Source organism: Bos javanicus, chromosome 5, assembly GCF_032452875.1.
Source record: "Bos javanicus breed banteng chromosome 5, ARS-OSU_banteng_1.0, whole genome shotgun sequence".
Lineage (NCBI taxonomy): Eukaryota > Metazoa > Chordata > Mammalia > Artiodactyla > Bovidae > Bos > Bos javanicus.
The window spans coordinates 34,354,121-34,498,299 of record NC_083872.1 but is presented as its reverse complement, the minus strand read 5'-3'; the positions used below and the strand labels follow the sequence as shown (position 1 = coordinate 34,498,299).

Below are 144,179 nucleotides of genomic sequence, written 5' to 3'. Positions count from 1 at the left end.
GCAAAGATGGGCTCAATAAAGGACAGAAATGATATGGACCTAACAGAAGCAGAAGATATTAAGAAGAGTTGGCAAGAATACACAGAAGAACTGTACCAAAAAGATCTTCATAGCCCAGATAATCACGATGGTGTGATCACTGACCTAGAGCCAGGCATTCTGGAATTTGAAGTCAAGTGGGCCTTAGGAAGCATCACTACAAACAAGGCTAGTGGGGGTAATGGAATTCCAGTTGAGCTATTTCAAATCCTAAAAGATGATGCTATCAAAGTGCTGCACTCAATATGCCATCAAATTTGGAAACCTCAGCAATGGCCACAGGACTGGAAAAAGTCAGTTTTCATTCCAATCCCAAAGAATGGCAATGCCAAAGAATGCTCAAACTACTGCACAACTGCACAATTGCATTCAACTCCCACATGAGCAAAGTAATGCTCAAAATTCTCCAAACCAGGCTTCAGCAATATGTGAACCGTGAACTTCCTGATGTTCAAGCTGGTTTTAGAAAAGGCAGAGGAACCAGAGATCAAATTGCCAACATCCGCTGGATCAGGGAAAAAGCAAGAGAGTTCCAGAAAAACATCTATTTCTGCCTTATTGACTATACCAAAGCCTTTGACTGTGTGGATCACAATAAACTGTGGAAAATTCTGAAAGAGATGGGAATACCAGACCACCTGAACTGCCTCTTGAGAAATCTGTATACAGGTCAGGAAGCAACAGTTTGGACTCTGTGGGAGAGGGAGAGGGTGGGATGATTTGGGAGGATGGCATTGAAATGTGTATAATATCATATATGAAACGAGTCGCCAGTCCAGGTTCAATGCACAATACTGGATGCTTGGGGCTGGTGAACTGGGACGACCCAGAGGGATGGTATGGGGAGGGAGGAGGGAGGAGGGTTCAGGATGGGGAACACATGTATACATTTTGATTCATTTTGATATATGGCAAAACTAATTTTGTAAAATTGTACAATTTTACAATATTGTAAAGTTTAATAAAATTAAATTAAAAAAAATTAAAAAGCAAGAGAGTTCCAGAAAAAAAAAAAAAAAAGAACTGGACATGAAACAACGAACTGTTTCCAAATTGGGAAAGGAGCATGTCAAGGCTGTATATTGTCACCCTGCTTATTTAACTTATATGCAGAGTACATCTCGAGAAACGCTGGGCCAGATAAAGTACAAGCTGGAATCAAGACTGCTGGGAAAAATATCAAAACCTCAGATATAAGGATGACACCACCCTTATGGCAGGAAGTGAAGAAGACCTAACCATCTCTTGATGAAAGGTTGAGGAGAGTGAAAAAGTTGGCTTAAAACTCAACATTCAGAAAACTAAGATCATGGCATCTGGTCCCATCAGTTCATGGCAAATAGATGGGGAAAGAGTGTAAACAGTGACAGACTTTATTTTGTGGGCTCCAAAATCACTGCAGATGGTGATTGCAGCCATGAAATTAAAAGACGCTTGCTCCTTGGAAGAAAAGTTATGACCAACCTAGATAGCATATTAAAAAGCACAGACATTACTTTGCCAACAGAGGTCTGTCTAGTCAAGGGTATGGTTTTCCCAGTAATCATGTATGGATGTGGGAGTTGGACTATAAAGAAAGCTGAGTGCTGAGGAATTGATGCTTTTGAACTGTGGTGTTGGAGAAGACTCTTGAGAGTCCCTTGGACTGCAAGGAGATCCAACCAGTCAATCCTAAAGGAAATCAGTCCTGAATATTTCATTGGAAGGACTGATGCTGAAGATGAAACTTCAATACTTTGGACACCTAATGGGAAAAACTGCCTCATTGGAAAAGACCCTGATGCTGGGAACAATTGAAGGCAGGAGGAGAAGGGAACAACAGAGGATGAGTTGGTTGGATGGCATCACTGACTCAATGGACATGAGTTTGAGTTAACTCTGGGAGTTGGTGACCAACAGGGAGGCCTAACGTGCTGCAGTACATGCGGTCAGAAAGAGTCAGACATGACTCAGTGACTGAACTGAACTGAACTGTTGGATTCAAACAGGTAAAGAAGGACAAGGGGACGTGAATGGCATGAGGGACAGTGAGAATACAAAAAGAATCGCCATCTGGTGACGGAGAAGATAGTTGTCATTCAGGTAGCACGAGGAGTGATGATAGGTTAAAGCAGGAGGTGATGGTCAAAAAGTGAGATGGATGGAATTGAGATTTTTAAAATTTATTTATTTATTTAGTTAGTTGTGGCACATGGGATCTTCCTTATGGTGCATGGATCTAACTGTGGTCTACCAGCTCAGTAGTTGTTGGCACCTGGGCTTAGCTGGTGGTGTGCAGGCTTAGTTGCTGTATGGTAAGTGGGATCTTAGTTCCTGACCAGGGATAGACCCTGCATCCCCTCCGTTGAACTGTGGATTCTTAGTCAGTGGGCCACCGGGGAAGTTCTTGGAATTGAGATTATGCAGGAGATGCAGTTACTGATGACAACAAATTCTTGATATTATGATGTGAGTGAGTGGCTGGGTTAGGGTGAAAAACTAAAGCATTGCCATTATTTCAGAGGTTGAACAAGATAGCAGAGGAGTCAATGGACGTGGAATACATCTCTCTCCTTGGATACGTCAGGAATACAACTTCAGACTCAGAAGTGAATACAGAACACCAGCTAAGAACAGACGGTAGTACCTGACCAGTGGAAAAGAATACCTATAACCACACAAAACTTGGTAGGATGAAGGAGCTAGTGGGAAAAACAGGAGTGTTAGTTAGACTGGATCTGCCCTTGGTGGGTGGGGGAACTGAAGCAGGGGTCGGATCCTCACATCGGGACAATTGTCTGAGTCAGAGGAGAAACATTTAAGAGTGAAACAGCTGGTCTGTGGCAGCCTAAATGGAATGAGAACCAGACAGTCCTTGCCACAGCCATACATACCCTGGACAGGGACACAGGTCGCCTAGAAGGCGCAGCAGCTGGGAGGTGGAGTTTAGGGATTGTGGAGCAATCTCAGGGTGAGGGCTGCTGTTGACTGCGGAGAGAGGGAGCGAGAGAATGTGAGGGAGGAGATTGTGGTGGGAAATGCCTGTGGAGAAAAGCCCCATAGCCATGGAAGCAAGGCGATATTGCTGAGTCACGTGTAGGGGGTGGAGCAATCATCATAGCCTCTCTCTTCCCACACACCAACATCAGCAGCTCAACAATAGAGAGGCTGACCCATCAAATGCTTGATGCACTGAACTACAGAGTAGGACCCCAACCAGGGGGGCCCTCTATGTGCCTGACGTGAGGAACAACAGAGAAGGAGCTCAGGCAAGGGAGCCATCTTAGTGCCTGAAATGTGGAGCTATGGAGAAAGACTGGCCAAATAGGCCTTCTGATGGCCAGCTATAAGAGGCTCGACAAAAGACTGATGATGCCTTAAGTCCTGTGGTGAAGGCACTCCGTGTCCCTGCACTCTTGGTGAGGGTCTCTGCAAGCCAAGCAGCTGCACCACCCTCACGCTCAATTCTCACTAGGGCAGAGCTGCCACAGGCAAAAAATGTCAAGCGTCTGTATGCACAGGGTCGCTTGGGTAGTGTCCAACTCTTTGCAGCCCTGTAGACTGTGGCCTGCCAGGCTTCTCTGTTGGGGTGGGGGTGGGGGTGGGGGGTTCTCCAGGCAAGAATACTGGAGCATATTGGCCAATACTGGTTGACATACTCTACTAGAGCACTATAGTTCCTGCTGCCCTAGCCGCCACTCCCCAGAGTACCTGGTGCTGCCAGAAGCCCTGCAACCCAAGCAACTGTACCACCTCCATAGCTGGCCCTCACAGGGGCAAACCCAAGTCCTCCAGGGCAGCCTCAGGAGCAAACCCCAATGGACGACCCACATGCAGAGGTAGAAATAAAACCACAGTTGAAACCGAGGGACAGTGTGGCTAAGGAAGAAGACCCAAAACCTTCCCACCAGCTGTACAAGCTACAGATTAAAATCACACAGTCCACACAATCAACTAGGCATATATGGAATATATAAAAGGTCATTGAGAACTCCCACAAAAGATGCAGTAGTTCTGATAGCTGTGGACATTGGAGGCAAGAACACACAGGAGTAGGACCAAATTAGAATCTGAGCTGCCCACACAGCAGGTCCAGGGATCAGCAAAGCTTTGGAGGGCATCCTAGGGAGGTGAGGTGGACTGTGACTCCCAGCGAGGGAAAGGACTCTGACAGCAGTGATTCAAGAAAAACATTTATTATTCTTATGTTTTGACTTGTTCTGTAGATTCTTTAGGATTTTTTTTCCCTTTTGTTTCCTTTTTTCCCCCCTCTGGTGTAGTTGTTGATTTTATTGGCACTATGAAGTCTAATTAAGCTTTTGAGCTTTGCTTTTATTTTTTCTCAGTCACATTTTTCATTGCTGTCATAGTTTTGTTTTCATTGCTTTATTCCCCACTTGGCATCTTGCTTTAGTTTTGTTTTCCAGTTTGTGCTTAAATTAGTTTTGTTCTTAACTGGTAAATAAAATTTTTTATTTCCTTTGTTCGCCAGGTCAATATCCTGTACTTTGTTTTTGTTGGATTGTTTTGACTTTGCTCATGGGTGTATATGTATACGTGTATATTCCATTATTTTAATTGTCATTTACCTGATTTTGTAACTGCCATTTTTCTGGGGTTCATCTTTGGTTTCTTGTTTTTGGACATTTGTTTTAATCTCACTTAATGCCATAACAAACCACTTGTGGAATGTTTGTTCCTGACCAGAGATCAAGCCCTGAGCCTTTGGAGTGGGAGCACTGACTCCAAGACCCTAGACTACCAGAGAACTAACCCTAGGGAGTATCAAATAGTGAGAACTCACACAAAGGAAACCACTTGAATGCAGGACTGGCATCACCAAACCACCAGTAGCACCCTGTGCAGGATGCCTCATCTAAACAACAAACAAAACAAAAAGACAAACACAGTCATCATCAGACAGGATGACCACCTCACTCAGCCTTGCCCATCAAAGGGAAAACAAACAAACAAGCAAAAACTCAGGACAAATCTCACCCTATCTGAAGTTTACACAAACCACTGGACCAACCTTAGGAGGGCAGAAACCAAAAGGAAGAAAGAATTCAACCTTGAAGCCTGGGAAAATACCTCAAACACAATAAGTTAAAAAAAAAATAATGAAAAAGCAGAGAAATACTACACAAATGAAGGAACAAACTAGAAACACAGAAGTCCAAATAAATGAAAAGGAAATAGGCAAACTGTCTGAAAAAGAATTCAGAATAATGATAGTAAAGATGATCAAAAACCTTGAAAACAAAATGGAGAAAATACAAAAATCAATTAACAAAGACCTAAAAGAATGAAAGAATAAACATACAGAGACAAACAAAACAATTACTGAAATTAAAAATACTCTAGAAGGTATCAATAGCAAAATATCTGAAGCAGAAGAATGAATCAGTGAGCTGGAAGATTAAATGGTGGAAATAACTTCTGAAGAGCAGAATAAAGTAAAAAGAATGAAAAGAACTGAGGATAGTCTCAGAGACCTCTGGGACAATATCAAATGTACCAACATTTGAATTATAAGGGTCCCAGAAGAAGAGAAAAAGAAAAGGCATGAGAAAATTTTTGAAGAGATTATAGTTGAAAATGTCCCCAACATGGAAAAGGAAATAGTCAATCAAATCCAAGAGGCACAAAGAGTCCCATACAAGATACACCCAAGGAGAAACATGCCAAGACACATACTAATCAAACTAACAAAGACTAAACACAAAGAAAGAATATTAAAAGCAGCAAGGGTGAAGCAACAAGTAACATACAAAGGAAACCCCATATGCTTAACAGTTGATCCTTCAGCAGAAACTCTGCAGGCCAAAAGGGAATGGCGGGATATATTTAAAATACTGAAAGGGAAAAAAATCTACAACCAAGACTACTGTACCAGGCAAGGTTCTCATTCAAAATTGATAGAGAAATAAAAAACTTTTCAGACAAGCAAAAGTTTAGAGAATTCAGTACCACCAAACCAGATTTACAACAAATGTTTAACAGACTTATATAGTCAAGAAACACAAGAGAAGAAAAATCATCTACAAAATCAACCCCAAACAATTAAGAAAATGGCAATAGGAACACATATATCAATAATTACTCTAAATGTAAACAGATTAAATACTCCAACCAAAAGACACAGACTGGCTACCGCTACCGCTAAGTCATTTCAGTCGTGTCCGACTCTGTGTGACCCCATAGACGGCAGCCCACCAGGCTCCACCGTCCCTGGGATTCTCCAGGCAAGAATGGTGGCTGGCTGAATGGATACAAAACAAGACACACATTTATGCTGTCTACAAGAAACCCACTTCAGATCTAAAGACACATATAGACGGAAAGTGAGAGGATGGAAAAATATATTCCATGCAAATGGGAAGCAAAATAAAGCTGAAGCAGCAGTGCTCATATCAGACAAAATAGACCTTAAAATAAAGAAAATTACAAGAGATAAGGAAGGACATTACATAATGAGCAAGGGGTCAATCCAAGAGGAAGACATAACAATTGTAAATATCTATGCACCCAACATAGGTGCACCTGAATACATAAGACAAACATTAACAGACATAAAAGGAGACATTGACAGTAACAATAATAGTAGGAGACTTTAACACCCCACTCACACCAATGAACAGATCATCAAAACAGAAAATTAATAAGGAAACACAAGTCTTAAATGATACATTAGATGAGATGGATCTCATTGATATCTTCAGAAAATTCCATCCAAATGCAGAAGAATACACCTTCTTCTCAAGTGCACATGGGACATTCCCCAGGATAGACCACATCTTGGGTCACAAGTCAAACCTCAGTAAATTTAAGAAAATTGAAATCGTATCAAGCATCTTCTCCAGCCACAATGCTATGAGATTAGATATCAGTTACAAGAAAAAAAAAAACTAAGAAACACAAACACATGGAGATTAAACAAGTTTCTAAATAACCAACAGGTTACTGAAGAAATCAAAAAGGAAATCAAAAAATTTCTGGAAACAAAGGACAATGAAAACACGACAACTCAAAACTTATGGGATGCAGCAAAAGCAGTTCTAAGAGGGAATTTATAGCAATACAATCCTACCTCAATAAACAAGAAAAACATCAAATAAACAACATACCTCTACATCTAAAACAACTGGAAAAAGAAGAACAATAAAAACCCCAAAATTAGTAGAATGAAAGAAATCATAAAGATCTGAGCAGAAATAAATAGAAAAGAAATGAAAGAAACAATAGTAAAGATTAATAAAACTAAAAGCTGGTTCTTTGAGAAGATAAAATTAACAAACCTTTAGCCAGACTCATCAAGAAAAAATGAGAGAAAAATCAAATCAACAAAATTAGAAATGAAAAAGAAGAGGCTACGACAGACAATGCAGAAACACAAAGGATTATAATACACTACTATGAACAATGATACGGCAATAAAATGGATAACCTGTAAGAAATGGACAGATTCTTAGAAAAGCTCAATCTTCCAAGACTGAACCAGGAAGAAATAGAAATTATGAACAACCCAATTACAAGCACTGAAATTGAAGCTGTGATCAAAACCCAAAAAACAAAAGCCCAGGACCAGATGGCTTCACAGGAGAATTCTATCAAATATTTAGAGAAGAGCTAATGCCTATCCTTCTAAAACTCTTTCAAAAAACTCTTTTCCTGTAGAGGAAGGAACACTTTCAAACTCATTCTATGAGGCCACGATCACCCTGATAACAAAACCAGACAAAGACAAAACACAAAAAGAAAGCTACAGGCCAATATCACTGATAAACATAGATGCAAAAATCCTCATCAAAAGTTTAGCAAACGTAATTCAGCAACTCATCTAAAAGCTCATACACCATAATCAAGTTGAGTTTATTCCAGGGATGCAAGGATTCTTGAATATACACAAATCAATCAATGTGATACACCATATTAATAAATTGAAAGATAAAAATCATATGATAATCTCAATAGATGCAGAAAAAGCCTGTGACAAAATTCAGCACCCATTTATGATTAAACCTCTTCAAAAAATGGGCATAGAAGGAACCTATCTCAACATAGTAAGGGCTGTATATGACAAGCCTATAGCAAATATTATTCTCAATGGTGAAAAACTGAAAGCATTCTCCCTAATATCAAGAACAAGACAAGGGTGTCCACTTTCACCACTGTTATTCAACATAATTTTGGAAGTCCTACCTACAGCAATCAGAGAAGAAAATGAAGTAAAAGGAATCCAGATCAGAAAATAAGAAGTACAGCTCTCACTGTTTGCAGATGACATGATACTGTACATAGAAAACCCTAAAGATAGTATCAGAAAATTACTAGAACTAATCAGTGAACTTAGCAAATTTGCAGGATACAAAATCAATACACAGAAATCACTTGCATTTCTATATATGAATAATGAAAAATCAGAAAGAGAAATTAAGCAATCAATCACATTCACCATTGCAACAAAAAGAATTATATATCTAGGAATAAACTTATCTAAAGAGACAAAAGAACTGAAAATTATAAGACACTAATGAAAGAAATCAAAGATGACATAAACAGATGGAGAGATATTCCATGTTACTGTTTAGGAAGAATCGATATTGTGAAAATGACTATACTATCAAATGCAATCTACAGATTCAATGTGATCCCTATCAAATAACCAATGGCATTTTTTCACAGAACTAGAACAAAAAATTTCACAATTCATATGGACACACAATAGCCAAAGCAGTCTTGAGAAAGAAGAATGGAGCTGGAGAAATCAACCTTCCTGACTTCAGGTTATACTACAAAACTACAGTCATCAAGATGGTACGGTACTGGCACAAAAACAGAAATAGAGACCACTGGAACAAGATAGAAAGCCCATAAATAAACCCATGCACCTATGGGTACCTTATTTTTGACAAAGGAGGCAAGAATATACAATGGGGCAAATACAGCTTCTTCAATAAATGGTGCTGGGAAACCTGGAAACCTAAATGTAAAAGAATGAAATTAGAACACTTCCTAACACTGTACACAAAGATAAACTCAAAATGGAATAAGGACCTAAATGTAAGACCAGAAAGTATAAAATTCTTAGAGGAAAACATAGGTAGAACACTTGATGACATAAATCAAAGCAAGATCCTCTATGACCCACCTCCTAGAGTAATGGAAATAAAAACAAAAGTAAACAAAGGGAACCTGATTCAACTTAAAAGCTTTTGCACAGCAAAAGAAACTATGATCCAGGTGAAAAGGCAACCCTCAGAATGGGAGAAAATAATAGCAAATGAAACAACTGACAAAGGATCAATTTCCAAAATATACAAGCAACTCATTGAACTCAATACTGGAAAAACAAGCAACCCAATCAAAAAGTGGGAAAAAGACTTAAACAGACATTTCTCCAAAGAAGACATACAGATGGCTAACAAACACATGAAAAATTCTCAACATCGCTCATTATTAGAGAAATGCAAACTACAATGAGATATCACCTCACATCGGTCAGAATGGCCATCATCAAAAAATCTACAAACAATAAATGCTGGAAAGGGTGTGGAGAAAAGGGAACACTCTTGCACTGTTGGAGGGAATGTAAATTGATACAGCTGCTATGGAGGATGGTATGGAGATTCCTTAAAAAACTAGGAATAAAACCACCATATGACCCAGCAATCCCACTTCTAGGCATATACCCTGTGGAAACCCAAATTGAAAGAGACACATGTATCCCATTGTTCACTGCAGCACTGTTTACAATAGCTAGAACATGGAAGCAACCTAGATGTCCATCGAGAGGTGAATATTTAATGAAGCTGTGATACATATACACAATGGAATATTACTCAGCTATAAAAAGGAGAGCATTTGAGTCAGTTCTGATGAGGTGGATGAACCTAGAACCTATTATATAGAGTGAAGTGAGTCAGAAAGAGAAAGATGTTTATAGTTGTATTCTAACACATATATACGGAATCTAGAAGAATGGTACTGAAGAACTTATTTACAGGGCAGCAATGGAGAAACAGACATAGAGAACAGACTTATGGACATGGGGAGAGGGGAGGAGAGGGTGAGATATATGGAAAGAGTAACATGGAAACTTATATTCAGTTTAGTTCAGTTGCTCAGTCGTGTCCGACTCTTTGCAACCCCATGAATCACAGCACACCAGGCCTCCCTGTCCATCACCAACTCCCGGAGTTCACTCAGACTCACGTCCATCGAGTCAGTGATGCCATCCAGCCATCTCATCCTCTGTCGTCCCCTTCTCCTCCTGCCCCCAATCCCTCCCAGCATCAGAGTCTTTTCCAGTGAGTCAACTCTTCGCATGAGGTGTCCAAAGTACTGGAGTTTCAGCGTTAGCATCATTCCTTCCAAAGAAATCCCAGGGCTGATCTCCTTCAGAATGGACTGGTTGAATCTCCTTGCAGTCCAAGGGACTCTCAAGAGTATTCTCCAACACCACAGTTCAAAAGCATCAATTCTTTGGCACTCAGCCTTCTTCACAGTTTAACTCTCACATCCATACATGACCACTGGAAAAACCATAGCCTTGACTAGACGGACCTTTGTTGGCAAAGTAATGTCTCTGCTTTTGAATATGCTATCTAGGTTGGTCATAACTTTTCTTCCAAGGAGTAAGCGTCTTTTAATTTCATGGCTGCAGTCACCAACTGCAGTGATTTTGGAGCCCAAAAAAATAAAGTCTGACACTGTTTCCACTGTTTCCCCATCTACTTCCCATGAAGTGATGGGACCAGATGCCATGATCTTCATTTTTGGAATGTTGAGTTTTAAGCCAACTTATATTACCATATGTAAAATAGATAGCCAATGGGAATTTGCTCTATGGCTCAGGAAACTCAAACAGGGGTTCTGATTCAACCCAGAGGGATAGGATGGGGAGAAAGATGGGAGGGAGGTTCAAAAGGGAAGGGACATACGTATAGCTATGGCTGATTCATGTTGAGGTTTGATAGAAAACAACAAAATTCTGTAAAGCAATTATCCTTCAATTAAAAACAAAAAACGAAAGCATTGAAGGTGGAGAGGTCAAGTGACTAAGAGGCCTGATCAGGATCTATTCCCAGATCATCACTTAGTGTTGTCACATGACATCTGGGCCCTCCTGTTGCTCTACAAATTTCTTAGGAATAACTTTAAAGGGGAGGTAATGGACGGAGGAGCCTGGTGGGCTGCAGTCCATGGGGTCACTAAGAGTTGGACACGACTGAGTGACTTCACTTTCACTTTTCACTTTCATGCACTGGAGAAGGAAATGGCAACCCACTCCAGTGTTCTTGCCTGGAGAATCCCAGGGACAGGGGAGCCTGGTGGGCTGCCATCTATGGGGTCGCACAGAGTCGGACCGACTGAAGTGACTTAACAGCAGCATCAGAGAACCTATATGAAGCAGACTGTAAAATCTTCCTGAAAGATATACAATAAGATCTACATAAATTGAGAGATATTTTTGTTTTGGATGGGAGGAAGTCTTGGGCTCCAAAATCACTGCAGATGGTGACTGCAGCCATGAAATTAAAAGATGTTCACTCCTTTTTAGAAAAACTGTGACAAACCTAGACAGCATGTTAAAAAGCAGAGACATTACTTTGCCTACAAAGGTCCATCTAGTCAAAGCTATAGTTTTCCAGTAGTCATGTATGGATGTGAGAGTTGGATGTAAAGAAAGCGGAGAGCCCAAGAATTGATGTTTTTGAACTGTGGTGTTGGAGAAGACTCTTGAGAGTTCCTTGGACTGCAAGCAGATCAAACTAGTAAATCCTACTCAGTCCTGAACATTCGTTGGAAGAACTGATGCTGAAGCTGAAGTTTCAATACTTTGGCCACCTGATTCGAAGAGCTAACTCATTGGAAAAGACCCTGATGCTGGGAAAGATTGAAAGCAGGAAGAGAAGGGGATGACAGAGGATGAGATGGTTGGATGGCATCACCAACTCAGTGGACGAGTTTGAGAAAGGAGTTGGTGATGGACAGAGAAGCCTGGTGTGCTGCAATCCATGAGATTACAAAGAATCAGACACGACTGAGTGACTGAACTAAAGACTCAACATTTTAAAGTCTATTCTTAATACTTTAATAAATAAGATTAGTGTACTGCCATTCCATCATGAATTCCAAAAGGCTTTAAAAAATCTAGGAAAATTTATTTTAGAATCAAGAGGCAAGATTAAATATCTAAAAGTAACCAATACTTTTTTAAAAGAAGGATTAAGAGGGGCTTGCCTTCCCAGTTATTGAAGCATGAAATGACTGTAACTATAGTTGATAGCACTGTGTTGTGTAATTGAAATTCACCAAGAGAGTAGAACTTATCCGTTTTCTCTCTCACACACACAAAAGGATAAATATTTGAGGTGATGAGGGTGTTAATTTACTAAATGAGAAGAATTTTTGCAATGTACATATATGTTTACTCATGATGTAACACTTCAGATATATTACATTTTATTTGTCAATTATACTTCAATAAAGCTAAAAAAGGAAAAATGTCATAAGTAAATTCAAAATGTTTTTAAAATAAAAAATAAAACAACTGGGACTTCCCTGGTGGTCTAGTGGCTAAGACTCAATCCTCCCCTTGAAGGGGGCCCAGCTTTGATCCCTGGGCTACATCCCATATGCTGCAACTAAGAGTCCTCATGCCTGCATGCCACAACTAAAGATCCCACGTCTGCAACTAAGACTAGATGCAGCAAAATAAATAAAAAATATTTTAAAAATTAAAAATGGTTAAGATGGTAAATTAGAGAAAACAACAACTGTAAATTAGATGGCTTTAGCATTGGACTAGCAGATAAGGCGATGGCACCCCACTCCAGTACTCTTGCCTGGAAAATCCCATGGACCGAGGAGGAGCCTGGTGGGCTGCAGTCCATGGGGTCGCAAAGAGTCGGACACAACTGAGCGACTTCACTTTCACTTTTCACTTTCATGCATTGGAGAAGGAAATGGCAACCCACTCCAGTGTTCTTGCCTGGAGAATCCCAGGGACAGGGGAGCCTGGTGGGCTGCCGTCTATGGGGTCGCACAGAGTCGGACCGACTGAAGCGACTTAACAGCAGCATCAGAGAACCTATATGAAGCAGACTGTAAAATCTTCCGAGTGAAGCAACTTAGCAGCGGCAGCATTGTACTAGAAGAATTGATGGGAAGAATAGAAAGCCCAGAAACAGATCAAAATATACTTGAAAACTTAACAAAAAGTGGACAGAGTGGTTTATATGATAAGTGGTACTGACTTATCAAACCATTAATCTATATGGAAAGTTATATCCCCACCTCTCACACACACAAATTTACTTCACATGTGTTGAAGACCTTAAATAGTCTAAACAAAATAATAACAAACACATTAGATGAAATTTTAAGAAGATATTTTTATTAGTTGGTACTAAGAAATAATTTCTTTATAAAGTCTAGAAATACAGAAAAACCTAAAGCCATCTAGTAAAAATAGCTATATTTGATTATATGAAAGCAGAAAACAAAAGGATTCAATATATCACAAAGTCCAAAAACAAACACAGCAGACTGGGAAAAAGTAAATATTTTACAATACGTGTAATAAAGTGTTCCTTTGTCCCTTTTTATAGGAATCAATTTTTAAAATCCTATTGGACAATTAATAAAGAATATGAATAGGCATTTCATTAAAAAGGAAATGAAAACTGCTAATATATGAAAAAATGATCAATTTGATTAACAGTTTAGAAATTTAAAATAAAAACAAGATCCTATTTATTGGTTACAACTTGGCAAAACTTCATAAGTGTCCCAGTGTCAGACTCCCCTGGGTCCAGTGGCTACACCTCTGAGTTCCCAATGCAGAGGACCCAGGTTTGATCCCCGGTCAGGGAACTAGATCCCTGGTTAGGGAACTACCTAAGAGCCAGCATGCTGCAGTGAAGACCCAGCCCAGTGAACTAAATATATATATTTTAAAAAGTGTCCCAGTATCCAGTTCTAGTGAAGATGCAGAAAAGGGGCAGATATATATTATTTGTGAGGAAGTGGATTATTATAACAATTTAGAGAGTAATTTTTCAATTTCTATTAAAAATAAACAAGCATAGACCTTTCAGCCCAGCAATCTCACCTTTGAAATTTTTATCCTAGAGAAATAATACATCAATTTTCAAGGACCTGCAGTCTTACATATTTATTGTAGTCCTGTATATACTGGTAAAAACTGTAAAAATCTGTATGTCCATCATTAGGGGAAAGACTGAAAAAAATTATTTCTCTGGCTTTTCCATACTGGGAAATGCTATGAAACTATTCACAGAATGAGTTAAATCTATAGGTACTTTGTTAAAGGGATATCCAAGCTCTACTGTTAAGTGGGGGGAAAAAATTAGATCATGTACTTTGTACTTACAGTACAATATATACTATTCTAAGTTTTGGTTGTTGTTTTAATTAAGTCATTGAATTCCCCAGCAAGCCTATGGAATGGTTCTGTTATTACTACCACAAAGGCAAAACCAAGCATCAAAATATTAAGTAACATGTCTGAGCTTTCAGAGCCAATACATATTTTTGGAATCTATGTGTGTAACCACCATACTTAAATTTTTATTTCTCATGTTTATTACTAGTCTAGTGGTCTAAAAACAAATTCAGCCCCACATCTATTTGAGATCTGTATGAGTGTAAGGAAAAAGGTATTCATTACTACTGCCTCAGAAAACAGATTATAAGAGATTATTAATTACTTCTTAATGCATCTGTACAAAGTTTGCCTTGTTGCAAGGAGGTGCTTATAATTTTTAAAATACCTATAAACATATTTTAAATTAAACTTAAAAATTTTGTAAAGGGGGAGAAAAACAAATCTGGAAGCATAATATTGAATGCTGAATCTGATTATCACACTTTAAGGAGGAAAATGACTTAATGTAAACACCTTAATTTACTCAACAAATATTTATTGAACACCTACCCTGTTGGACAGGGAGGCCTGGTATGCTGCGATTCATGGGGTCGCAAAGAGTCAGACACAACTGAACGACTGAACTGAACTGAATCCTGTTCCAGTTGCTGGGATTATAGCAATGAATGAAATAGACATAACCCTGCTTCTATGCCATGGAGGAGGAAATGACAACTGGCTCCAGCATTCTTGCATGGAAAATCCCATGGACAGAGGAGCCTGGTGGGCTATAGTCCATTGGGTCTTATAGAGTTGGACATGACTGAGCAACTGAGTGTACTCGCACTGCCCTCTATGAGTTACAGTTCAGATAAGGACAGACATATTTTAAATAAATGAACAAAATAAAGCATTTCAGGTGGAGATAAGAATTCTAGCAACAAAAAGAAAATAAGATAAGTGATGTAGGGCAATGCCAAAGAATGTTCAAACTACCATATAACTGTGCTCATTTTGCATGGTAGTAAGATCACGCTCAAAATCCTTCAGTAGTATATGAACTGAGAACTTCCAGATTACAAACCTGGGTTTTGAAAAGGCAGAGGAACCACAGATCAAATGGCCAACATTCTTTGGATCATAGAGAAAGCAAGGGAATTCCAGAAAAATATCTACTTCTGCTTCATTAACTACATGAAAGCCTTTGATTGTGCAGATCACAACGAACTGTGGAAAATTCTTAATGAGATGGGAATACCAGACCACCTTACCTGTCACCTGAGAAACATGTATGCAGGTCAAGAATCAAGTTAGAACTAGACATGGAACGATGAATTGCTTCAAAACTGGGAAAGGAGTATGAAAGGCTGTATATTGTTACAGACCTGTTTGTTAAACTTATATGCAGAGTACATCACATGAAATGCCTGGCTGAATGAATCACAGGCTGGAATCAAGATTTCAGGGAGAAATATCAACAACCTCAGATATGGAGATGATACCACTTTAAGGTATTTCTTCTGCAGAAAATGAAGAGGAATTAGCCTCTTGATGAGGGTGAAAGAGGAGAGTGAAAAAGCTGACTTAAAACTCAACATTCAAAAAACTAAGATCAGGGTGTCTGGTCCCATCACTTCATGGCAAATAGAAGGGGAAAAAATGGAAGCAGAGACAGATTTTCACTTCTTGGGCTTCAAAATCACTGTGGATGGTGACTAGCCATGAAATTGAAAGACGTTTGCTCCTTGGAAGAAAAGCTATGAAAAACATAGACAGCATATTAAAAAGCAGAGACATCACTTTGCTGACAGAGGTCTGTATAGTCAAAGCTATGGTTTTTCCAGTAGTCATGTACAGATGTGAGAGTTGGACCATAAAGAAGGCTGAGTGCTGAAGAATTGCTGCTTTTGAATTATGGTGCTGGAGAAGACTCTTGAGAGTCCCTTGGACTGCAAAGAGCTTAAACCAGTCAATCCTAAAGGAAATCAATCTTGAATAGTCACTGGAAGTCTATTGGTGAAGTCAAACCTCCAATACTTTGGCCACATAATGTGAAGAGCTAACTCATTGGAAAAGACCATGATGCTGGGAAAGACTGAAGGCAAAAGGTGAAGAGGGAGGCAGAAGATGAGATGGTTAGACAGCATCACTGACACAATGGACATGAATTTGAACAAACTCTGAGAGATAGTGAAAGACAGGGAAGCCTGGTGTACTGCAGTTCATGGGGTTGCAAAGAGTCAGATGCGACTTAGTGACTCAACAACAATATAGAGTGAGGTATGAGTCTTAGATGAGTTGCTATTTTTTAAATTGAATGGTCAGAGAGGGTCTTAGAGAAAGAAATCTGAAAGCAAAGAGGTTAACTGCCATGCAGATAACTATGAGAAAAGGATAACAAGAGAAAGAATCAGTTCAGTTCGGTTACGTTCAGTCACTCAGTCATGTCTGATTCTTTGTGACCCCATGGACTGCAGCACACCAGGCCTCCCTGTCCATCACCCACTCCCGGAGCTTGCTCAAACTCATGTCCATCCAGTCGGTGATGCCATCCAGCCATCTCATCCTCTGTTGTCCCCTTCTCCTCCTGCCTTCAATCATTTTCAGCATCAGGGTCTTTTCCAGTGAGTTAGTTCTTTGCATCAGGTTGACAACACATTGGAGTTTCAGCTTCAGCATCAGTCATTCCAATGAACACCCAGGACTGATCTCCTTTAGGATGCACTGCTTTGATCTCCTTGCGTCGAAGGGACTCTCAAGAGTCTTCTCCAACACCACAGTTCAAAAGCATTAATTCTTGGGTGCTCAGCTTTCTTTATGGTCCAATTCTCACATCCATACATGACTGCTGGGAAAACCATCTTTGACTAAACGGACCTTTGTTGGCAAAGTAATGTCTCTGCTTTTTAGTAGGTTGTCTAGGTTGGTCATAGCTTTTCTTCCAAGGAGCAAGAGTCTTTTAATTTCATGGCTGTAGTCACCATCTGCAGTGATTTTAGAGCCCAAGAAAATAAAGTCTCTCACTGTTTCCATTGTTTCCCCATCTATTTGTCATGAAGTGATGGGACTGGATGCCATGATCTTAGTTTTTTGTATGTTGTTTTAAGCCAGCTTTTTCACTCTCCTCTTTCACTTTCATCAAGAGAAAGGATAACAAGTGCAAAGGCCCTGAGGTTAGAGCATGCTTGATATGTTCAAGGAACAGGGAGGCCAGATTGGGGTGGATAGATAAAATTTTAAAATACCATGGAAACACCCCATGTAGAGAAGGACTTCAGCTTTTTCTGTGAGTAATACAGGAAGCCACTGGAGGATTTTAAACACTGATGTGACAGCTGCAACTTCAATACTTTGGCCACCTGATGCGAAGAACTGACTCACTGGAAAAGACCCTGATGCTGGGAAAGATTGAAGGCAGGAGGAGAGGATGACAGAGGATGAGATGGTTGGATGGCATCACCAACTCTATGGACATGAGTTTAAGCAAGCTCCAGGAGCTGGTGATGGACAGGGAAGCCTGGCATGCTGCAGTCCATGGGGTTGCAAAAAGTCGGACAAGACTGAGCTACTGAACTGAACTGTGATAGGTCATTCATTAACTTATGATCTGAAGGATATTTAGTTGGCCATTTCAGTTTGAAGGCAGTACAGTATTTGCCAATCACTCCACATAACACATGCAAACACTGCAGTGTCTCCCACAAGGGCCTTATGTGAAAAGAGGATGTGGCCTAGGAAGGTTTCCAGGGGATTCTGAGAGGGGCCTGAGTGGGCTTGCTGGGGGTACTTGGAAATCGTGTTGTCACCTGTGTGGGCCCTTTCTTAGAAAACGTGCTGTTCTCTGTTGTTTGTTTTGTGGTTATCTTGTTCAGAGAAAAGAAACTCTGGAAAATTGATAAGGATATTTCATTCCAGAAGGATTGTTGTTTTTTGACTTTGAATAAGGGGAAGAAGGTCCCAAGGACTGCACTACTCCCCCCCACTCAAAACCCAAAAAAAACACAAAATCCCCAGGATTTTGATTTGTTAGAAAGCTCAAAAAGCTCAGATCATTTATTTTATAAAGTGTGTGTGTGTGTTAAGTCACTTCAGTCACGTCCGACTCTGCGACCCAGTGGACAGTAGCCTGCAGGCTCCTCTGTCCATAGGATTCTCTAGGCAAGAATATTGGAATGGGTTGCCACGCCCTCCTCCGTGGGATCTTCCCAACCCAGGGATCAAACCCACATCTCTTATGGCTCCTGCATTGGCAGGAGAATTCTTTACCACTAGTGCCACCTTGGAAGCTGAGGCAAACTTAGTGTCTTAGGTCGGGTTCCCTAGAAGCAAATTCTAAGCAGAATTTGTGTAAGAATGCTTTATTAAGAAGTATTCCTAAGAAGAACCCTCAGGGGGGTCAGGGAGTAGGACTGGGAAGGGAAGGAGCCAGGCAAGGAATTGGGCAGAATTGATCATGGATTTCTGAAGGAAAACTGCCCTGGCCCCCAGAGGAGCTATGCAGACAGCAGGCATCCACATCAGGCATCTGATTCCACAAGGTTACCAAGCTGTGGTAAGTCACACCTGTCAGTCATTGCTCATATGCTGTGGGAAATGGGGAGATTCTGCCTCCTCAGGCATGTGGGCCACACAGAGGGCTCCACTGGCAAGTCTCTAAGAGAAAAGATACAGGAATAAAGACATTGTGTGCCAAAGGGATCTTTGGAAGCTTTGAATGAAAACTAGATTTCACACGTTCCTTTCCACTCTTCCAAACCTTCATGCTTTTCTACAGGAAAACACACGTATACCTCAGATGTAAACTTTCATGTGTGAAAAGTGAAAAGTAAGCTGCTTCCCTGAGCTGAAAAGACTGCTTCTCAACTACTGAGAAGAGCCATCTTCTCAACAGGCAGGGACAGTACATACTACTTCCTCTGACACCCAGTTTCCAAGTGCTGAGATAGTCATATAGACCTAGTTTGTTTCCAAAGCCTAAGAAGGAAATAGGCACCAGCTAGTGGTCAGAGACCTATCTCGCTCTCAGATGTGTTTTGTTTGATGTGTGTAATATGTTTAAAAATTGGACTTTCAATATTTGTCCATAAAAAAGTACCAAAAATTTTGCCCGCAAAAAAAGTATCAAAAATTATTTTGTGTCCAGAGTGTTCATATTATGAACAAGAGGTTGATAATCAAAGATAAAAAAATTATCCATGCTTGAGGGGACAGTGAATATGGTAACATAAAATATCATAACAGTGGTAGGAATTTCACAGAGTTTTCTTAATAGAAGTAATAAGCTCAAGGTAATACACAGCCAATCTGAAGTAAGACAGTAAAACCAGCTTGAAAGGCATTTTTAGGGACTGGTTGTTTATCAGCATTTTAAAAAGAATGAAAAGGTGGCAAGAATACACAGAAGAACTGTACAAAAAAGATCTTCATGACCCAGATAACCATGAAGGTGTGGTCACTCACCTAGAGCCAGACATCCTGGAGTGTGAAATCAAGTGGGCCTTAGGTAGCATACTATAAACAAAATTAATGGAGGTGATGGAATTCCAGTTGAGCTATTTCAAATCCTAAAAGATGATACTGTTAAAGTGCTTCACTCATTATGCCAGCAAATTTGAAAAACTCAGCAGTGGCTATAGGACTGGAAAAGGTCAGTTTTCATTCCAATCCCAAAGAAAGGCAATGCCAAAGAATGTTCAAATTACTGTACAATTGCACTCATTTCACATACCAGCAAGATTATGCTCAAAATCCTTCAAGCTAGGCTTCAGCAGTACATGAACTGAGAAATTCCAGATGTACAAGCTGGATTTAAAAAAGACAGAGGAACCAGAGGTCAAATTGCCAACATATGCTGGATCATAGAAAAATCAAGGGAATTAAAAAAAAAAATCTACTCTGCTTCATTGACCATGCTAAAGCTATTGACTGTGTGGATCACAATAAACTGTGGAAACTTCTTGAAGAGATGGGACTCTCACCTGCCTGCCTCTCACCTGCCTCCTGAGAAACCTGTATGCAGGACAAGAAGCAACAGTTAGAACTGGACATGGAATAACAGACTGGTTCAAAATTGGGAAAGGAGTACATCAAGGCTGTGTGTTGTCACTCTGCTTATTTAACTTATATGCAGAGTACATCATATGAAATGCCAGGCTGGATGAATTACAAGCTGGTATCAAGATTGCCAGAAGAAATACCAACAACCACATATATGCAGATGATATATATGCCACTTAAGTGGCAGAAAGGGAAGAGGAACTAAAGAGTCTCTTGATGAAGGTGAAAGAGGAGAGTGAAAAAGCTGAATTAAAACTCAACATTCAAAAACCTAAGATCATGGCATCTGGTCCTATCACTTTATGGCAAATAGATGGGGAAAATGTAGAAACAATTCAGATGGTGACTGCAGCCACAAAATTAAAAGACACTTGCTCCTTGGAAGAAAATCTATGACAAACCTAGATAGTGTATTAAAAATCAGAGATATCACTTTACTGACAACGTTTGATACAGTCAAAGCAATGGTTTTTCCCGTAGTCCTGTATGGATGTGAGAGTTGGACTATAAAGAAGGCAGATCGCTGAAGAATTGATGCTTTCAAGCTGTGATGCAGGAGAAGACTCTTCAGAGTCCCTTGGACAGCAAGGAGCTCCAACCAGTCAATCCTAAAGGAAATCAACCCCAATATTCATTGGAAGGACTGAGGCTGAAGCTGAAGCTCCAATACTTTGACCACTTGATGCAAAGAGCTGACTCATTGAAAGGGACCCTGATCTGAAGAAAGATTGAGGACAAGAGGAGAAGGGGGTGATGTAGGATGAAATGGGTGAATGGCATCACTGACTCAATGGATATGAATCTGAGCAAACTCAGGGAGATAGTGAAAGACAGAGAAGCCTGGCATGCTGCAGTTCATGGGGTCGCAAATAGTTGGACACAATTTGGGACTGAACAATAATAACAGAAAAGAATGATAGAATAAGATAGCTAAACTAAATACAAAGCTTTTGAAGTTTTATTTTGACTGGGTAGAAGTAATTTGCTTCTCAGAGAAAAATTTATAAATTAACACTTAACATGTGATATTTAAAATTACGATTTCCAGTATTTACACATTATATATAAAAATTATGCATTTCATATATAAATATGCAATTACACATTACAAATTACATATGTAAATATATAATTACACATTACATTTAAATATTACAAATGTAATTATGTATGTTGTAATATTATAAGCTATGGACTACCACAAAATCTGGGCCTATATAGTCAGTAGTGGATTTCCCTAGTGGCTCAGATGGTAAAGAAACTGCCTGTAATGCAGGAGACCCAGGTTTGATCCTTGGGTTGGGAAGATCTCCTGGAGAAGGGAATGGCTACATACTCCAGCAATCTGGCCTGGACAATTCTATGGACAGAGGAGCTTGACAGGCTACAGTTCATGGGGTCACAAAAACAGCTGGACACGACTGACCGACTAACACACATAGTCAGGAGTACACATTCCTATAGATGATTAAATAATCTGTGGGTGGCACTGATAAATAATGTCCCAGTTCGATATTATGTCTTTCTTTTCTTTGTCTTATTTTTAAGTTTTGGATAATTTTGAAAATATCTCTGGTTATACCACTATAGATTTTATGATTAAATTGGCCTGAAGACAGACTCTAGCAAATCCTCTAGAGAAGGAAATGGCAACCCACTGTTGCCTGGGAAATCCCATGGACAGAGAAGCCTGGCAGGCTACAGTCCATGGTGCTGCAAAAGACTCTGACAAGACTTAGCAACTAAACAACACCAACAACAAATTCACAAAATATATAAAAGCTACCCATCCTGTTTTGGAACTAGCTATGAAAAATCAAGCTGTGGTTGAACAAGAATCTTCCAATTAAAATTTTCTGATGCATAAGATGAGAAAATGTTTCTAATTTCTATCTGGGATGTGGAGCTAGGCTAACTGGGAGCCTGAATATGAAAAATAGGGAGGTGGGGCTGGGTTTACTTGTGGAGAAGTGGTAACATAAGGACTGTTCAAGAGTATAGTATAAAGAGACAAAGAAACAGCCTAAGGGAAGCAGAAGCAGTGAAAAAAGAGAGACAGGAATATGAATTGAGATGAATCGATGAGGATCTGATAGTATATAACACATTTATTTTTGTACCTTCTTGTGAGTTAGAAAAATTCACAGATGTGGAATTGATGGGCAAAAGTTAAGAGTATTAATAGATATTGCCAAATTTATCTCTAAAAAGTTTGCAACAGTTTATACTGTCATCAGTTGCATATCAGAATGGCTGTTTCTTACATCCTTACCAGAATTACATTAGCAACTGCTTTAATCTTTGCCAGGATGAAAGTAAAAATTTTAAAGTTATATAAATGTTCTAAACGACATTTATTGTGGCAGATTCATGATGATGTATGGCAAAACCAATACAATATTGTAAAGTAATTAGCCTCCAATTAAAACATTTTTACCTATGAGTTGGATTATTAGATTGGGTACCATTTCAAACGTTTATTTCTTTTTCTGGTAGCTCCTTTTTACATTTTTGTAGCCCATTTTTCACAGGGATTAAAATTTTTTTCTTACTGATTTTTAAAAGCTTTTGATTCATTAAGGAGATTAGCTCTCTGCTATGTAGCCAAGGACTGGGTAGGCAGAACTTTAAACTGTTTCTTTGTGAATACAGTTGAGCAACTTTCAAACAAGAAAAAGTCAATGGAATGGCCTCTCTAAAGTTCTAAATAGGAGCCGAACATACAGGCATCCCCTCAAGGGAGAACTGTAACCAGAAATATTTTTGTGGTGTAGTGTGACCGTTTGAAGCCAAACATCCCTTGAGGTATTGAAACAATGACAGTTGGAAAGTCAGGCAAATTTGCAGAGACATCACAAAGATAGGATTAGTTCTGCTACCAGTACCTTCTCTTGAATTTTACTACTTTTAGAACCTCTCTCATAGCTTCCCTCAGAGAAGGTGATGGCACCCCACTCCAGTACTCTTGCCTGGCAAATCCCATGGACGGAGGAACCTGGTAGGCTGCAGTCCATGGGGTCGCTAAGAGTCGGACATGACTGAGAGACTTCCTTTTCACTTTCATACATTGGAGAAGGAAATGGCAACCCACTCCAGTGTTCTTGCTTGGAGAATCCCAGGGACGGGGGAGCCCGGTGGGCTGCTGTCTATGGGCTCACACTGAGTCGGACACGACTGAAGCAACTTAGCAGTAGCATAGATTCCCTAAAGGGGAACTCACCAAGAGGGACACACAGAATGGAGATCTGGCATCAGTATCAGGTTTAAATACCCAGCGGGGTGGAGGGGGAAGGGAAAGAGTTGATACCATGTGTAGCTTTAATGGGAGTCCTGCCTAAGTCAGACAGCCTGGAAGGCATGAGTTGGGAACAAGCTTTGGCAAACTGCTCTTCTTTGCTTGGGCTCCCAAGGCGGCAGTCACCACAGCACTGCCTGCACTAGTCATCCTTTCTCTGTGGCTTCAACCCTGGATGAGTTGTGGACCAGCCAGTGCACCATGGTTAACAGCAGAGGCAAATTAACAAACTGCAGTGCCAGTGTTCAACAGTAACACTGTATGGCAGCAACAGAAACTGCACGGCAGTGGGATGAAAGCCTGCTGTGAACTGATTCAATTCACTTGGAAGTTCGCTTTTGCCTGGAGTTTGGAAGCAGGCACTTCTGGAGCTAAATGCCTCAAGGGTTCTTGGACAATTTGGAATGGGGACGATCAAGAAGGAAGCATGGAGCATCCTGGTAATATGATTAAGGGAATACTTTGAATAATTTCCACCTCAAATTTGAGAGTCAGGTCATAGTAGTCGCAAGTGGGGTGTAGCAAATGTTAGTTTCATCTATTTGAAATTTTTTTTTCTGCACTTTGTTACTTTGTAAGTCATAGAAAGTTTAAAAATATTTATAGCTCAATTACTTTCTTTGTGACCTCTGCATTTTGTATGCAGAAAGGCCTTCCCCTCTCCAAGATAATGTATATATAAGATACGGATATCTGTGTATTGTTTAGTCATGTCCAACTCTTTGTGACCCCATGGACTGTACCCACCAGGCTACTCTGTCCATGGAATTCTCCAGGCAAGAATACTGGAGTGGGTGGCCATTTCCTTCTCCAGGGGATGTTACTGACCCAGGGATTGAACCCGGGTCTCCTGCATTGCAGGCAGATTCTTTACTATCTGAACTATAGGGAAATCCCACAGATATATAGATAGTGATAGGAAAACTCTGAAAGGCTTTGGAATAGGCAAAAAAGATTACTGGGTATCCTTTCAGTGGAATACTACATGGCTCTTTAAGGTTTTCTGGAAGAATAATTAAGATAGAGTGGAAACCATTAGTTACCTAAGAAATTAACCACAGCTTTTCAGTCTCGTTATTCAACAGGTTCTATGATTCTTGAAAGTTGTCTGAGGTCCTGCTATAAGCTGCAGGTCAAAGTCTGGATCTTTAGCAGACATTGAAGAAAATAGTGAAAACCACTAGACCATTCATGTATGACCTAAATAAAATCCCGTATGATTATACAGTGGAAGTGACAGATAGATTAAAGGGATCAGACTCAGTAGACAGAGTGGCTGAAGAACCATGGATGGAGGCTCATAACACTGTACAGGAGGCAGTGACCAAAACCACACCCAAGAAAAAGAAATGCAAGAAGCAAAGTGGTTGTTCAAGGAGGCTTTATAAATATCTGAGGAAAGAAGAGAAGCAAAAGGCAAGGGAGAAAGGGAAAGACATACCAAACTGAATGCAGAGTTCCAGAGAATAGCAAGGAGAGATAGAAGGCCTTCTTAAATGAATAATGCAAAGAAATAGAGGAAAACCATAGACTGGGAAAAACTAGAGATATCTTCAAGAAAATTGGAGATATCAAGGGAACATTTCATGCAAGGATGGGCATGATAAAGGACAGAAACAGTAAGGACCTAACAGAAGCAGAAGAGATTAATAAGAAGTGGCAAGAAAACATGGAAGAACTATACAAAAAGGTCTTAATGACTAGAATATTCACTATAGTATACTCACTCACCTAGAGCCAGGCATCTCGGAGTGTGAGTTCAAGTAAGCCTTAGGAAGCATTTCTACAAAAAAAAAAAAAAAAAAGCTAGTGGAGGTGATGGGATTCCAGCTGAAGTTTTAAAATCCAAGTATGGTAGGCAATATGTCAGCAAAGTTGGAAAACTCAGCAACGGCCATAGGACTGGAAAATGTCAGCTTTCATGCCAATCCCAAAGAAGGGCAATACCAAAGAATGTTCAAGCTACCATACAATTGTTCTCACTTTTCATGCTAGCAAGGTTATGCTCAAAATCCTTCTTAGCTAGGTTTCAGCAGTACATGAACTCAGAGCTTCCAGATACACAAATGGGCTTAGAAAAAGCAGAGGAATCAGAGATCAAATTTCCAGCATTCACTGGATCATAGAGAAAGCAAGGAAATTCCAGAAAAACATCTACTTCTGCTTCATTGACTAGGCTTGACTATGCTAAAGCCTTTGACTGTGTTGATCACAAAACAAACTGGAAAATCCTTAAAGAGATGGGAATACCAGACCACCTTACCTGTCTCCTGAGAAACCTGTATGCAGGTCAAGAAGCAACAGTTAGAACTGAACATGAAACAACAGACTGTTTCAAAGTTGGGAAACGAGTTTGTCAAGGCTGTGTATTGTCACCCTGTAGAGAACATCATGCAAAATGCAGGGCTGGATGAATCACAAGTGGCAATCAAGATTGCTGGGAGAAATATCGACAACCTCAAATATGCAAATGATACCACTCTAATGGCAGAAAGTGAAGAGGAACTAAAGAGAATTTTTAACCTTTAAATTTATTTATTTATGTTTAAAATGTATTTATTTTTTCAATTGAAGGAAAATTGCTTTATAATGTTGTGCTGGTTCTGCCAAACATCAACATGAATCAGCTATTGGTAAAGAGCCTCTTGATGAGGGTGAAAGAGGAGAGTGAAAAAGCTGGCTTAAAGCTCAATGTTCAAAAAACAAAGATCATGGCATCTAGTCCAATCACTTCTTGGCAAATAGAAGGAGAAAAAGTGGAAATAGTGATAGGTTATATTTTATTGGGCTACAAAATCAGTGCAGATGGTGACTGCAGCCATGAAATTAAAAGACACTTGCTCCTTGAAAGGAAAGTTTTGACAAACCTAAACAGTATATTAAAAAGCAGAGACATCACTTTGCTGACAAAGGTCTGCATAGTCAAAGTGGTTTTTCCAGTAGTCATGTATGGATGTGAGAGTTGGACCATAAACAAATCTGAGCACTAAAGAATTGATGCTTTTGAACTGTGGTGCTAGACAAGACTCTTGAGAGTCCCTTGGACTGCAAGGAGATCACACCGGTCAATCCTAAAGGAAATCAACCTGAATATTCATCGAAAGGACTGATGCTGAAGCTCCAATACTTTGGCCACCCGATGCAAAGAGCCAACTCATTGGAACAGACTCCAATGCTGGGAAATATTGAAGGCAAAACGAGAAGGGGGCGGCAGAGGATAAGATGGTTAGATAGCATCACTGACTCAATGGACATGAGTTTGAGCAAACTCCAGGAGACAGTGAAGGACAGGGGAGCCTGGAGTGCTGCAGTTTATGGGGTTGCAGAGTCAGACACAACTTGGAGGCTGAACAGCAACAACAAAGACACAGAGGTCCATTGCGTCATTGGAAAAGGCCCATTGGAAAAGGACTTGCCAAGTATATTAAACTACTGATACTTCATAGAATAGACTTTTGGGTCATGTTTCTGGGCTGATGTTACTTAGAAAACTTTCAAGCTGTACCTGTGAAGTGAGTCTGACTTTCCATGACTCCTTTTAGTCCAGAAGCAGGTAAGTTTATGTCAGCAGAACCTTAAACCAAGATCCAGCAGAGCAGAATTACACAGGATGGAAGGCGTTAATGAGGGAAAGTTTTCTGTGGTTCTGTTGAGACTGTTTTAATACTCTTTTCCGGATAAACAAGGAAGCCATTTCTATTTCTTTTTAAGCTATCTTTAATCTACATTGATTCACTAGACTCTGCTTTTGTAAAATGAAGTTAAACTCATTGATTTTCTCACCATCAATAAATTAAGAAGCTCCAAGTTCTTTTCTCCTTCATAGCAATGTATAGTTATTTGCATAGCTTCCTTTCTACTAGTATATAATTGAAAAAAATTGTATATCAATTTCTGGGAATGTTGTATTTGTGAAGGATGTTCATTTAATTGAATATCTCTAGTGAACACAGGTTGATTTTACTTATGAAGCCAGTGCCAGCAAAGCCATCCCAGGAAAGCCAGTTCTTGCAGCATCCTTATAGATTGTGAGAAAGGGCACTTTCTAGAAGACCAGGCTCCTTAGCAAATTTGGGAACTCACATAGAGAGGAATTCATTCAGATTTATAGGCAACATGGGCAAAGTATGGTGGAATTTCTTGAGCTTGATTTCCTAGCCTTGAAAGTGAAAGTCACTCAGTTGTGTCCAACTCTTTGTGATCCCATGGATTGCAGCCCTCCAGGCTCCTCTGTCCATGGAGTTCTCCAGGCAAGTATACTGAAGGGGGTAGCCATTCCCTTTTCCAGGGGTCTTCCCAACCCAGGAATCGAAGCCAGGTCTCCCACATTGCAGGAGAGTTACCAGGGAAGCCCTTCCTAGACTTGAGCTGGCAAATAATAGAGACTTTTAAAAGTGCACTTGAGAGCTCCAGTGGTTGTACAACACAAACCCAAGAAAGACCTGTTGTTGTTTAGTAGCTGAGTCATGTGCCACTCTTTTGTGACCCCATGGACTGTAGCCCAACAGGCTCCTCTGTCCATAGGATTTCAGAGGCAAGAATACTGGAGTGGGTTGCCATTTTTATCCTCCAGGGGAGTCTTTCAGACCCAGGGATCGAACCCGAGTCTCCTGCATTGGCAGGCATGTTCTTTATCACTGAATCGCCAGGGAAGCCCCAAGAAAGCCTACTTGGTTAACTGACACTGTGCCTATGTGAATTATCAGGTCACACTGAATGAGGCCATCTTTTTTTAATGACCAAAAAAAATCTTAGAGACTTTTATGGTCAAAAAAGGGAAAGATATTAATAAAATTGGAAAGAATTTGAAGTTTTAAAAAGGAGTAGAAAAAATTAGTAGGTTTTCTGTGTAATACTAGATGTCCCTTCTGAGTTCTGATTCCAAATGAATTTTGCTCATTTTTTTGTCTTTGAGTTGTTTCATTACGCTGTAAATTGTAGAAAGCTGATAGAAACCAAAATGATTATTGCCCAAAGAAGCAAATGAATTCTGTCCGATGGAGATGTAATTGATTTCTCCCTGGGAAAGAGCCAGTTTTGCATCTTTTAGCAAATTCATTTCAGCATCTCTGGTTGCTCATATATGTGTCTTTTCTTTGAATTCTCCCTGGAACCATTTTAAAACATTTTATTTGTTCCTTTATTAATAATGAGCTAGATAAACATTTTGACACTTGACTAGTTTATATGAGAATCATAGCACTACATTTGTAAAAAAAAAAAAAAAAAGACATATTTACCTGTGTGTTTTAAAGTCTTTAGATGAGCATTTTTTTAAGATATAAGGGGCAATATAAGGATATAGCTTTATATATAAAACTAAGTCATTTTTCATAAAACTAAGTCATTTTTTTCACCATTTATTGAGTATCCCTTATTTTCCCCATTAATTTGGAAAGGCTACTTTTCTGATGTTATTTGTGTTCTCTATTATGATCTATTTATTTCCACATCATAAGTCCGTTTTAAATGCCATTGCTTTATAATGCATTTTGATAATTTGGCAGGTTATTTTAATGTTGCACTAACTACTGAAGAACAGATTGTCCTGCCAATTTGGATTAGTCTAAAATTAGAAATAATGAATGATAAAACACTGGTATACAAAAAATGGCTCAGTTATTTGGGTCTCATCAACTCCTTCTCAGACAATGCTAATGAGACAGAATGTAATTATAAATCTAGAAGGTAAGCAAGCAGGTCTTCTGAGTTGCAAGGTAATCAGTAAGTCCATAGTTTATTCCATTTTGGAAGTCCATAGTTTATTTCATTATGGGTTATTCTCCCCAAATCCAAACAATTATATGTAAAATAGGGCAGAATACACATTAGCATGGAATGGTAGTGGAAGCAGTCAGAGCCATTAAAAGTACAATAGGACCAGACCTTTTGATTCATAACAAAACCTGCTCAATTCTAACGCACTTCTACAACTGCTTGGGTTTGAAAGTGAAATGACTCACACCCTTTATCCCTGGGGTTTTGATTAAGAAACAGAAACAGGAGGCACATAAGGATAAAAGTATCAGCCTTATTGCTAATGAAGCTAGGTTGGAGTCCACAGCTTGGACTCCTGGCTCCAAATTTCCATCTTGAGATCCACATGGGCAAGAAGGTGGCCCTGCAGAATAAGCTATCTCTAGGGCAGCCCAGTGAGGGTCAAGAGCAGCCTCACACCCAGTCATACCTTGAGGTGCAGGTTGTTCCTGCACTAACCCTGTCCACAGATAAATGCAGACATCAGACTATGGCCATCTTGCCATCTTGGTTGGATAAACTTTCCTAAAATCATGGGGAGGAGCCAATGATGGACAAGGGAAAAATCAGGCTATAGGAGCTTTCCCTTCAACAGTTCCTGGAGAAATGGAAGTATTGATAGGATTTCCTATTTTATGAGTGGTTACAATGTGGGCAGAGAAAGACTAGAGTCCCTCATACAAGATGGCACAGAAACTGATACTCATAAAGATGATCTTGAGTTTAAGAAGAAAATATTATGTTGAACCTACTCTGATTATTAAGGATTGGAGAATTGTAATATGCTTCAGATCAGAGAGATTCCTATTGGAAGAATTTTTCTTTTTTTTAGAATTCTCATTTGTCTTTAATCACTGAGTTTTAGCTTTTACAAATAATCTTAGAACAATGCAGTGAACTGAGGTTTGGGGGAGCCAGTTCTTACTGGTACACAAAGAACTGTTCAGTTCAGTTCCGTCACTCAGTCATGTGACCCTATGGACTGCAGCACGCCAGGCCTCCCTGTCCATCACCAACTCCTGGAGTTTGCCCAAACTCATGTCCATCCAGTCGGTGATGCTATCTAAAATCTCATCCTCTGTTGTCCCCTTCTCCTCCTGCCTTCAATCTTTCCCAGCATCAGGGTCTTTTCCAATGAGCCACTTCTTCTCATCAGATGACCAAATATTGGAGTTTCAGCTTTAGCATCAAGTCCTTCCAATGAGTATTCAGCACTGATTTCCTTGAAGATTGACTGATTTGATCTCCTTGCAATCCAAGGGACTCTCAAGAGTCTTCTTCAACACCACAGTTCAAAAGCATAAATTCTTCGGTATTCAGCTTTCTTAATAGTCCAACTCTCACATCCATACATTACCACTGGAAAAACCATAGCCTTGATTAGACAGACCTTTGTTGGCAAAGTAATGTTTCTGCTTTTTAATATGCTGTCTAGATTGGTCATAGCTTTCTTCCAAGGAGCAAGCATCTTTTAATCTCATGGCTGCAGTCACCATCTGCAGTGATTTTGGAGCCCCCCAAAATAGTCAAACTACCACACAATTGCACTCATCTCACACGCTAGTAAAGTAATGCTCAAAATTCTCCAAGCCAGGCTTCAGCAATATGTGAACTGTGAACTTCTGGATGTTCAAGCTGGTTTTAGAAAAGTCAGAGGAACCAGAGATCAAATTGCCAACATCCTCTGGATCATCGAAAAAGCAAGAGAGTTCCAGAAAAACATCTATTTTTGCTTTATTGACTATGCCAAAGCCTTCGACTGTGTGGATCACAATAAACTGTGGAAAATTCTGAAAGAGATGGGAATACCAGACCACCTGATCTGCCTCTTGAGAAACCTGTGTGCAAGGTCAGGAAGCAACAGTTAGAACTGGACATGGAACAACAGACTGGTTCCAAATAGGAAAAGGAGTATGTCAAGGCTGTGTATTGTCACTCTGCTTATTTAACTTCTACGCAGAGTACATCATGAGAAACGCTGGGCTGGAAGAAACACAAGCTGGAATCAAGATTTCTGGGAGAAATATCAATAACCTCAGATATGCAGATGACACCACCCTTATGGCAGAAAGTGAAGAAGAACTAAAGAGCCTCTTGATGAAAGTGAAAGAGGAGAGTGAAAAAGTTGGCTTAAAACTCAACATTCAGAAAACTAAAATCATGGCATCTGGTCACATCACTTCATGGCAAATAGATGGGGAAACAGTGGAAACGGTGGCTGACTTTATTTTGGGGGGCTCCAAAATCACTGCAGATGGTGACTGCAGCCATGAAATTAAAAGATGTGTGCTCTTTGGAAGGAAAGCTATGACCAACCTAGACAGCAAATTAAAAAGCAGAGACATTACTTTGCCAACAAAGGTCTGTCTAGTCAAGGCTATGGTTTTTCCAGTGGTAATGTATGGATGTGAGAGTTGGACTGTGAAGAAAGCTGAGCACAGAAGAATTGATGCTTTTGAACTGTGGTACTGTAGAAGAATCTTGAGAGTCCCTTGGACAAAGGAGATCAGTCCTGGGTGTTTGTTGGAAGGACTGATGTTGAAGCTGGAACTCCAATACTTTGGCCACCTGATGCAAAGAGCTGACTCATTTGAAAAGACTCTGATGCTGGGAAAAATTGAGGGCAGGAGGAGAAGGGGACATCAGAGGATGAGATGGTTGGATAGTATCACTGACTCAATGGACATGGGTTTGGGTGGACTCTGGGAGTTGGTGATGGACAGGGAGGCCTGGCTGCTGTGGTTCATGGGGTCACAAAGAGTCGGACACAACTGAGCGACTCAACTGAACTGAAACTGAAAATAAAGTATCTCGCTGTTTCCATTGTTTCCCCATCTATTTGCCATGAAGTGATGGGACTGGATGCCAGGATCTTAGTTTTTTGACCAAACGTGGTCTACTGGAGAAGGGAATGGCAAACCACTTTAGTATTCTTGCCTGGAGAACCCCATGAACTGTATGAAAATGCAAAAATTATGACACTGAAAGTTGAACTCCCCAGGTTGGTAGGTGTCCAGTATGCTAGTGGAGAACTAAGTCCAGAAAGAATAAAGAGATGGAGCCAAAGCAAAAACAATGCCCAGTTGTGGATGTGACTGGTGATGGAAGCAAAGTGGATGCTGTAAAGAACAACACTGCATAGAAACCTGGAATGTTAGATCCATGAATCAAGATAAATTGGAAGTGGTCAAACAGGAGATAGCAAGAGTGAACATCAACATTTTAGGAATCAGTGAACTAAAATGGACTGGAATGGGTGAATTTAACTCATATGACCATTATATCTACTACTGTGGGCAAGAATCCCTTAGAAGAAATGGAGTAGCCCTCATAGTCAACAAAAGAGTCCGAAATGCAGTTGTTGGGTGCAATCTCAAAAACGACAGAACGATCTCTGTTCATTTCCAAGGCAAACCATTCAATATCACAGTAATCCAAGTCTATGTCCCGATCAGTAATGAAGAACTATTACATGCTCAATTTTCTGTAAATAACTCAGTTGGTTGGAATAACATTGTCACAGGAACAAGATTATTTTTAAAGCCATAAACAAACATGCATTTCTGCTTACTAGTAGAACTGGAAGCATTTTTTAAAGTTTGGACACTTGAATATAAGGTTTCATGAACTCTCAGTGTCCCGAAACACTGACAAGTGTGGCCAATCTGTCTCCAACAATCCCAACTAGTGAGTGTAGCAAGAACCCAATTACCCCCAGGCCCTTTTAGTTAGTGTGTGTGTGCGTGTTCAGTCACTCAGGTCCAACTCTTTGCAACCCCATGGCTCCCCATCAGGCTCCTCTGTCCATGGGATTATCCAGGCAAGAATACTGGAGGGGATTACCATTTCCTCCTCCAGGGGATCTTCCCAACCTAGGGATCGAACCCGTGTCTCCCGCATTGCAGGCAGATTCTTAGCCATTGAGCCACCTCAGTATTGTACCTTAGAAGAATGAACACAAAAATTCATAAATGCTTTATTCCACATTTTAATGTTTAAAAACTATGTTAACAGAGAAGTTATACAATAGAACTTCTTACATGTCTTTATTTACACCACATCCTGGGGGGAAAAAACAAAACTATGTGTTTAATCAACCATGAATTACAAAGTTTTGTGACATGTGACTCACTTAAATCATCCATCTGAAACTCATTGACAAGGTTTTACATTAGTACACCAGTGGTGTGCTACAGGTAGATGAAGTCTAGAATACACTGAACTCTAGAGAGTAGATTACATACCAGCGATCAAGACTCAAGTCTTTTGGGAAAAAAAAAATTACTTAAGACATCCTATGTTGGCGTGGACACTGAAAGGCAAACATGCAAGACTTTCAAAAGCTTGATAAATAATAGTTATTTTCTTCTTTCTTTCAAATTTGTGCTCACAGTTAATATTCAGGTCTAATATTCAGCTCTTTCCCTTTCAAAGGGACCAAAGTTTGGGAAACAGAAATTCAATTTTGGAAAAAAAAAAAAAATTCCTCCTCCCCAACATCTGTTTTCATAAATACTGTGTAGTAGTATCAGTGTTAACAGTGAAACAGTATTGCAAAGAAACAACTTGTTATTTTGGGTATTCTATTTCTATACGGCAACAATTTGGGTCTAAAATGTTCCTTTTTATTTGTAGCTCAGAGGACTAGCTTTGAAATAATTAATCTTAATACCAGTATAAGAAATCAACGTTAACTATTTCTCAGACATTTCTCTCTCTAAACAAGTAAGATTTGTAGGTTCCAAGTTTACATTAAGAGAACTATGTTACCTGGGAGAGAATGTCAATTTTTATAATTCCCAAACAAAACCACTAGTATCAATGAAGACATTTATTCTTGATATGCAGATACTAGCAACTTCTATTTCAATGTGGATCAACAACTTCAAAAATATACAGCCTCCTATTTATTTACAATGTATTTACATACAAATGAAGTATTTCCTACAATAAGCCTCAACTGCATAGATTCTTCCTTTAAAAAACACGAATTCAAGCCTGTATGCATATAGGCCCAGCTTTACAGTCCTTCCTTACAGAAAACTCTAAAGAAGGAGGTCTGAGCCCTGTGAATTTTACATGCTTTTCAATAACTTTTCCTTTAAGATTTAGTGGTATCTTTCAGTTGTTAGCCACCCCGTCCCCAAATTTGTATCTGAAAACCTTAGATCATTATAAATAATTCACTGTATTTTACAGGAATGGTGTTGCTAAAAGATTCTCAGATTTGCCATTTCTAAGGAAAACATTAACATCCTCAAATGATAAAATCTCAGTCTTTAATTTGAAAGTGGATAGAAGTTTACCATGAACTAGAATGCAGGAATTATATTCTTAAGGTTTACATCCTAAGCCTCAAGCCAACTTACATTGAAAAACAGAGGGAAACTGATGGCTTTTGCACTAAAGGCATAAAATCAAATACCTGATCATTTCACCGATCTCCTCCCCACCCCCAACCCAACAAGATGTGCCATCCAGCACTCTGATCCGCTGAAAGAGTGGAGCACTAACCTTTTCAAAGGCTTTTCTGTAGCCTCTCTCAGCAGAGAACTCCCTTTAAAGGGAGGATAGGATTGATCATCACATGACGAACCCAAACATTCTAGAGAAACTTCTGACCTAAATTCAGTATTTCCTCTAACAAAAGGTAGATCTTTTAATTGCTTTCAAAAAAGAAAAAAAAATCCGAAACACCTCATTTTCATTTCTTCACAGCTGCCAAAACTCTAACCTTACTGTGTCTCAGGCCACGTGCAGGCAGCCTTATTTGCAATGATGCACCTGTACCAGCATTTCCAGTAGGAAGGGGGCTGCATTTCTCCCCTCCCTAAGTCCTGGTTCCCACTCTTATCCCTCAAGTCCCAGGAACCACTGTCTGAGAATGACAGATAGGACTACTGGGGAGAAAAAGGTGAGATGAATTGGCTCAGTGTGGGTCTCTAACTTGACCTGTGCCAAGATCACTGGGAGTGATTATAAAATACAGTTTGCTGGACCTCCACCCCCAAAGTTTCTGATCTTATTTGGTCTGGGCTGAGGCCTGAGTACATGCACCCCATCGAGTTCCCAGGTGATGCTGATGCTGCTGATCTGGGGATCCCCACTTTGAGGAACACTGACTTGGAGGCTTGAATCCAACTCTAGAAAGAAGCTAATTCTGGGGTGACTGTCTGAGGTGTCCTCTGAAATACCATGACACCTTATCACAGCCATTAGTCCACCCCAAACTCCATGGCCATCACCCATGTATGTCTTTCTCAACAGAGTCTGCAAATATAAGAGGAAAAGTGGGTAGAGAGGTTTTTACCCCTCTTTGACTATTGGGCAGTTAAACTATGGTTTCCTAGCACTAAATCCATTAAAAGTGCTGTGTGCTGGCTTCAGCGACTGGCATGCAGGAGAAGCTGCACAGTGACATCATTTATGGTAGTGGGAGTGAAGGAGATAAACTCCAGGAGCAAAAGGTCCTACAAACAGAAGCAGGCAGGCCAGGCCTGAGCCTCCACAGAAAAGAAGGGGTAGCAGCGGAGAATGTCCCTGGTGATGTATGGCCCATCAGAGGACCCCTCATCCTTCTTAACCCTCTTCCTCCTATGAGGTCTCTGGTTGCCCTGGACCTGGTCCCCTTCCTTTGCTGGGGACCCAGCTGTAGGCCACTCTGGGCACTTCTAATTGGTGGCTACTCTGGTGCCACCACCCAGCAGGCAGTGTGAGATTGGAGTGGTTGATCCAGATTCCACTAACAACATGAGGGATGGATTCTCGGCAACTCTGAGCAAACATCTGCTAGAAACAAAATCATATTCATTGCTTAGATTCTTTAGCAATCTTGTTAATATAGTACCCTATTTCAGCTAAACTATGAGTTTAGATCATCTTTTCTAGTTGGTCTGGGGGCCTAACCATTATGTATAACTTGGTTTCTGAAGGAAAATACATTCCAGGTTGCAAACAACCAACTGACAGTTCTGCACTATGCTCTGCCTGTAAGTTGGGGTTCTGCACTAGCTTATAAATTGGGGACTGCCTATGATTAACAAGACTGAATTTCTTTCCTGTACATATGCTGCTGTCCTCACTTCCAGTAAGTAACATGAAGGAAATTAGGGATTTGCAGTGTGCTATGTTATTACAACTAGAGAACAGTTCATGCCCCAAAGCATGAACCTAGCACTGTTCACTGGTGCTGAGATCCCATCTACCCAAGGAAAGCGTGCTGCTCCCAAAGGCTTAAGGTATCAAATTCGTTAGTCTACTCACATAGCAGAAAAACCTGTACAGCACTTGACTGTGTGATTTAAATTCTACCTAACATCTGTGGTACATGTATTTTTGGCTACGGGTTCACTACTCTGAACAAGAAGAATAAGAACAGTACACTTTACAGCTGCTGCTGCTGCTGCTAAGTCGCTTCAGTCGTGTCCGACTCTGTGCGATCCCAGAGACGGCAGCCCACCAGGCTCCCCCGTCTCTGGGATTCTCCAGGCAAGAACACTGGAGTGGGTTGCCACTTCCTTCTCCAATGCAGGAAAGTGAAAAGTGAAAGTGAAGTCGCTCAGTCATATCCGACTCTTAGCGACCCCATGGACTGCAAATGATGAAATTAATCACTGACAAATTACAGTAGGGTCTATTATATTCAGTCAACAATAAACTTAAATAAACGTACAAAGGTTTTAAAACCCTGTAGTAGTGCAGACATCAACAAGTGCCTCCTCTAAATAAGCATATTTTAAGTAATAAAAAAAAAATCCCATTCTGACACATAAAATCCAGACATCCAAAAATATCATTACACATCCCAAGCCTCCTCTAAATAAGCATATTTTAAATAATTTAAAAAATCCCCTGTTCTGACACATAAATTGCAAAGATCCAAAAATATCACTATACATCCCAAGAGCTAATGATAATCTTCTAAACTGTATGGGCAGAAAGTGAATTTTTATAAGTTAATGAAGAAAATGGGAAGTAGCCTAATATAGCTTGCAAATGAAATTTGTATTTTTTTAATGGAGGGTCATCCACTATCTAGCTATTACATGATTGGGTGTCCCCGGACAAGCTCCAAGGGCCAGGCATCTTGTTTGGTTGAGTTTCTCTTCTGCTTATCTATGGAAGACTGCTGAGAAGGACAGAAATGGCTGTGGGTTTCACTGGGTTAGGAATTTATACATAGGTAGGTACTCATTTCTAAATACCTGAACTCTAATCTCTGTGGATGTAATTCTGGAGCATGACATTAGAACCTATGATGATACTACTAAGACAGGCAGAAAATAATCTTTCCTTTTTCCCCAAGAGGGTCAGGAATGATCCTGATGCTTGCTTTCTGTATGGGATATTAGTCTGTAAAGGGGAGGGGACAGTTCCGTGTTACTCCTGGTAAATATGGAGGCTCCAGGGATCTCAGTGCGGGAGGAACAGAGCCCAGAGTTAAGTGCCTCAAAACTCTGCCAAGAGCCTATGGTTAGAGGCTACTTATCTCTGGATAAGAAATCTGTTCAGTGAACTGACATGTTTGTTGAATTCAACCAGGATGTAGATATAACACAAGCCCTGTTTCAAGAGACTAGCTCACAGGGTCACATGCTTCTCATTGTGTGATACAGACAATCCACGCACAGGCGATGGCCCAGCACAGGGGGAATGTGGTACTGGGTTTCTATCCTGTCCCCAGTGCCTTTTCAAGCTACCGTGCCCCATACTTCTCTGCTTTTACCGTCTCTCGGGAATTTCCTTCACTGGCTTTTAGGAGAGGGGCTGGGGTAAGAGTGTCAGCAACTCTGTCCCCTATGTGGGTCACATCAGTGGGCAATGACAGCCCACCCTTGACCAGGGATGAGGAGAGGGATAGCACTGCCACCAAAGTCCCCATCTTGGGCGAGAAAGGTACACAGTGCTTTCATCACACGCTGTCCTCAAAATCATCTCTGAAGGCTCTTTTTTCAAGACTGGATGGATGGCTAGTAGAGAAGAAATAGGAATGAGGCTTATTTAAGGTACAAAAATCTTGTATTTGCAATAACCTAAATTTATAGATACAAAGTGTTAGTCACTCAGTTGTGTTCACCTCTTTGCAACCTCATGGACTATAGTCCACCAGACTCCTCTGTCCATGGACTTCTCCAGGCAAGAATACTGGAGTGGGTAGCCATTCCCTTCTCCAGGGGATCGTCCCAACCCAGAGATGGAACCAGGGTCTTCTGCACTGCAGGCAGATTGGGTTCCCTTGGTGGCTCAGACAGTAAGGAATCTGCCTGCAATGCAAGAGACACCAGTTCGATCCCTGGGTCGGGAAGATCCCCTAGAGAAGGGAATGGCTACCCACTCCAGTCTTCTTGCCTGGAGAAGTCCATGAACAGAGGAGCCTGGCAGGCTACAGTTCATGAGGTTGCAAAGAGGTGGACACAATTGAGCAACTAACACTTTCACTTTCATAGATATAAAACAAATTTTTTAAAGACCCCCCTAAAGTACCTAATATAAAACAGGACTTACTTTCCCTAGATCATCCTTGGTTAGATACACATGATTTTCTGTGCAAAAAGCTGATGGACATGAGTAGAAGCTGCTGGGTTTATAATTTAAGACAATGTTTTTCCCCCTTCAACAATACAGATGTTGGGCTGAAGGTTATCTGCATCTGAAAAATATTTCCTCATACATTTTGGACAATCTTTTTGTAGGACTTTTGTTTCTCAATTTGTTATAAAGGTGTCGTGGGTCTTCCCCAACAAAGGCTGACTCAGATTATATAGAGTAACTTTGACACAAAGAGGGAAACAAAACTTCATTTGCTAGATAACCCAGATGTGTAGTTCAGTATATTTACCAAGGTAAGAATCATTCCCACCCCTTTCTGAGCTGAGAACACTCACCAGAGAAGGTCTCTGCACAGAGTGGATGGAATGCCAGCAAGGCCATGAGCTGCTGAAGCTCGCCTGCCAGGTGATCAGAGCTGCCTCAAATATTGGGCATTCTCTGATCCAACAAGGGTATGTGCCCTGTGACTCTCATCTGATTATCCCTATGTGCTATTTTAACCAAAATAGGCAAATTATTTACGAAACCATTTTTTTCTGTAAAGCAAAATAAATATATACAATTCAAGATTCTTTTCTCTGCTAAAAAGGTACAGATATAAGCTGAACATCAGTAGGAAAATTATTTCAGAATCTGGATGTACAATAAATAAACACGATGGATGATCACATCTTCAGAGTTCTAAGATGATGAAATCACAAAAAAATAGAGTTAGTAGAGTGAAAAACAATCAACTGTGAAAAGTACTGGAAAATATGATTGCATGAAATTTGGAACCAAAAAAATCCACAATCTTAAAATTGATCCCCAATCCTGGAGAAGGATGAACCATGATAGAAACAGGTCTCTTGTTTTGCTACCAAAGTATTATTTCATTGTGTATCTTGTAAATTTCTGTTTGCTTCTGTAAACTTGCAGAGGAAGTGATGAAGGGTTGCTGATGCGTGATAACTTGACTGCTTTTCTCAGCTGGTCTCAGTGGCCTTCGTCACCACTTGATGAGTAGGCCCAGTCGTAGATGACCAAGGGAATGCTTACCAGGGAAAACAACACTCCCAGACCCAAGAAAAGGGCAGCCTGGAGTAACAGAAAGGCAAGGGTTATTTTCAGGGAAGCAAACATTTCCCACGTACACCTGGGAAAAACAAAAATGATTTCCCTCTCTTTTCATGTCCCCTCATATTTTATTTGGTTGGTTACATCTATTACTGAACTGTGAGATACTTTCTAAAGTTGTGTGTACCTGATTCTCCAAGGATGGGCAACTAAGAAAAACTAGCTGTGCACAACCATCCTCTGTATTCTGCTCTTTGACTTCATGGAACGAAGGAAAAAGATCATCCTTCGACAACATACAGGTCATGTCATCAGCCAGCCTAGTTTATCACTGGCAGGTAAACATTTCTGTTTGAAAAAGTGTTAAAAGGATATCTAAAAGCAGAGTAGATTTGATCGAGTGAGACAGGAAATGAGTATACAAAATTAAGTGCTTTCAAGGGTTGATGAAGGCCCAGGGGGCAGGCAGGTTACTAAATCTAAAATCTGGAGAACACAAGCTTTTAAATTGTTTGGTGTTCAGAGTTTCCAATGAGAGCTGAAATTCAAGGAGAAGGATGAAGCGTCAAGACAGCCAGGGCGGGCTAGACTGGAGTCTGGAGGAGGAGACAGAGTTATGGGAAGGGGAGGGGGCGGAGAGTGGGGTTGAGAGGGTTGCATTCAGGCTCACCATCAGCGGTCTGGTGTAACTCCCAGTGAGCCCCTACATAGACTGGATCTCTTGTTTAATGCTATTTGGTAGATCCTCCCAGTGGTTTTATAACAGGAGCAAGGTTGGAGAGGCCCAGAGATTGGTGATCAGTAGGTCTCCACCACTGTCAGATTGAATCTTAAGCTAACTGCCAAAATTTAGTCAAAAACCTCCCCAAAAAACAAAAGTTCGGGACCAGAAGACGGCTCCTTCCTCTCTATCCTCATGAAGCCCCCACTGGTCAGATTTAGAAGGATTTGAGATTTACGGCTTTAGGGATAGTCCTTTTGGGGAAGCAGATGCTCCAGTGGCATCAACGATGCTTCCTCTAAATACACAGGGATGTTCCCCCGTGCCTACGCCCCTCACTGGGGTCTGCTGACTCAGGTAACGTTTGTGACTGGAGTGCTCACACTATCTGGGAGGGCGGCTGAGAAGCCTTCTCCGAGGCCAAACATAATGGTGCTCCAGAAGGTACTCATGTAGCAGCCACTTCACCCCTGCTTCCCTCACTGTCTCCAAGTGCACCACCTTCAAGATGCCCTTGAACTTCACCAGACCTGGAAACAAGAATTCCAATATAGAAAGGTAGTTTCTGAATCCGGGTCTGTTGCTTCAAGGCATTTCTGTCAAATTATAAAAAGACTCAATGCTAACTCAGCTGTTTCAATTAAGGCACTGCAGGTTCCCTGGGCTGAAGGATGGAGTTACAGGACCAGGGACTATACAGAAACAGTGGACTGCAGAAAATTTTTGAGTCCCTTTCCACTTCAGATCTTGCTAATGACAAGGCATCACCCTGGAGAGACACAGGATGATCAATGTCTAATTTCTTGGCTGGCCACTCTGACACAAAAGGAGCAGAACCTGAAGATATTTTGAGGGAATGGAGAAGATCCTGATATGACATTTAAATCTCCCAAATGGGCAAACACTAGTATGGTTGCCTCCTTCTGAGGTCACTGTAAGTACTAGATGATGGAGATGGACTATTTACCTGGCATAGTTCAATGAAAAACAAACCAGAAAAATGAGAGTGGCTGGCATGAGACATACCCAAAGTTTTTGAGTTCCCTTGTCTCCATCTTGGCTTGTGATTTTTAAATAAAGAGATGAAGGAAGAATGAAAATAAGCATATTAGCAGATGTAACGCCTGGAAAATAAGAAAAATCGAGGTTATCATTGTGAAAGTTTAACTTTCTAAACAGCTATCATAGAATAAGCAGCAGGTCAGAAAGCCATACCAACGACTCCAAAAATATCCTTCATGGAGGGTATGAAGATCACCAACAAGTTGATAATAACCAGGAGTAGGATGGTCACCAAGACATGACGACATAAATTAAACTTTGTTTTCTTAGCCAGTTCAAATAAAGAAGATCGAACCTGCAGAAAAAGAAAGCAAAAGGTCCTGTCATGCCTCCAGCTTGATGCCTTTCGTGTTTCTCATCAGTTATGGATGGATTGGGGCGTAGGCATTTGGACATGGTCAGTCCATACCTCGTGAGTTTATAGATGGCTTAAACGTCTGGGAAACCAGGGGGCTGGACATAAGATGGAAAGTCCTTTTCTTTATGAGTAGGTAGTTTTCTTTTGCAGGGGGCGGGGGGTGGGGGACAGTTTCTATTTAATCTGTGACTGAGCACTCTCTTCTGGTCCTTCTATATTGCCCTGTCTTGGATGACTGGGAGTCAAATAGTCTACCTACATTTCTCTGTAAGGAAGAGGGATAGACTAATCAGAACTGACTCAACCGTCAGAAAGCTACCCTAACTCACTGATACCACTTTCTTTCCAAAGACCTTTGAGATCCTTCCCTGAGGCAGTTTCAATGATGCAGGAATTCCCCACAGCAGCCTTGATCTGCAAGTGGCTCCTGAAGGCAGCACGGAAGAGGAGCCCTCAGCTTTTCTCAGGTTGCACTGAGGCCTTTTACTCACCGTGAAAAATAACACGGGCACGGTGAGGATGACGGCCATGATGACTGCCAGCCGTACCGTCAGGATAAGGATGTCGTTCTTGCTCTGGTACTTGTGGAGGAGGTCGGACTGCACGCTTTCTAAAATGAGGCGGAATGTGAAAAGGCATTAAAACAAGACAAAAGAATTATCATGGAGTGATGGGTTTCCTGAACTACAAAGGATCTGTAAACTAAAGAAGGCAAGGAAAGCAATGCTCTGGGAACTGAAGTGTCTATTCAACAATTTATAAAGTTGGAGAGCAAAGTCCCCATGTGAGACATGCCCCACCTGTCCATACCTGCAGCAAAAAGGAGTGTAAGAGTAATCACCAGAAATTACACAGAGTGTAATTTACACTAAACTAAACCTAGGAGTGAGCTGAGGTTAGGCATACCATATGGCTGAAACACAAAGCCCTTCTTCATCTAGATTCTCTTCAACTTGGTGCCACTCATCCAACAATGCCCATCAGCCTCAGTCTCGCTGAGTGGGCTGCAGGCCACCTCCAGCCTCTTTCAAAGACTTCTGTTATCACTCAACGTCCAAGCAGAAGTGCCCATGGAACTTCACTGCTGCAAGGAACTCATTCTCCTCTTCCAGATATGTTTTCCTCATAAAACTTATATACCACTTTGAACTTTTTCTTAACACTGAACTTTAGAAAGTGTCACTTCAAAGACAAGCAAAGCTAGAAAAGCAGTCACTGAGCAAGAAAAAGCTCACTCCTGCCCTTTTTTAAAGAATAATTGCTGTTTTTTAAATATTTATTTTTATTTACTTATTTGACTATGTCAGGTCTTAGTTGCTGTGTGTAGAATCTTTAGTTGTGGCATGTGGGACTTAGTTCCCAGACCAGGGATCAAACCCAGGCCCCCTTCATTGGGAGCATGGAGTCTTAGCCACTGGACCACCGAGGAAGGCCCACTCCTGTTTTTTTTTAATCAATGACTATACAGCAGTTAGTTGTAATTTGGATGTGCTCTGGAGAGGAGCTAAGCTCAAGGTCCTTCTACTCTGCCATTTTGTCTCCAACTCAAAAATCCACTCCTTTGACAAGAGATAGTTCCTTTCCCATCTCAAGGTTCAGGGTGTGGAATTCCAGTTCCATTTAACAGTCTGGGCCAGAGATAGGTCTCAATTTTAGAAAAAGGATCCTAGATTATAATAAAAATCTCCTTAGTTCTAATTTCCTTGATTCAAAATTCATAACCATCTAAAAGTAGCTTAGCTTTTTTTCTCGCTGCCGTCTCTGGGGTCGCACAGAGTCGGACACGACTGAAGCGACTTAGCAGCAGCATCAGCAGCAGCAAGAGTATTGAAAGGTTTTGATATTCTATTCTATGTGGGAAAAAAATGGATTTGCCACAAAAAAATCATAGCTTAAACAAGGCAACAGTGAGACCAGTCAACTAATATTAGGCTCTCTCTCTCTTTCCCTCCCTTTACCCACCCCCAAGCCCTGCAACTCTTCAGGAAACTTGAGAACACTGTCTTTATGCAGAAATTAAATGTGGTATTTATGGATTCATTAGACAATGCTCTTCTCCATTGCTTGTGAAAATGGTAATTAGGGAATTCCCTGAAGGTCCAGTGGTTAGGAGTCAGTGCTTTCACTACCAAAGGCTGGGTTCAATCTCTGGTGGGGGAACTACGGTCTCACAAGCTGTGAGGCTTGTGGTAATGGTAATAATACAACTGTATAATCAGGGAAGCCTTTCCAGGCCGAATTAATCATCTCAAATGTGTTTAAATTTTGAGACATTTGTGTTTATGAAAAAAAGTGCCCCCAAGAAATGTTATTTCATAGAGAATGTAATGTGAAATTTACGTATTCAAATTTAAACCAGCTCCCAAACTGTAATGATAATGAAAGATGTTAAATAAAATTGCAGGATGATTGGAATAGAAGAGGATGAAGGAGCAGTAAGGTAGACTATTCATACGGGGTCAATAAAAGTTACAAATGAAACTTTGTTCTTTTTCAGATTTCATTTAACTCTGTCATTGCTTCATATTAAAGCAAAGCTCCACCTGCTGCTGAACAATCAGGTGTTTTATTATTAATTAATGCACAGTGTCATGAGTGTAGCACTCTACTCTTTCTCACTTTCCAAATCTATCTCTGTCTCTCTTTTCTATTAATGGAAAATGACCCAGTTCACAACAGCAATTAGGAAAGCCTTCACTGATACAGTTCTAAACCTTCCTTAGTAAAGGTGACATGCTTATAAAATGCATTTTTTTAAGGACAGTATTAGGAGAAAAAATTATGGTAATTATTCTATTGCATAGTCAGCATGAATATGTAAAGGAACCATAGCCATTTGCTTTAAGCAGAAGAAAAGATCAGTAAAATCAATGGATAGATTTGTTGCTTTTGGGGGTTATCACATTGAAGTATCAGTACATATTTTGATACTGATTTTTACTAATTTACTTACTAATACCTATATTTAGGTACTGACAGAAGGTACTTACCATAGAATGTCAAGTAGCCAAAAATGGCAGTCAAGAAATACATAACAAACATGGCGAAAAAGGAGATATTTGAAACCATCTGCATCTTTTTCTGTGATCGACTAAAAACAAAGAAAAAGAAATTTGAAAAATTAAAAACCATGTTATTGAATGTAAACACAAATATTAACCCTGAAGAATGGAACTTAACTTTCTTTCTAACAGGCTTGGGCTGACTTGAGCTGCTATAATTACCCCCAGTAATTACAGCAAATATGCCAGTTTCCAATAACTTTATTTACACTGACTGGGTATTGAGAGAGAAAGAGCCATGGAACAAACAATGCCTTGAATGTTCTTCCTCATTCTTTTGGAAGAATATTGAGTTCTCATCTGAAGGGCAGAGAGTGTTTTTTTAACATTTGTTTGATACTATCTCCACACTCAGGACGCACAGGAAAAAGGCAGAATAAGTTCCAATGCTGTTTCCTTGGCTCCAGAGGTCAGGCACTGAGCTAGAATTTGACTGGGAGTTCTGTCACTAAAGCTGCTATTTAAGGTCTGATTTTCCCATCGAATAGCCTCAGGGAGGGTTTCCCAGGTGGCTCAGTGGGTAAAGAATTCACCTGCAATGCAGGAGATACTGGTTCCATCCCTGGGTCGGGAAGATCCCCTGGAGGAGGGCATGGCCACCCGCTCCAGTATTCTTGTCTGGAAAATCCCATAGACAGAGAAGCCTGCAGACTGAAGTCCACGGGGATGCAAGGAGTCAGACTTGACTGAAGCGACTAAGCACGCATGCACTCACACAGCCTCAGGGAAGCCTGTATGTCTTCACAGCAATGAGTGCCCAGAAACTCACAGCTGGGATAATGAAATGCTCTCTCTTTCTCTCCTAGGTCAAGTTTATCTTGGGAGTTTGCATGAACCTCTAAGTTTCTTTAGCTGCCCAAACAATTAATCTCCAAGACTTGTACTCAAGAGTAGGCCACCAAGAAGCAGGACATTTGACTGTGTCATAACAGGAAGTATGGAACACAAGACAAATTGAGAAGTACCCACATAAGACAACTACAAACTAAAAGCAGAACTATTAAGTTTAAAAGATGCCAAAGATATCTTTTAATTATCTTATGTTTAAATATCTTAAATATAAGATCATAAAGTAGGACTAATGTATGCAAAGATAGGTAGATGTAAATACTTCAAAACTTAGTCATGAATCAATTTAAAATGAAAGAGGAACAATCATGAGTGAATTCAATCCTGAGTAACATCATCTTTCTTTCAAAATGGAAATAGATAACTATATTGTATATCTTTTCTGAGCTTAAGACTATGCCATGATGACTATTTCAAGAAACAAGAAAAATGTCAAACAATCTACCCTGACACCTAAAGAAACTAGAAAAAGAAGAACAAAGTCCAAAGTCAGTATAAGAAAGGAAATAAAAATGAGTGGAATAAATAAAATAGAAACTAAAAAGACAACAGAAAGGATCAATGAAACTAAGAACTGATTCTTTGAAAAGACAAACACAATTGACAAACCTTTAGCTAGGCTTACAAAGAAAAAAAGACAGAAGGCCCTGATAAATAAAATCAGACACAGAAAAGAGTAAGTACCAACAGACACCATCGAAATACAAGAGACTACAAGGGAGTATTATGAAAGTTATATGCCAACACACTGGACAACCTAGAAGAAACGGACAAACGCTTAGAATCATATAACCTTTCAAGACTGAATCATGAAGAAATGGAAAATATGAATAGACCCATCACTAGTACAGAGACTGAAGCGGTCATCAAAAACCTCTGGAAGAACAGAAGTCTAGGACCAGAGGACTTCACTGGTGAATTCTACCAAACATTCAAAGATTTAATACCTATCCTTTGCAAACTCTTCCAAAAATCTGAAGAGGAGGGAATGGTTCGTAACATGTTATGAGGCCAAAATCTTTGTGATACCAAAACCAGACAAAGAAAACACAAAAAAGGAAAATTGCTGGCTAATATCTCTGATGAATATAGATGTAAAAATCCTCAACAAAATATCAGCAATGACAAACTGACAGCAAACATCACTCTAAATGATGAAAAATGGAAGCTATCCCTCTAAAATGAGGAAGAGGACAAGGATGCCCACTCTTACCACTCTTATTCAGCCTAATAGCAGAAGTCCTAGCCAGAGCAATTAGGGAAGAAAAAAAATAAAAAGCATCCAAATTGGAAAGATGTCACTATTTGCAGGTGACATCATTTTATACACCGAAAACCCTGAAGACTCCACCAAAAAACTATTAGAGATAATAAACAAGTACAGTAAAGTTGCAAGGTACAAAAATCACACAAAAATCTGCCATGTTTCTATATGCTAACAATGAGAGAACAGAAAGAGAAATTAAGAAAACAATCCACTTATAAATGCAACAAAAAGAATAAAATATCTAGGAGTAAATTTACAAGGATGTAGCTACAGAGAATAGAGTCGTGGTTACCAGCAGGGAAAGGGAAGAGGGAGGACGAAATGGGTAAAGGAGATCCACTGTATGGTGACAGATGGAAACTATATTTTTGTGAGCAGGACGTAGTGTGTATGGAAGTAGAAATATCAGGTTGTACACATGAAACCTATATAAGTTGTAAACCAGTTATCTCAAAAAAGAGACTATGACATGATAAATATTTTTATGTAGAAAGTCTGATAATAAGAGAGGCTAAGAAGAGAACCCATTAGGGAATTCATAAGCAGTCCTTCCATTTTCTTTAGAAGAGCAATCAAAAACAAATCCATAATCACTGTAATAGTTGAAAATGAACAACAATATTCTTCTGTCCAGTTTGTGGTCTTAACATTCATTTCTTCATGCCTGTTTTACCAGCCTCCAACTAAACCAAAAGGCAAATCATATACAATGTATTCAGTGGTTCACAGATGAATCTGAAGATTACCATTATTCATTTGCAAACTAATCACAAGTGATATAAAGCAACACAAACATTTGAACTCTCTTGAGTAACACAGTATTTGAAAAACCAAATTAATAAGAAAAAGCCCACATAATAAATGCTTTTTATACATTTATGGACAAAATATACTGCAGGTTTGTGTCTTGCTCAAGAATGACAAAGTAAATGTTGAAGCTGGGCTATGGAAGTTCATGGTATGAGTCCATTTATTTTGATACAGCACTTGCCTATTAATGAGGGGCTGTAAAATGATTCAGTTTGAAAAAAAAAAATTAAACAAATCTCTTACTCTTTAAGTTCACTGTAAATTGGCAGGACCGACGGGTGGCAGACAAAAGCAAACGCAATTGTTGGTAAAGCGTACACGGTCTATTTGGGAGGAAAAAATAAACGTTACGGAAAGGCATTTTTACCATAAAAACTGTATTGCTTCAGTATTTCTGAGCTATCTTTTTATCTGACAGCCCTTCAGAATCCTTGGATTATTTGGTTATTAGGGGAGCTTTGGTATCTAAAATAGGAGCAGCTTTTCTAAGACAGCTTATCTAGCTTGAGACATTATGCACTTGGCAGAGAGGGGTTTTACAGCCAGGCTCACCTACGCTGTATTTTACGTTCCCCAGGCGTTGCATCACCTGTATTAATGTGGCACTAGCTGGTTACAAGCACTTTCCTCTGTTATTTCACTGAGTCCCCACAATCCTGAGACAAACCAGCACTGTTCTCCTGGCTCCCTCCAAGACAGGCAAGGCAACACAGCCAGAACATGCACCTTCGTTTCACTGCTCTCTGCTTTATAAGGGGTGCATCAGTCAGACTTAAATATGGATCTAAAAAGAAAATGACTTTCTTAAAAGAAAACTACTTCACTACTTTGGGGTACTTTTCAGAGTTTAAAGACAGCAGGTGAGAGATCAAACTAAATTAGTTTCTTAGAAAAAGATAATTCAATATAGTAACTTCTTATGCAAAAAGAAGCTGGCAGAGAAGAAGGGAAAAGTAACATTTCTCATGCTATAATTTTGCCCAAGCAAGGTATCAGGCACATTCTAAGAAACCCTGTAAGATACACAATAGAGTCATCATTTTACAAATGGGGTTGACAATTTGCCTGAGAATTCAAATCCAAGCCTGACTGTCTCCATAGTCTACCCTTCCCCAATATGTCGTATGAATGTTCCTGAAGTGCCAATTTGTGGTGGGGTCTATATTTCAACTGTGCAAGCTGGGGAAGTTTGAGGTGTTCCTTTCTGTCAGCACGAGGCAGAAGCAGTGAGCTGTGGGATGGGGATGGGTGGGAGGGGGGCTCAAAGGGAAGGGGTAGACACATATCAGGACTGATTCAAGTTGTACGGCAGAAATCCACACAACATTGTAAAGGAAGTATCCTCCTATTAAAAAATTAGTTTTAAGAAAAGAAGAAACAGTGGGCTAAGGATGTTATTAATTTGTTTTTAAAGAACTATAAGAAATAGCAGAGCTGAGATAATTGTGCAGAAAGAGCTTTTCACAGAGAATACTTTAGGTTGTCCTACACTAAACTGGGTAAAGGGGAGCATGAAGTACACCATCTGTATATTTCTTCAAGGTCATTAAATGGACTGTGGCATTTGAAACCTGTGGTACCCTGTTCCTTTGAGAATCAATGCATCAAAGACAGTTTAATTAAAACAAGTTTAAGAAACACAATGTCATTTGTAAAAACACCCCTATTTTTATATCTAAAGGACAAGAAACTTACCTTTGAATTAAAGGTAACATATTTTGGCGTACACATGTCCGGATTTGTTGAATTAGGAATTGTTGAATTTAGCTCTGGAACAGAGCAGGTAATTTTAAATTTCTTGTAGATAACCTGGCATTAAAAAAAAATAAAGGAGAAACAATCAAACTTTGTCAAATAAAGCCCAATAATGCATAATTATTACGTAGCATCGTACTATGGCAAAACCAGGCCAACCATTTCAACCAGCACTTACCACAATTAGGAAAAAAACCATACAGCTCAAGGAAAATCCACTAGTATAGCCAAGATAACCTAAAAAGAGTTTAAAGAATTATTATTTTATCCATCACCTCTTTCAATGCATTATTTCAAGCACAGTTTAGGGTTCCAATAATATCCATACATGCTAATATGAATATAAGATTTTCTATTTGATAGGGCTATCTTATTTGGCAAAAAATGGTGACTTTAAAACAATACAGTAGTATGTGCTTTGATTCCAGTTCTTCCTGACACACTAGAGAATGCAGATTTTCAGAGTCCAGGGGAAAAGAGCCTCCCAAATTTGGCTATAGGTCTCTGCTGCCGTATTCTAATGAATTCCTATAGCCAAATCCATTTACTCCTTGATCCACTCAATAGTTCTTGATTACGTACCTATTGTGTACATACTGAATATGCACAGAAGAGATGAAGTGATTTCTAGGGATAAACTGAGCACCCAAGGCACTCGACCTTGTTCCCCTTAGAATGCCTGGGAGATCTCTGAGCACCATAAGCTCCAGAAAGGCAGAGTTAAGTGGTCTCTGGGGGCTGCACGGTGCTCACCTCTGGGGGAGAAGAGTCCTTCTCCACTAGCATGAAAAAGAGCTATGTATGCACAGAAAAGCTTAAACAGAGACTCAGAAACCAGAAAATTAAGTAGCTTTAAAGAAAAAATCCACTTATAGGTCTAAAAGAACAGCTACAGAGGTGTGGTAAGAACTTGAGATGTCTGCCTCGAATGAGCCCAGAATTATAAGGAAATGCATTTCAGTGCCATTAGACTGGATAGAGGTCTGGCTGCATTATTTCACACATGAAATTTTCATAACATCAGGGATTCTTGTCTCCAAATATAAGCACACATGCAAAAATGTCAAAGCCAAGTGGATATGGCTTAGTGATCATCTACCACTTTTCACTTCTCTCTCTCCCTTCAGTGAGGCAAATCATTGAGACTGGTTAGACTCTGATCGTTTAAGACTGATTCATAATATCAATTTTTGCCTGTTCAGTACTCAGTCCTGACTGACTCTTTGCAACCCCATGGACTGCCAGGCTTCCCTGTCCTTCACCATCTCCTGGAGCTTGCTCAAACTCATGTCCGTTGAGTTGGGGATGCCATCCACCCATCTTGTCCTCTGTGGTCCCCTTCTCCTCTGGGTAAAAATATAAGCCACTTTCTGTCTTGGTATTAGCTATGAAATTCTGTCCATCTAAACAATCAGAATGTGTAAGACCTTCTATGAGGAGAATTCCATTTTTTGGACTTTGGGCTTTTAGACAGAGCATTTTCTGCTGCTGGCCCCAGGACCCCCTTTACCCTTCCATGGCTTAGAAGAGGGACTGCTTACAAAGTCACATATGAGCCAGTGTTTTTAATCCCCTATTAAAGTCATGCCTCATTAATACTTACAATTTATTATTCAATCTTTACCCTGCAAGTCAAAGTAGGGAGCAAAGTTGTTTGTTTTTATTAGGTTTCTGATTCATCTGAGTGCTATAGAGACTGTGATAAAAGCAAGATCTTACCTAAGTTCTTCAAGAGACACAGAGGGAGAATTATGCCAAAGGTAACGACCACCACCAGCAGGCGGCCATCCACGTACCAGGCTCTGGAAGGCATTGAAGCAGATAGCCATATTTTCTTAGAAAGCGACTTTTTTTTCTCACAAGGAAAATTTCACAATATTTTTAAAAATTAAAAAAAATTTTTTTAATGGTAATTATTATTCGATTTTATCCAAACACTTTAAGCCAACCACTAATCATTTACTATCATCTGTCTCTCCATGTGACCGAGGAAGAGATACTTCTTTCCCCCTGCTCTCCCCCACTGGCTATGTGTGCCATTCCTCTGAATTATTTATATGACTTCAAAGCTGAATGCACACATTACATTTTGTCAAATTACAACTTGTCTTATCAATTATTTAAAGAGAAAGTTCCTTTTTGCTTGGCTTGGTGAATATCATCAAAAAATAAGTCACCACAGGTAGGCATTGCTTACTCCCTAATCGCTTGTATTTGACCTTGAATCCTGATGCTAGAACACTAGGCACTCTGGTTTCTACAATTCTCCCTTGAAAGAAGACAGAGAAACTAAGACTAACAAGAACTGTTGAACAAGAGGTAGTCAAAACACAGCAGTGTGCCAAATGCAGAGGCAACATTTTCCAAGGTTGGCTACATCTTTAACGAGGTTGGCTCATGTCAATTCTACTCCCAAAATGTTCTGTCTCTTCTTTAAGGAAGAATTTTGGGTCTTAATTTTGCATGTTCTATTTCTGCATTAGAAATACTCCATATCTGTTCTATTTCAGAGAAACTAGATGTCGATTTCAAGCTCTTGGGAAGTTGCAGGACTTAGCGTCTATAGCACAGCTGATGAATCTATCTTTTAAATGCTCAGATTCAAACGGTTCTCCTTGCTTCCTTCATTTATAAACCCCTAGAAACAACAAACCAAGAAAAAACAGCCTAGGGAAAATTCTGTTCCTGCAGTCTTCATAAAACAAAAACTTAGGTTATTAGCCCTCATTTCAATTAAAAACATTTTAGTTATCTTTTAAACAACAGTCTAACTTACGAAAATTCCTCTTCTTTTCCCATTAGAAATTTTATGGCAGAAGGTAGCTCATTTTTTACTATGAAGAGGTAGCTCAGCATTGCTAGAAGAAAATGAGAACATTTTTAGAAAGGAGATACCGAGGCTCATGTTGCAAGCTATACAAAGGTGACCAGACTGTCTCTAGACTAACCTGCAGTAGGACATAAAGATGGCTGTAGACACTGTCCAAGTACCCTGGTTGTAAGCGTAACTGGTTGTAAGTGACTACTGTCTCTGCTTCACTTTCATTGCACAATTTTAGCAATGAGAATTGCTAAATTGTGTTAAAATTGAATTGTGTTAAAATTCATGTGGCCACCCAACCACTAAGATTAGAAAAAATAGTAATAACATTCACAACTTTAATGTATAGAAAAAACAATCTTTTTACCTCCAGTGTTCTGTAGGGAGGTGGCTCCAAAGATGACAAGTTTCCCTGTGGTACCAAAGACCTGTTCTCCCAGCTTTTCATAAACCATGCAGCCTGTTTAAAAAACCATAGTTGAGAAAAGAAAAAGTGATGAGTTCCCTACATTAAAAATAGCCAAGATTTCACCATTCTCTTGAATATTCCCCAAGTTACTGTGTCTTTATCAAAAATCATATACATAGTCTTCTTGGCTTTGTAAGGATTAAGGCATTCTCATTACAAAACAAAAACAACTTGTTGACTTTTAAAAATGTCAGACATGAGCACCATTTTTTTTTTTCAGGTTGGCTACAAAACATTACAAGTAAATGATTAGGTCATAAGCCTTATTTTTATTTTAATTATCTCAAAAATTTCCCTACTTTACTTGGGGGGAAAGTCCCACTCTAATTTTATTCTCAGGTCTGGTGTATATCATTAAAATAAAAATTTGTTTTAAAAATAAAAACCCTGATGGGGGGGAAGAAAGGTTTCTTTTGAATGAATTACCTGAACTGATGAGGCTAACAAGGAATAATAATATTCCAACAATGCCTTGTGGGTTCTAAATATAATAACATAAAAACATGTAATAACCACGACATTAGAATTTTGATCTTTATTTCAGAGATTTGACACTCACAAAAAAAAGCAGCAGATAATTCTTTCGAGAGAATAATTTGGCTATAGCAAAATTCTAAAGTCTTCAACTGGCTCATCTCAACAAATACTAAAATGTTAAACCATTCATTAAAAAAATGGGTTTATGCTTCTTTTGTAACAGTTCAGCTCACATTTTTCAAAAGGTTCACAGAAAGAAATTGGGCTAGACTATAATTAAACTTCTGTTTATTCTTTCATAAGACTGATGTTTAAACTAGACAATGGTTAGATCCACAGTTTATTACAAAATGTTCCAGTTAAATGGAGTCATCTATATACAGTAATGGTTGGCCAATGTGGTTTTAGCTAACGTAAAAGTCAAAGTATTACAAACATAATCCAGTGTCCCAGGAATAGAAAATAAACACGTCAGGTATTACACTGCCCAGAGAACTTAAGGTCTTTTCACAGCGCACTGACGCCCACATCGCTTGGGAGTCACATTTTCTCCTTGGAATATGCACAAAAGAGAATGAAAGCTCTGTTTACTTTTAAAACCTCGGAGCCTATAATATAAAAGCATGGGATCCTTGGTCTGAATTTATAAACACTTGAGGAAAAACCAAGGTCTTTAAAATGAAGTCATCTTAAACTAGAAAAGCAAGTATATTTGAGGGTTCTCTTTAAATTGCAATGTTATTTGCTTACTATTCATAACAAGCTCATTTATATGTTCCTGTATCTACTAAGTAAATACCACTATAGGTCTTCCAGCGACAACAGGTCAAAGTACTGCTTTTCTTTAATAAACAAGTTGTTGAACAGGGAGAGTATCATTTGTTCAAAATGTCACTGTGAGAATTTATCACTTTGGCTTTACAAACAGCTTACCTGTTTCCTTTGAACAGATCAACAGCAGGTTGATTGAATATATAGACAGCAGTGTTACTGAAGTCAAAAGTACCCTAAAGCAAAGAAAATAAGTCTTGTGATAACTATAAAGACTCTGACCTTAAAATGTAGAAAGGCCAAGGCTGATTAATAGGTTAACACTACTCAGTGATAGAATCCAAATACTGGAACCTACTAGTCACACCCTCCTTAACATCTTCAATAAAAATGTTCTACCGAGTAAAGAATTGCTCATTGGACTGTAACTCCAAGAATTCAAATCTTTTACGTAATTCTAAGCTTAAATATAAATGGCACTCTGGAATCATTTCAATTGAGGCGACTTTTAAAACAACACTGTGAAAGAAAGCTTTTGTGGTCTATGGTACACGTTCTGTGACATCTGAGTGAGGAGGTGTGAGAAGGGAGGGGTGGGGGCTGGGAGAGGAAGGCATGAAGCAACCTTTAGGTCAGTCACATGACTTTGGGCACCTTTCTTGAGGTCTCTCATTCCTAGACTCCTTGCCTATAATATAAAGGCAAATGGTGTCTAGGGTTCTTTCCATCTATTTATTCTATGGCTATTTTTGAATAAATAAATTAAACCACTGAGATAATTCACTTTTTTTTTTTTTTTGCTCCCAGTGTCTCTTAAAAGAACCTCCTTTAATGGATGGGAAAATTCTGACAATCATCTGTAATGAAAAGACTTTGTTGAATGATGAACTCATGTTTTTGTTTTAGTACATCTGGCCCATTGCCGAACCTTCCTCAAGAAAAAGCACAGTTAAAAACGATGGGGGAGATGACACAGTTCGGAATCATTTGGTTAAAACAGACATAAGAATTGAAAATAAAGCTTATTTATTAATAAGAACAAAATTCCAGTCTCCTAGATGAAACCATTCACTTCCTGATGTTGGGAAAAATGTCCCAGAAACAAGGCATTTGTGCAATTGATTCCATGTCTGAGTAGTTAAGGCAATTATTTTTCTGGCAAGGACTGTTGGGCAGTGCTTGGCACCTTGTGCAGTTCTCTCTGCAAGGGCCTCCTCCCAGACCTCCCCACATCCCACGCGCCTGCTGAACCCCTGCTCAACTGCCATCTCCTCAGGGGCCTTCCCTTGCCCCAGGCAGAAAGACAGCTTCTTAGCTTTCCCCTGTCTTGCAGCATTTTGTTTCGCCTATGTTTCAACCACGGGGAGATAAATGGGGGAGCAAAGACAGTCAAGGGCAGAGAAGATGAATGGCCAGAGACTGGCCAGGAAACATAAGAGAGTGACAGGGCTCAGCAGAGGTAAAACAAATACTGGGAGAAAGATCAGAAAACCTAACCCTTTGGGTGAAGTTACAACTGACCAGCTAATAAAGGGGAATGTATGTATGACTGTAAGGAAGGGCATCTGGATATGTATTGACTCAGATCTCGGAGGAAGAGGGTGAATAAGAGGGTAAGTCCCTTATTACTTATTCTGGTTGAGGGACATGAAAAGCTGAGAGCAAGCTTTTATTAAGCAATGGAGCAGTTCTGAGATAAGCAGTGGAACATGACTTGATATGCCACAGAGTAAGACAGGATACAACTGTGCAATGATTTCTCTTTCATCTTGTAAGATAATATTTATGTTGAGGAAGCAGGCTTTGAGTTTCACTCAGAGTTCACTCACGGTGACACTGAAGCCTAAACGGCAATTGCCACATGTGCCTGTGCCAGGCCACAGGGGATTTATTTCTGTGTGGCACGGACAGCTTGGGCTTCCCAACTGGGGGCTGAGTGGGCAGAACTTGAGGATTAGCCATGTGCTCTTCTGGAGCAACTTTGTTCTCTGCTCAATTGACTCTCTTGGGACTGAGCTGGGGAGAAGAGTGCATATTACCACTGGCCCCGAGCTATTGAGTAAAGAGTATGACCTTTCAAAATACATACCTTGTAGGAGGGATAATTACTAACGTCTACCTAATTGCCAACATCCACTGGATCATGGAAAAAGCAAGAGAGTTCCAGAAAAAAATCTATTTCTGCTTTATTGTCTATGCCAAAGCCTTTGACTGTGTGGATCACAATAAACTGTGCAAAATTCTGAAAGAGATGGGAATACCAGACCACCTGACCTGCCTTTTGAGAAATCTGTATGCAGGTCAGGAAGCAACAGTTAGAACTGGACATGGAACAACAGACTGGTTCCAAATAGGAAAAGGAGTACGTCAAGGCTGTATATTGTCACCCTGCTTATTTAACTGCTATGCAGAGTACATCATGAGAAATGTTGGACTGGAAGAAGCACAAGCTGGAATCAAGATTGCAGGGAGAAATATCAATAACCTCAGACATGCAGATGACACCACCCTTATGGCAGAAAGTGAAGAGGAAATAAAAAGCCTCTTGATGAAAGTGAAAGTGGAGAGTGAAAAAGTTGGCTTAAAGCTCAACATTCGGAAAACAAAGATCATGCCATCTGGTCCCATCACTTCAAGGGAAATAGATGGGGAAACAGTGGAAACAGTGTCAGACTTTATTTTTTTGGGCTCCAAAATCACTGCAGAGGGTGATTGCAGCCATGAAATTAAAAGACGCTTCCTCCTTGGAAGGAAAGTTATGACCAACCTAGATAGCATATTGAAAAGCAGAGACATTACTTTGCCAACAAAGGTCCATCTAGTCAAGGCTATGGTTTTTCCTGTGGTCATGTATGGATGTGAGAGTTGGACTGTGAAGAAGGCTGAGTGCCGAAGAATTGATGCTTTTGAACTGTGGTGTTGGAGAAGACTCTTGAGAGTCCCTTGGACTGCAAGGAGATCCAACCAGTCCATTCTGAAGGGGATCAGCCTTGGGATTTCTTTGGAAGGACTGATGCTAAAGCTGAAACTCCAGTACTTTGGCCACCTCGTGCGAAGAGTTGACTCATTGGAAAAGACTCTGATTCTGGGAGGGATTAGGGGCAGGAGGAGAAGCGGACGACAGACGATGAGATGGTTGGATGGCATCACTGACTCGATGGATGTGAGTCTGAGTGAACTCCTGGGGTTGGTGATGGACAGGGAGGCCTGGTGTGCTGCGATTCATGGGGTCGCAAAGAGTCGGACACGACTGAGCAACTGAACTGAACTGAACTGAACCTAATGGTTAACCAAAGGCCCTCAGCCCGGAAGAACTGGGTCTTCAGTAGCAAAAGAAAGATTCTAAGGAAACATCTTTCCCCCAGCTAGGACCACGTGGTGTTCTCGTACCAGAAGCCTCTTTGCCTTTCTTTTGGGCGGACTTTCTTTGGAGATGATGCACTTGTATCAGGGCTTCCCCTGGTGGCACCAGTGGTAAAGAACCCATCTGCCAGTGTAGGACATTCAAGAGTCTTGGGTTCGATCCCTGAGTCGGGAAGATCCCCTGGAGAAGGAAATGGCAACCCACTCTAGTATTCTTGCCTGGGAAATCCCATGGACAGAGGAGCCTAGAGGGCTACAGTCCACAGAGTCGTAAAGAGTAGATACCACTGAAGTGACTCAGCACGCACGCATGCATATCACTTCCTTTTCTTTTCCAAGTGGGAGGAAAGGGTTGATCACAGAAGATTTTAGCAGGAAACTCAGCTATCTTCTTCCCCACACTTAACAATGGCAAACTGAGGTCATCCCACAGTGATGACAAGCCCCTTGCTCCCATGTCTGAGAGCCATCAGGCCACACCCCCAACCAAATGACCCCATAGTAAGTCTGACAGCCAATCCCTGAAGACCCTTTTCTCCATCCCTTCCAATGCATACATCTTCCCTTCCAAGACTGAAAGCTAATATAAAGCAAAAAGCTGTTTCTAAGTTGTCACTAAGAGGTACCTTCTGTGTATATTAAAACTCTAAGACTGCTTTAGCCTGTAACAGAATCTAGCACTAACGGGACTAAGATTTAGAAAAATTCACCTCCCTATTTAGATTCTTAGAAGAAGTGATAAGGTATCTAATTAGTTATCACAGATCCCAGAATAGTTTAAGAGGCTCCAGTGGGAGTTGACGTCTAAAAGACAGACCAGGAAGAATGACTTGAGATACAAAAATGACTTATTTGAACATTTATTTTGAGCATAACTGTGCCCTTATTTGTCCAAGTAAACATCTGGACATATAGTTAGGTTTCCTGGAGGAGAAACATAAGCTGGTATTCCTGAACTAAGAGCAACAGAAATGACTCACGTCTTCAGTTTCATCTGGCTGTCATATAAGCTTTCGTGCTGCTGTGTGTGTGCATGCTCAGTCGCTCAAATAGTGTTCAACTATTTGAGACCCTGTGGACTACAGTCCACAAGGCTCCTCTGCCCATGGAATTTTCCAGGCAAGAATATTGGAGTGGGTTGCCATTTCCTACTCCAGGGAATCTTTTCGACCCAGGGATTGAACCTGCGTTTTTTTGCATCTCCTGCACTGGCAGGTGGATTCTTTACCATTGCTCTTCCTGGGAAACCTTTCACATTGCTAACCACTGACCAAAAGTTTTCATATGGCTGGGGCAAAAGCCAATCACTGAAAAAGGCCTGTTCAATGGGAAGCAAACCTCAGCACCAGGCAGTTGTCAAGGTATGAATAGTCCAAACTGATGTTCAGCCTTGAAGAGGAGAGGATCTAGAACATGACTGGACACAGGCCCTGGGGAAGCAGTGGAGCAAGGTCAGTCTTGTGAAGAATGTGGTCAGGAATTCTGAGAACCCTCATGCATCAGCCATACTTTGTAAACACGGTGCAGGGACATTCCACTAGATTTTGTGTCCCCTGAGAACCAAGAGGCTGGTTCAGATCAGATAAGTCACTCAGTCGTGTCCGACTCTTTGCGACCCCATGAACCGTGGCATGCCAGGTCTCCCTGTCCATCACCAACTCCCGGAGTTCACTCAGACTCACGTCCATCGAGTCAGTGATGCCATCCAACCATCTCATCCTCTGTCGTCCCCTTCTCCTCCTGCCCCCAATCCCTCCCAGCATCAGAGTCTTTTCCAATGAGTCAACTCTTCCAATGAGGTGGCCAAAGTACTGGAGTTTCAGCTTTAACATCAGTCCTTCCAAAGAAATCCCAGGGCTGATCCCCTTCAGAATGGACTGGTTGGATCTCCTTGCAGTCCAAGGGACTCTCAAGAGTCTTCTCCAACACCACAGTTTAAAAGCATCAATTTTTTGGCACTCAGCCTTCTTCACAGTCCAACTCTCACATCCATACATGACAACTGGAAAAACCATAGCCTTGACTAGACGGACCTTTGTTGGCAAAGTAATGTCTCTGCTTTTCAATATGCTATCTAGGTTGGTCATAACTTTTCTTTCAAGGAGTAAGCATCTTTTAATTTCATGGCTGCAATCACCATCTGCAGTGATTTTGGAGCCCAGAAAAATAAAGTCTGAGACTATTTCCACTGTTTCCCCATCTATTTCCCATGAAGTGATGGGACCAGATGCTATAATCTTCGTTTTCTGAATGTTGAGCTTTAAGCCAACATTTTCACTCTCTCTTTCATTAAGAGGCTTTTGAGTTCCTCTACACTTTCTGCCATAAGGGTGGTGTCATCTGCATATCTGAGGTTATTGATATTTCTCCCTGCAATCTTGATTCCAGCTTGTGCTTCTTCCAGCCCAGCGTTTCTCATGATGTACTCTGCATAGCAGTTAAATAAGCAGGGTGACAATATACAGCCTTGACGTACTCCTTTTCCTATTTGGAACCAGTCTGTTGTTCCATGTTCAGTTCTAACTGTTGCTTCCTGACCTGCGTACAGATTTCTCAAAAGGCAGGTCAGGTGGTCTGGTATTCCCATCTCTTTCAGAATTTTCCACAGTTTATTGTGATCCACACAGTCAAAGGCTTTGGCATAGTCAATAAAGCAGAAATAGATATTTTCCTGGAACTCTGGTTAGGAAACAGAATTCTAGACTCCTGGACTCGGGAGAGACCTTGAGAGACTACCCTGCCCAGCTTTTCAGGCAGGATGGGAAACCTCTCTGCTCTGTGCCAACACAAAGGCTTGTAGGTCTGCCAGGTCTCCTGTCAGGAGACACAAGTACAACCCATCCTGATTCTGGAAAGTGCTGTGCAGTGGAACTGAGGCTGAGCTGAAAGCAGTGCTGCTATTTTCATCCTGGGTCCTTATTTTACCCTCCGGACCGACTTGAATCTACTTGAAATCTATCCCCTCTTCCACCTCAAAGTCCATCTGACGGTGCTCATTTTACAATGCTCATTTTAAGACGGTGCTCATTGACTTGAACATCTCTAGTACTTTCAGCTGTTCATCCATCCCTTTTAATGGCTGTGTGCATGATGGTCTCACATTAGTTTTGGTTCAAAAAGTGCAAAGCACAATAAGATGATTAATTTGTGTTGTACACCCTGCTTCTTTTAAGGCGACCTATTTTGGTTTTCATTTTCATGGAGCGGGTCACACTTTTCATTCTTATTGAGTTTCTGGTAGGAACTGCTGTTAGGCCAATCTTCCTGGTTCCATCCTGTGCACTTTTTGAAAAGTCAAGTATAAGGGTCTGCACTTATTTTCATTACCTTTTATCTTTCCAGTCTCCCGATTTTTTAAATTGCTGATCCTTTTTACTTATGTATCAATTACTTCATCCAGCTTCCTATCTTGAGTCTGCCTTCATCCAAGTCTTCACCCAAGAAGACTCAAGCTTCATCCTGAGTGTGGGTCTAACGCTGAATGGAACAAGACGGTCTGGAAAGTGGCCCCTTGTCCAGACAACTGCTCCAAGTAGACATCACCTCTGACTTCTCGTTAACTCTCTCGTCCCTCATGTCTAATTTATTGGCAAGTGTCTGATCATTTATGCCTCCAAAATATAACCCCAATCCATACACTTCTTTTTTTTTTTTTTCCTATCTCCACATCCACTACTCAAATCCAAGCCACTATCTTCTTTAATTTCTGGGCAGCTGGGATAATCTCTATGTCTCTTTTTTCTTGATTTTCTTGGACCCAGCAGCCAGAGGAATCTGTTTTATTGCTTTACTATATGTCTCCACTCCTGGACTGCAGGACAGGCCTTGATGGTTTAATTCACAGCCATGGCCTGTCCTAGGGCTTCCCTGGTGGCTCAGATGGTAAAGAATTCACCTGCAATGCTGGAGACATGGGTTCAATCCCTGGGTTGGGAAGATCCTCTGGCGAAGGGAATGGCTATCCACTCCAGTATTCTTGCCTGGATAATTCCATGGACAGAGAAGCACGACAGACCACAATCCATGGGGTCACTAAGAGTCAGACACGAGTGAGTGACTAAGCATGCACTCATGGCCTGTCCTATTTCCTATACTTATAATATCAAACACAGGACATAGCAGACTCTTACCTAAGAAAAAGTGACTTTACAAAGGTTAGAATCTCATTTTTAAGTCACATGAGATTCTGCCAAATATCTTACAAAAATCAAAGTACACTCTGTTTAAGCCAGTCCTGTGACCTGCCAGTTCACTCTTCTGAAAATTTTTATTGGCGTATAGTTGATTTACAATGCTGTGTTAATTTCCACTGTACAGCAAAGTGAATCAGTTATACATATACATATATCCACTCTTTAAGATTCTTTTCCTTGTAAGTCATTACAGAGTACTGAGAAGTATTCCCTGTGTTACCAGTTCATTCTTCAAAAGATAAGTTAGTTAAGCATGACTATTTAGGACATACTTATTTGGCCCAAGGAGCAATATTTTCTGCAGTAATTGCACATAAATAAGCTATTTAGTAATCTGCTCTGGAATGATGTTTGCTGCTGCTGCTAAGTCGCTTCAGTCGTGTCCTACTCTGTGTGATCCCACAGACGGCAGCCCACCAGGCTCCCCCGTCCCTGGGATTCTCCAGGCAAGAAAACTGGAGTGGGCCGCCACCTCCTTCTCCAATGCAGGAAAGGGAAAAGTGAAACTGAAGTTGCTCAGTCGTGTCCGACCCTCAGCGACCCTATGGACTGCAGCCCACCAGGCTCCTCCGTCCATGGGATTTTCCAGGCAAGAGTACTGGAATGATGTTTGGGCTCTACTTTTTACCACTTTTGAAACCTGGGATGACATTTGTCCATTTTCAGTCCTCTGGCAATATATTCAGAGACGTTTTTCCTCTATTTGCTGCAAGAAAATTTTGTCTCATACATTAAACAATGAACACCTAAACGTCTATTTTAAAAACATTTATCTGTCATTGTTTGAAACATTTATAGGACTGTGATTCTTTATTCTTCTATAATATACACAAAGATTATATGGCTAATGTTTTAAAATTTTTCATTTTTAAAAGTATGTTATGCTAATGAAATAGAAAGCTGTGACAATAAATGGAACCAACACTTAAGATGATTGAAATGTTCTATACCATGGCTGTAGTGGTGATTTCACAACTGTATTTGAGTAAATTCATCCAATCCTACATCCTTTAACTTGAATTAGGAATTTTATAAGTTATACCTTCAAAAAAAAGAAAAAAGAATAAAACCCAACCTAACAACACTTTAAGGCAGATGAAACTATCTTTTTAACAGCCCAGCTATATAACAAGAAATCATATGACATCCTCCAACCGAGTATCAGAGCCCTTGAAAGAGGTGAAGATGAAGCAGCCGTCACCACTGTGGATCTAGAAATAGCTCAGATGGGGGTGTTCAAGGCTGCCACACAGGTGAGGGCTTTCAACTCATCCAGGCCCCACTTCTCTCAAAAAAGACAGAACCCTTACCAACCCTCCCAGCATGACTCTCCCTGTCCTCTCCCTTGCCTGAGTTTAAAGCAATTATTCTCAAGCTTTGAGTCTATCTGAATCTCCTTGCTGCTGCTGCTGCTGCTGCTAAGTCGCTTCAGTCATGTCCGACTCTGTGCGACCCCGTAGACGGCAGCCCACCAGACTCCCCCGTCCCTGGGATTCTCAAGGCAAGAATACTGGAGTGGGTTGCCATTTCCTTCTCCAATGCAGGAAAGCGAAAAGTGAAAGTGAAGTCGCTCAGTTGTGTCCAACTCTTTGCCACCCCATGGACTGCAGCCTACCAGGCTCCTCCATCCATGGGATTTTCCAGGCAAGAGTACTGGAGTGGGGTGCCATTGCCTTCTCCGCTGAATTTCCTTAGGTTCTTGTTAAAATGAAGATTCTCAGTCAGCAGGTCTGGGATGGGACGTCAGATTCTGTATGTTTCCCAAGCTCCCAGGTAAGCTGATGCCGCTGGTCCATGAACTGCACCTAGAGTAGCCAGGATGTAAAGCTACGAGCTCTGGTCCCCTGGCATGTCCGTCTCAGTGTTTATGTCTCACAACCTCTGGACCAGCGCCACCACATCACCTTCCACACTGTCTGCAGGTGTTCAGGGTGATTACCTGGGACACGGACCCCACCACTGTCCAGGTGAGACTGGGCTGAAGGGAAGCATTTACAGCTGAACCAATGTCATTCCTGTGGGACCCTGACCGACTCTCAGTGTGAAAGTGAGTCCTGTCTGTTTCCTTTGGTTGACTTCCTAAGGGTATTAGGGCATGACTTACTTCACTAGGATACATATATTTTAAATTATTTTTAACTTCACACCCCTCCCCAACTGCCATGTCCTTTCCTCCAAAGGGGCCCCGAGGTTGACCATACTATATAATCCCCCCTCTTCTATCTAAACCTGGATGAGAGTATAAAACCTTTTAAAAAAATAATGTCCAGAGATGCCTGTTTTATTTCTTACCAAGTGATGGCATTTCAGGCTGGTGACCTATTATATCAACTACTTTTGTACCTCTGAAGTACAAATCCACAAGCCAGCTCAACAAGGAGCAGTGGTGTCCACACCTAACTGTGGGGGGTGGGTGTGGGTGTGGGGATCAGGGATGGGGGTGCGAAGCTGGATTTTCCAAGTAAAGGTCTTGGCTGTCAGGGTGCTGTGACTGGAGACAAGGGCTAGGCCTGAGATTGTTTGAGAGACCCTGACACCTGGCTGAGACAGGCTGAAACCCTGTTATCAGCCTGTCAATTCCTAGGCCCAGTCCTCCAACCCAAACCTTAAGAGCACAGTTACTATCTTCCTTTTTGTAGTCACTTCAGCCCAAACAAGGAGCTGAGCTGGTCCTAGGAAAGTGGATCTGGGGCCTATTTTCAGCTGACCTGTCCTCCGCCTGCACTCCCAACCTTAGGGCATTGCCCTTTCTGCAGATTCTTAGGAAAAAGCTAGGTTTCTGGTAATCTCCTGTCTCTTTTCAGTTCTGCTTTGAGAAGAAAAGGGAACATAGGGGTAACCAAGGGTGGACACAGGCATCTCGGCAGAGCTCCGGCGGCCCAAGGCCCAGAGCCACGCAGAGTCGTGTCTGCACTGGCCCGAAGTGCTCCTCTGGGAACACAGGGCCAGGGCACCTTCCTGGAAGGGTGTCCAAGAGGAAGAATTCACTAACCACATTCTACACTAGTAGGGGCTGTTCATCTGAGAAGGCAGAGGCTGGGAGAACATCAAGGTCAAGGAAGAAGAGCTAGAAGGGAGGAATGAACAGCTCTTTCTTACCACAAGGGAGGCCGTGAAAGTAAGCAATTACTAGGTGAATCATTACTGTAGCCCCTCTTCTTTCCTCACCAGAAAAGAACACCAGCTTCCTGTGAGATCTGGAGAGCCCCTGCCTAAGAACCGAATGACAAGCTGGTGTTTTTCTCTCAGACCAAGTCACTCAGGAAAGAATGATCTTACTAGCATCCCTATGCTAAGGCCTCAGGCGGCTGCGGACGCCTCTCTGTTCTGCCTGCATGTGTCTCTGAGCCGTGGGGCTCTGTGCAAGCGTGCTGGCACCTGAGGTGCAGCGAGAGCACCAGTGCTCTGTGGCTTGGTGCTCACAAAAGCTTTCTTGAATTGAAAAATACTCTGACATGCTAACGTTATTTTATCATGCAGATATCTCTGTTTCTATATCCTTTGATATCCCCAGTGCCTGGGAGAGTGTCTGGCACATAAAATATACCAATAAATATTTGATGAATAAATGAATTATTTCCTTACAAATATAAAACTTTTGCCATCCTCATCATTAGAATAGTCCACATGAAAACTCCTTCGCTGGAGAGAAAGTGGTCTTTATTACTCATCCTGCTTTTATCTAACATCGTGTCCCCCCAAACTGCAGCCCCTCACTATCATAGACAGTCCACTGTCTATGTGGACTCATAGACAGAGATGCTGATTGAGGCAGAATATGTGCAAGAAAATGTAAAACCCGAGGACAAGGGAATTGAACAAAGTGTAGGAAAAGCTCTGTCTCCTGGCCAATCATCTTTCTCCAGTCCTTCCCTGTGATGCTGGCCTCTGCCAAGCTCTCTTCTACCTCCCACCTTTCTTCCACATTTCCAGGCTGTCTCCACCTTCCCCATTTTCTCATTCACCTCTCATCTCCACTGACTCTCCCCACTCTTTCACTCCACCCTCAACTCTTCATATAAGAAATCTCTCTATGACGTGAATTCAGTTCAGTCACTCAGTCCTGTCCGACTCTTTTCGACCCCATGAACAGCACCATGCCAGGCCTCCCTGTCCACCACCAACTCCCGGAGTCCACCCAAACTCATGTCCATTGTGTCGGTGATGCCATCCAACCATCTCATTCTCTGTCGTCCCCTTCTCCTCCTGCCCTCAATCTTTCCCAACAATCAGGGTCTTTTCAAATGAGTCAGCTCTCCAGATCAGGTGGCCAAAGTATTGGACTTTCAGCTTCAACATCAGTCCCTCCAATGAACACCCAGGACTGATCTCCTTTAGGATGGACTGGTTGGATCTCCTTGCAGTCCAAGGGACTCTCAAGAGTCTTCTCTAACACCACAGTTCAAAAGCATCAATTCTTCTGTGCTCAGCTTTCTTTATAGTCCAACTCTCACATCCATATTTTAAAATACTGCTGAAGAGAGCAGAGTGCCTGCTGGGGATGAAGGAAGGGCTGGAGAGCCCAATGAGGTGAATTTGAAATGTCATTCATCTGTGTGGTCAGGGAGCTCAGGTTCAGGGCTTTTCCAGGATACTGTGATACAGCACCAGTGGAGGAAGGTAATTTCAGGTGTGGGGAAGTGAGGAGTTTAAGTGAAGGGCTGTGACATCTAAGCTGGACAGGGAAGGAAGCACAGAGGTTTTAAAAGACATACAAGGCACAGTTGGGAGTATCCAAAGGGAAGCCCTTGGAGGGAAGTAGAGGAGGCTGTGGTCTGGAGCAGGGTGTCTAGCGGGTACGTGCAAAGTGGGTGGTGCAGTATAGTTTCTGGTCTGGGTAGTGATGCCAGTGGGAGAGGCTTAAGTGGAGAGGAAAGGGCACACAGAAGAAGTATTTTTTGATGAGAGCTTAAATGGAAGAACACACGCCTGAAAATTAGGAGAGAGGGACAAGCTATTCTAATTCATGAGGAAATTTTAAATATTTTGAAAAATTCAAAATTATTTTTTACATAACAAATGCACCTCCTAGAGCTTTCATTTACTTCAATGAGAATTCGGTATAATTAAGCACTTTGTTGATCACTGCTAACAATAAATTTATATTAACAATAAGACCCTGATGCTGGGAAAGATTAAAGGCAGGAGGAGAAGGGGATGACAGAGGATGAGATGGTTGGATGGCATCACCAATTCAATGGACATGAGTTTGAGCAAGCTCTGGCAGTTGGTGACGGACAGGGAGGCCTGGTGTGCTACAGTCCATGGGGTCACAGAGTCGGATACGACTGAGCAACTGAACTGAACAGAACAATAAATTTAAATATTCACTCTGTCAGGCCCACACTAAACACTTTTAACAGTATTTTACTTATGAATAGTACTATTACTACCTATTTTACAGATAAGGAAACTAAAGTTCAGAGAGGTTGAATATTTTATCCAAGGTCACAAAGCCAGCATCGTAGCCCTCAAACTCTGGCAGTTGAACTCCAGAGTCTTTATCCACCGTACTTTACTGTCTGCCAAAGTCAAATGTCCACAGAAGAATACCAGTGTGAAAAGCAAGAGCCTAGCAGAAGACAAAAAACTTAGATTAAAATATATCCAAGTATTAGTAATTGAGCTTGTTTTAACAGACTTTGAGTGATTTTTTAATATTTTATACATTTTCAAAATGGCCTTAATGATTATCTTACTTTTACAATAGTAGTATTAAAATAAAAAATATAAAGAATCTTTCAAATGCCAGCATCATTATTCCAAACCCTTTTTTGGGAGGTATGTATCTGTTTAAGCCCAAAGCTTATTAATATAATTCCCATTTAATTTAAGGAACTCATGAAATACTTATGGAAAAGAGCAGAAACATCTAGTTATTCAGTCCCAAAATGGACTTCTTAGTCACTACACCCTGATTAAATTTCAACATTCTGAGGGTCAGAAGACTAGCACACTAGGATCTAGTAGCATGTGATTATTTGTAATATTTACAAAGTGAACAAGAGAATTAAAGGGATGGTTTTTAAAGGCTGGACAGGGAACAGGTGAGGATCAATTATTTGTACAATTCCATTACTTTTCTTGTAGGCAAATCTAAATTCTGTGGTGCAAAGATTCTCTTAAACTAGCCTCACTGTTGATTCAGTTCAGTTCAGTCGCTCAGTCGTGTCCGACTCTTTGCGACCCCATGAACCACAGCACGCCAGGCCTCCCTGTCCATCACCAACTCCTGGAGTTCACTCAGACTCACATCCATCAAGTCAGTGATGCCATCCAGCCATCTCATCCTTTGTCGTCCCCTTCTCCTCCTGACCCTAATCCCTCCCAGCATCAGAGTTTTTTCCAATGAGTCAACTCTTCCAATGAGGTGGCCAAAGTACTGGAGTTTCAGCTTCAGCATCATTCCTTCCAAAGAAATCCTGGGCTGACCTCCTTCAGAATGGACTGGTTACAACTATAGGCGAAAAAAACACGAAGTGGCGACACAGGCTTTCTTTCTTGTGGATACAACTTCCTCATTTAAACTCAGACCTTCTCCTAACTTTCTTAGCTTCTCAAAAGCATCAACTAAACTGATAAACTCTATTTCTATCTGTGTATCTCTTTTAAAAACTTCTTTCTCTTTAGGATTATATTAGATATTGTTTGATTTGATCACCAGTGATATACACTCCTTGCCTTAGACAAAACAAAGTACTGGTCACTGTTGATTAGGTCATTTGTTTTGTCTAAGGCAAGGAATGTATTTCACTGGTGATCAAATCAAACAATATCTAATATAATCCTAAAGAGAGAGAAGTTTTTACGTAGATAGAAATAGAGTTTATCAGTTTAGTTGATGCTTTTGAGAAGCTAAGAAAGTTAGGAGGAGGTCTGAGTTTAAATGAGGAAGTTGTATCAGCAAGAAAGCCATGTGCCACCACTTCCTGTTTTTTGACTATAGTTATTGATAGAAGGTTGTGGGTTTTGTGAGTGCTCCATTTTTAACTTGAGAAATGGCTTCCTTCCATTCCACAAGGATCACTTCCTTGTGGCTTCCCTTCTCCTCAAAACTATATCCTTACCTTTCAAAATGATGCCTCCTTTATTACACTCTAAAGATGTGACCCCTGAGTGACAAAAGAATTCCATATAACCACTAGGTAAAGGAATCTGCTATACTTGATGGGCTGTGTGGACTTCCATTCCAGTAGGAATAGTGGAATACAGGCTGAATTCACACTTTTTTCTGTTTCCAAGGTAACAACCCATACACTTAAGGTGAGTTAAGAGGAATACATCATCATTGCCCTCCCGTCCCCTCTCCCACTCCCAACTGGTGTCATCCTGGGCAAGTTACTTAGCCTCTGTAACTCTTAGCTTCTTTATTTGTAAAATGGGATGCTAAATAGAATTGTTATAAAGACTCCATGAAACAATGCATACTTTATAGGTATCTTCATTTTTTAACCCTTAAAAAAAAATTTAAGCCATTCTCGTCTAGCAAGCCATACAAATAGAGGCTGCAGGTGGCTTTTGTCTGTGGACTATAGTTTGCTGACCCTGATACAGATGTAGATCACTGATACAGTGTGCCTGACCAAAGGTGAAGCCTGGGGCCATAGAACAAAGCCAGACTAACTGGCCCACGCCAGGGCAGTTTTCCAATCTACTAAACTGCCTGCTACTCTGTGAGTTCAAGCTACTCTGGAAAATCCAAATTTCTGGACTGCGTGGACCTACTGTGTGACACATCTGTCTTACTGTAACCCAGAAGAGTAAACGTTAAAGGCATTCTATGCATCATGGCCACGAATAGTACTGTTAAACAGTTTAGTTTAGTTTAGTTTAGTTTCAGACAGTTTAGTTAAGCTGCTTCATGCAGACTAAGAAAAACACAGGGCTCCAAAATGGGGCCACACTGCTGCCCTTGGGTAGCACCAGGGCCCTGGATGCAACTCAGCATAGGAAGACCTGAGTGAAGACTCAGTGTATGTACTGCGTGTTTATGCACACGTGCACACTCACACGCACACCACTCCTAGACCTCTGGGGCCAAGAGCATCGACTTCTTGGAAGCCCTTATCAGACACATCTCAGATGATTCATCAACGAAGCATAACTGCTCAATTTTTAAAAACAGTGGGTGGGACCGATCTCTTATACTTGCCAACTCCTTCTGTTTACAAAATAGGCACTCATTTTTAGCACAACACTAACCCCTTTCCTATTTCCCCATTTCTGAAAAGCTTCCTCATCCAGTGAATTTCAATAGAGTTCAAGGGCACTGCTGCTGTCCTTTCTACATGTATTCCAAATGCTGGCAAGCCTGAATGTACCACTGCTCCCCTTCCAGTATCATTATTCCCAAACAAGAGACTCTGAGGCCAATGATATTTGCTGCCAGCTGAAGGATAACAATTTTCTCTTCAAATCATTTCTAAGGAACAGAGACCATAACTCAAAGAATTTTGAAAACAAGTAAGTGACTGACAAGATGGAAGATGAGTGAGCCTCTACCCAGGGACCTCCTAGGATCATCAGAAGAGCAGCATTTCCTATTGACTTCCTCTTTATTGTGCCTGTTTTGATATCACAACATCCAATTTGGTCTTTCCTTAGGAGGCCAAGAACTGCCTGCTTCAGAGCCCCTAGAGAAGACAACTCAACATTTACCAGGAATGACTTGATAAATATCACACAGACCATCTTTGTTATGGCTAAGAGGAAAATTATCATCTTTGGTGGGTATGATTCAAACTTTTAGGAATGTATCTAAAGTAATAAAGCAATGAAAGTTCGAGACCATGCAGAATATTTGCAAAGGTACACTGCAACCTCACTCCAATTTGGTAAAATTTGCAGAAAAAGATTGAGAGACTCCAGAGAGCTATGCTGAGGCAGTTGTTTAAGACAGCAAATCTCCTGATAGAACAAGAAGCCCATATTTGTGACACGACAGTAATGATCAAATAACCGTAATATATGAACAGGATTTAGGGCAATGTGTTGATGAGTCTGTTGTTCTAATTCCGTTTCTGCCTACCCCTTATGCAGGCTGAATTGTAAAACACTAGAGAAGGCATCTGGTAGTCTGATCTTGGCTTATAGCATTCCTCATTTTTTAGATTTATCTTTACTGAATGGCTATTTACTGATTTGTTTGCAAACACTGTGATTATAGGCAATACTGTATTGCATCTTTTTGGTGGTAGGATAGTGATAACCATCTACAAAGGTAAATATTAAGAGAGGGACTTTACCTACAATTGGAACAAACAATCCACCACAAAGTGAAGGTAATTGCTGTAAACTAACAATGAAAATTACTGTCCTTTCTGCAAACAGCAATTTAGCAATAAATGCCCTTTTAGCAATGCAGTGCTAACCTCATAGTAATTCTTAACAGTCTCTATTTTGATTTTTCAAATGAAAGAGGCATTCCCAGGAAAGTAACCAAAGGGTGGTGAGTCCCTTGCTAACCTTCTCCAATTTTCATTACATCTCCACAGCCTACTTAAAATTGGAGGGTGAACTAAATCTCATAGTTGACTTTTTTCCTTCTGATAAGTTTGCAAAATTATAAGGGACATTGTTTGCCCTAAAGCCTTTGTAAGACTAAGCTAATTCTCACATAGTCATTCATTCATTTCAGGAAAACTTTATTGAGATCAGCTATAGGCAAGCACTGTTTTGGATTTTGTGGTGAGGGGGAGAATAAGGAAGAATTAGACATTAATCCTGCCCTTGTAGGGATCAGTGTTCAACAGGAAACAGAATATATATGCCTAAATAATGGAAGTATGTGTGCTGTGCTGAGTTGCTAAGTCATGTCCAACTCTTGGGAGAGCCCATGGATGGTAGCCCACCAGGCTCCTCTGTCCATTTTCTAGGCAATACTGGAGTGAGCTTCCATTTTCTACTCCAGGGGATCTTCTCAATCCAGGGATTGAACCCATATTTCTTGTGTCTCTGACACTGGCAGGCAGACTCTTTACCACTGCGTTACCTGAGAAGCCCTAAATAATGGAAGTGCTATTTGCTATAAAGGCTACACCAAAAAAAGAAGAAAGGGAGATCCTTCCCTCTATCTTGGAGGATCAGAGAAACCTTTTTGGACATGGCATCTGGCCTGGGTCTTAGAGGAATGTCAGGATTCAGAAGCACAGGGATGGTACGGGAGTGGGGTGGCCCCCACTGGGTAGTGGAAAGGCCGAGATGATACGCACAGTCCCGGTGGCCTCTGTGGCTGATGCAGAGGCAGTCTGCAGGGAGATGAAGGGAAAATGCAGATTGGAGCAGGTGGCACTGTACTGATGGCTCATTCTAGCTCTTGTGGTCTAAATAATCACACTGAATTTTTTTTTCCTCAAGTTTTCTGAAGGTAAGAGAAAAAGTCTCATTGCAGTAGTTTTAAGTTCTTTAAAAAACAATTTCTTAACTAATTTCTTCCCCTAAAGTATACGGTAAAAAAGATACGTTAAGGAGTGTAAACTTTCCACTCCCATTCCACCCCTAGGCCCTGTGTCACACTCCCAAAGTAGCCACTGTCAACAGTTTTCTTGTGAACCTTCCCCACAAAGCCTATGTAATATACGTACATATACTCAATCTATCCCCATGCTCACTTCCACCCAATATTCAGTTTGCTTCTACATAATAACATCCCTGGAAAATTTCTCCATAGCAGGACATATAAGTCTATTTCACTCTTATAAATAGTAGTCTAATGGGAAATAGATGGGCAAACAGTGGAAACAGTGTCAGACTTTATTTTTGGGGGCTCCAAAATCACTGCAGATAGTGACTGCAGCCATGAAATTAAAAGACACTTACTCCTTGGAAGGAAAGTTATGTCCAACCTAGAGAGCATATTCAAAAGCAGAGACATTACTTTGCCAACAAAGGTTCGTCTAGTCAAGGCTATGGTTTTTCCTGTGGTCATGTATAGATGTGAGAGTTGGACTGTGAAGAAGGCTGAGTGCCGAAGAATTGATGCTTTTGAACTGTGGTGTTGGAGAAGACTCTTGAGAGTCCCTTGGACTGCAAGGACATCCAACCAGTCCATTCTGAAGGAGATCAGCCCTGGGATTTCTTTGGAAGGAATGATGCTAAAGCTGAAACTCCAGTATTTTGGCCACCTCATGCGAAGAGTTGATTCATTGGAAAAGACTCTGATGCTGGGAGGGATTGGGGGCAGGAGGAGAAGGGGATGACAGAGGATGAGATGGCTGGATGGCATCACTGACTCAATGGACGTGAGTCTGGATGAACTCCAGGAGTTGGTGATGGACAGGGAGGCCTGGCGTGCTGCGATTCATGGGGTCGCAAAGAGTCGGACACGACTGAGTGACTGAACTGAACTGAACTGAATATTCCATTTCATGGAACTATTATGGTTATTTAACCAATTCCCTAATAATGAACTTGATGTTATTTGACTTTGCTATTTCTTGGTTTTCAATTCTTAATTACAAAAAATTTAGTTAAAGTCCTGGAAGGAATTAGGTTCAAGGGCAGTGAGCAATCTTAAATAGTACATGAGGCAAAGGCAAGTACACATAAAGACAAATATGAAGCAGTTCACAAAGCCTACTGGTTTTACAATATATTTGAGGCTTGTATAGGGTGTCCCAGGTGGCTCATGTGGTAAAGAATCCACCTGCCAGTAGAGAGCCACAGGAGACCCAGCTTAGGACTGGGAAAATCCCCGGGAGGAGGAAATGGTAACCCATTTCAGAATTCTTGCCTGGGAAATCCCATGGACAGAGGAGCCTAGCAGCCTACAGTCCACAGGGTCACAAAGAGTCAGATATGACTAGGTGACTGAACACATGAGGCATATATTATACTTGCTGAGACCAGGAACTTGACCACCCCTGATACACAATTTGGTATCCTTGGTATTCCTGAACTATTTCCATTACAAAAAAGGTGGGTGATGGTTCTTGGTGGAACAGCAGTAAAGTAGTTCAAGAATACTGACTGATTTTACAAGGTATTTTGTATTACTGATTTTTTGTATTACTGATTTTTTAAGAGATAAGGGATTAACTTGCAAGTACCCATTGATAAGAATAAGATTTGTCTCAAGAAGTACATTAATAATGTAAGTTTGGCTTCTGAAGGCATCACTAAAAGGCAGTACAGTGTTTTAGGTCACTCAGGTTCTAGAGTCAAGAGATTCTGAATGCAACTCTGGCTCCCCTACTTTCTAAGGTGTTATTAAACATCAGTTACTTCATCATTAAAATGGGGGTAATATTTACTTCATAGTGTTGCTGTGGGGATTAGATGAGATAATATGGTATATACAGTTACCGTTCAACAAATGTTACCTACTATTTAGTAGCTACCTAGTTAATACTTTAGCAAATGCTTAGTACATAGTGTTACTATGTACCAGCCACTCCTGGTTATCTCTCCATCTCCCTCTCTCTCTCTTTCCTGCTCGTCTATACGCACACTCATTAGTTTCTTAAAGGAGCCTGATGGGTCATTACTAATTAATACATGTTTTATTGCATGTCACTTTTCAAAGTGTGCTTTTAGACATTATCCTTTTTATTCTCATCACCACTACCTAAGTGAGACAGAAAATGGAAAACACCAAAAATAGGCAGGAGTAATAATCAACCAAAATAAAATTTAAATTATTACTCCGCACAGATTATAATGTTATTTCACAACGATCATTTTGAACAGATAGTTTACAAACTCAGTGTTTACAATAAACTGTGATATCTCTTTGAGCTCCTAGGAATATCATGAATTACATTCTTCTTTTTCATGGTTTTAAACTTAAAGGTTACATGATTAAAATAATAATACATGCTAAGAAGTTAAGGAAAAATATAAAGCATTTATTACTTTATCAGCTTCTATATAGTGTAATTAACTTCTCATTAACCTGGCACAGTGAGATGACATGTTCTTCAGAGATTAATTTTCTATAAAATGTAGGCCTTTAATAGAAATCTTCAGAAAATGCAACTTTCCTGTTTTGGGAAATGGTAATGAGAAACGCTGGGCTGGAAGAAGCACAAGCTGGAATCAAGATTGCTGGGAGAAATCTCAGTAACCTCAGATATGCAGATGACACCAGCCTTATGGCAGAAAGTGAAGAGGAACTAAAAAGCCTCTTGATGAAAGTGAAGGAGGAGAGTGAAAAAGTTGGCTTAAAGATCAACATTCAGAAACAAAGATCATGGCACCTGGTCCCATCATTTCATGGGAAATAGATGGGCAAACAGTGGAACAGTGTCAGACTTCATTTTTTGGGGCTCCAAAATCACTGCAGAGGGTGATTGCAGCCATGAAATTAAAAGGTGCTTACTCCTTGGAAGGAAAGTTATGACCAACCTAGATAGCACATTGAAAAGCAGAGACACTACTTTGCCAACAAAGATCCGTCTAGTCAAGGCTATGGTTTTTCCTGTGGTCATGTATGGATGTGAGAGTTGGACTGTGAAGAAAGCTGAGCACTGAAGAATTGATGCTTTTGAACTGTGGTGTTGGAGAAGACTCTTGAGAGTCCCTTGGACTGCAAGGAGATCCAACCAGTCCATTCTGAAGGAGATCAGCCCTTGGATTTCTTTGGAAGGAATGATGCTAAAGCTGAAACTCCAGTACTTTGGGCACCTCATTGGAAGAGTTGACTCATTGGAAAAGACTCTGATGGTGGGAGAGGTTGGGGGCAGGAGGAAATGACAGAGGATGAGATGGCTGGATGGCATCACCGACTAGATGGATGTGAGTTTGAGTAAACTCGAGGAGTTGGGGATGGGCAGGGAGGCCTGGTGTGTTGCAATTCATGGGGTCGCAAAGAGTTGGACACAACTGAGCGACTGAACTGAACTGAATGTGAAATAACAAACAAAACAAAAGCCATCATTCTTCCATGCTAATATTTACTTTTAATTCCTAGTTTTGCTATAATGAATTTATGGGGAAGCTGTGCAAAGAGATTAGCAAGAGAGGAGGAGGATACAGTGCAGAGAGATTTCTTCAGCATCCATTGCCTTTCCCTTGGACCCCACTCTTAGGAAAACTCGATTAGATGGGAGCATCTCACCCTTACTTTGATGGGCTTCCCTGGTGGCTCAGATGGTAAAGATTCTGCCTGCAATGTGGGAGTTCTGGGTTCAGTCCCTGAGTAGGGAAGATTCCCTGGAGAAGGGAATGGCCATGACTCCAGTATTCTTGCCAGGAGAATTCCACAGACAGAGGCTACAGTCCACGGAGTTGCAAAAAGTTGGATACGACTGAGCAACTAACACTTTGACGCTGTGCCTCAGCACATCCCCAAATTGCTGCTTCAAGGAACAGCCCCATTATTTATTTATTTTTTTTAACAAAGAACATATACATTCAAAACAACTGTAAGCTGAGAGTCCCCATGACCGTATTTCCTGTTTCTTAAGATGCCAATATAAGGCCTCAGAAAGGTTCCGGATAACACAAATCCTCACAGTATTCTTATAATAGGGCAGAATTCACTGAATCAGATGTGCTTTAAACATGAATGATAGCCATTATAGTCAGGTCCCCCAAATAAGCCCCAGTCTCATCCAAGAAAAAGCAATCACCCCAGCAAGTTTCCAGATGACCCCAGTGAAGAGTCCGGCACCCAGCCTCAGTGAGACACAGAGGAGCCTTCCCAGCTGCTTTTCTAAAGAAGCCTTGGCAGGCTTGGACTCCTTCTCGGTGTTGGCCAATAAGAGTCTGGAACAGGGCCCTGTACCACATGAATTATCTTCATCCTGCCAACTGCTTCTTGGCTTTGAGCAGCTGTGGGAGCAGCTGGTTTTACAACACAGAGTGAACCCTTGTTCTGAGGTAGGAGAGTTCTGCCTTCTGTGAAAAACTTGTAAGTTTGGGTCCCTATACAACTACCTTCAAGGGCTTTACCCTGAAGATTTGGTGTGTGGTGCTGGCTATTCATGGATCTTGCAAAGAACCAACCAACCTATGATGGTTTTATCCAGAGGAGATCTTCCTACAACTATAAAAGTCACCGTTATCTAAGTCTTCGCCTCAATAAGAAACTGAAGAGTCATAAGACAAGACTTCTCCCTGAACCAGTGTAACTAAAAATCAACCACGTTTCAGGAATGGTTGATGGAATGCTGGAATTTACTAAGGCTTCCCCTGCTTCAATAAACCTGTAAAGGGATTTTTTTTAAAGGCACAAAACTGCTAGGATAGTAAGAATAGGAGAGAAGAGACAATTACAAAGTTTCAGAAGCTGGAAAGCAGACAGATCTGAAAGTTAAATTTGCAGTGGAGAAAGCCAAGCCAGTTTACACCAGAGAATTCCCAAAAGGCCCTGGGGGCATTACTGGAAGTGGGCAACAATGAACACGATGAGCTTCAATAAAGAGGATCTGTCAAACTTCAAGAAATAGCCAAATTCCTCAGACCAGGTATCTACTCTGTAAATTGAGCTGACTGCTCCTCTCCCATATAGGCAAAAGATACATAAATATGTTCTCTGAAGAGTATAAACTGTAAGTCTCCAAGTGAGAGACCCAGCACAACTTGTGGGGGAGGGGTACTGCAATGAAAACTAGGATTGGGTGCACATGCACAGAGATATTCCCCCAAGCCATTTCCGTCTACTTGGTCCCAAGAAAGATGGCAGCAATGTCCAGGCCTTACAGGAAGATATCTGGGTGATGTGAACAGCCAAGGAGAAACTGACATGGCTGGTTCCCCAAGAAAAGGGCTACTGACAGCATCTTTAGTTAAGCTATTTCCAACAAGCCCCACTCATGTATACCAGATTTCAATTAGCCTCGTTCTCCCCCCACCCCCTGGCAATTCTTGAATACAGCAGACAGAGAGGGACAACCTGACATCTAAGGAAAGGTTCTAAAATGAAAGCGTCCAAAACAGAAAAGTCAACTTGCATCACAAGAGTACAATCACCAGCAGAACTCAGATTATAGAAACTCTATAGGACAAATGGCCTAGTTTCTTGAACAAATAAATTGCACAGAAGAGAACAGAAGAGAATAGGGGGCCTACAGACTCAGAGACTTAAACCACATACCAAACACTCATACTGTATGGACCTTATTTGAGTATTGATGTGAACAATCCAATTGTTTTTTTAAAATGAGATAATCAGAGCAATTTAAATATAGTTTCGATATTTGATGATATTAAGGAACTATGGTTAATTTTGGGGGTATGACATATTATGGTTATGTTTTACAGCCCTTATATATTAGTGAAATACACTGAAATATTTTTGAATGAAATGATGGCTTGGATTTGCTTCAAGACAACCTGGGAAAGGGGCTGACTAAACAAGCAAGGTCATGAGATAAAGGGAAGAAGGGAAGCTTTTAGATTCTCTAAACGAAGATCATGGCATCCGGTCCCATCACTTCATGGGAAATAGATGGGGAAACAGTGGAAACAGTGTCAGACTTTATTTTTTTGGGCTCCAAAATCACTGCTGATGGTGACTGCAGCCATGAAATTAAAAGACGCTTCCTCCTTGGAAGGAAAGTTATGACCAACCTAGATAGCATATTGAAAAGCAGAGACATTACTTTGCCAACAAAGATCCGTCTAGTCAAGGCTATGGTTTTTCCTATGGTCATGTATGGATGTGAGAGTTGGACTGTGAAGAAGGCTGAGTGCCGAAGAATTGATGCTTTTGAACTGTGGTGTTGGAGAAGACTCTTGAGAGTCCTTTGGACTGCAAGGAGATCCAACCAGTCCATTCTGAAGGAGATCAGCCCTGGGTGTTCTTTGGAAGGAATGATACTAAAGCTGAAACTCCACTACTTTGGCCACCTCATGCGAAGAGTTGACTCATTGGAAAAGTCTCTGATGCTGGGAGGGATTGGGGGCAGGAGGAGAAGGGGACAACAGAGGATGAGATGGCTGGATGGCATCACTGACTCGATGGACGTGAGTCTGAGTGTACTCCGGGAGTTGGTGATGGACAGGGAGGCCTGGTGTGCTGCAATTCATGGGGTCACAAAGAGTCGGACATGACTGAGCGACTGAACTGAACTGAACTTGGTGTTTGAAATTTTCCGTAACTGAGAAAAATGATCACTAGAATCCTCAGGGAAAACAATGAAATCATAAAACAGAAATAAAATAATATAAAAAAAGGAACATTCAAAGAATGTTTAAAACCTCCTGTAAATAAAAAATAAGAAAAAATAAAACATTCAGTAAAGAGTTGGAGAAAAACTTGATGGCATATCCCAGAAAGTACAGTGAAAAAGTATACAAATTAAATAAAGAAAAGAATAAAAAGTTAGAGGGCTAGTCCAGAAGGTCTAAAATCTTGGTAACAGTTTTAGAAAGAGAGAAAAAGAGAAAGAGCAGGAAGAAATTCATCAAGACAACAATGTAAGAAGATGTTCCAGAACTGAAGAGCATAAATTTCTAAAAGAAAAGCTGTACCAGTTGCCTGAGACAATGGATGAAAAGAGATACATAGCAAGATACATCATTGTGAAACTTCAGAACATTGGGAACAAAGAGATTTGGCAAGTTTCCAGGAAAGACAAAGTAAAAACAAAAACCCTGGCTATATATAAAAGATCCGGAATCAGAAGCATTTTGACTTCATAACAGAAAAAAAACTAGGAAGGAATGAAGCAATGCCTTCCAAGTTATGAAGGAAAATGACTGCCAATAGAGAGTTTATATCTAGCCAAACTACCAATCAACGATGAAGGCAGAATAAAAATATTTTTCAGATATGAAGGGCTCAGAAATTTTATTTTTATTTACCCTTTCTCAGCAGCAAAAAGGAAGTAAATCCAGAAACAGCAAGAAATGAAAATGCAGGGAACAAAGGATCTAGCAGAGAAGAAAGGAGGAGGGAATTACCAGGATGGTGGCAAAGAGAGATTCCAGAGTAAAGGTCTACTCTCCAAGCACCAGTTGCATTATCTCTGAAACTGGGAACGGACAGTAGTACCTGCCTCATAAACTCGTCAGGACTCAGCTTAAAACACTCTGAGTAGTTCCTGACATAGAGTATAAGCCACAAGAGTTTTCTCATTATCCTCCTTAAAGAATTGACACTTTGTATATTACAATAGCTAAAAAGAAAGAAATCAATGTGAAACACTTACATCTGAACCAAACTTACTTCCAGCTTTGGAATAACTGAAAATTGTCACAGAACTATAGGGTTCTGGAGGTAAATAGGGTTGTGAGATTTTTTTTCTAGTGCAATTTTCTTGCTTCAAAGCACAGGGAATTCCAGCTCACAGTAGCTAAGTTACTTGTTGGACTACATAACCATTTAGAAGGAGAGACTAGCAGTCAGGTGTTTCATGTCAACGCACTGAAAATCACAAGTAACAGCTACTCAAACTCCATCTATGGCATCCTCACAGGGTCAGAGTTTCACATATACAAAAAAAATATCACCATAGAAATATTTTGTTCAACTTCTGTCATTTTAAAACCTAGCACTTGGCTCAGGATATACATACACAGAAAGACCACCCAGAAAGATTCGATCTGGGCAATAAAGAGAAGAGGGTTTCCTGAATTAGGCTGACAAAAGGAAGGCAACATATTAGATTCACTGTCCTACACAGAGTTTCTCTGATTCTAGGAAGGACACCTCTAATGGGTTTACACACAAAAGTAAGAATATTAATCCCTACAGCACAGCCTGGATGGAAATTTCTGATGCCTGAGTAGTGTGGGATGGGTAGCAATGTACTTCTGTCAGTTTTCTAAGTCTTTCTAAAGAAATAAACACAATTTGCAGGGTTAGTAGTCTTTTCAGAACTGCTTCCAAAGAAATGATGGATACAACAATGAGGACTACTGGGCAAACCCAGTGAAGAGTGGGAGTGTCGTCAGGGGCAAAAAGGCAAGATCCCAGGAGAAGGGCATTTTGTACCAGCCTCATCAGGCAAAGCACCACTGATACTCCTTTGAGGTGTGAGAGGGGAATCAGACTGGGTAGGAATTTTCCTCGTATGAACGATGACTGCAATGATCTGCCATCTCATTCCAACTGAAATTAAGCCCTCTGTACATTTGCAGAAAGTCTTCTTCAACAGTTTGAGATGAACTTATTGTGAAAGAAAACTGCCCATTTTCTTTTCACTGAATCTCAGGGAGAAAGTACACCCTATTTTCTCATCTTTAAAACACTGAAAACTTCTTTGCTTCTTGAACGTTTCTTACAAACAAATTTGCAGTTACCTTTGGATATAGTTTATATCCCACAGCAATTCAAATACCAAAGTGGTGACTGGATGGATTAAACACCTCTTAATATTTTCACCATTTAGCTGAGATTTAAAGTGACAAGTCAAGAGTCCAAAAATACAAGTGCTATTTTCAAATCTTTTATCCTTTTCACAAGTACTTATTTTGGTATTTTTGATTAATAAAATGATTTTCTATTTTTTTAGCTGTACAAACATTAGGTGCTCCTTGGAAAAAAACCATTCAAACAAACAATACAAAAGTATGCACTTTAAAATAGTCACACTAGTAAAACATAAAAAGAAGTAAGAACCATTTAAAAGTATTTCCAGTGTCTTCTGGGTATGAACAGAAACATACAGAAAATACAGTTTTTAAATGGAAAGTATGGCTGTGTCAACACTCACAGAAAAAGTAGGATTCCAGTGTTTGCCAGGGCGAAGGCGAGTCCTAAAATCCCACTGCCCATAATGGCGTTGCTTAGGTTAAAAACAGACATCCCCAAGGAGGTTGTTCCTGGAATCTGAACAGAGACACAGTCACACTAAACAAAACAGTCCTCCATAAAGATCATCACTCCAAAGCCTTTAAAGCACTATCAGGAACCAACAGGGAAATGAAACTCAATGAATTCTTTCTTCGTGGTCTACTTATTTTTTCAAAGCGGTTTCAGGAGACAATACACAGGCTCCAAGGAAAGTCTTGGTGAGTAAACAGCTATGCTTTTGGTACCATGCTGGATGAATTAAAAACATCTGTTGCAATTATTGTAATTTAAAAAATAAGCAAACTTTATTAAAGTGACACTTACATAGTCATCACATTTCTTTTTTTCCAAGTGGCTGTTGGTGAGACTTCTTCTACTTTCACGATCAGAAATAAACTTGCTGTAAAGAGAGGCATAATGATTTAATCTCATTATAATGACTTGGAGCTTAACATCATGACTGAATGATTTATTATTTACCAAAACATCATGCATGAAAAGTTATCAATCAGTTATCTAAGAGTTTATAGTCCTATCCAGCTGCTCTCACTGACTTATTTTCATTTTTTTTCAGTCACGACTGTTCTTGTTGTTCAGTCACTAAGTTGTGTCCATTCTTTGTGACCCCATGGACTGCAGCACACTAGGCTTCCCTGTTCTTCACTATCTCCTGGAGTTTGCTCAAACTCATACCCATTGAGTTGTTGATGCCATCTAACCATTTCATCCTCTGTTGTTCCCTTCTCCTCCTGCCCTCAATCTTTCCCAGCATCAGAGTCTTTTCCAATAAGTCAGCTCTTCATATAAGGTGGCCAAAGTACTGGAGCTTCAGCTTCAGCATCAGTCCTTCCAATGAATATTCAGGCTTGATTTCCTTTAGGATTGACTGGCTTGATCTCTTTGCTGCCCGAGGGACACTCAAGAGTCTTTTCCAGCACCACAATTCAAAAGCATCAATTCTTCAGTGCTCAGCCTTCTTTATGGTCCAACTTTCACATCCGTATATGACTACTGGAAAAACCATAGCTTTGACATTATGGTCTTTGTCAGTAAAGTGATGTCTCTGCTTTTTAATACGCTGTCTAGATTTGTCATAGCTTTTCTTCCAAGGAGCAAGCATCTTTTAATTTCATGGCTGCTTTTAATTTTTGTCAGGATTAGTTGCTCATATTCTTGTTTTACCTAATAAACTAAAAGTGCTCCAAGGGCAGACACTTTGCCTCATTCCTTTTTACATCCCTCACTCTCAGTTCAGTTCAGTTGTTCAGTCATGTCCGACTCTTTGCGACCCCATGAACTGCAGCACACCAGGCCTCCTGTCCATCACCAACTCCCGGAGTTCACTCAAACGCATATCCATCAAGTTGGTGATGCCATCCAGCCATCTCATCCTCTGTCGTCCCCTTCTCCTCCTGTCCCCAATCCCTCCCAGCATCAGGGTCTTTTCCAATGAGTCAACTCTTCGCATGAGGTGGCCAAAGTACTGGAGTTTCAGCTTCAGCATCAGTCCTTCCAATGAACACCCAGGACTGATCTCCTTTAGGATGGACTGGTTGGATCTCCTTGCAGTCCAAGGAACTCTCAAGAGTCTTCTCCAACACCACAGTTTAAAAGCATCGATTCTTCGGCGCTCAGCCTTCTTCACAGTCCAACTCTCACATCCATACATGACAACTGGAAAAACCATAGCCTTGACTAGACGGACCTTTGTTGGCAAAGTAATAGCTCTGCTTTTGAATATGCTATCTAGGTTGGTCATAATTTTCCTTCCAAGGAGGAAGCGTCTTTTAATTTCATGGCTGCAGTCACCATCTGCAGTGATTTTGGAGCCCAAAAAAATAAAGTCTGACACTGTTTCCACTGTTTCCCCATCTACTTCCCATGAAGTGATGGGACCAGATGCCATGATCTTAGTTTTCTGAATGTTGAGCTTTAAGTCAACTTTTTCACTCTCCTCTTTCACTTTCATCAAGAGGCTCTTTTGTTCTTCTTCACTTTCTGCCATAAGGGTGGTGTCATTTGCATATCTGAGGTTATTGATATTTCTTCCAGCAATCTTGATTCCAGCTTGTGCTTCTTCCAGTCCAGCATTTCTCATGATGTACTCTGCATAGAAGTTAAATAAGCAAGGTGACAATATACAGCCTTGACGTACTCCTTTTCCTATTTGGAACCAGTCTGTTGTTCCATGTCCAGTTTTAACTGTTGCTGCCTGACCTGCATATAGGTTTCTCAAAAGGCAGGTCAGGTGGTCTGGTATTCCCATCTCTTTCAGAATTTTCCACAGTTTATTGTGATCCACACAGTCAAAGGCTTTGGCATAGTCAATAAAGCAGAAATAGATGTTTTTCTGGAACTCTCTTGCTTTTTCGATGACCCATTGGACGTTGGCATTTTGATCTCTGGTTCCTCTGCCTTTTCTAAAACCAGCTTGAACATCTGGAAGTTCAAGGGTCATGTATTGCTACTTAGTACCAAACAATGCTCATCTTGAGAGGAAACAAAAGACAACTCTATGTCAAAAAGAGCTATAGATTTCGAGTAATTTTAATACCAATGAATTAAAACACTATATGCAATGCAAGTTAACTTTTATATAGATTTTTCTCTAATGGAACATTAGATAAGGTCAAAAATACTATAAGGCTGGCATTTAAAAAGAATACTGGAGACAGGACTCTTTATAAGCTCACATTCTTGGAGTACAAAGTTATTACACAGGTTTACCCTCTTCTCACCCCTGCAAAAATGGAAAATAACTCTCTCCCCATGAAATATTACTTTAGCACCTGCTTATATATGGGCAACGTGGGAGGCATGGAAGTGTGTCATAAGTGATGTAGACACTAGCCCATAGGAGTTCAGATGAGGAAATTATGGTAGAGGAGGAGGGGCATATGGTCCATGGTCAGGGGCAGAGCTAGGGCTTAAAGGGATTCAGAACTTGGGCTCAATTCTTACTTATTCTGAGGGCATGAGTATGCGACCCCAGTTTCCTCATCTGTGAAATGGGAATGATGCTACTGCATTATCTCACAGTGTTACTGGGACAGTTAAATAAGAGCACATGTAAAATACCAATACAGCTCCAGGCACAAAATGAAAGGAACACTTTCTGAATCTGGGGAAGATTCAGACAGGCTGAGTAGAGTCAAGTATATACAAAACATACAGAAGGAGGCAATCAGAATGCTCTAAGAACCAGTAAATATATTATTGGGATTAACATTAGAACTTTATGGCCTAAATTTCTAATTTAAAAAATTTCCCATTAAAAAAAGAAGTTCTATTGACAAGGAAAAGTCCATCCATAAGTAAACTGCTATATGTAATAGTAAAATAGGAATTCTTTTTGGCTTTTCTGGAAATTTAATTATCTGGTTTTAGTAAGAACTAATTCATAAATTTTTCCCTAATAAATATAAAGACACTTGAACTAGACTATTTTAAAGAAGCACGTATTTTTGAACTATACATTTTCAGATGCTTTTCTGAACGAAGCTGTATTTCACAATAAACCATTTTTTAATGAAAGATACACATCATCAATGTTGGTTTTATTTATCTACCTCTTTCATCTTGAATCCATATTCTTCAGGTTTGCTTTTTTCACCTGGATAAACCAAAGGCAGGCAACATATGAACTACGAACCTCCCCTGAGGCCACCACCTGGTGTGAGCAACACAATCTGTGGTTTATTTCCTTCAGCATCTGCATTTGCCTAGAACCTTTCCAGTGACTGTCAGAAATGAAAAGGAAGTGAAGAAAACCTTGGTCTCCTGAAACACAGGAGGTGACTTTCCAGTTGAGGAGCATTTCTTGTAGTCCTGTATGGATGTGAGACCATAAAGAAGGCTGAGTGATGAAGAATTGATGATTTCAAGTTGCGGTGCTGCAGAAGACCCTTGAGAGTCCCTTGGACAGCAAGGAGATCAAACCAGTTCATTGGAGGGACTGATGCTGAAGCTGAAGCTCCAATACTTTGGTTACCTGATGCAAAGAGCCAACCCATTGGAAAAGACCCTGATACTGGGAAAGATTGAGGCAGGAGAAGGGAGAGGCAGAGGATGAGAATGCTGGATGGCATCACTGACTCAGTGGACGTGAGTTTGAGTCAACTCTGACAGTAAAGGACAGGGAAGCCTAGCGTGCTGCAGTCCATGGGTCACAAAGAGTTGGAAACAACTTAACGACAACATAGCGACTGAACGACAACAAACCAAAACACCAGAATAGGAACATCAGACCATGCAAAACGGAGATGAGATAAGGAAGCCAGAAAAGGAAAAACCATTACTGGGTGGGATTAGCCAGAGGAATCTTAAAGGCTGAGGTCTGGGAAATAGCATGGCAGGGTCTTAGCAAGAGAATGACATAATGAAAGCCACTTCTCTGGAGACCCATCTGACAGTACTCTAACCCTGGCCCTTCTTTTACCCTTAACATTTTAAATCTTTCCACAGAACTGAGGTTTACAGATCTGGCTGGAGAGGGACAAGAGAGCGCAACCTTCCTTTTCATCCTGGCAGCCCAAGGAAACGGGGGTGCTGCACTTGCCAAAATGAAATGGACTCATACTGAGTGCTGCTGTTAAATAAAAGACTGCATGGAATTAGATTAATTTTAACAACCAACTTAAGTGAGCCAAATCATTATCCAGAAAGTCCCATTTGCCTTTCTTGTGGAGGGACTTGCTTTCCAAAGAGAATTTTCATTATTTTTAAATAAAGGGGAAAATCCCCAACATTTTCAAATCAACTAAACCAAACACCATAAGCCTCCTGTTATGGCAGTTCTAAGCTCCTGGCCTGCCAGTGCACCCCAGACTTGGGGAAGAAAGCTGACAGAGAAAAATGGATCAAGGCACCAGGATGCAGGGGCATTTCGCAGGATCAGAGACTGCAATGGGAGGGGAGGAAGACGAGGCCCCTGCATGCCTGCTGGCTCCCTGCTGCAACGCTTCCACAGGAGGAAAATAATGCAAGGGACTTGCAGAGCTGCTGTGATGAGTAACCATAAAAAGCTTATTAAAACACATTGTGCCTCAAGTGCCTCCCGATTCTGCCTCTTTCCGTCTACTTTATGCAGCCAAGCTTAATAGGTTTTCCCAAAAATCTTTACTAGCGCTCCTAATGAAAAAGTTTTCAGTACAAATTGCTTGGCCTGCAAATTCCAGGTACCGCTGAATTTGATTTGGCCTCGTTCAACCTTAGCTCCCCCTGCTCTTCCGAATGGTCTTCCCAAGAGGCGGTGAGGACGGAGATAAGACCAGGGCATTCGGAGAACAGGGACTGAAAAATAGTGCTACTAGGAATGCACTCTCCCCTCAAGAGACCCTCCATCCTCCTCTAAGCCAGTGCTTTCCTGCCTGGTGCACGACCCTCATCCTCCGTGTGTGTGCTGGATACTCTAGATTGAACAGACTCTTCTGACTCTGACCTATTTACGATTTTTCTGTGGCTCCAACTGTGGCACTAAGCACTAATCTTGCATTCAGAGTGGTGGCGTCATGTTCTCACTCCTTCTATGTACCTGCCCTTCTCATCAGCAACTCAGAGGAACCCTTCATAAACCTAAGGCTCCTCTTCCATTGAGGAACTAGACTGGCTTAGGCTACAGGGAAATCTTGCTCGGTAAGAATGAAGTACTCAAAGAAAGCCTCTGTGTTTTCTTTATGGTGTTTCCACATTTTCTTCTCTTTTATTTTTCAATCTTTGCTTTATATTGCTGCAAACTTAAACACACACACGCATACAACAAAAACAATCTTTTTTGTGTGATGGAAAAGTCCGTTTACAGTAACTAGGTCAGCAGCTTATCACAAGTTTCTGTAATCTCACCATTTTAAAAATGCAATTGCCTGTTAAAAAAGCACTGACCTCTGGCAAAGACCTCTTTATTGACTTAAAAATGGGCTATTGGAGAAGATGTCTTTGACATGTGGTCTCAGGATGATAAGAGTATTATTAAGAAAGAGTTTTCGCTGGGTCGGTCTGTACCCATAAAGCAGAATTCGATCAACTCTTAGGTAGACAACTGTTCTGTGAACAAAACAAAACAAAAATCTACAGGGGCTGTCATGCTGACCTTCAATAGACAAAGCCTTAAAAAAGGAGGCATTATACTGAGGTATGTGAAGGAGGCAAGCAATATAGAGCAGTTATTTAAAACCAAAAATAAACCAACAACAACAATCCAATTAAGGATGGGTTGTACAATGGGAAAATAATCTTCCTATTTTAATCTCCACCAATCAGGTTACTTACTAGATTATAGTGTTTCACTGGAGGATTTATAACACAAAAGAGATGAATAGCTGAACTTAAATAACCTTTCCTAGCTCCTCCCCTGAAACACTACATTCTATATGAAGAAAAGAGAAAAGGAGCAAAAAGCATGTATGAAAGAGACTGGAAAACATGAATGAATTAAAGAAACAGTAGGTATTTAAAGAGAATACTGAGAGGTGAACAAAGCCTTATTTGGTGGATAAACTCTACTGAAAATAGGAGAAAACAGACTTCTGTTGGAGCAGGAGCGATTAAAGCGAGGGAAGAATTTTCCAACATGAAAACTGAATGTAAGAAAAAGTTATGGCCTCTTCTTCCCAAAGGTACAGAAAAGACATTAGAAGAAAAGAAGTGATGACTTTTCAAGAGTCCTCCCAATGATACAAACATAGTTCATCAACTCGGAAAGATAGGGGACCGAGAGGAAAAAGGCTGACTCGAGTGTGTAGTGACGAGTCTCTCATTAAGGAAAATCTTCAGGAGACTCTCAGATTTTGTTACAAGCTTCCTGGGTCATAACAACAATAACTATACATGGAGATGAGAACAGTATATAAATATGAAAATATGTGAATATTTGCCTGGACACAGTTGGTATCATCTATGAATATTTCAACAACTTTAGGATAACAATAACCAACAATCACCCCAAACCTAAAACAGTTTTGTTAGTCCTTGGGTGGAGAAGAAAGATGTGCTTGCCAAAGAAAGAGGTCTGTACTTTTGTTAGACTTTCCCATATCTTGCCAGACCCTGTGCCAAGTACTTTATATGAGTTTTCCCATCTCTTTTCACAATAATTAGCTCCATTTTAGGGAAATTAAGTAATTTGACTAAAGTTAGATTACTAATAACTAACCCATTGAGCCAGGATTTGAACTGAAGCTGGCTGATAGTACAGCTTGAGTCCTTAACCTACAAACAGCGTTGTGTTTAATACTCCCCAGCAATCCCAGGAGGTCAGGTATTATTTTCATGCTTGTGTTATAGAGATGGGACTAAGGCTCAAAGCACAAGATCACACAAGACCTGTGGATAGAGCCAGCGTTCAACACAAGTTGAAATTCAAACCATGTACGTAAGAGCTCTCTCTGTCTCTGTCACTTTCATTTAACAAATGCTTTGAGATGTTTGCCCTGTACCGGGCACCATTATAGTATGATAACAAGGTATAAGAGATATAAAGACGGTTAGGATGGTTCCTCCTCTCCAGAAGATCACATCTAGAGGAGTGTCTAGAGCTCCTTACCCAAAATGAGGTCCAGCATCACCTGGGAGCTTGCAGGAAGTCAGAATTTCAAGCCCAGTTCCAGAGCTACTGAGTCAGAATCTGCATGTTAACAAGTTCTCCAGGTGTTTCAAATGCACATTAAAATGTCAGCAATACTGGCCCAGTGGACATTTCAAAAGGTTTTGCTGTTCCAGGGGTAGGCTTCTATGACTGCAGGGCTTCTGCTGTCTGGCTCAGACAGTAAAGAACTCTCCTGTAAGGCAGAGAACCCAGGTTCCATTCCTGAGTAGGGGAGATCCCCTGGAGAAAGGCATGGCTACCCACTCCAGTACTCTTGCCTGAAGAATTCTGTGGACAGTGGAGCCTGGAAGGCTACAGTCCATGGGATCATAAGAGAGTTGGGCACGATTTCTATGACTACCACCCAAAAAATTAGGGCATGAAATAAAACAACTGAACTGGAAGATGGGCAGGAGTCCTAATACCCAAAGGGCTCTACTCTGTTTTTTAACTAAACTTTAAAAAATGCTTCTTAAAGTATCCTAGGGGGAGAAGTTTCCAGGCAAGGCTATCAGCTGGACGCCAGGTAATCAGGGTTCAACATTTGCTTTCAAAATTTTCTCTAGCTTCCTTACAAAGATGCACTGTTACCTAGAAGTTCACTGTTCTGGGAGAGGATTCTCTTAGATTCATATAATCAGGCCTACCTTCTTCCCACGAATGTGAAAAAGCTACCAGAAGAGTCAGAGGTACTCAGGTGTAGCTTTGCAGAAATCATGGGGGTGGGGGCTCTTTTCTGATTATTATTTACCTTTTGGGCTTCATGCTGTAATATGTTATTTTTAATTTTTGTTGGTCTAGAGCCAGAAGTGAAGCAAGATTCATAAACCATGTCAACCAAAGAGGGGACAAATAAATGCATCACACTGCATCTGCAAAAGTGGAATAAAATTCCAAAAAATATGAGGCTGTACAGCCCATGCCTAGTAGGCAAGTGGGCTCTCTTGGCAGGCACCCAAAGGGGTGAGAAGCGGTGCCTTCTCTTATTGCAAGGGGTTATCGCCTCCAAAACAATACTTTTTCGTAGTAAAACCCTTAAAGATCAAGTTCAGAGCCTGAACTGAATATTATAAAGGACTCTAGTTTTAAGGTCCTCAAGGCTTACACTGATCTGGGAATGAAGTTGTTACAAACCCAAAATTTGCACTTGTGAAACAGCTGACGGATGTCCCATCCATTGTTCAGTGGAAATCAGTAGTGACTACAGAACACCCCAGGAACCCAGAGCAGAAAACAGCACTAGTAGAGTTTAGCAGGGTTCAAACTGAGAGTAGGAACTATCCTTTTCATTCATGCTGGAGCATTTTAAACAGAGGTAGCAGAAGAGGGTAGAAAGACACAGATTTCTTACAGACCTGTATGTGCCCTTGAGCAAGTTATTTATTTCTCTGAGCTTCCACGTTCTTATTGGTATACTAAATTTTTAAATTTCCTTATTTGCAAAAGAATACATTGCATGATATTTTAAGGATTGTTATAAGGATATATGTAATATATAATCACAACTGGCACTCAAGAAATGGCAGTTATTCTTAATAATTACACAGGAAAGGTCAAAGAAGCAAACTTGGGTCCAACAATAAGAAATATCACCACACGGTAAATGATACTTGGATGGTAGTGAGGAAGTATTTGGGTTGGAGACTTAATCTCTGAGAACATTTAAGGAAGAGAATAAGGAGGAGAGGGGGCTGAAACTTCTGAGTGTATGTAAATGAGGGCAGCCCAATTCTACCCCTGACTTTCAATTACACATTGTATCAGAATGCAGAGATTATCAGAAAGGATTGCTGCAGAGATGCCTGGTTAGCTGACAAAATGTTTTCATCCTCCTTCCTCCCAATTTCCTTTTGACCCTGCCCTCCCAAGTGCAGCATGTCTATGTTCTAATAAGTAGTCCCCACATATTTCACTTTTCTCCCAGCCTTTTAGGAGGCCTCAACTCCAAACAAACCACACACAAACTCCCAAGCTGAAAAACTTTCCGATAGGGATCTACATAAGTTGGCAGCCATGTGGATGAACCTAGAGATAATCATACTAAGTGAAGTAAGTCAGGCAGAGAAAGATAAATTCCATACGATATTGCTTATGTGTGGAATCTAAAAATATGACACAAGCGAACTTATCTATGAGATGGAAACAGACTCACAGACATAGAGAACAGACTTGTGGCTGTCAGTGGGAAGGGGGTGGGGGAGAGGAGGACTGGGAGTTTTAAGTTAGCAAGTGCAAGCTACTATACATAGCATGGATAAACAACAAGGTCCTACTGGATAGCACAGGGAATTATCAATATACTCAATATCAATATATTCAATTTATCCTATGATAAACCATACTAGAAGACAATATGAAAAAGAGTGTATATACATGCAAAACTGAATCACTCTGTCATACACCAGAAACTAACACAATATATAAATCAACTACACTTCAATAAATTAAAAAAAATAAAATCAGGTCAGATAATGCCCCGAATCATTAAAATATACATACATATATATATTTAAGTTTAGTCCTATTCTTGTAACTTAAGAAACACAGGACCCAAGGGTTGGAAGGACTTGTGGTCACAGCTGAGGCTGAGAGCTGCCAGGCCAGCATTCTTCCTATCTGCCCCCTACCTTCCCTCACTCACAGTATCTCTTCATTTCTCTCTGTTTCATGTACTATTTCTCTAGTTTCTCACAGAGGCATTTGGCCCTATGTTATTATTACTCAAAATCCATGTTACAAATGATGCTTGTAATGACGTATTTGTCGTTTTAACATGTGAACGTCGGCAAGCGCGACTTTGACCATTTCTTGATTAAAATGTGGGCGAAGCCAGATGACTGTAGTACACATTCAGATATGGTGTGCAGCTAAATTCCAACAGTTGGTCTAATTCATAAGCATAAAGCTTTTGAAAAGTTAGGGCTGGTTGGGGTCCAATGTATTTATACATTTTTATTAGACTCAATTGAAAGATGCGAAAGGATGAATAAATTCCTTTCCTATTTGCTTCATCTGCTATTGCAGACTATGCCCAACAGATGTCACATATGAAATTCAAATTACATCTTCAAATGGAGCATAACTTTAGTAATGAATAATTCAAGAGAATAACTGAAAAACCAGAATAATATTTTAGAGACCTTTCTTTCATTGGAGAGAAAGTGTTAGTGGAAAAATACTCACCTATTTATCTGACCATTTTCCACTTCAGTGAAATCATTGGAATCATTGCTGATGTTATCATCTTCGGGCACTGTCATGTTCTGCAACTCAGTTAGCTCGAGTCCACTTTTGAAATGCATCATGTTTAGAAACTACCTGTCGTCAAAAAATGGGTCCAAATTCTCTTTTTCTGAGAGTATTTACAAAAGGATAGCAGCAAAAATATAAGGTTGACACCCCTAAAATACAACACAAGGAAAAATAATTAAACATACAAATACCACTGATTAAAAATAAACTATTACACACAAACAATTTACTGATAACTTTTACATTTTGTTATTCAATGTATTAAAGCAATCTTGGTACATCAAATTATAGAGACTGTACATTTTATGTCTTTCATAAATCTCCCTACACTTTTAACTATAAAAGGAGTCATGTCCCATAATCTTTATGTTCACGTTTATAGAAATACCATGTCATCTTTAGTCAATAGAGATGCCCTTTTATGAAGCAGCAAGTTTAAAAGGAAAGCGATTCAGTTGTTTTAATGCGTCAGACCACAGGGCACACACATAGCTGGGTACAGATTGAACAGACACAAAAGCACCTCTGATTTAGCAATCCCCATTTAATAAAAATGCAAATCCTCAATAAATGGCATCATGCAGGATCAACCACCCAACCTGGAGGTCAAGCAGCAAAGGACAAATCTGTGTTTTGAAATTTAGCAAACAGTTTATCCATCAACTGCAAGAGATTAAATCAATCTCTTCAATGAAATCACTCCATGTCAGGGAATTAGGGAATTAAAAACTCATACTCTGGGGATTTAGGTTAATCCACCTGAAACTATATTTCCTCACAGAAATGAAAGACTTGCCGAGTTCACATTTTCCCCTACATGGATGATTGTGATTTAAATTTCAAAGGGGTCATCATTAATATATAAGAGTTTCAGGCTTCCCAGGTGGCTCAGTGGTAAAGACCTGCCAATGAAGAAGACACAGAGGATGAGAGTTCCATGCCTCAGTTGGGAAGATCCCCTGGAGGAGGAAATGGCAGCTCACTCTAGTATACTTGCCTGGGCAATTCCATGGACAGGGGAGCCTGACAGGCTATAGTCCATAGGGTTGCAAAGAGTCAGACACAAATTAGGCTTAGCAACTGAGCACTATCACTACAGAGTTTTAGACACACAGCATCACAAATCAAAAAGCAGGTGGCCACAGAGGTGTGGTACTGTGATTTATCATAAAGTGAAAGTCACTCAATCATGTCTGACTCAATAGTCCATGGGTCACAGTCACACATGACTGAGTGACTTTCACTTTATGACTGTCACTTTCCCTTCTCCAGGGGATCTTCCCAACCCAGGGATTGAACTCAGGTCTCCCACATTGCAGGCAGATTCTTTACCAGCTGAGCCATAAGGGAAGCCCAAGAATACTAGAGTGGGTAGCCTATCCCTTCTTCAGTGGATCTTCCCAACCCAGGAATCAAACCAGGGTCTCCTTCATTGCAAATGGATTCTTTACCAACTAAGCTATCAGGGAAGCCCTGATTTGTTATAAAGAATACATACTTGGTCTTCGTTCCTACTTCTGGCTCACAGCTCACCAAACCCTTAGAGCTTATATAGTTAAGAATCTGCCTGTAATGAGGGAGACCCAGGTTCGATCCCTGGGTCGGCAAGATCTCCTGGAGAAGTGAATGGCAACTCACTCCAGTATTCTTGCCTGGAGAATTCCATGGACAGAGGAGCCTGGTGGGCTACAAACCCCATGCGGTTGCAAAGAGTTGGCCATGACTGAGCGACTTACACACACTGTAAGAGTGATAAATATCTTTTGTTATGTTAATGACCCAACTCTGGGAAAGCACCTAAGGATGGGGGCTGGTTGCCAGTGGAGTCAAACACTTGATTAGAGGACTGGAATTTTCCGTCCTATCCATGATTTCCGGGAAGAGGAGAGAACTTCAGTCAATCGCTCATGGCCAATGAGTTCATCAGTGATGCCTATATAATGAAGCCGCGAAAAAAAATTAATAAAGGAGGTTCGGAGAGTATTCGTACTAGGGACCCAGAACTCCCCACATCCTGAACCCCACACTTCACAAGGACACAAGCTCTTTTGTTGAGGACCTCGCCACTGTACTGCTACATTTGGCTGTTGGTCTGTATCTTTTTGGGCTTCCCTGGTGGCTCAGCTAGTAAAGAATCTGCCTGCATTGTGGGAGACCTGGGTTCGATCCCTGGGTTGGGAAGATCCCCTGGAGAAGGGAAAGGCTACTCACTCCAGTATTCTGGCCTGGAGAATTCCATGGACTGTATAGTCCATGGGTCCCAAAGAGTCAGACACCACTGAGTGACCTTCACTTTCACTTCACTTGTATCCTTTGATATCCTTTGTAATAAATGGGTAACCAAGTGAGTAAACAGGTTTTCATGAGTTCTGTGAGCTCTTCTGGAAGATTATTGGAACCCAATGAGGAGGTCATGAAAACCTCTGATTTATGGCCAGTCAGTCAGCAGCACAGGTAACAACTCGGACTTGTGATGGCATCTGAAGTGGAGGGCAGTTTCATGGGATGAAGACCTCAACCTGTAGAATCTCATTCTAGCTACTGGTAGATAATGTCAGAATTGGGTCGACAATTGTTGGTATGGGGAAGCCTACACACACGCACACCCACGCACATGCACATGTTGGTACTGGGTCCAGGAATCCTTTCAAGAGGGAAATGCAACTTTCAAAGTCAGGCCTATAAAGGTATGGGAGCCTCACTTGGATAATCTCAGTGAGGTGTTGTCTCAGGACCAAGGGAGTCCTCAGTGAGTCTCAGGACCAAGGGATGAAGCAATGTCACTAAGATTTTTTTTTTCACCTCCAATGGTAAACCCCCTTGGATGATGTTTTGATGTTTTGTCTGACCCTGAATTCCACAACTGTAACCTAGTTAAGAGTGAAAACTCCAATGTGCCAATGTAAACATCCTACAATACCCAGGAAGTAATATTTAAAATATGTAATATTTAAAATAGTAAAAATATGATAATATTTTCTGGACCCTCAGAAAGTACTCTGGAATGATAATTCTTCAATAATTTCTTTCTTCTTTTCCCAACAGCTAGGCCACACGTTACTCCTTTTCATTCACACATTTAGAACGAGACTTTCCTGGTTCCATGATCCTTTAAAGCTTCCACAAGATAAATACTGTCTACTATCTCAGGTTCCAGAAGGCTCACCCTTTCTGCAGAGCAAGGCCTCTTCTGGGAACCAGGAAGCAGGGACAAGAGACCGAAGCTCCTTGAACTCCTGATCTAAAGCCAACCTGGCAGCTCCAAGCTGATTCTTCCAGCCAGGGTGGCAGTGCTGGAGCTCGGGCCATGACTAATTGCTTTTAGTGCCTTCACACAGCAGCAATGTCTACAGCCTGTGTTTTCTTTGCAAAAGTTGAAGTGCATTAAAAAGGCTGAAGCCCCCATCACCTTTTGGCCCCCTCTAAAGAAAGCCACACAAGTGGACCAGACTGGGTCATTCCTAGGAGTCTTGCCACCCTGGCTTTCACCTAAATGACTCCCTCAGAGGCTACTGAAGCGATCCTGCAGAGCTTCTAGAAAGTTCACTCAGTGGATGGCATTTCTAATCTGAGCTAAGGAGTCCTTTTCTCTCCATAAACTTGTAGGAAATAGGGTACTAGACAAAAAATTTCTAAGGAGAGGAAAAGGTGACTAACAACAGATTTGAGTCTACTGTTTGTATTCAAACTTTTATATTAATATACAAGTGTGTATACAAATATATACTATGTACACACACACACACACACACACATGCAATGGACAAAAGAGGAAAAGAACAGAAAGAATAGATGAAGTTCTGGCCATTAAAATTATGTCAGTATTAGGCAAATGCCACTACTAAGTTAATCACATAGGATACATTTATTTTTGCCTTTGGCTTAAAGAGAAATTCATTTTTTCACAGTTCCAGAAGTGCAAAATCAGATGCTGGCAAGTTTTGTTTCTTCTGAGGCCTCTCTCCTTGCTTTACAGATCGCATCTTCTTGTTCTCGCCTCACATGGCTTTTTATCAGTCTCTGTTTTGTCTAGGCTGTAATCTCCTATTTTTTTTTTTAAAGAATACATTTTTATTGTTGTGAAATAGCCTATCTGAAATCTAACTTTTTCTTAAAAACAAAAACTGGAAAAATGCGGAAAAGTAACAAAATTAGTGACATTCATCACTATGAAAGTTAAGGCCATACTTAGAAAATACTACCCATTCAATTTGTCGTATATTTATTGAGTGCTAGGTGATAAAAGGACTTTAAAAGCTTGAAAAGGTCAAATTCAGGGATCTGAGGCAGTTTCACAGAAAAGTCACATTTGAACTGGCTATTTAAAAAGGGGAAAAAAAAAGTTCTGGTTCTAAAGCTAATACATACCCATTGCAGAATCTTTAGAACAAACATTGTACAAGAAACCCAACACCCAAAATGGGCCAGTGTTAAAGTTTAACGTGCTTCTTCTTCCCTTCTTTTCTCCTTTTTCTTTTCCTTTCTGTCTTCCTTTTTAGCTCTCTTTTATTAACTTTGGAATTTTAGTGTTTTTAGTCTATTGTTTTTCATGTAATACTACACAGTACACATTTGAAGAACAGACATGTTTTTTAAAAAATGTGTTAGTTCCATATTAACAAATAATATAAGTGTAGAAAAATTAGAAAACACAAGCTTGCAAATGAAGGAAAAAACAAATAGAAAGAAAAAAGTCACCTGTTATCTCAGCAAGCAGAGATGATCACTGTATATGTATATTGGAGTATCAGCTTCAGGGGTTTTTCTATGCACACAGATACAGTGCCTGGCACACAGTAGACACTTGATAAGTATCTGTTAAATGAAAGGAATAAGTATAGATTTTTTAAAAATATGTATACATTTACAAAAATGGAAATCATACCACAGAGTTTTTAAGACGTATTTTTTCACTTAACAAGATATAGTCTCCCATCCTGAGTTATGTCCATAACACAGTTCTACATCATTACTGAAAATGCTCCTTAACTTCTTGACTTGCCATAAATTGACATCCAGCCTGCTACTGCAGGCCAGTCGCAGTGCCCGGGGGATGGGAGACAATAGGTGGAGACGGGCCCTAAGCTGAGACTTCTCAATGAAGGGGAACATGGCCCATGACAAAGAGACAGGAAGTGCAGGTCAAGTTTAAGAAACAAAAGAATTATAGTTTCACTGAAGGACAGAAGCAATTATCAGACTGTACAGTTAATTACAAGATTGAATGAGATCATCATGTGAAGATCTTGATGTTAACCCAACAACAATGACTATCCCCCAGCGTCTGTAACAGGTTACAAATGACAGTTTACTAAGCACAGAACATTTCTGATCCTTCACTACAAAATTCAGAGATATTCTTAAGAAGCAGTATTATCTTGGTATGCTTATTGGTACATTTTACTAACAGTACCCATGTAAAAAACACAAACTTCTCTAACTCTTCATGGTGATACAGATCAAAAAAGAGGTTATACAGAGAATTTAACATTGCTTACAGGCTTCCTTGGTAGCTCAGCTGGTAAAGAATCTGCCTGTGATGCAGGAAATCTCGGTTTGATTCCTGGGTCAGGAAGATCCCCTAGAAAAGGGATAGGCTACCCACTCCAGTATTCTTGGGCTTCCCTGGTGGCTTAGATGGTAAAGAATACACCTGCAATGTGGGAGACCTGGGTTTGATCCCTGGATTAGGAAGATTCCCTGGAGAAGGGCATGGCAACCCACTCCAGTATTCTTGCCTGGAGAATGCCCATGGACAGAGGAGCCTAGAAGGCTGTAGTCCATGGGGTCACAAAAAGTTGGACATGAATGAGGACTAAGCACATACAGCCTACTGAAACAAGCAAGACCTTTTCATATAAAGTAACAACAATAAAACACTTGCATGATAGAGACCAAACTGTACAGTAAAACAAAGATAAGTCCAGAAAGATTTCAGAGACATACATATGTACACATGGGAAGGAAAGAGGGAAGGAAGGAAGTTGGAGCCTGGAGAAATCAGGTAAGATTTTACAAACAGTTAGGATATGAACTATGCTTAAAAATAGGATTTAGACTGGAGTAGGGAAGGCATTCGGAGAAGGCAATGGCACCCTACTCCAGTACTCTTGTCTGGAAAGTCCCATGGACGGAGGAGCCTGGTAGGCTGCAGTCCATGGGGTCACTAGGAGTCAGACACGACTGAGAGACTTCACTTTCACTTTTCACTTTCATGCATTGGAGAAGGAAATGGCAACCCACTCCACTGTTCTTGCCTGGAGAATCCCAGGGACGGAGGAGCCTGGTGGGCTGCCGTTTATGGGGTCGCACAGAGTCGGACACTACTGAAGCGACTTAGCAGCAGCAGTAGCGGCAGCAGGGAAGGCATTCCTTGCACTAGAAACAGCACAGGCAAAGACATGGTGGCCAAGTGTGCACAGAACACCCATTCAGATGAATCTAGCCGAAGCAGAGAGATCAAAGAACACATTCTTGAGTAGGAAGAGTTTATACTGGTTTGGTAAAAGCTGGTTAAAAACTGTAGAGAGGAAACCAAACCAAAGAATATACTATAATTTAAACATTGTCCAAAATTACTTTGGGGGATAAATAAGCAAAAATACACTTAGATTCCACTAACAGAAAGAAAAATTGGTAGAATCTAAATCCTCTCTAGAAGTGTAGCTGCAAATGAATGTGGGAAATGTAGTTTTCAATTTTTCATCCTTGCAGAACTGGACTAGAAAGAAGTGGGAACAAACACTGACTGGGCCAATCTGTCACAAAGTTTCTTAGCAACTGAAATTGTAGTTTGTTAATTAATCCCCCAAATTGGAAGGAAAGTTATGACCAATAGACAACATATTAAAAAGCAGAGACGTTACTTTGCCAACAAAGGTCCGTCTAGTCAAGGCTACAGTTTTTCCAGTGGTCATGTATAGACGTGAGAGTTGGACCATAAAGAAAGCTGAGCACCAAAGAACTGATGCTTTTGAACTGTGGTGTTGGAGAAGACTCTTGAGAGTCCCTTGGACTGCAGGGAGATCCAGCCAGTCCATCCTAAAGGAGATCAGTCCTGAGTGTTCATTGGAAGGACAGATGTTGAAGCTGAAACTCCAATACTTTGCCCACCTGATGCAAAGAACTGACTCATTTGAAAAGACTCTGATGCTGGGAAAGATTGAAGGCAGGAGGAGACGGGGATGACAGAGGATGAGATGACTGGATGGCATCACTGACTCAATGAACATGAGTTTGAGTGAACTCTGGGAGTTGGTGATGGACAAAAAATCCTGGCGTGCTACAGTCCATGGGGTTGCAAAAAGTCGGACACGACTGAGTGACTGAAGTGAACTGAACTAATCCCCCAATCTACTGATTAGCAGGGTGGGATTTCCAGGTGGCTTAAACAATAAAGAATTTGCCTGTAAATGTGGGAGATCCAGGTTCAATCCCTAGGTCAGGAAGATTCCCTGGAGTAGGAATTGGCAACCCACTCCAGTATTCTTGCTTGGGAAATCCCATGGACAGAGGAGCCTGGTGGACTACAGCCTATAGGGTCACAAAAATTGGACACAACTGAAGTGACTTAGCACTCACGCAATAGAGAGCAAAGCGGTGGGGACCAAGCACCCATTTCACTGGTACAATTTTAGCAGGTGCTACAGTGCAGCCAACAACTGTGGTGGTGAATTCCTGACCATCAGATTTGGCCTCAGTGATGTGTTCCCAGAGGATGCAGTTCAAACAATGAGAAGCTGGCTTCCTGATGAAGGCATAAGAGAAGACCCTTAGGCGAGCTGAATGGTGGTACTCTGTGTTTATTCCTAGAGACTGAGCCAAAAGCCTGGTCTGCCATCTTTTCTAGCAATTTTACAGGCTTTAATTCCCTGTATTCAATCCCTTTTGCTTAACATACAAGAGATCTCTGTTTATATGCAGTTAAACCCTGACTGATATTCTTAATTTTATTTTTTTCAACCTCTGAAATTTTTTATTATGAGAACTTTTAAACGTATACAAAAGTGAACATAACATAATAATGAACCCCCATGTACCAACTTCAATAATGATCATTTCAGGCCAGTCTTGTTGAAGTTTTACTCCCAGTATTACCTAGAATTATTTTACAAGACATTCCAGATATCACCTGTAAATACTTCAATACATATTTCTAAAAAGTCAGATCCATTTTTAAAACAATACCACCATATCACAATCACATCTAAAACATAACAAGAATCCCTGCTGCTGCTGCTAAGTCACTTCAGTCGTGTCTGACTGTGTGTGACCCCATAGACGGCAGCCCACCAGGCTCCATCGTCCTTGGGATTCTCCAGGCAAGAACACTGGAGTGGATTGCCATTTCCTTCTCCAATGCATGAAAGTGAAAAGTGAAAGCAAAGTCACTCAGTCGTGTCCGACTCTTTTCGACCCCATGGACTGCAACCTACCAGGCTCCTCTGTCCATGGGATTTTTCAGGCAAGAGTACTGGAGTGGGTTGCCATTGCCTTCTCCTAACAAGAATCCCTAAATGACATTAAATAGCCAGTCATGCACGTGTGCTAAGTCACTTCAGTCATGTCCGATTCTGGAACACTATGTACTGTAGCCTGCCAGGCTCCTTTGTTCATGGGATTCTCCAAGCAAGAATACTGAAGTGGGTTGCCATGCCTTCCTCCAGGAGATCTTCCCTGACTCGCGGATCAAACCTGAGTCTTACATCTCCTGCATTGGCAGGCAGGTTCTTTACCACTAGCACCACCTGGGAAGCCAAATATCCAGTCAGGTACACATAACTTCAAAACTGCTATGAATGATTATTGGTGATTAAGAATAAGATCTACCTCTCCTAGTTCAGCTCCTGGGAATGAATTATGACAGCTAGGTCAGTGGTTTTGAGAATGTGTTAGGTATAAGGCCAGTTATGGTTCTGTCTTCCTGATAACTCTTCCCACGACATCTCTTCCCACAACCAACTGAGTCTATTTACATACTGGAGGTCCCTGGCTCACCGGACTCTCAGATGGTAATAATATGATCTGTGAGCTGCTTCACTATATTTCGAAAGGCCTCAAACAGGCTAAACAGGTTAATTAAAATGTCATGAGTCCTTAGTTTTGGCAAGATTGCCTTAACTTGGTGTGATAATCCTAGATTCTGACTGGCAGTGTAATATATCTTAGAGTACCAAAAGTGGGAAGTGAATTAATATAATTCAAGTTATAGTCAAAACTCTCTAAACAGTATGCTTAAGATCCAGCTGTTGCACTGCATATAAATTATACTTCAACTAAAATAAAAACTTAGAGTGGATACAATCTTTGAAAACCCAGGGTCCTTGGGAAGTGGGAATGACCTTGGGTAATGAAAGACTGGGATCCAGTAAGCAGTCTCAGAAGAGACGGTGTTTTCTCTCTTCTTACTCAAAACTCATGACTTAGCCAGTGCTCCTGGTCTCAGCTCTGCTAGGACCTGGCCTCCCACTCTCCCTCTGGTGGCTCCCCCAACTTCTGTCAATCCCGCTCAGCTCCATATTTGCAAAGTGACTTTGAACAATCAGCCTGCTCCTGTCTCTATGGCCAACAATCTAAACAGCTTACCCCTGTTGTCATCACTCCCTTGAACCCTAGTTCCACTGGCAAATCCTGGCTCCACCCCTCAGGAGCTGTGCTGACTCTGGGCAAGTAGGTTAATATCTCTTTGTCTCAGTTTTGTCATCTGTAAAATGGAGATGAAGCAGTATCTACCTCACAGAGTCACTATAAAGCTTCTACAACTGGGTCCGTACCTGCCCTGGTTCTGGTAAGCGAGGGCGACTGTCACAGCTACTATTGCTGCCTCTTCCTATTCAAGGCAAGTGGCCTTTTCTCAGTTCTCAACCTTTCACCTCCCCGCGAAGGAGGGACACTGTTTCCTGAACCCCACCACCTTGCTTCTCACTGCATCTGCAAGCATCCGCATTCTCAGAGGAACTGTTTTCAGCCTCCACTGCCAGCTCCTGTTCTCCTCCCATCCTCTGTGCTCTGTGTGGGGGCAGCCCTACCCCCACTCCGCTTCCCTTCATACACTCCAAACTCTTTCCTTTGTAAGTTTCAAGCCTGAAGTGTCAGTCTTCATCCCACAAGGGTGCCTTTCAGATCTCTTTTCCCCAGGGCTTTTCGTTTTACAAAACTAGAATTCCTCTAGAAATTAGGAGATAGGATCTCTGTCATACTTCCTACTTGCTGATGATCACGTCACTTAACATGCCACGTATTTCTTTATCTGTAAAGTGAGAAAGCTGGAGGGGAGAGACAATCTCTCAGGTTCCCTCCTCCTGCTCAGAAAAATTTTCACAAATTCTTTTCAGATCCCAGCTGCCTGGGAGACCTCTTCACGTGAATGTTTGTCGTGACCTCCAACTCAACGTGCCCCACTGAACATACCATCTGACCTCACACATCAGCTTTTCTATTTCTGTTCACGATAATGTTGGTTCCCCTCATCACTCAGACTTGGAACTCGGGTATCTAATCAGTCTCTGAGTCCTATCAACACTTCATACCATCCCTTCCTTCCTCTTGTTCCTTCTGGCTCCACAATCGTAGCCTGGCTGGTCGCTTCCCCCCGTGCTGCCTACTGAGCCCAGCCCACTCCATTTACAGAGGCAGATTCTTCCTGAAAATCCATGTCTTGGCGTATTCCTCTTTTCCCCTTGCCAGTCCTAAGTGTTTCTACTAGTCGAACCCCTGGAACAGCAAATTCAAAGCCAAGATTGCCCTTAACTCCTCTTTTCCCCTGAATATTTACTTAGTTATTTGGCTGTGCTGGGCCTTAGTTGCGGCATGTGGGACCCCTGACCAGGTATGGAATTCAGGCCTCCTTGGGAGCGTGGAGTCTTAGCCACTGGATCATCAGGGAAGTCCCCTCTTAACGCTTTAAATTTCTCTCCCAGGATGTTCCTTCTGAACCTTTCACTTCTGTAATGGATCTGCTTTGCAGTTTTCGGCTTTCCTCCCACCGCCCCCCACCTTGGCCCTGAACATACTTCTCAGCCACTTCCTTTCCCATTGAGCCAGTGCCCACTAAGTACATTTCTTTCAAAAAGCCCAGCTTGCTGGCTTGTGTGGTTTTTTAAAAAAAAGATTATTTCAAGCCAATCTTCTCTATAAGGTCTTCCTCCAGTGACCAATTGTGATTATTTACCTGTGATGACTTCTCATAGCACTTTTGTATACTCCTTGGATTATAGGAAGGGGTCTTATATGTTTTCATGATCTCTTTATGGAGTTATCCTCCTTCCTAAGTACATTCTCAACTTCTCGAGCACAGGGAGCACACACCTCTTAGCTCAATACACAGTGATAGTAAAAACGTTAACAATAATGATGACTCAACTGATCATCTGCCTGCAGACCATACAGCATAATCCTCACAAACACAATTTCTTAGGAAAACAAAACAAAGATTAGAAGTTAAAAGAAGCAACATGTACAGCTGCTCCACATAGTTTTCATTAACTCTGCCACTGTATTTTACTTTTGATCTGAGCATGCACAAAGTATGTGATAATATGTTTAAAATTGTAAAGTACTCTATTAATGAAAGGTATCTGTCATTAACAACACAGTCACTATGGCTGGAATGTTTAAGAATTCTTGGTATGATTTCTACAAGCCCACAGAAAGGGTTATATTAAAGTAGTGGTTCTCAACTAGGGACCATTTTGGCCCCCGCCCTCAGTGGACATTGGCCATGCCTGGAGGCATTTTTGGCTGTCACAAGTGAGAGGGTATTGTAGGCTTCTAGCAGAGAGAGGTCAGAGGTGCTGCTAAACATCATACAATACACAGGACAGCTATTCACATCAAAGCTTTATCTGGTCCAAAGGCCAGGAGCACTGGGGATGAGAAGCCCTGTGCTACAGGAAGCTCACAGGGGAGTAAGGACTGACCACTCCTGTGGGGGGCAGAGAGGAACAGCTCACTGCCTTGAAATGATGGACCCCTGGTCCTGTCTTGTTTACAGTATCCTGACACCTGCTCCACAAGAACTTTGTTCAGGTTCCTAGATGATGTTTTATTTTTATTTTTGTATTGAACTATTTCATTTTATTATAAAATATTTGACTAGGTAATACATGTACACAGTACACCATTCATACAGTACGAAAGCGTCTACAGTGAGAAAAGCCTCCTTCATTGCTGTGCTGTGTGCTCAGTTGCGTCAAACTCTGCGACTCCATGGACGGTAGCCCGCCAGGCTCCTCTGTCCACGGAATTTTCCAGGCAAGAATACTGGAGTGGCTCCCATTTCCTACTCCAGAGCCTTCACTGCCTATCCCCCCAAAAGCTCCCTCCCATGTTTTATTCTATAACTTTCACAATTTTATTTTTTACATTAAAATCTTTGACTCATCTAGCTGAATTTTTCAAATGTTCTTATTAACATGCCCAGCCTAAGATGTCTAGGAGTTAACCTTCCCATTGAGATGTTTTGCAATTATTCTGATTTCTCAAAGAGAGAAAATACTAATAAACTTTAGAAGTTAATGAAGTTAACCTGCAACTCTGGATACAGGAGGACAGATTGTATTGTATATTACATTTAAAAATTTAACTTTAAACAGTGAGTGTCTTTGAGCAGTGTGAATACACAAAAGTAAAAATCTTTCTCATCAACTGAAAATTAATAGATTTAAATAATTATGTACAGAGTTCAAAAACAACCCAAAACATATTCCTATAGCCTTTGAGAAAGTCTCTTTCTATGCACATGTACTTTTTGCTCTAGCAATACCTCTGATCAAGAATTACTGCTGGACTAAAAACAGTGAATGGCAACTTTTTTTTTTTTTTAAGTTCTAGCTAACTCCAAACAAAATACTCTAGGAAAAATAGAAATCATGACAATTTAAAGCACAACAGAGTGGTGTATATAAGTTCAGTTCAGTTCAGTCACTCAGTCGTGTCCAACTCTTTGCGACCCTACAAATCACAGCACGCCAGGCCTCCCTGTCCATCACCAAGCCCCAGAGTTCACTGAGACTCACGTCCATTGATTCAGTGATGCCATCCAGCCATCTCATCCTCTGTCGTCCCCTTCTCCTCCTGCCCCCAATCCCTCCCAGCATTAGGGTCTTTTCCAATGAGTCAACTCTTCGCATGAGGTGGCCAAAGTACTGGAGTTTCAGCTTTAGCATTATTCTTTCCAAAGAAATCCCAGGACTGATCTCCTTCAGAATGGACTGGTTGGATCTCCTTGCAGTCCAAGGGACTCTCAAGGGTCTTCTCCAACACCACAGTTCAAAAGCATCAATTTTTTGGTGCTCAGCTTTCTTCACAGTCCAACTCTCACATCCATACATGACCACTGGAAAAACCATAGCCTTGACTAGACGAATCTTTGTTGGCAGAGTAATGTCTCTGCTTTTGAATATGCTATCTAGGTTGGACATAACTTTCCTTCCAAGGAGTAAGCGTCTTTTAATTTCATGGCTACAATCACCACCTGCAGTGATTTTGGAGCCCCAAAAAATAAAGTCTGACACTGTTTCCACTGTTTCCCCATCTATTTCCCATGAAGTGATGGGACCAGATGCCATGATCTTCATTTTCTGAATGTTGATCTTTAAGCCAACATTTTCACTCTCCACTTTCACTTTCATCAAGAGGCTTTTTAGTGCATGTAAAGAGGATCACTTATAAACATTTAAAAATATACCTTTATTTGAAAAGAGAAAATATAATAAAACACCATAATTCATACTAAATGATGTTTACAGTCTTTGAACAAGCTTTTTTTCTTTTTGGACTTTTTCTCAGGCAGAATCTGAAGTTCAGATTAACAGATGCGCTCTCAAAGATCTCTCCTGGTTCTAAAATCCTCTGAATTTATGATTCTATATACCGTTTCTTAATGAATCATTTTCAGAGATAAGATGGGCTTGTAGACAAGTCTTTTGAATAGGTGACTCAGACTGCTGCTACTGCTAAGACACTTCAGTCGTGTCCAACTCTGTGCGACCCCATAGACGGCAGCCCACTAGGCTCCTCTGTCCCTGGGATTCTCCAGGCAAGAATACTGGAGTGGGTTGCCATTTCCTTCTCCAATGCATGAAAGTGAAAAGTGAAAGTGAAGTCGCTCAGTGCTCGACTCTTAGCGACCCCATGGACTGCAGCCTACCAGGCTCCTCCGTCCATGGGATTTTCCAGGCAAGAGTACTGGAGTGGGTTGCAATAGGTGACTCAGACTGCTGCTACTGCTAAGTCACTTCAGTCATGTCCGACTCAGACTAGTAGTCCTCAGTTCTAACTACACATAGAAATCACCTTGGGAGGTTTGGAAAAATAATAGTGATAACATGCCCCCTAACACACACCAGTTTCTGATTCAGTTCATCTAGAATGGAATCTAAGCATGGATGTTTTAAATGCTTTGAGAAGATTCTAATGTGTTGCCAATACTAAGATCTGCAGATTATATTAAAAGCTAAAAACAAATGTAGCTGGAGCCCAAGTAGGTAAGACAAATAAGCAAAGCAGATTGGATACAAGAAACTGGAGAACATGTGTCTCATCTATTTCAGTAAAAATAAGACAAATCTTTTTATTTCTTTTCAAGAAATGCCAGAAATCAAGTTTTAAGTGAAATTCAGATACTTAAATGTTGACAGCTAATTCCAAACAATTTTAAGAGAACAAGTCCTACAAAATACACCCACAGGTTTCATTTGGTTCTATAGTCACCAACCTAACAAAACCAGTTCAATAAATCAAGCCCAACTTTTCCTCTGTGTTCTGTCCTGACATTCTCCCAACTCAAAGCCCCCTCCTCCGAGACCTCGGGCCATAAACTCTCCCTTTCCTTTTCCTTTCCATTGCTCCCTTCTTTTCCCATCTTCTTTGTCTTCCATCACTCCTAAGAGATGGAAACTGAGATCCACACATTAAATCTTTATGTGGCCCTGGCTGCATCACTCTGACGGGCTTCTCTACCTGGGAAAATTCAAGTTATAAACTGTAACCTGAGGCTGTGACTCCATGATGTCAACAACCAGTTGGTTTCGTGAAGTCGGGGGGAAAGCCAATCAAGCTCATAACTTCATATCACCAAAAGGTTTATCAAACAAACAACATATGGAAGTCGTCATTTAATTTCTGTTTTTGTTTTGTTTTTAAATCTAAATCACTTATAAAAATTACCCCAGTATTGTTTTTAAAAAATTCCCCTGTCTGAGCTCTATGCCAGGCCAACTAAATCTGAATCTCTGGAAACAGAGTCTGGGCATTGGTAGCTTTTAAGAGACTTTTGGTGAATCTGGTGTGAAGCCTGCTTTGAGAATCATTAATCTTGATCTATCTCCTAAACCTGCAGATTACCAGAGTCTGAACTTGTTCAAGCATATTCTCAGCTCTGTTCTCATTGTACCTTCACAGCTCAGACACTGTCATTAGCATCATACGGATGAGAAAAGGAGACATTAAAAATGCTAGCTGAGTTACCCAAGGGGACCCAGTTAGTTACAGGCAAAGATACACTATAGCATTACCTGAGGCAGAGTTCCGTGACAGCAACCTGGGTGCTTGCAAAGTTTACCCAAACCATGGTGCTTTCCTATGACTGGATTCCTTTATGCTTAGTAAGTAACCCTAACACACAGGTGGTGAGCTGAAAACCAATGACTAAAATGTGATCAACTTCCAGATATAAGTTTTTTTTAAAAAGATTCAATTTAGGGCCAGTGTTCTAAGATGTCCTTCTCTAAAGTCTATGATGCTATTTGGATTTCACTTCCTTCTATGCACTTGCTTCCCCCACCTCCATACTACCTTTCACAGATGCACATTCGCCCAGGGACTGAAAAGTTTCTGGTAGTTTCCATTAAGACATTTTCAGAAAAATATTTTTAAATGATTAAATATTCATTGAACATTAGAGGTAAGGGGAACTTTCCTGATCAACTTCCCCCACCTCCTCTGATAGATGAGAAACCTGAAGTCTCTCTTAATTCAGTACCTATGGAGTACTAACAGTGTGCCAAGCTCTTCACATCTATTATCCTCACTAACCCTTCAGGATAACTCAGTAAGTACCACTATCATCACCACCATCACTATCATTTAACAAAGGTGGGGGGTGGGGAACTGAGGCTCAGAGATGCTAAACAACTTACCCAAGATGTCTAGGCTGATAAGTTGAGACTGGGCATTTACATTTGACTCAAAGTATCTGTCCTTACTTCACCTTCCATCACCTGGACTGATGGTGCAAAATGTGAAAGATCAATATGAAAAGGCTAGGAGGTAATCAGTGAACACTTACTTGAAGAGGCAGAAAGTGGTATTTGGGCTAAGTCTTTTACAAATATATAGGATTTCAGCAGGCATTCCAGTTTGGAATCAGCATCAATATTGAGGCAGAAAGTGACAGGGAGGACATAGGGTGAACTGGGAGAAAGTGATGGAAAGAGGTGAGGAACAGGTTGTGGAAGGTCCCAGGTGCCTGACTAAGGAATTTAGACTTTAATTGTAGGCAACTGATTTTGAAAAACAGTGGTTTTTGAAAACCACTGAAGGTTTTCAAAAGAAAGATTAGTTAAAAATTAGTTAAAAAAATGCAGATCCCATGGAAGTGTTGAGACTGAATTAGGGGAGCAGAACTTGATACCCAGGAGACCAACTAGAAGCCCATTACGCCTCCTTTGCTGGCTACTTTACTCTTTACCCTTCACCGTGCTTGCATCTGCTCCCGTGAGTGCTGGTTTCTTCAGGGCACCTCCATGTCTGTTTCACCATTTTTGAATCCCAATAAACTCCTTAAATTGCCCTGTCTAAATCAAGTGATAGAGACCTGAACCTGGGCAGTGGGAATGCAGATGAAAAAACAGGTTTATGCATCATTTGCAGGTTCCTGGTAACTGCTCAAAAATGGAGAGAAGGCGAGAGAAGAAGCAGAGTAGAAAGAGACTCCGATGCTTCAACTTAGCAGAGGAACAAATAATGAGATCTAGAGAAAGGGATGGTCAACAGTAGCACTAAGTGGTGAACAAGATGTTTTGACTAAGATCTCAATCCAACAGGCATTTATTAAGCAGTTATTCTGTGCTGGGCATTAGGGAAACAATGGTAAGTAAGACTAATTTTGCGCTCATGCATCACCCAGGGAAAGAAAAAGACAGTCTAGCAATAATCAGGTGTCTGGTCTCTTAGTCTCAGGACAAACGTACCCTCTTACAAGACCCACCTAGAAGGTCATCTATCTCAGGCATCAGCCTTCCTCACAAGATTGACCTGGTTTTATTCGTTCACTGCAAGAACAAATCTCCAACATTCATTTATAGGTGTATTTATTGTCTGTTTCCCCCCAGGAGGAGGGACAGCTCACAGAAATAGGACTTTTATCTTGTAGTTGCTAACTGCCACATAAACTCTCAGTAGGAAACACTCATTGAATATGTTTAGGGGGAAAAAAGTGAATTCATCTCATCAAGGTTAAGACCTTAAGCCAAACCAGGTGAGTTTAGTGATGTCTAAGGTACTACTGAGAACTGAGTAACTCTGAGGAGTAAAGCCAATTTGAGGTTGGGGCCCAAACTGAAATCCTACCATCATCAGAGCCCTGACTTGTCTGAAAAATTTCAGCAATACCCAGCCGGTGAGAGATTCATTTAACAATGAGGCCAGCCAGCCACCTAGCTCAGGTTTTATTTTCCGTCGTCGTTCTGACGTCAGAAAAAGCACGAGTTGCCGCAGTTTCTTCTATCAAGGTGACAAATTACAGTCTTGTTGGGCCCTGGAGTCTGCAAACGATGATTTATTCTTTCCTTCCCCTTATATTAAAAAGTCTTAAACCCACGGCAGAGATGTCAGATCCTTTTCCAAACGCAAATAAATACGGTTTCCTAGCTCTCGGGTCTTTTTCAACTCATGAAATACATCACCAGGGATTCGTCCGCAAAAGTATGTGATACTGGTGGCAATTAGGTTTTCACCAGAGAACCAGAGCAAGAAAAACCAGGTCAGACACAAAAGATTCACAATTGCAGCACCACCTTCCCAAGCCGAAGACAGCCTGTAAAAGGCACCGCCGAAACGCCGGGACGCGGTTACCGCGAAATTCCTTTTGCCGCCATATGTACTTGTACCTTCTAACTACAGTTCAGTCCAAACCCAGGGCTGGGCACTTCAACAGGGAAGTGGCGCCCAGTCAGCCCTGTAGCCTGGGGGTACCAGTGGGTGCTGAGGACCCCGAAGCTCCGGGAGGGGAATGACGGTGGTGGGGGCGTGCACCGGGGCGAAGGAGCACTTTCCTCCGGGCACCCGCCCGGCGAGGTTAAAGGCCTATTGTGGTAACATTTAGGGACGCGAGGGTGATTCGGGGGTGGGGGGAAGATGTGGGAGTGCTGGGGAGGACACTCGGCGCTCTGGCCCCGCGCAATCGGTGCCCTTTTGTTCGCCAGCTCCACCGGTTCCTAGCTTTCAGAACGGCACTTCTCTCTTTCTCTCCTTCCTTTGGGAAAGAACCTCTTCGGGGAGGGAAAAGGCAGTGAGTCACTGCCAGCATCGCTTAATAATCCCCCTCACCCCTCGTCCCCCAACCTCATAGCCCGCATCCTCTCCGTTACTGAGAGCCGGGCAGAGCTCGAGAAGGGCCGGCGAGCGTGTTCCTGTTTACTCGGGCTCCGTGGCCAGTCCTCGAGACCCAGCCGGCCGCATACTCAACCCCGGGCACATCACATGCCTTTCTTGGGGCTCCTAAGACACAGGAAATTCCCCGCAAATGCCCAGCACTCAACCACTCCTCGGGAATGCAGTGGAGCCCTCACCTCGGCGCGCTCTCTAGACCCGCGTGGTCCCTAACCCGCGAATGATTTAACCAGATCTGGCACCACAATCTGCCACTAAGAAAACAGACCCCAAAAGTAAGCCGCAGCCCACGCAACGCTAAAACCAGGGGCTCCGCGCCTCTTTACACTGCCGCAGGCGGTCAGCAGAACCGTGGATCTGACTTTTCTCTTGGTAAAAGCAAAATGCGAACGCATCCGGCTCAGCCGCGCACTCCTTCCTTTTACGCTCGCATGGATGACTTCTGCGTTACCGCCTCCTCTCACATCTAAAACGTCCCTTTCCTCCCCACCGCTGCTCCCTCAGCTCTCCCTGGGAAAGGGAAATCCTCTTACCTTGGGCCAAAAAAAAGGGGGGGAAAGTGGTATCCGCCCTTCCCGGATTTTCCCCCAGCCTTGCGATGTCCTTTGTGTCAAGGTCTGGCTGCCTTGGCGGATGAAAGGTGCCCTCCGTCAGCGAGGACTGGGCGGGAAGGCTCGGCGTGGCGTGGCGGATTTCCGAGGAAGGTGAAGGGCGGCGACCTTCAGGCGGAGCGGCGTGCCGCCCCAGCCCGCGCACTCCTGGCTCTCCTCCTCCTTTCGGGGCCGATTGCATCAGAAGCTCCCCCCACCAGCAACCCTTACCCACACGGTGCTCGCCAGCCTCGCACTCACATCCGCTCGCTCGGCCGCAAAGGGTCTCGAATCAAATCACAGTCATTCTCCTACTAGGGGACGCGTCGCCCTTGCGCATCCATGGCTCGCGATGGTTTAGCTGTTCAGGCTATTTATCCGCGTCTCGCGTGCCGTCGCCTCCCCTCCTGCGCGTCCGCTCTTTAACCGAAGCTGCGTGTCACTGAGCGGTGCCCGTCACATGGTGTCTCTTGCCTAGGCGGCCGCCCCTGGCTGCCTCCGTGTCGCCGTCCGCCGAGGATGCGGCGACCGCGGCCGGCGAACGTTGAGCATCGGAAAGAGAGAGGGAGCGAGGGAGGGGTTGCGGGGCGCTTGTGTGCCGGGAGCGCCGGCGGTGGCACCGGGAGCGGAGTGTGCGCGCAGCCTGGACACCTGCCCCACGCCCTCCTGGTGCCCTGCGACAAGCCCAGAGCCCAGCTGCAGCGGTGGCCGGAGACTGGGAGCCCTCGGAGATGGAGAGGGGAGGTGGCTTGGAGGGCACGGAAGGAGGCGAGGAGGACTGTGCGATGGGGAGCTGGGGGTGCATTGAGGGTACGCCGGAGCCGGGCCGGGGCGCGTGAGCGAGGGGAGTTGCATTGTGGGAAGGGCGCCGAGTGAGGATGGCCGCCGGAGTGGCTGGTCAGCTCACAACCCTGCAAACAGCGTGGGAGCCGCTGGCAGCAAGGGAGCGGCGTGGAGGCTCCCTAGGGACGGCGCGGAGGAGGCCGGGATCGGCCGGAGCGCGAGCACCTCTGGAAAGCCTTTGTCCGTCACCCGCAGTGGGAGGTGCCTCCCCTCTTCCGGATCCACAGCACCCGCAGTCCCGGCCAACCCGCACCCCGAGATCTATGCTGAGGGGCTCCGTTGGGGGAACTGGGTGGTTTTGCTGATCTGGGGCGCGCTCTGGGCTGGGAGGAGACCCCACGTGATCGAGCCCCGGGCGTGGCGCGTCGGGGATCAAGAAGCCGGGCGCTCGAAATCTGGGGTCAGCGGGGAGCGAGGGCACAGGATGGAGGGGTCTGGGGCCGCTGGGCCCGTTTCCCTTTCTTTTGCTCTCTCTTTGTTCCGGGCACAGACCCTCTGAACTGACTGGGCACTTCCTTGCAGGGCAGTGTGTTTCCTTAAAATGGCGACAGGAAATCCCACCTGCGCGTCAGCCAATGAGACAGTCAGCGGCGCGCGAATTTGCGCGGTGGAAACTCGAGCCTTCTATTGACAGGAATGGTTGCGTCTCCGTGTTCCATCAAAACAGGAAAAGGAAGGTGAATCATCTTTCAAAAATTAATCTACCAGGCGCATTTCAAAAGGGCAGACGGAATAGCCTCTGATGGAGTGGCTATGGCTTTTTAGTCACCGCTGGGAAAGCGAGAGGAAAACCAAACGCCTCATAACTAGAATATTTGTTCCGTCGAGTGGCAGAAATCGGTCTTGGTTAGTAATGGCTGTCTGAGAATCCTGTTCAGAAGGCCAGCTCTTGAATAAACCGGAGAAACTGAAAGGCAGTGCAAACAGAAAGGGGAAGATGATGGATGGGGAGCCTCGCTCAAACAGACCTGCGATCAAATTCTGCCTCTGACACTGCTTCCCTCGCCTGCTTAACGTTTGTCCTTAGTTTTGTTCCCAAGTTTGTAAAAACAACAACAACAACAAGACAGTTAGTAGTACCCATATCATAATAATATTATACACGTCGCCAAAAAGTTGGTTTTTCTCCCCCCTCCCTTTCTAGAGGAAGCTAATTTAGAATGAAATTGCTAATTATAAGTAGTGTGCCCTTTGCCTGGCAGGGATAATGCTTATGAATAAGGTAGGAAATCTGAACATGCAAAATGATAGACGGAGCATGGCTCCATCAGCTGGTTACCTTATCATCACTGGTATATTCCCCAGTGTTTAGAGAGCATGTCTGATTGTCTGATGGAAAGCTTATCTTTTGATTAGGGTTTTAACTTATTTCTGTGCACCTAAGGCTGCAGTTAGGTAGCATTTAAAATTTTTTTTTAATTGTGGTAAAAATCATATAATATAAACATACTATTTTAACTATTTAACTGTATAGTTCAGTGACACTAAGTACATTCATATTGTTTTTCGACTCTCACCATCATCCATCTTCTGAATTTTTCAGCTTCCTATACTGAAACTCTGTTCCCCTTAAACACTTAACTCCCCATTCCCTTTCCACCCCACCCCCAAAGTACTTTCTGACAGCTGTTGTAGCTACCTTGTATAAGTGGAATCAAGCAGTATTTGTCTGCTCTTAATATATATTGTAACGCATTTTTTAAGGTTAATTTATGTCCTATAAACAGATTGTACCTTTTTTTCCCCCTCCCTGTTCTCCCAGTGACTCTCATTAGTTATCTATTTTATACATAGTGGAGAAGGCAACGGCACCCCACTCCAGTACTTTTGCCTGGAAAATCCCATGGACGGAGGAGCCTGGTAGGCTGCAGTCCATGGGGTCGCTAAGAGTCGGACATGACTGAGCTACTTCGCTTTCACTCTTCACTTTCATGCATTGGAGAAGGAAATGGCAACCCACTCCAGTGTTCTTGCCTGGAGAATCCCAGGGATGGGGGAGCCTGGTGGGCTGCTGTCTATGGGGTCGCACAGAGTCAGACACGACTGAAGCAACTTAGCAGCAGCAGCAGCAGTGTATATATGTCAGTCTCAATCTCGCAATTGATCCCACTTCCCCTTTTCCCCCTTTCTGTCCATACTTCTGTCTCCTCTGCATCTGTGTCTGTATTTCTGCTTTGTAAACAGGTTCATCTGTACCATTTTTCTAGATATGTGTGTTAATATTCAATGTTTGTTTTTCTCTTTTTGACTTCACTCTGAATGATAGTCTCTACGTCCATCCACATCTCTGCAAATGGCACAATTTCATTACTTTTTATGGCTGAGTAATAACTACTGGTGCCAATCAATGAATTTGGTAAAGTTGCAGGATACAACACTAATGGACAGAAATCTCTTGTATTCTTATACACTAGCAACAAAAGACTGGAGAGAGAAATTAAGAAAACAATCCCATTCACCATTTTAACAAAAAGAATCAAATACTTAGGAACAAACCTACCTAAGGAGGCAAAAGACCTCGACTCAGAAAACTGTTCAGATACTGAAATAAAGAGGACACAAACAGATGGAGAGATATACCATGTTCTTGGTTTGGAAGGATCAATACTGTGAAAATGACTATCCTATCCAAGGCAATTTACAGATTCAGTGCAATCCTATTAAATTACCAATGGCATTTTTCACAGAAGTAAAGCAAAAAATTTTTCAATTTGTTTAGAAACACAAGACCCTGAACAGCCAAGGCAATCTTGAGAACGAAAAGCAGAGCTGGAGGAAACAGGTTCCTTGACTTCAGGCTATACTACAAGGCCGCAGTAATCAAGGTAGCATTTTACAAACTCAATTCAGTAGTCGAACTGGGCTTCACTCCTTGGCAACTACCGTGCTAAGCACTTTACATGTAAATATTATTACATGTTATCCTTTTAATTACTCAATATCATATTAGCCTGTGTGTAAACAAGAAAACAGGTTTGAAGAGGCTAAGTTCACATTAAGACAGTAAGTGGTGAAAGGGGGCTTGAATTCTTGTTCAGGCCCAAATTCAAAGTCCATGCTCAGACTTAACCATGATTCTACAACTGTTTACAACTAGACACCCTTGGGCTTTAAGTGTGGAAAGACTTCACCCCTCATCTGGATTTTAGTTGGCAATCTGAAAATGGAGTGTAGATGTCCCCTTGGAGGCTGAAGTGAAGAAGCTGCTGTGGAGACGATTGCCGGGAAGGAGGATGGGGATGGTATTCAGGAAGAGTGCCCAGTGGCTTCAGTGTGGCTTTTCCTCCAACACCACTTGTAGGTGAAACTTCCTGTCAGAGGTCCTTTCAGTAGCTCAGCATTTAAACCCAATTGCTGTGGTCTCAAATGGAAGCAGGGGGTATCGTGATGATGACTCTGCTCTTTGCTGTGTGCCTCTCGAGAGACAAGCAACAACATAAGCACCTAATAGATGGTCTCTCGTTTAATCCTCACATCATTCCTAGAAGATACAGTCCATTATAACCCCTGATTCAGAGTCTAATGAATTTATTCCAAGTTCACTCAGCTCTAACTGGCATATCTAGGTCTTATATCCAGCACTGATTCCAAAGTCAGTTTACTGTGCCTGGCTCTAAGATGTTCCCTGATGCTGAAACAACCCCTTTGGAGGACCAAGAGGATGAAGGACCCCCTGCCTTCACATGGGGATCGCTGCCCTATTTCCAGGCAGCCCAGGAATCAGTTTGCTTTGTAACAGAGTTATGAGCCCCAAGGGCATTGTTGATTGTATCTAAAATTACTGTGGACCTTTGCAACTGAGTAGATTCCCCAAATGATACTCGTGTAGTCAGGACATATTAATGGGTTATGCAGTGGGCTGCCCTATGGTACTGAGAAAATAAACATTTCTGTATCTGAAAGTGAGGCTGGAGAAGGAATCTGTAGTGTGAAAAGAGAATTGAATCACCTCAGGTCACCTGGGAGTTTTCTAGTAGCTCCCATGGGCCCTTTCTGGAAGGGTCCAGGAAGGAGGGGCAGCTTTTTGAAGAAAGATTAATCACATCCCAAACAAGATTCAGCCTAAACTTGAGCAACACCTGCCCTCACCGCAGCTTCACCCTGTACTCACCTGGGTTGCACATGCTTCCCGTCTGGGTGCCTAGTAGGAGAGCTGTGCACTTACAAAGAAAAGGTGCTTTCCCCCATGGGTTTTCAAAGCTGTCCAAATACATAGGTATGTAGATCTATCTATATATATATATATTTCTTGTGGGTGAATTTCTATATATATATATTTCTTGTGGGTGAATTTTGAAATGGGATCAAAACTATCTCCTGAATGTGTATAGTTTTCTCTTTTTAATCAGTTATAGGACAGTCTGAATTTTGACAATGATGAAAAATAGAAAGATCAGTAGGTACAGTTTTTGCAGAATAAGTGTCCTGATTATCTTCAATTTATAACAGAAGTAATATGGCCATCTATGGAAAAAAAAAAACTCACCTCATTAGAAAGTAAGTTATTTATTCTGAAATCAGTCTTTTACTCCAACTAATATGGTCTAAAACATCAGATGGTCTTTAAAATTACCTAGTTTTTCTTTTGATGGATGTAATCACATTTCTTTGCCTAATTAACCCATTTTACCAACTTCAATGTTCTTTGGATCTCATTCATAGATGACAGTATTTTGACAATAGGAGTTAGTTAAAGGAGCCACAGCAAAGAATAACTTTGCAACCTAAAAGAGTCCCAGTCGTCTGGGCCTGACAGGGTCTGCTGTCATCTCTTCCAGCATCTCAATAGACAATCTACCTCTCCAGATCTGTAACTGGCTCTGGCAGGAGGTCAACAAATTCTACTGAATCTAAACCAAATTTAAAATAAAATCACAGTGCAGTCCTCTTTAAAAATGTCGATTGTTCCTGATTTTGGCCCAGGTTAGCTTTGTAGGGTCACTTAATTTTCATCTGTTAGGGGAGCAGAGAGTAGGGTTTGTTCCATATTGTGACTGGATGGCAAAATGGTCTCATTCACTGAAGCTAAACTAAAGAACCAGAGCCAGTGATCAGTCCCAGGGGTTTATTTACCTGACCTTTATGCATTGTTATGCAGATCAACATGCCTGGATCTCCCTACCTTCTTACTGAATGAGGTAATGATACCCGTCTGATGTTTAAATGACTCTGTGTCTCCAGAATCTTCACCACAATGCTTGGCACACAGTAAGTGCACAATAAGTGGTATCTGTTACTTTACTGCATGCTTTGCAGAAATAAGCACAGGGCAATGAATTTTCAAAGCCCCAGCTTACAGGCATGAGTATTTCATTATGCTCATTCTATACTGAAATAGCTGTCGGACCAACACCTCTGATCCTGTTCTCCCGCTATGGGAGTAGGGAGACAACGTATTTATTAGAAAATAGTCCTCCATGTCCACTCCAAACCTTAATTTTAAAGTGACAAAGGGAAGTTAAGCTCTACATATGAATGTGCTAATCAAAAAGTAGAAGTGTTCCAAAGTTGAGTATATTATCTACACTTGTTAATGGTGCCAGTATAAGTTACTATAACTTTTTTGTGATAAATTTAATCACATTTAATTTAGTGATAAAAATGTGGGCTCTGAAGTGAAATTTTCTGAATTCTAATTCTGATTCCACCCTAATAACTCTGCGACCGTGGGTGAGTTGCTTAACATCTCTGTTCCCCAATTTCCTCATCTTTAAAGTGGAAATAATAACACCTACCTCACATGGTAATATGAAATATGTTTGTTAATATGTGTAAACATTTCGAGTAAGTCATAATGTATCTTAGGTATTTAATAACAATATTAGTTACTGGAAAATAATTTGGCAATAAATAGGAAGAACTTAGATCCCATTGGTGTCACTTCTGGGAATCTGCATCCTAAAAATAATACACAGAGATGTTCACAAATAGCACAGATGATAAGAGCACAGGGTTTGGAATCAGGCAAGTAAAGGTAAAAGGCATGTTGAAAAGCATTCATTCAAAGTAAGGATAACATAAATTTAAATGATAGGTCCAAATTAAATATTCAGGTGGCTAGACTCAGGGAGATCTTTAAACCCTCAAACCCTTAGAGATAGTTTTAGAAATGGAATACAGGGCTGACTGTTCCTTAGTTCTGAACCAGTATGATCATTCTTACTTTCTTACCAGTTTGGGTGTCCAAAAGCAATACAATGGAGAAAGAATCTTCATCCAAGAGCCAGAGAAATGAAAGCAATAGTAGGGAAGTGATGAGAGGTATCAAGGGAAGTGAGGATAGAGATAAGAAAATGGGGAAATGAATGACAAAATCAGAAGGCGTGAAAACGTGAAACAAGCCCCAGCTGCATAGCATGAGCTAGTTCAGGTGAGAACAAGGGCAAGGTCATCTCAGGAAGTTAGAGGGAGGATATATGATGCTAAAATCTTATTGGGCAGAAATATGCTATGCTAAGTCACTTCAGTCGTGTCTGACTCTGTGTGACCCCATAGACGGCAGCCGTCAGGCTCCCCCGTCCCTGGGATTCTCAAGGCAAGAACACCGGAGTGGGTTGCCATTTCCTTCTCCAATGCATGAAAGTGAAAAGTGAAAGCAAAGTCGCTCAGTCGTGTCCGACTCTTAGTGACCCCACGGACTGCAGCCTACCAGGCTCCTCCATCCATGGGATTTTCCAGGCAAAAGTACTGGAGTGGGGTGCCATATAGGTTTTGCCTTTTCTGCTGAGAAGTTGGCTTTGGGGAGGAAGGGGTTTTTTTTTTTGTCTCTTTTTTTCTATTCCTTCTGGCAAGCAATAAAAGGGGAAGAGCCCTATTCATTACTTGAGTAGAGTAACACACTTTACTAAAATAAATTTCTATTTTAAGTAATTGTTCTTAAAATAGGAAATACCCAGTAATTTTCAGTGTGCTTGATTTTGAAGGACTATGTATTCAGTTTTATTTTAGACATCCAATGCTATTTCATAATGACAAATGGGATAATTTTACTGAGAGGTTTATTGATATGTTTCTAGTTAACTATACACACACATATGTATGTGCTTCTAAAGTAAAATACTCCACAAGTTTTTAATCCAGATGTAACATGTCCAAAATTGAACTCATCCTTTTTCCCCCAAGCCCAAACCCTCCTCTTCCCCCATAGACCCCATCTCGTGAAACTGTACCATCATGGTCACAACTGTTCAGGCTAGAGGTAGGGGGGTATCTTAGTGTCTCCTTCACCTTTCAGATCCAACTGATGCATTCTTTGCACTAACATTTACTAAATGCCAGGCATTCTGCTAGTCTTTCATGGAGCTTGGAAGGACCAACATTCTGCAAATGATCTCACCAATGAATGAAGTTTGTAAATAGAGAGAAGTGCTGTGAGGGAGAGGCCTCAGCATGACTCTCTGGGGTAACAGAGGGACATGCACTGGGCTGGGAATCTGGGGAGGCTCCCCTGAAGACATGAGCCTTGCTTGGATGCTATCCTCTTTATGTGGAGAATTTTAGTAAGGAGCAGTGATGGACATGATCCAGTGAACATTTTCAAAGGAATAATCACCAGTCCTGTCACTCCGCCTCCTAAATACTTATGGCATTTGTTCCTTTTCCTTCTTCCTTATGACTGTAGATGGCATGAGCCTCCAATAACACACTTCTGGAAAAGTTCTCATCAAAGGGCATTGATAACATATGTCATCCTGAAAACATATATTAAAAAAATTTTTTTAATTAATGTAACCTAAAGACTTGATGCTTTTGAACTGTGGTGTTGGAGAAGACTCTTGAGAGTCCCTGGGACTGCACGGAGATCCAACCAGTCCATTCTGAAGGAGATCAGCCCTGGGTGTTCTTTGGAAGGATGATGCTAAAGCTGAAACTCCAGTACTTTGGCCACCTCATGCAAAGAGTTGACTCATTGGAAAAGACTCTACTGCTGGGAGGGATTGGTGGCAAGAGGAGAAGGGGACGACAGAGAATGAGATGGCTGGATGGCATCACTGACTCGATGGACTTGAGTCTGAGTGAACTCTGGGAGTTGGTGATGGACAGGGAGGCCTGGCGTGCTGCGATTCATGGGGTCGCAAAGAGTTGGACACGACTGAGCGACCGAACTGAACTGAAGCTAAAGACACCTTGATTTTACTTCTGCAACATAATATGTACCTCAATATATTTGTCACTAATATATCTGTGTTATTGTCCTATTTTTTAATATAAATTTATTTATTTTAATTGGAGGTTAATTACTTTACAATATTGTATTGGTTTTGCCATACATCAACATGAATCTGCCACAGGTATACACATGTTCCCCATCCCGAACCCCTCTCCCTCCTCCCTCCCCGTACCATCCCTCTGGGTCATCCCAGTGCACCAGCCCCAAGCAACCAGTATCATGCATTGAACTTGGACTGGTGATTCGTTTCATATATGATAATATACATGTTTCAATGCCATTCTCCCAAATCATCCCACCCTCTCCCTCTCCCACAGAGTCCAAAAGACTGTTCTATACACCTGTGTCTCTTTTGCTGTCTCGCATACAGGGTTATCGTTACCATCTTTCTAAATTCCATATATATGCATTAGTATACTGTATTGGTGTTTTTCTTTCTGGCTTACTTCACTCTGTGTAATCGGCTCCAGTTTCATCCACCTCATTAGAACTGATTCAAATGTATTCTTTTTAATGGCTGAGTAATACTCCATTGTGTATATGTACCATAGCTTTCTTATCCATTCATCTGCTGATGGGCATCTAGGTTGCTTCCATGTCCTGGCTATTATAAACAGTGCTGCGATGAACATTGGGGTACACGTGTCTCTTTCAATTCTGGTTTCCTCGGTGTGTATGCCCAGCAGTGGGATTGCTGGGTCATAAAGCAGTTCTATTTCTAGTTTTTTAAGGAGTCTCCACACTTTTCTCCATAATGGCTGTACAAGTTTACATTCCCACCAACAGTGTAAGAGGGTTCCATTTTCTCCACACCCTCTCCAGCATTTATTGCTTGTAGACTTTTGGATCGCAGCCATTCTGACTGGCGTGAAATGGTACCTCATTGTGGTTTTGATTTGCATTTTTCTGATCATGAGTGATGTTGAGCATATTTTCATGTGTTTGTTAGCCATCTGTATGTTTTCTTTGGAGAAATGTCTGTTTAGTTCTTTGACCCATTTTTTGATTGGGTCGTTTATTTTTCTGGAATTGAGCTGCAGGAGTTGCTTGTGTATTTTTGATATTAGTTGTTTGTCAGTTGCTTCATTTACTATTATTTTCTCCCATTCTGAAGGCTGTCTTTTCACCTTGCTTATAATTTCCTTTGTTGTGCAGAAGCTTTTAAGTTTAATTAGGTCCCATTTGTTTGTTTTTGCTTTTATTTCCAATATTCTGGGAGGTGGGTCATAGAGGATCCTGCTATGATTTATGTCGGAGAGTGTTTTGCCTATGTTCTCCTCTAGGAGTTTTATAGTTTCTGGTCTTACATTTAGATCTTTAATCCATTTTGAGTTTATTTTTGTGTATGGTGTTAGAAAGTGTTCTAGTTTCATTCTTTTACAGGTGGTTGACCAGTTTTCCCAGTACCACTTGTTAAAGAGATTGTCTTAAATCCATTGTATAGTCTTGCCTCCTTTGTCAAAGATAAGGTGTCCATAGGTGTGTGGATTTATCTCTGGGCTTTCTATTTTGTTCCATTGATCTATATTTCTGTCTTTGTGCCAGTACCATACTGTCTTGATGACTGTGGCTTTGTAGTAGAGCCTGAAGTCAGGCAGGTTGATTCCTCCTGTTCCATTCTTCTTTCTCAAGATTGCTTTGGCTATTCGAGGTTTTTTGTATTTCCATACAAATTGTGAAATTATTTGTTCTAGTTCTGTGAAAAATACTGTTGGTAGCTTGATAGGGATTGCATTGAATCTATAAATTGCTTTGGGTAGTATACTCATTTTCACTATATTGATTCTTCCGATCCATGAACACGGTATATTTCTCCATCTATTAGTGTCCTCTTTGATTTCTTTCACCAGTGTTTTTTAGTTTTCTATATATAGGTCTTTAGTTTCTTTAGGTAGATATATTCCTAAGTATTTTAGTCTTTTCATTGCAATGATAAATGAAATTGTTTCCTTAATTTCTCTTTCTATTTTCTCATTATTAGTGTATAGGAATGCAAGGGATTTCTGAGTGTTGATTTTATATCCTGCAACTTTACTATATTCATTGATTAGCTCTAGTAATTTTCTAGTGGAGTCTTTAGGGTTTTCTAGGTAGAGGATCATGTCATCTGCAAACAGTGAGATTTTTTACTTCTTCGTTTCCAATTTGGATTCCTTTTATTTCTTCTTCTGCTCTGATTGCTGTGGCCAAAACTTCCAAAACTATGTTGAATAGTAGTGGTGAAAGTGGGCACCCTTGTCTTGTTCCTGACTTCAGGGGAAATGGTTTCAATTTTTCACCACTGAGGATAATGTTTGCTGTGGGTTTGTCATATATAGCTTTTATTATGTTGAGGTATGTTCCTTCTATTCCTGCTTTCTGGAGAGTTTTTATCATAAATGGATGTTGAATTTTGTCAAAGGCTTTCTCTGCATCAATTGAGATAATCATATGGCTTTTATTTTTCAATTTGTTAATGTGGTGTATTACATTGATTGATTTGCAGATATTGAAGAATCCTTGCATCCCTGGGATAAAGCCCACTTGGTCATGATGTATGATCTTTTTAATGTGTTATTGGATTCTGATTGCTAGAATTTTGTGAAGGATTTTTGCATCTATGTTCATCAGTGATATTGGCCTGTAGTTTTCTTTTTTTGTGGGATCTTTGTCAGGTTTTGATATTAGGGTGATGGTGGCCTCATAGAATGAGTTTGAAAGTTTGCCTTCCTCTGCAAATTTATGGAAGAGTTTGAGTAGGATAGGTGTTAGCTCTTCTCTAAATTTTTGGTAGAATTCAGCTGTGAAGCCGTCTGGACCTGGGCTTTTGTTTGCTGGAAGATTTCTGATTACAGTTTCAATTTCTGTGCTTGTGATGGGTCTGTTAAGATTTTCTTCCTGGTTCAGTTTTGGAAAGTTGTACTTTTCTAAGAATTTGTCCATTTCTTCCACGTTGTCCATTTTATTGGCATATAGTTGCTGATAGTAGTCTCTTATGATCCTTTGTATTTCTGTGTTGTCTGTTGTGATCTCTCCATTTTCATTTCTAATTTATTGATTTGATTTTTCTCCCTTTGTTTCTTGATGAGTCTGGCTAATGGTTTGTCAATTTTATTTACCCTTTCAAAGAACCAGTTTTTGGCTTTGTTGATTTTTGCTATGATCTCTTTTGTTTCTTTTGCATTTATTTCTGCCCTAATTTTAAAGATTTCTTTCCTTCTACTAACCCTGGGATTCTTCATTTCTTCCTTTTCTAGTTGTTTTAGGTGTAGAGTTAGGTTATTTATTTGACTTTTTTCTTGTTTCTTGAGGTATGCTTGTATTGCTGTGAACTTTCCCCTTAGCACTGCTTTTACAGTGTCCCACAGGTTTTGGGTTGTTGTGTTTTCATTTTCATTCGTTTCTATGCATATTTTGATTTCTTTTTTATTTCTTCTGTGATTTGTGGGTTATTCAGCAGCATGTTGTTCAGCCTCCATATGTTGGAATTTTTAATAGTTTTTCTCCTGTAATTGAGATCCAATCTTACTGCATTGTGGTCAGAAAGGATGCTTGGAGTGATTTCAATTTTTTTGAATTTACCAAGGCTAGATTTATGGCCCAGGATGTGATCTATCCTGGAGAAGGTTCTGTGTGCGCTTGAGAAAAAGGTGAAATTCATTGTTTTGGGGTGAAATGTCCTATAGATATCAATTAGGTCTAACTGGTCAATTGTATCATTTAAAGTTTGTGTTTCCTTGTTAATTTTCTGTTTAGTTGATCTATCCATAGGTGTGAGTGGGATATTAAAGTCTCCCACTATTATTGTGTTATTGTTAATTTCCCCTTTCATACTTGTTAGCATTTGTCTTAGCTATTGTGGTGCTCCTATGTTGGGTGCATATATATTTATAATTGTTATATCTTCTTCTTGGATTGATCCTTTGATCATTATGTAGTGTCCTTCTTTGTCTCTTTTCACAGCCTTTGTTTTAAAGTCTATTTTATCTTATATGAGTATTGCTACTCCTGCTTTCTTTTGGTCTCTATTTGCATGGAATACCTTTTTCCAGCCCTTCACTTTCAGTCTGTATGTGTCCCCTGTTTAGAGATGGGTCTCTTGAAGACAACATATATAGGGGTCTTGTTTTTGTATCCATTCAGCCAGTCTTTGTCCTTTGGTTGGGGCATTCGACCCATTTATATTTAAGGTAATTATTGATAAGTATGATCCCATTGCCATTTACTTTATTGTTTTGGGTTCAAGTTTATACACCCTTTTTGTGTTTCCTGTCTAGAGAATCTCCTTTAGCATTTGTTGGAGAGCTGGTTTGGTGGTGCTGAATTCTCTCAGTTTTTGCTTGTCTGTAAAGCTTTTGATTTCTCCTTCATATTTGAATGAGATTCTTGCTGGGTACAGTAATCTGGGCTGTAGGTTATTTTCTTTCATTACTTTAAGTATGTCTTGCCATTCCCTCCTGGCCTGAAGAGTTTCTATTGAAATATCAGCTATTCCTTATGGGAATCCCCTTGTGTGTTATTTGTTGTTTTTCCCTTGCTGCTTTTAATATTTGTTCTTTGTGTTTGATCTTTGTTAATTTGATTAATATGTGTCTTGGGGTGTTTTGCCTTGGGTTTCGCCTTGAGTGTTTGGGACTCTCTGGGTTTCTTGGACTTGGGTGATTATTTCCTTCCCCATTTTAGGGAAGTTTTCAACTATTATCTCCTCAAGTATTTTCTCATGGTCTTTCTTTTTGTCTTCTTCTTCTGGGACTCCTATGATTTGAATGTTGGGGCATTTAACACTGTCCTGGAGGCCTCTGAGATTATCCTCATTTCTTATAATTTGTTTTTCTTTTTTCCTCTCTGATTCATTTATTTCTACCATTCTATCTTCTAATTCACTAATCCTATCTTCTGCCTCTGTTATTCTACTATTTGTTGCCTCCAGAGTGTTTTTTATCTCATTTATTGCATTATTCAATATATATTGACTCTTTTTTATTTCTTCTAGGTCCTTGTTAAACCTTTCTTGCATCTTCTCAATCCTTGTCTCCAGCCTATTTATCTGTGATTCCATTTTGCTTTCAAGATTTTGGACCATTTTCACTATCATTATTTGGAATTCGTTATCAGGTAGATTCCCTATCTCTTCCTCTTTGGTTTGGTGGGCATTTATCCTGTTCCTTTACCTGCTGGGTATTCCTCTGTCTCTTCATCTTGTTTATATTGCTGAGTTTGGGGAGGCCTTTCTGTATTCTGGAAGTTTGTGGAGTTCTCTTTATTGTGGAGTTTCCTCACTGTGGGTGGGGTTGTACAGGTGGCTTATCAAGGTTTCTTGGTTAGGGAAGCTTGTGTCGGTGTTCTGGTGGGTGGAGCTGGATTTCTTCTCTCTGGAGTGCAATGAAGTGTCCAGTAATGAGTTATGAGATGTCAATGGTTTTGGAGTAACTTTGGGCAGCCTGTATATTGGAACTCAGGGCTGTGTTCCTGTGTTGTTGGAGAATTTGAGTAGTATGTCTTGCTCTGGAACTTTTTGGCCTCTGGGTGGTGCTTGGTTTCAGTGTAGGTATGGAGGCGTTTGATAAGCTCCTGTCAATTAATGTTCCCTGGAGTCAGGAGTTCTCTGGTGTTCTCAGGGTTTTGACTTAAGCCTCCTGCTTTTGGTTTTCAGTCTTATTTTTACAGTAGTCTCAAGACTTCTCCTTCTATACAGCACCATTGATAAAATATCTAGGTTAAAGATGAAAAGTTTCTCCACAGTGAGAGACACCCAGAGAGGTTCACAGAGTTACATGGAGAAGAGAAGAGGGAGGAGGGAGTTAGAGGTGACCCGAATGAGATGAGGTAGAATCAATAGAGGAGAGAGCAAGCTAGCCAGTAATCACTTCCTTATGTGCACTGCACAACTGGACTGCTCAGAGATATTCATGGTGTTATACAGAGAAGAGAAGAGGGAGGAAGGAGACAGAGGTGGCCAGGAGGATAAAAGGGGGAATGAAAAGGAGAGAGACAGACCCAGCCAGTAATCAGTTCCCTAAGTGTTCTCCACCGTCTGGAACACACAGAGATTCACAGAGTTGGGTAGAGAAGAGAGGGGATAGGGAGGAGACAGAGGCGACCTGGTGGAGAAAAAGGAGATTCCAAAGGGGGAGAGAGCAGTCAAGCCAGTAATCTCACTCCCAAGTAAAATTGGGTGCTGAAGATTGGGTTCTTAAAGGTACAAAATTGATAACAAATACCAAAAAGCACAGATTAAAAATCTAGAGTAGAGTTTGGAATTTCAAAAATACAATATTAAAGAAAAGAAGAAAAAAAGAAAAAAAAAACAAAGTCACAAAAATTATGAACATATATATATATATATGTAGTTTGCTTTTTAAAAATAGGGTCTTTTTTTTTTTTTTTTTTGCAAAGTAATAGTAGGTTATAAAAGTGAAATTTAAAGGAGTAATAGAGGACTTAAAAAAATTTTTTTTAAATTAAAAAAAAAGAATCATCGTAAAAATAGTAAAAATATATCTAGGGCTTTCTCTGGTAGTGTTGTGGGTATTGTGGGGTCAGTTCATTTTCAGATAGTTCCTTGGTCCGGCTTATATTTCTCAAGATCTATAGGCCCCTTCCCATGTAGTTGATACTAATGACAGGGTTTTAATCTATTGCACCTGTCACTTCCAAGGCAGTTCCTTCTGTTTTAGCTTCTTCTGTTTGCTGGTCTCTTCAGTGTCTGATTTCTGCCCTGACACAAAGGGGGCGGTGGTGGACACTTTTAGGCTCACTTGGTCAGTCGTGCTGTGGGGAGGGAGGGACGCTGCAAACAAATAACACTGGTGTGTGCTCGCAGTGCCTCAGCCACACTGGGCCTGCCCCTGCTCACGGTTGCGTGTACCCTCCCTGCCCACACTGCTCAGGCTCTAGGTTGCTCCACCGGGAACCATCTGAGGCCAGCCCTGGGCTGGATGCACCTCCTAGGTCTAAGCCTCTCAGGTCAGGCGCTCGGGTAGTCCTCAGAGGCGCAGACTTGGTTGGGCCTGCATTTTGTGCCCTTCCCAGGTCCAAGCAGCTCAGGTGATGTGTTTGGCGAGCGCGGTCGCTGGGACTTACTGCCTCCCCCATCTCTGCCGCTCGGTTTTCTGGGTGTACAACCAGCGCACCTTCTCAGGCGGATGTTGACTGTCCAGAATCCCAAGAAGTCTTAGTTAGCAAAGAAGCCTGCTTGCAGTTTGGTAGATAACATCTCTCTGGGGCTGCAATTGCCCCCTTCCGGCTCTGGCTGCCTGTCACCGGAGGGGGATGGTCTGCAGCTGGCTATCTGTGTTCAGTCCTTTGTTCTGTGCGCGGGCCTGTCAGAGTCTTAGGTTAGGGCTGGCTTTGCGCAAGGTAGCCATCCCGCAATCTGGTTTGCTAGCCCAAGTTAGTTCCCTCAGATTGCCCTCGGGGCATTCAGGCCTGGTCCTTACTTTAAGCAATGCAGCCGGCATCTCCCTGCCCAGCCCCCGCTTGCTAGTGGCGGGTGCAGGCATCTGCACTGCTTCTCTGCTGGAGGAGTTACCGTTGGGCTTGTAATCTGTGGGTTTTAATTATTTATTTATTTTTCCTCCCTGTTATGTTGCCCTCTGTGCTTCCAAGGCTCACCACAGACTTGGCAGTGAGAGTGTTTCCTGGTGTTTGGAAACTTCCCTCTTTTTAAGACTCCCTTCCCGGGACGGAGCTCCGTCCCTACCTCTTTTGTCTCTATTTTTTGTCTTTTATATTTTTTCCCTACCTTGTTTCGAAGACAATGGGCTGCTTTTCTGGGTGCCTGATGTCCTCTGTCAGCATTCAGAAGTTGTTTTGTGGAATTTACTCAGCATTTAAGTGTTCTTTTGATGAATTTGTGGGAGAGAAAGTGGTCTCACCGTCCTATTCCTTTGCCATCTTAGGACCGCCCCTCCCTATTATTGTCCTATTTATCATATACATAAAAACATTCACAAAAAAGTTAAATAGCAGGAGCTTATACTTATTTGTTATTTTTTGTATTACTAAAATGTATTTCTAATTATTATTACAATATTAACATTTTAGTAAGATAAATTCTATTGAGTATACTTTATTTTTAAAATCTTAGTTTAACACTCTGTGATACAGCAATTCACAAGTCTGGTTCCAAATTTGATTAATTTTGATTCTTTTATTTAATGGCTGTCACAGCTGGAAAAGAAACCTCACAGAGACATGTTTGTGCCATGCCAAAAACAGATGGCATGTTTTTTTAACTGTTTCCAAGCACCTTGGACATAATAGAAGCTCAATAAATATTTGCCCAATTAATGAATGTATGAATGAATAAGTAGAATATCTTTATAGTTCAGTAGCTCTAATTCTTTTCTATTGAATTTAAATTTCAGGTCCTTAAAATGACAAGGAATATAAAAATATTTATAAAATGTACATTTAGCTAAGTTTTTAAAGCTGAGAGCCTATATACACAAAGCAAATGAATAGCCATTTTTGGAAACTTGTGGCTAATGAATTACCATTTTAAAACATCAAGGGCAAGAGCTTATCAAATGACACTTTTAAAAGGGAAAAAGGAACTTCAACCTGTGTTTAAAAAGTAATGTGTTGGGCTTCTCTGGTGGCTTAGTGGTAAGGAATCAGCCTTCCAATGCAGGAGACACGAGTTCGATCCCTGATCTGGGAAGATCCCAAATGATGCAGGGAAACAGGCCCATGCACCACAACTATTGAGCCTGTGCTCTAGAGCCTGGGAGCCTCAACTACTGAGCCCATGTGCCAGCAAATACTGGAGCCCACGAACCCTAGAACCTGTGCTCTGCAGCAAGAAAATCTACAGCAATGAGAAGCTTGTGCACTGCAACTAGAAATAGCCCCCTCTCACCACAACTAGAGAAAAGCCCATGCAGCAACAAAGACCCAGCACAGCCAAAAATACATAAATAAACATTTTTTAAAAATAACTGAAAACAATACATATATAAGAGTTTCCCAGGTGGCACCTTGGTAAAGAATTCACCTGCCAATGCAGGAGACACAAGGGATGTGGGTTCAATCCCTGGGTTGGAACGATCCCCTGGAGAAGGAAATGGCAACCTTCTCCAATATTCTTGCCTAGAAAATCCCACAGACAGAGGAGCCTGGTGGGCTACAGTCCATCAGATCGCAGAGAGTCAGCCATGACTGAGTGTGCACACACACACACACACACGTATGTATAAATGAAACTGAATAACTTGGCTGTACACCTGAAACATTGTAAATCAACTATACTTCAATAAGAAATAAAAAAACTTAAGTAATGTATTTAGTTTAACAAGGTTCTAGCTCATTGGAATTATCTAGAAAATTCAGAGTCCCAACCCCTTAAAAATGACCATTCCTTAATAGCAAGTGTGGTTTTTCTTCCAGACTTGTTTGGATATGTGCCAGCATGTCTAATTCACATTTGCTATATGAAATTCACATTTGTAAATGGAGTCAAATTAAATTTTGTGATTTAAAAGAACAGTTATATATTAATTTGTCCTGTTGTTCCTCCTTGCTCTTCTTATAACAATTAATATTTAGACATCATCCTATAGTTAAGATACAAAGCACTTAGCAATATCAATTTTATAATGAATTCAACAGCTCTTTATATTTATTATTGTAACTTAGATCAAAAAAGAAATGCACTGGTTTTTCCTTTTCAATTTTGAAAAGGAACAGAATGAAAGAAAATTGTCTTATTGCTTCGCATTTGTTCATTCAATACTTGTTCAACGAATGTGTTCAAAGTTAATTCCTTTGGCAGTGCTCTTTATCTGACTCTCCTTGGGAAACTTACTCCTGCAATTATTTTTTTACTACTGTATTTTCATCCTCTACTGACTGTAAAGTATTCAAACTTCTCCTATCATTAAAATAAAGAAAAAAAGAGGATGGGGGAGTTAGGGAAGGGGGGAAATTGGGAGGAAATTCCCCATGATTTTACATTTCTCTCTGGCTATAGCCCTTGTCTTCTATTTAAGTGTCAAGTTCCACCAAAGAATAGTTAACAATATGTTCAAATTCTTTTCCTCCCATTCACTTTTTAAATACACACATACATATATAACTGTAAAATTTATTCTCACCATGGAAAAGTTGGAACATGCAGTCAAATGGAAAAAAGACAATCCAAACCATTTATAAGTTGATAGACTCTAGATAACCACTATTGACATTTAGTTCATTTTGCATATGTGCATACCATTAGTACAATCGGAATCATGTGCAGTTTTGTATTTTTGTGACATTAAATTTTGATCATTTTACTCTCATTAAAAATTCTTCAAAACCATAAAATTTTAAGATAACAAATTATTCTAGCATATGGTTTTGCAGTCATTCTCATTGATTTCAGATTTTTGCTTTTTTGTAGAAGTGTATGGTACTTTTCCCCATCTCTGATTATTCCCATAGATAAATTTCTAGAAGAGGAATTCTAGAGTTAAAATGTAGCAATGCTTTAAAATACTTGCTACAAGTTTAAAATCACTTTCTTGAAAGAAAGTATGCAAGGAAACATTGATAGTATATGAAGGTAGTCATGGTATTGCTTCTTCAGCATTCTTGGGAATTACAACTTTACTCATTTTTATTAATTTAGTAAGTGAAAAGTTTCTGGGTTTAATTTGCTTTTCTTTTGTTACCAGTTCTATTGAACTTTTTAAATGCACTTATTAGACCTTTTATTTCTTCTCTGAATTGTATATTATGTGTATTTTCTCCCAATATTTTAGTGTTTGGAAATCCATTTAGCTTTTTATATTTTAAAAGTCATAAATTGTAGCTACATTTTTTTTCTGTTTTTGTCTGCCTTTTTTTTGTGTTCAGAAGTGGACATTTTTATGTCAATAAATTGTTGAGTTTTTTTCCTTAAACTTACAAATTAATTGCTTATACAGAGAGAATATTCACCAGCGTATGGCTTTAGTTCTTATGACTTAGATATTTTTCCACCTGTTTACTTCTTTAACCCATCTAGGGAGACTTAAGAATCTAAACTGATTTGTTCCAAATCACTAACCTATTATTCCAGTGCCAGCTGTGAAAATTCTTTCTCTACTCAGTTGTGGTGCCTCTTTTATTCAATGTTATTATTTATTACAGTTTATTACACCAGATGAATTTAAGATTATTAAGTCAATAAAACAAAACAATTCAACTTTTGCCACACCTGTAATTCAACTTAAACACACACATAAAGGATTTACAATGAAAACCTAGACTACCCAAGGATTCTCTTAACATGAAATATGTATGTTGTCTTCCTATATTTTTTAAAGTGTAAAATATATAAATAAAGATCTGAGTATATTGAGAAGTATACCACACTCCTGAACAACCTGAATATAGCAACTTTTCCTAAATTAGTTTATAGAAACGGAACTTTGCCAATCAAATCTTACTTTTTAAAATAAAAATATGAACTGTCCTAACTAAGACATCATGCACAACTAAGACACCATTTATAGGTAAATTACATTTCTCTATCAGGTAAGCATATATAGGAACTTTTCATGTAGTCAGTTTTTAGCTATCCACAATATATTGATTGACATTCTCATTTTGCAGGTCTAAGTCACCAAGAATGTTTGAAAATCAACCAATCAGACTTCTGTCACAGGTTGGGTTCCCTGGGAAACAGTGTGAGACTGAGATGAATGAGTGTGTGGTTTATCAGAGGTGCTCCTGGGATCCACACTTGAGGAAGGGAAGGAAAACAAGCAAGATTAGGGAGGAGGAAGTAGTTGGGCTACAACACAGTTAGAGTGAAATCCCCAGCCAACCCCGCAGGGAGCTCAAGGCTGGGGTGGTCCTTTAGAGTTGTCTTTTTTTCACCATCCTATGGACCAGTCATGGGATGCAGACTGCCCTGGGAAAGGAGTGTCGACTTCGGACAAATCAGCTCTCTTTCGCCAGATTCTTCCACAAGGGGGCAGATAAATGAGGGTTTCTGCCAGCTGCAATCTTGAAAGGGGAAGGGACAGTGTCCTGTGGTGTGCTCTGTGGCATAAACTTAAAGTAGTACTCATCATTTCCATGTTGCGAGTCAATTATCGGTGTGTACTCAGTAAGATTTGTGAAAGTATAAAACAAATCTTGAGAGAAGTATTTTTAAAAACATACAGCCTAGTATACTCCATGTCATAAGTGGATAAGAACTAGATAAGAAAGTGTCCTAAAGTTCTCATTGTTGTGACTTGTCTGACTCGTAGGCACGCAAAACCAGGACAGAAGAATTTCCATTCCCTTAGCTTCTCATTCCCTTCTTTAGTGAAGTAGCAAAATATAAAGAAGCCAGGGACAAATAGGAGCAGATCAACTTACACGTACATTCTTGATCAGGGAATGTTAATAATTATCTGTCCATATTAACAGAGCACTCAGTTTTATGGCCTTTCTGAAGTGGGGTTGGGGGATGGGGGGACAGGTAGAGACGAACGGGAGAATGGGGGCATTGCAGAGGTGGCAGCTGAGGACGATTGCAGAGGAGGAAACAGAAGGAAAATGACCGAACCCCTGCCAGTGCCCACTTCTAGGTCACCTGCCTGAGTGTTGCCTGTGTTGCCTTCACAACAACCTTTAAGGTAGACACTGGTACTGCTCAGTCACTCAGTTCTGTTACAGTCTTTGAGACCCCATGGACTGTAGCCTGCCAGGCTGCTCTGTCCATGAAATTTTCCAGACAAGAAATACTGGAGTGGGTTGCCATTTCCTACTCCAAAGGTAGACACTATTGTGCCCAATTTTCAGAGGGATATGTGAAAGGCAAAGAGGTACTGTAACTTAGTCAAGATTTCATAGACAGCCGCTGAGCTGGAATTAGAACTCCCATCTGTTGGCCTTCTGCACCTGTGTTTCTTTCTGTTATATGCTGTAAATATAAGGGATAGAATAGAAGAAAACAATTAGAAGTCATCCTGCCATTCTAGTATCATTCAGCTTTATCATCCATGTGGTTTAATGAATATTTATTGAGTGATTATCAGGCCCTTTAATATTTGTTGGGGTTAAAAAGATATGAGTAATATACAATTTTAGTCATAAGATGTACTGAGTTTATCAGTCTTATTAATTACTAGCATGTTGGTTTTGCTATTTTGTTCCTTATCAGGGGCAAAGTAACAGAAATGATTATCCAATTAATTTTTTGAATAGCTTGCCTGAGTTACCAAGCTGCCTGACAAGCTAGCATTCGAAAGACATTAAAAACGTAAGGTATGCCCTGACAGGTTTCCCAGGTGGTGGAGTGGTAAAGAACTGGTCTGCCAATGCAGGAGACACAGGAGATGCAGGTTGAAATCCCTGGATCAGGGAGATCCCCCGGAATAGGAAATGACAACCAACTCTAGTATTCTTGCCTGGAAAATTCCATGGACAGAGAAGCCTTTCAGGCTACAGTCCATGGGGTCTCAGAGTCGGACGCAACTGAGACTGAGTATGCACATACTTTGACACAGATTTTTGGAGATGAAGGAAGCTGCTGGCATGGACAGGGGACTCATCTTTCTAATGGAGGCAAAGTAAAAGATGTGATGTAGGGACTTCCCTGGTGGTCCAGCGGCTAATATTCTGCACTCCCAAGACAGGGGGTCTGGGATTAATTCCTAGTCAGGGAACTAGATCCTGTGTGCCACAACTAACACCCGGGGCAGCCAAATAAATAAATATTTTTTAACAAGAATGTGATGTAAAGGAGTGGAAAATGAGAGATGAGGAGGACATTCCTAATTGTTTGTTGGCTTCATCGAGGAACCTAAAAGAGTAAGTTAGATGCTGTTCATGGTTCCAAGCAAAGGCTTTGCTACTAAATATACCGAAGTTTCCATCTGGTCCACATGCAAGATGCATATGTGGGCATGTGACTTAACTTCTGTTACCTTGAGTGTCTCTGTACTTCTAAAACAAATATTCATAGTACCCATCTCATAGACTTGTCATGTGGGTTACCTGAGATACAGGCTTAGAGTCTGACACTTAGTGCTTTCTACTTATTAGCTCTGATTAAGAATTTCTATGCTTTACTTGAACACTTATCTAAGTCTGTTTTATATTTAACGTGGGAGACAGCTGGTTTAAAAAATGGTCTCTGAAACTGGACAGCCTGAGTTCAAGCCCAGGCTCTGCCTTGTGCTGACTGCATGTGTGACCTTGAGCGAGTTACTCACTAGCACTGTGCCTCAGTTCTCTTGCCTGCAAAGTGTGTATCATAACAGATCGTACTTCAATATTGTCAAGATAGTGAGTTCATGTATCTAAAGCCTCTAGAACAAGACCATCTTGAAGACCTATGTTTTTATAGTTAGCTACCTACATGCGTGTATACATACTTCTAAAATAAAATACTCTAAGTTCTTGATTCAGGCGTAACATGTCCAAAATTGAACTCATCCTGTTTTTCCCAACCCAAACCCTCCTCTCCTCCCATAGACCCCATCTTGGGAAACCTCACCACTGTGGGCACAGTAGTTGAGGACACACGAGCCTTGAGACACACACACACACACTGGAATGTACGCACACACGCACTGGAATGTATGCACACACACACACACACACACACCAGCTCCAAATAGTCCATGTCACTACAGTCCCTTCTCTGGGGAAGCGAGCAGCACATTTAATTCCTGTGCTGAATTTCCCTGGGAAAAGGACCTGACTTTTGTCCTAGAATCTAAGGGCAAGATAAGGTGGCAGGAATGTGCAGCCTGTGGTTCAGTGAGCCCAGGTTGGAGGCTTACCCTAGTGCCCTCCGAGCCTCCCTTATCAGCCCGCTTTCCTTCCTTCCGTCATTCCCACCCACCAGTGCTCCCCTGGGGCCTCTTCCTGTGCCCAGTCCCTGGTTTCAGCCAATTTCAGCAATGAGCCATCACAAAATATGAACTCTAATTAAAGTGTTTGCTGATAACTTCAGGTAGGAAACCTCCCCGGGGGCCTTTTCATTTTTTACAAGGAGGAAAAGGCAATGCCTCCTTCACGGCTTCTGCCCCTCCAGCCCTTCCCCTTCGTCCTTAATATCTGTCTGGCTCGGGAAACGCCCACAGCGGGTGGAGCAGAGGTCTATGTGGTTTTGTTCTGGGGCTGCTCCTCTGGGGGTGCTGGGTTACAGGGCAGGGTTTGCCAGGACACAACCAACATCAGCTCTATTACTCCCTTCCCAGATGAGGGGGCAAAGCAAGGGTCCTAGTTTTGGTTTAGAAAAGGTTACTACCAGTTACCTAGTCAGGTTCTTTGACTATTCGCCCCTGAGACACTTTCACATTCTTAGTTGGGAAAAAGAAGGGAGACGGGGGCACATTAAAAAGAGGAAGGAGACATAGGTTTAGGTGAGGGCCTTGACAAGTTTTCTGAACAGACTAGATGTGCCTGGGATATACCAGTGGCTAAATGAGTATCCCACTGGATCTTGAAAGCATAATAGAAACGTAGCATTTCAAGCTGGGATGCTGGAATTTCCTCCATAACATCCCTGATAAGGGGCTTCTAGCCCCCTGGGACTGTTTATTTCATTTTCAGGTTATCCTCTCTCTGTCCTTCACTGCCCCTTCCTCTCTTCTCCTCTGTCACATGACAAGCACTCCAGATATTCGAGAAGAGCTATAGGTAGCCACTACCCTCCCCCGGGGCCAGTGACGCCCCAATCTGCCTTACCTTCTCTTTCTCAGCATAAGCACTCAATCATTCCCTATACGGATGTTGACTATATGATCTGCATTTCGAAATTTCAAGTATGTGATCTGTGCCTACTTTTGCTATCTGCTGTCAAACCATGTGTCCCAGATTTTGTTTGGAGAAGTTGTTACTCTAGACTCCTAGGCTACTCCAATTTCTCTCATTCTGACCCCCCAATCTTGCTATCTTTCTTTCTCTTTGACCCATTACAACTTCTTAAATGCTTCACACAGGTACTTGTAAAACGGGCTGACTTCTAAAGAACTCTAACCGTGATTCTAAAGTACTGATGGACATGGAATACAGGGGTGACCAGAACATATTAGGAGAGGGTACGAATAATAAATCTTACATGATATACGGGTACAAAAGGGGAAGACAGAGAATGAGAGTCTAAAATTAATACAAAAGAGGAAAAGTGCATCCAATTCAGTTTATACCTGAAATCCCTTAAAACTTTGGATCTTTATTTTCCTAGATCAGTATTTGTCTTTTGTAGATTATACTTGCTTCCCTATCTCTTTATAAGTTAATATTTTTCTATGGTCCTCAATTAATTGTTCAACTTTTTCCTTAAGAATATCTACTCAACTTTTACTACTCAAGATACCAGTGCCCCCCGGAGAACCAATCACATGGGAGCCTGTGAGAAATGCAGAATCTCAGAACATATATTTTAACCAGATACTCAAGTGATTCCTGTGCCCACTGAAGTCTCAGAGGCACCCTATTAACCTTCACAGTCACCTGCAAATACTCCATGCTTCCTTGTCAGGGGCTGGAAAAATCTTAAAATTGTGTTCCAAAATTGCAGCAACACATACTAGTCATTTATCCTTGACTGCATGCATTGATTTTCCTCTCAAAGGTGGATATAGTTAAACTTGCTTCCCTGCTGGCTTAGATGGTCAAGAATCTGCCTGCCGTGCAGAAGATCCAGGTTCGATCCCTGGATCAAGAAGATCCCCTGGAGAAGGAAGTGGCAACCCACTCCAGTATTCTTGCCTGGAGAAGTCTAAGGACAGAGGAGCCTGGTAGGCTACAGTCCACGGGGCTGCAAAGAGTCAGACACGACTGAGTGACTAACGTAACACAATAGTTAAATTCAGGGAAATTCAAGATATGGGTGACATAAATACTCCAAGAACTAGAGATAGGGTACTTCACTGTACTTCCAGGAGAAGAAGGAGATTTAAATCTTTGTCTTAGGTAAATATGGTGATGGGGAAAGAAAGAGACATGAGCAGAATCTAACCTCAGGACTGAAGCTGAAAGAGCAGGGGATGGACTTGCAATGGCCACATTGGGTGGTAGTGAGAATGCATTTCCAGCCACTAACCCAATGCCCCCGGTTGGAAAGCAGAAGCAATGTAGGGGTAGTTAAGAGACTATCTTGTAGATATTTAGCAAAGAAATACTGTGTATAAAAAGGATGCTATAATGTCTTAAGTTGTAAAAGGTGGACTGGGGAACTTTCCTGAGCCTCAGTTTTTGCGTTTGTCAAGTGGAAGGTCATTTCCAGTGTGAAGATTGTAATAAAGAATAAAGCAAGCCATGATAAGTGAGTAGGCCAGGGTTGGCACATAAAAACGCACTGAATGGGCACAGAGGTAGCTGGAGTTATTCTGTTACCACTCTTCAGAGACTGAAAGCAGAGAACACATCTAGGAAGCTCTTCTAGTAGTAATAATAAAAGCAAGAGTGAATAAATGCTCACTGTGAGCTGGGCGCTTTTCTAAAAGTGCCTTAGAGAAAGTAGCAGATTACTCCTGACTGTAGTCCTCTGAGACAGGTACTGTTAGCCCCATTTGTCAGTTGAAAACTGAAGGACAGGGGAGGCTAGTGATTTTCATAAATTGCCACAGACAGAATTCAGATGTATGGTGTGACTTCAAATCCAGCATTCTTCAGCACCAGCTATTCCACTACATGTGTTCCAGTAAAGACAAAGAAGAGAGGTTTGGAGGGGCATATTGAAAAGAAAGGGATGAGCAAAAACCTACCAGGGAGGAAGAGATGGCAGTGAGTGAGCAAACAGCCCTGGATGAATAGCCAGAATCCAAAATAACCCTGAGCTGATGAGCAAAGCTAGGAGAAAAATGGAACTCTTGCCAGGGATGGAGGCTTGTTTGGGTTTTGGCTTGTCATGCTTGGAATGTTTAAGGTTTGAGCGAAATCTCTGGGATCATTCTAAAGCCATAAAGAATTATTTTTAAAAAATAAGATTGCTTTTGCTTTTTTGAACAAAGGACACTCAGAACCAGCCATTCACCTGAAGCCTGTGTGTTTAATGATTAGTTCTGTACACAGGTGAGCATTTCTCAAGTAGCACATATTTAAAGAGCATAAGTGGCTTTTTTTCACACCCCATTTAATTTACACTGGTTTTACCTTCCTGCACAGATGGCCTGCTTTTCCTCTTCCTGTGCTTAATTCTCACTGAGCCAGAGAATTTTAAATGCCCATGAGGATTCTAGTGGAGTGAAAGGATACAGGAAGAGGAGTCAGATGGTGCTGATATTACAACAAACCTGCAAGGAATGGTTTCTAAAGTTATGATACTATGTACAAAGCATTAAAAAGATATTTTGCCACATCATTAATAAGAAGATGCAAGTAATATTAACTGAAAATAAAGAAGGAAACTATATAGTATGTTCAGTATGATTCTTTCAAATGGTGAAAGCAAAATGTGTATAAATATATGTTTTTATTTATCACATATTCTTAAAAGGCCAGGAATTTATTAAAAACATAACAGTTGTTATTTCTAGGTGATAGGATTTAAGGTGATTTTATTTGTTAAATTCATTTTTATTTTTCTACACTGAGTAGTTATTTTATAATCAGAAAAATTCCATGCTTTAAAAAAAGAAAAGCGACATTTAGAGTTTCTGTTTTTCCTGTTAGGTGTTTAAATCTGAAGCAAAGCGGTAGTTTCTGCTGAATTTTTTGCCTAGCGGGGGCAGTATTAGTCCCCAAGATCTCTGCAGTTGCCCTGTTATTGGGCTGTTTGGGAGCACCTTAAGTTCAGGGAAGAAGCGAGGAGCTTGTCATCACCAGCTGTTGATTGTTTAGCGACATGAAGTAGAACTGCTCTTCCTATGAAGTGGAAAAGTCAGCCAAGAGGAACAGAAAGAGGGGGTGGAAGGAAGGAAGAACCTTCAGAAGAGCCTTCCTCTTCAGCATTTTTCAGTGATGATTACAGGGGCTCTGCTGGCTGCAGCCTGCAGCTGTGTTTCCAGCTGTGCTTGGATGGGGCTGGGTGATGCATCTGTCAAGTGCCTGCTGGTCCTTCTCCAGGGCATGGAGACTCGTCAGTGCATCCAGTGGGACTGTGGCTGCCCTGATACTCTAGGAGCAGGGCTTTCTGGACAGCTTACAGAACACTGAAGTTCTATGTTTCAGGTCTCAGAAAGATCAAGTGAGTCCATGTACATAAAAATGAAACCTACAAAGCACTGTTGATGCATTTGTTGAGATGATTTCGGTCCTTAAGCTCTACAGCTTTAATGCTTAATCATGGTGACTTTCATAAATGCAGCAGACAGAAATTTTTATTGTTTAGCATATTTTAAAATTCTGAAAACAACATTACAGTGACCATAAAGAATGCTGTAGAGCAAGAAAATTATGATCCATCACTCAAGAACCAAATTACTTCCATTTGGGGGATTTTAAAGTATTTATGCTTATAGTATAAGAAAGTCAAATTGCATTACAGAAATTCTGAAGAAAAAAAGTATCATCCCTCTAAAATTCCATGACCCTAGGACAACTGTCATTAATTATGTATTTTATCTTCCAAGTGTTTTTCTAGAGGCAACATCTTTAAAACCTAAGTTGTAGCAGCTATAATAAAGTTGTAATCTGATTTCCTTTTGTTTTTCTGTTTAACACCATATTAGGTAGGAGTCAGTTTAGGATAATGGTTAAAAAATCTCATGCTCTGCAGTCAGGCAGGAGATTCTTTAAGGAGTTCTCCTTCTATTAAGTGGAAAAGGGAAGTCACTGAAAGAGATCATTGAAAAAGGTCAGGGGAAATGAATAAAAATATTCAAAAGAGACTTCAAAGTGGGTAATACCCATTTCATAGAATTACTGTGAGACAGCTATGAAGTAATATCCACAACATTGCAAATTTATGGCCTAGAACATAGAAAGCATTCAGTATATGGTACTTATTGTATCATATGTTGTTATATAGACTTTATATTAATTATTTTAATATCAATATAAGATTTCATAGATAAATATACTATAATATCTCTATTATTGACTATTTTCTTAAAAATTTTCAGTGTTATAAATAATGCTGGACATTCCTTTTCTTACATTTTAGATTATCTTTTCTTGAGATCATACACAATTTTACAGAATTACTATGTCAATGAATATTTTCTTGGTTCTGGATACGTTTTGGTATATTTATTTCCAAACATGTTCCAATTTACAATGCCATTATCAATATTTGAAAGCAGTAGTTTTACTGCACCATTGCCAGGATTGAATATTAATCCTTGTGTGTAGGATTAGCTTGTGTGTAGACATGTGCACACATGTGTGTGTTTGTGTGTGCTCACTAATTTGGTAAAAAGCTAATGACGATGTATGAGGATTTTTGCTAAGTCGGGGCAAAGCCTCCAATAGGCTGGCATGTGGAATTAGGAAGCAATGCTCCCTAGAGGTATTCTTATGGTCTGGGCAGACTAACTTTTCTGACTATGGTAGAAAATTCTAGAAATTTAACTCCAGTGGTATGTGCAGGACAGATGCCCAAGTGTGTCTCCTTACTTACATTGGTCCAGAAACTCAATGGGAATGAATTAGTCTTCAGTTCATGAATGGGCGTCAGCAGGTATAAAAAGTTTTAATGGTAAAACACAGAACCTTCAATGAAGAAAGAAAGAAAAGGAGAAAGGAAAGAGGGAAGGAAGGAAGAAAAACTAAACTTCAGGAAGAGGCAACTGAGACTTAGAGGAAAAATTGTCTTTGAATAAATGCATATTCTGATAAAGGCAGGATCTGACTACTGAAAGGAACTGGTGCTCTTCTGAGCACTTAGAAAGAGAACATGATAATAAGAAAAAGGGAAAATATATCTCCTGGGGTACAACATCTCTGCTGTGGCAAATCTTTCTCAGAAACAACTAGCCAGGAAAAGCGGACTTTTCCACCCCACTGGAGAGCGAGAGAAGTCCTAGAGTGGGCGGGCCAGGCTGTAGTCTGTGGGCAGCAGAGCATTAGCACTGGTGGGGCAGGGATGACCAACACGATGGACACTGAGGCAGGGACAGCACTGCTCTGGGCACCATTCTGATAACATGTGAGGCAGTGGGCCTGCCTGTAGCTGCTTGCCATCCTCTTTCTGAATTCCTGCTTCTGATCTAGTGTCTTGGACACTAGACATCCAATCTTATCAGAATCATCAGTGAAATAACCATAAAAAGTCCTGGGGAGATATCAGAGTAGAAAGTACCAGAAATGTCACCCCACCTAGAAAAAAAAATTGCACTGGCAGAATCTGTCTGATTAACCTTCTCAGAACTTAGGAACTTGTGGAAGGCTTGAAACTTATGGAGGAGGGTGTGGCTGTGAAATTGCAGTTAATTTTAGCTAATTCAGCTCACTGCACAGAAGCAGCTACCCAGTAACCACTCTCCAGACATGCACACATTCCAGGAGAAGCTTGTATGTAGCTTGTAAGAGTCAGAGTGGGCAATAAGGATCCTCTATTACGCAGATCTGTACTCTGATTACTGATTACTGCTTCTGAGCATAGAAGTACAAAGAGGTGGGTGGCAACTTTTGTTGCATTTCCTCTTTGTTGCAAGATCCTTCTCTACCTGAAGTTACTTCCAGGGGATTTAAGTGCCAATGCCTTTCTTCACAGTAAGTTTTCTTTTCCCTTCCCTTCTGAGAGCCAGATATTAAAGACTAAGACTTTCAAAAGTAACTGAAAAAAGGGGGAGATTAGAAAGTTACTGTACATGCCCAGGGAAAGGCATAGGCTCAGGAGAGACCTGAGAAGATCTTAAGTTTACTCCTTGGCACAGAGATAGTCCACTATAATAAAATAAAGACAGAAAAAAAAAATTAAGTAAAACAAAAACAAAACCCATCAACCCTAGGGAAGGGGAAGAATCTGACCTCCAGAGTTTGTATATTATCAGATTCAAACGTCCAGTTTTCACCACCACCAACAAAAATCACAGGGCATACAAAAAAAATAGGAAAGTCAGGCTCATTCAAAAGAACAAAATAAGCCAAGTGAAACTGTTCCTGAAAAAGACTTTATGGCAGATCTGCTAGACAAAGTCTTTAAAACAAATGTCTTCAAGATGCTCAAAGAACTAAGGTCAAGAAATGTAAAGAAAATAAAGAAAACAGTAAAACTAAAGTGTATAAAAAAAATGAAAATTAACTAAGGAAAAAGACTTCCGAAGCTGGAAAGTACAATAACAAAAATTTAAAATTCACCCAAAAGGATTCAAAGTAGAATTGAACAGAGAAAGAATCACTAAATTTGAAGATAAGACAATGGAAATGATCAAGTGTGAGGAACAGAAAGAAAAACATCGAAGAAAAGTGAGCAGAGAAAGCCTAAAGGACTTGGAATACATTGTTGAGCAGAACAACATATACATGATGGGAGTCAAGAAGGAGGAAGAGGAGGAGGAGAGAGACTATGTAAAGAAATAATAGTAAAAATCTTTCCAAATTTGAAGGCATGAATACAAACATCAAAGAAATTCAACTGCTCCAAGTAGAATAAACTCAGTGACCCACAAGATACATTTTAATTAAACTATCAAAAGACAAAGAGAATCTTGAAAGCAGCTTGAGAGAAGTGACTTGTCACATATGAGGGATCCTCAATAAAATAATCACCAACTTTCTCATCAGAAACTTTGAAGGTCAGAGGCAGTGGGCAGATATATTTAAAGTGCTAAAAGGAGAAAAAAAAATCAAGAATCTTACATCCGGCAGAACTATTTGTCAAAAATGAAGGGGAAATTAAATCATTTCCAGATGAACAAAATCTGAGGGAACTTGTTATTACTAGACCTGTCCTACAAAAAATACTAAAGTAAGTCCTGCAGGTTGAAATAAAAGGTTGAAATAAAAGGACAATAAACAGCAACTGAAAGCCATATGAAAAAAATAAAGAGCTCAATAAAGATAAATATATGGGCAATTATAAAATCTAGTACTATTGTAAAAGTGGTTTGCAACTCCATTTTTTGATTTCTACATGAGTTAAGAAACATACTTTTTTAGAAAAAGAATTATTTGTCTAAAAGCTACTACTGTTGTAGCTTTGGTCTATAACTCTACATCTTGCTTTCTGCATAATCCAAGAGGCTAATTTATGTTTTGAACACACAATATATTAAAATGTAATTTTATGATAACAACTGATAAAACGGAGCAGAGATTTTGTATGTTATTATGGTTAACTGGTACATGTCCAAATTAAAGTGTTATAACTTTAGGATGTTAAAAGTAATCCCCATGGTAACCACAAAGAAAAGAACAATCCAATTAAAAAATGGGCAAATGACTTGAACAGACATTTTTTCAACATGGCCGAGAAGCATATGAAAAGATGCTCAACATAATTAATCACTGCTAAGTTGCTAAGTCGCTTCAGTCGTGTCCAACTCTGTGCAACCCCATAGAT

General features: G+C 40.9%; 1 protein-coding gene across 4 annotated transcripts; it reads right to left on the bottom strand.

The window, feature by feature from the left end:
- Nucleotides 1-33,494: 33,494 nt before the first annotated feature.
- SLC38A1 (solute carrier family 38 member 1) lies at nucleotides 33,495-112,942 on the bottom strand. Of its 4 annotated transcripts, XR_009736410.1 has the most exons (18): nucleotides 111,766-112,942; nucleotides 97,319-97,435; nucleotides 92,552-92,769; nucleotides 82,111-82,186; nucleotides 81,707-81,822; nucleotides 54,712-54,785; nucleotides 53,200-53,292; nucleotides 52,788-52,869; nucleotides 51,731-51,813; nucleotides 50,190-50,248; nucleotides 49,952-50,065; nucleotides 48,500-48,579; nucleotides 45,259-45,359; nucleotides 42,760-42,878; nucleotides 42,064-42,205; nucleotides 41,875-41,972; nucleotides 38,949-40,148; nucleotides 33,495-38,609 (listed from the first exon to the last, which is right to left on the bottom strand). XR_009736410.1 is itself a non-coding variant. In XM_061416368.1 (17 exons), the coding sequence occupies exons 3-17, from the start codon at nucleotides 92,671-92,673 to the stop codon at nucleotides 40,047-40,049; spliced, it is 1,461 nt and encodes a 486-aa protein (XP_061272352.1). In that variant the 5' UTR covers nucleotides 92,674-92,769; nucleotides 97,319-97,435; nucleotides 111,766-112,934; the 3' UTR covers nucleotides 33,495-40,046. The 4 variants fall into 4 exon arrangements, 3 of the variants coding, with proteins under 3 accessions (XP_061272352.1, XP_061272354.1, XP_061272355.1); XM_061416368.1 differs by having other exon boundaries at nucleotides 33,495-40,148; nucleotides 111,766-112,934; XM_061416370.1 differs by having other exon boundaries at nucleotides 33,495-40,148; nucleotides 112,084-112,934.
- Between the last annotated feature and the right edge of the window lie 31,237 nt (nucleotides 112,943-144,179).

Coding starts and splice junctions, on each gene's coding strand:
- SLC38A1 (XM_061416371.1), bottom strand. CDS start 92,673: ATGATGCATTTCAAAAGTGGACTCGAGCTAACTGAGTTGCAGAACATG. Junction 54,786..81,706: donor ACTGGAATCCTACTTTTTCT/GTGAGTGTTGAC, acceptor TCTTTGCTTTAG/GGTACTTTTGACTTCAGTAA. Junction 51,814..52,787: donor GGAAAAGAAGAGGAATTTTC/GTAAGTTAGACT, acceptor AATGCCTTCCAG/AGCCTGGTACGTGGATGGCC.